General features: G+C 48.2%; 2 protein-coding genes across 3 annotated transcripts; one reads left to right on the top strand and one right to left on the bottom strand.

The window, feature by feature from the left end:
- The first annotated feature begins 43,183 nt into the window (after window positions 1-43,183).
- On the top strand, window positions 43,184-82,178 carry LOC8040056 (death domain-associated protein 6). Of its 2 annotated transcripts, XM_029985083.2 has the most exons (11): window positions 43,220-43,328; window positions 46,373-46,399; window positions 49,118-49,177; window positions 51,590-51,616; window positions 53,152-53,247; window positions 57,892-58,341; window positions 60,046-60,238; window positions 63,010-63,159; window positions 65,067-65,251; window positions 74,005-74,188; window positions 78,745-82,178. In XM_029985083.2, the coding sequence occupies exons 1-11, from the start codon at window positions 43,221-43,223 to the stop codon at window positions 78,966-78,968; spliced, it is 1,704 nt and encodes a 567-aa protein (XP_029840943.2). In that variant the 5' UTR covers window position 43,220; the 3' UTR covers window positions 78,969-82,178. The 2 variants fall into 2 exon arrangements, with proteins under 2 accessions (XP_029840944.2, XP_029840943.2); XM_029985084.4 differs by lacking the exon at window positions 46,373-46,399 and having other exon boundaries at window positions 43,184-43,328.
- A 32,002-nt stretch (window positions 82,179-114,180) lies between these two features.
- LOC115324453 lies at window positions 114,181-136,396 on the bottom strand. The gene is made up of 4 exons (XM_029985100.4): window positions 136,238-136,396; window positions 123,599-123,764; window positions 118,292-118,656; window positions 114,181-114,573 (listed from the first exon to the last, which is right to left on the bottom strand). Exons 1-4 carry the CDS (start codon window positions 136,394-136,396, stop codon window positions 114,181-114,183), a joined length of 1,083 nt encoding a protein of 360 aa, XP_029840960.4.
- Window positions 136,397-144,179: the final 7,783 nt, after the last annotated feature.

Raw genomic sequence — 144,179 nt, 5'->3', positions numbered from 1 at the left:
ACTAGCGCGCGCGCGCGCGCTTCGGGATCTTGGAGGTCATTACGCAGAGGCCAATGAGAGCCCCGTTGACGCGCGCCCACCAATGGAACCGAAGGCGAATCGTTCCTATTGGGATCGCGGAAACCAGGAGCCGTTTTCGCGCTTCAAACTGATGACGTCAGCTCACATCATGAGACAGTTAATGCTTTCGCATTAAAACTGCGAGTTCACATCTTTAGACACCGGATGCTCGGATAGCTCATTCCAGTCCTGAATACTGCACGGGAAAAAAGAGTATTTATTTATGTTCGTTCTAGGTGTGGAGGATCTAATTTTCCTGCAGTGATCCTGCCCGTGAGAAATCAAGTGGGGTTGCAATAAACATTTCGGTTTGTTGATGCCGTACGTAAGGCTTATAATAAATACTACGAAGAAGTTTTAAACGAAAATTTCTACGACGGGCTTCGAGACTTGCCACTTAAGTTCACATTTTACAGCGGTCAGACTTTGATCACGCTTGTAGTTATTGAAAACGAACCTCGCGGATCTATTATGTATTAGCTCTACATCTTTATTTAGATACTGCTGGTGGGGACTTCAAAGTTCACAGGCATATTCCAGAATGGGTCTGATGTTAGCGAGGTATACAGCATTTTTGACTTTCACGAGCACTATTCCTGAAGTTTCGTGTAACAAATCCTAACATCCGGTTAGCTTTGGCTGCGATGTATTCTATCTATTGTTGCCAGGACAGATTGCGAGAGAAGTAGATGCCTAAATATTTAACTCGTAAAGACACACTGTTGGGGATGCTGTTAATATGGTATACGGTAGTGAGAGGATTCCGCTTGCTAGTGAACCGAACAAGACGGCACTTCGAAACGTTCAAATCCATGCCCCAGGTGGAACACCCGCTTCCTATGCGATCGATATGCATCCGTAAATCCTCGCAATCATTTAACACAGTCACTGCACGATAAACCGAGCAATCATCAGCATATAAACGCATTGTAGAAGAAATGTTCGCAACAATGTTATTAATATATATATATAAAATAAGAGTGGTGCCAAAACGGATCTCTGAGGCACTCCAGAGGTGACAGGTATAAAATTAGACACTTTTTCGTTCATTAACAAGTTCTACCGCTTAGCTAGTCGGTTAGTCATCCAAGAACGTTAGCAGTTATTTTAAGAGCCTTCAGTTTATTCAGTACACACTTGTGCGGCACAAGGTCGAATGCTCTTCGAAAATCGAAGAAAATACAGCCTGAAGGCTTTGATCACATGCGGATGCCAGGTTATTGTAAAACTCCACCAACTGAGTTGTGCTTTGGCGAAATCCACGTTGAAAGGGAGTTAATAAAATTGTTTTAGTTTAAATGACGAATGACGCTAGAATAAATAGTATGTTCCACAAGTCTTGAGGACGTTTTTGGGACCACCCTTAAGCACAAGTACTACGTGAGCTCTTTTTTTCTTTTTCAATCGTTAGGCAGGCAGCAATTTGACAGCGATCTGGTAAATAAAAAAAAACGCGCGCGCGCGTTTCTCTGTGTGCTCTCTCTCTCTCTGTGTGTGCTGTGTGTGCGTGTGTGTGTTTGTGTGTGCGCGCACACACACACACACACCACACTTGAACATTTCCGCAAAACTCTATTTGGTATTGCATCAGGACCGGGAGACTTATTAGTTATAAGTGATTGTAAAAGTTTAACGAGGCCTAGTCCGGATTCCTCTAGCGATGGAACACCAACTTGTTTTTGTTTTTTATTGTTTTTCATTAACTGCCAAAATGCCTTCGGGCTTCTTTATAGACGACCGCTTAAGGTTCCATGAAATGCACGCTTAGCTATTTCTAGTTTCCCCCTGTAAAGTTTTCTTAGGTCACTTAAGGGTGGTTCACACTACCCCGTTTTCTTACGTTAATTAAGTTACGTTACGTATAAGTTACCGAAACATTCGTGTCTGGAATGTCGCGTGTCATGCTCTCTCCTTAAACTGGTTAATATGAAGCACAAAGGTCCCGGTGATTTCAACGTAACATTTCGTAACGCAACTTAACGTAAGAAAATGGGGCAGTGTGAACCAGCCTTTAGTCGAGTAAGGGTAGTAGCCATAGGGGTTTTACGGTAAGTTAGGTATGCACGCTGCGTCTTTCGCAGTATTCGGAGTAACTCTTCGTTCACCCAGTTTTTTTTTGTTTTTTTTGCTTTTTTACGTGAGATTTTTATGTGGAACGTAAATGCCTGCAAGCGCACAATGCTTCTGTTTTAAAAGTTCCCCCATATTCTCAACGTCTAACTCGAAACCGCCCATTTTGATATCAGTCAAAAACATTGTAAGTTCATCTGAAAGGCCCCCAGCGTTCAGATGTACTGCACCTGAAATTATCCAAGAAGCGAAGACGAAGTTGACGTTGGTCTGACAGATCGTGATTTCAGAACACCAGGGGACCTTCTTTTCCCTTCGTTTTATTTTTGTGCGTGTTCTGAGATCCTAATAATAAAAATAAGAAAAAAAAAGAAAGAAAAAAAAAGAAGAATGAATCGTTTGGCACGGGTCTCCTGCAAGGGCTCCTGGGATTTTCCGGAATGGTCTATCCAAGACAATCGACCACCAATATTCCCGATTGCTCCCGAAACAATTGTCCCCGGATATTTTTTTTTTTCAAACACTCAATAATGTTGCGCTTGCGCAATGGCAACTGGGCAGTATCGTACATCGTTATCGGGGTGCAAAAACGATCTTCTTAAACTCCTACTAGCCAAGGCTAACTGATAGATAGAGAGGGAGAGGAGGAAGGAAGTGCGAAAGAAGCGACAATGCCCCACTCCTGCCTGGCAGCCGAGGTGCTCGGTTTCGAGGCCTCCCTTCCATCGACCTCCAGGTTCGTGCGCACGGGCCGAGTCAACACTACCTAGCAGACAAAGGCCTCCGCGTGACGTCATCGTTAGTGGACCCACCCCCAACCGGCAAACTGGACGAGAGACGTCGCAAAACGACGTCCGTCTTCGCGTTGCCACGTGCTGGTGTCGCGCTCGTCGTCGTGAGACGCTGCGAGACTGGCGGCGATGCTGACGAGGCGGCACTGCGCGGATCCACTAGCGATGACGTTTAGGGCGGAAAGGCCTCGTCTTGGTCGCCGGGCAGCACGCCAGATCCGCCGACCGACTCAGCTGGTGGCAGCCAGAGGACGGCTGCAGAAGCGGGTTTCGGGAACAGACCGCCGGCAGACTGCAGCTGCCGGCTCCCAGGTCCCGGCGAACAGGAGGGCCTTCACGCGCGGCTGCCCCTCCACTCAAGAACCAAGTTTACAGGAGCAAAACGGAAAGAAGGCGTCACGCTCGAGCGGTTCCCTCCTGGCCCAAGGACCGCCATTTGGTAGTAATTCTCCTCCGGAGTCTGCCCGCTCCTCCTTTGAACGAGGCGCGTTCGAAAGCGCGAGTGCCGGCACACGCCAGTTTACTCTGCGCTGACCCGGCCAAGTACACGGGGTGAAGGTCGCGCGTGCAGCCGATCCAGAGAGGAGTTTCCTCCGAGCTCCGACCTTACGCGTCCGTTCCTTGGCTTATCATGCAGTCGCCGTGGTAACCACGTGCCTCGCCGCAGAATCATTGCAGGACCACGCCAGGACAGTGCACTGAGAAAATCATTCATCCGCACAGTTTCGATTATGAATTCCAGATCGCGTCGGACTTCCGAACGGGTATAGAGAAAGAGCTCGTCAGCGGACGCATCGCATCCTCCTCTCGTCAGAAATGAGAACTTCCAAAGCGAAACAAACATTTTTCTCAGAGAACGTTACGAAAAGCAGACGCGCGACGTCGGCTCTCTCCGTCCACGTCTCTATCTCCGACGAGCGTGATGCACCGCGGAGCCCGACGCACAACGGAGGCGATCCACGACGATGGGCCACGCGTCCCTTCCAGCAATACCACCTAGCATACAAGGCCTGCGATTGACGTCATCGTTAGTGGACATCCAACCCGTCCCGGGCGGCAAACACGCCGAAGCTCAACGAAAGTCGCCGCAAAGAGCCAGACGCGTCTGTCTTGGCCTCGACGACGCATGCTATAGAACGCGTGCTATAGCGCGACGCCATAGCGTCGCGTTATTTGTCAGACGCCGCAAGACGCGCTGTCCACTATGCTAACGCGGAGAAGGCGGCACTGCGTGAATTCACTAATGATGACGTTTGGAGGGAAGGGCGCAGGCCTTGTCTTCTACGTTGCATGGCTCCCAGCCGCCGCGCGGGGGGGGGGGGGGGGGGGGGGGGGGGGGAGTTTAAATGACGCAATGCACGCCCGACGGCGGATCACGTTTCGCGGCGTCATTTCAGCCATTCCGGCGATCCACACACTGCCAGAGCGCCTAAAAAAGCAATCCGAAGCGAGGCCACGTCCGAAGCCAATGGCCGCTGGCTTTGCCGAGACACACGAGGGGAGGCCATGCGCACACAGACACCGATCCACTCCATTAGGAAAAGAAAACGAGCCGAGTTGCAGCCTCGTCGCTTTACGGGTCGCCGCCGTCTGCTAAGGATGTCACTAACGTTTGCCGAACCTCAAGTTTCATTCTAACTTTTGACAAAATTCGACTAAATCCGACTTTTGAGGAGCGTTGCTCCGACTGCTGCGCAAACCTTTCTAGATTTGAATTTAAAATAATTTATGCTGTACTTCGTTTTATTCATGGCCGAACTTCCGGGGGGAGAGGGGGGGGGGGGGTATTTTTTTCCAGTTGGCTATTGTATTTGCTTGTTTTCGAAGACCCTCAATGACTAGGGCATTTCTTAAAAGCCTCACTGTCGAGGATTAACTGTGGTACCACCTGAAAATTATTTATCCGTGATCGACATTCCTTTCCGTTCCCTTGGGTGAAAAGAAAGAGCGCTTGATCCTCGAGGAAATCAAACATTTCCCTAAGGTATCCTGGGCGCCTCTTCGCGACTACCTATTCGAGCCACCTGGTCCATATAGCCAAGAACGACTTAAAACCTACAAATCCCTAAACACGTTCCACTCCTTCGTGAACAGCAAGGCATCGGCCGTGGGCACCTACCTACCCCAGGCGCGAGCTTCCCGGCAGGGGTCGCCGAGCCATCTCTATGGTTTGAGCAGACAATCTTGAGAAAGTTTTTAACTTTTTAGCCCGACGCGAGTCTCTGTAAGGCACAAAGTGTTTTGACTTGTCTGCTTTGCGTTTGAAGGTTTATTTCCCAGATCACCGTGCACGTTGCATTTGCACGTGCCGTAATGACCCATATCGTTGTAGGGAGATGATCGGTGGAGGCGGCGCGGCGCCGGCGCCGCATTTCGTCGCGTTGCGCCATCTGTCGGCAGTAGGGATGCCGCGAACTTTTTTCGAATCGAAGTTTCGATGATCGAATCAAGCGGTTCGAAAGGTTCGAAAGATTTCGATTTTTCGAATTGTCTATATCGTAAAATTCGACGGAGGTCGAATTTTCGAACTTGTTAAGCTAAGAAGTTCGACGCTTTTCGAACCGTCGAACTTATTACGCTAAAAAATTCGATCTTTTTCGAACTTTCGAACTTATTGCGCTGCAAGGTTCGATGCTTGTCGAACTTTCGAACTTGACTGACCAAAAAATTCGATGAATTTCGAACTTTCGAACTTATTTATCAAGAAAATTCGAAAAGTTTCGAACTTTCGAATTCTGAAAAGTCAGAAGTTCGACGAACTTCGAACTTTTAGGGTAAAAGTTCGACGTTCGTCGAACTTCGAAAGACCGGCGGCCGGTTTCATTTGATTTCAAGGAGTGGGGTACATTCGTAATTTTTTTTTCTCGAACTTTTACACGCGGTGCTGCGTTCCTTACGAAAGACAATGTCATTTATTTCAATGTTCTGGCATGCTTAGGTTTAAAGAAATAAATCCCCGAAGGGGCGAGGACGGACGACACGACGGGTTTTTGACGATTATCGTTTGTGCCAGATTTGAAGCACGCTGCAGCCGGAGCTATTTATGGTAGATATGTTATACTTTTTTAAGAATGATCTATGTATAGCTACAGGTAAGTGCCGTCTTAAGATGTGATTATTGTTATTCAACGTGAGTTTCGAAGAAATGTCCAAACATGTATCTGCATGCAATTATGACCTAAACTTGATATTTATTTTCGTCTAAGTTGTTTGAGGTATCGCATTTAAATTAGCACCACAGACAGTACATATCATTGCCATCTGCAGAATACAAAATAATATATTTATTGTTTTTTCACGTTAAGGAATAAATTAACTCATTGCAGAAGATTTCTAGTAGTGTTCAAGTTCAGCACGTCATTAAAAGAAAACTTTTTTTTTTTTCGCTTCACGTTCCTGGGACGTGTTTCTTTTAGCCTGTACACATTTTGGTAAAAGAAACTTGTTTCGAAGTTCTGAACCTCTGAATATGCACGAATAGAACACTTCCGACGAATTCTTGATAGTTTTTTTTTTCTCCTGCTTTTTATTCCCGCATTTATTCTTTTTTTTTTTTTCTTTTGTTACTATCGGCACAGGTGTTTAGGTCGAAAAGACAGCTTTGAACTTCCGAACCACTAAGCATGTGACGAGCAGTGCCTTCTGACAACGAGTTTCTAACAGTGACCATCTACGCAACCTTTTATGTAGTGAAGAGCGACAGTAGCTATACATATGCATAAATAATTTCAGATTAAAATAAGCTCGACCACGCCCTCTTTCCCCGTATTGTTTTCTTTAACAGTCCGAACTACCTGCAAGGGAAAAAAAGAGGCTGAAGCCCCCCCCCCCCCCCCCCCCCCCCCCCCCCCCCCCCCCGCTACCCTCTTTCCCCCCGTTTTTCCTCTTCCGACGCCACTTGTATGGTAGAACGCTCCTCGACCTCGAGTTGTGTCGGCTTTTGTGCTTTTTGCGAGGCGATTCCTCCGTCCCAGAAAATAAACCTCCAGGACAATTATAAACTTCACCGGAATCGGATTACTACCAGCGTGCAAGGGGTGGCGAGCTAGTTTGCCAGGTCGCTTCAAGGTTTTTCTGAGCCTCAACCTCCTGCTCGCCCCTGGCCGTTTCGAACTGGATGAGTCTCGTAAAACAGTGTTTCGTGCAATCACTACTGCGTGATAAAGACCCCCCCCCCCGGGGGGGCTGGCGGTCACAATTCTGCACTGGCAAATATTCTAGCACGTCCGGGACACTCGTCGTCTCATTTAATTGCCTTACCAACTTCGCAGAATCTAGGTATCACACCCTAACTTTTCTAAACTTGATTTTGTGAAAACAAGCGAGTCGGGAAAACGTTATTTGAAACTGAAACTGTAGAAAAACTTGAAAATCGGACTTCAAACTTTGAAAACTTGGATTAGAAAAAAATTCAAAATCTTCGAAGTTTTTTTTTTTTTTTTTGAATGTAGCGTTAAAAGAGAATCGAAACTTTCGAACTTTTCGAACTTTAAGCCAAAAGAAATTCGAAATCTTCGAATTGTTCGAACTTCATGTCTATAAAAATTCGAAGCGTTCGAAGTTTTCGAATTTTTTTTACAAAGAATTTCGAAATCTTCGAATTTATCGAACCTGAAGTAAAAAAATATTCGAAATATTCGAATTCGAAATTTTAGAAACCGTGAAGCTTCGAAATTTTCGAATTCGAAACTCCGCTGTGGACAAAAGTTGCGAATTTTTCGAAATCGAACCTCGGTCGGTACGAAAATATCGAAAATTTTCGAAATCGAACCTTAGTTCGCTTCGCAAATATCGAAACCTTTCGAAATCGAACCTAGGGTGGTTCGCGACATCCCTAGTCGGCAGCACATAGAAATAGGCTAACACCGTCTGCCACTGCCTCGTCCTGCGATCACCCAGGCTCGGCGGCGTCCCCTCGTCTCGAGGTAAGGAATCGAAATAACTTTTAATTGTGACAGCAAAGGGGAGTGGGGGGGGGGGGGGGGGGGGGGGTAAACGCGGCCCCACGAAAACTCCCTAGTTTACGTAGCCCGCGTTTTCCCCCTCCGCTAAGCCCCCTGCAACGAAGAAGCCGCTACTGCGCCTGCGCGCCCATAGCCTTGACTGTAGAGTTCCGGGTATCATAGCGGGTTGCGGAAAGCGTTGCGGGACGGTGAAAACGATTTACGAAAACTCCCTAAAGGAGTTTAAACGCTCATTCACACTGGAAGCGGATCCGCGTTCGCAAAGCGGTTGCGGACACGGTTGTATAAAGATCCAGTACAATTGCACGCGCACTTGATGTCATCGAGTGCGCGTGCAATTGTACTGGATCTTTATGCAACCGCGTTCGCAACCGCTTTGCGAACGCGGATCCGCTTCCAGTGTGAATGAAGGGTTAGGGCGTCGTCTGACATGAGCAACGCATACGGTATCGGCTCTCTGCAGAGCAGACGCAACTGCCGATCGCCATGATTCAAAAGTACGACTTCCTTAGCATTAGATTCGGTGTTATGAAACTCGTGTAATATTGCTTTGCTCTGTCGCGGACTGTTTAAACATTTGTGGGGGGCGGAAAGGCGTTTGCTGTGATATCGATAAAGCTTCAGAGAACTGGAAACCATGATTTTAAGCCCCAAGAGGAGTAAGTGTCGTCACTCTGAAACGTACTTTATTTAGTGGCTCTAGAAGCGATTATGCGCGCAGCTTAATAAAGTCTACAGTATACACTAGCCGCCATTTTATTTTAAAATCAGCACTAAGAGGATGTCCCTACTGAAAAAAACCATTTGGCGCCCATATGAAAATAAACGGGTCCATACCGGTAACCGTTTAACCATACTGGTCACCAGTTTGTCAAAGGGGTCGCCCGTATGGTTCAAATGGGTCCCCCGTATGAGCCATAACGGTCACCTATTTGGCAAACGGGTCGCTCGTCTGGGCAAATGGGCGACTCGTTTGGGCAAAGTTGTCGCACGTTTGCTCAAACCGGCGACCATGTTGCAAACTGCACCGGTTTAATCAAACTGCTCTCCGGAGTCCGTTTGATATTGAACGTACAGATCGGCGGCGTGGGCACGCCTAGCGTTTCAGCCGTGGCAGCCAATGTTTTCCGGAAGGCTGGGAGCGCCGGTTCATCGATTTCAGATCGTCCGCGTAATGCAAGTAATTATATTTATATTTCAATTGCGCTGATTTTCGATTATACTGCAACTAAAACTAACACCTTTTTTTTTTGTTTTACGTAAACGCGCGACGTTGGTGAGCCGATATTTTTGACAGACCTTTAATACTTTGTCCATCTTTGTTGCCTCAATTTACTTATTCAGCTCGAATCTCTCTCGCAGAAGACGCGACCGCGTGAAAGAATGTACGTCTAGACTCCGTTTCACTTTAATTCAAGACGCAGCGAAGGTAGCACGCGTACACGCGGCTGCAAGAACATCGAGCATTGCGAGAGCACGCCCGCCGTTGCAGCACTCAAACTACGAGCTTGCGCTGAGTACTTTCTTCGCTCGGGCGCAAGCCGAGCTTCTGGCCGCCCCGCCGCCATTTCCAAAGTTCGAGCGCGCGCGCGCGCGCGTTTGTTCTTCGGGACTACACAAACGCATCTCCCTGGAATGCCTGGGGAGAGGAAGAGGGGCTGTCCCGGTGGTCCCAGCGCCTTGACCTCGCCCCCTCCCTCCTCTCTTGTCACCCCTGTCACGTGACCCACAGCAGCGCGCGAGCTACACGCTGATAAGCATCGAGATCCGGAAGGGCGCGCCTTGCAGCCGCTTTTTTCTTTGTCTGCTTGTTGTCAGTTGCTGCTCGAAGTTCGCTCGTCCTACCTGCTTCAATCTGTCGCCTAACCCTGCGGTGTTATTGGGATGTCTCTCGACAACGTATTGGATGTGCACCAAAGCTATCAGTGTTCGAAAAGACCAACGTGTATGTCGGCAACGAGCGATTCTTCAAAGAAGTCGCAAATTGTCGCGGTTTGGTTGGGTTCGGCAAATGACAGCTTGTGCGCCGCATCGTGTTGAAACTTCCAAGGAGCCGTTCCCTCTCGTTTGTGTTTGTGTGGTTGTCCTGCTTTGACCGTGTCGACAAATATCACGGATTACATCTTTCAAGTCCGCTATTGTTATGGTAAGTGCACTGCAACCTACGTGTTGGCAACGATTGACCGTTCTTCTACGCGCACTCTTCTAGATTATCTAAAGAATTATGCAGCGCCTATTCGCGCGGCAGCCAGGAGAATAATTTCCCCGAAAGTCTACCTGCATAGTGTTCACAGATCGCTTGCACGTTTGTACTTGTCTACAGAAGAGGTAATAAACTTCGAGGAGAATTGAAACCAATCTTTTGTGTCGGTTTTCCTGTCCACTGACAAGCACCTACGCGAGTGCATTTCTTCTACGTGTTTTCTCCATGTTATAAATACGTTTATGAGTTTCGGGACGTCTTAAATATGTTTAAGATAACCAACCTCCCAGACGATACCGATTTAGGGCTAGCGCATAATTTGCCAATTCGAATGGCACGTTCAAACGTGTGGTCACGTGCCATGTCGAACGGGTACTCGTACCATACGGCACCATTATCAAACGGGTACCGTTTCGAACGGGTACCGTTTCCAAACGGGTACCCGTATCCCATAATCACGTTTGATCCAGACGGATCGACAAGTTTGATTCAAACGGGCGACCAGTTTGCCACCCGTTTGAATTTCAAATGGTTTTTTTCAGTAGGGGTACCACACCAGCAATCACCACGTTCTTTATTATTATTTATTGGTCGCGCACGCGCATTATTTAGCTTTGGGGGAGTGCTTCTCACTCTTAAGTGGCTGCGCTGCGGCGAAGCGAGGGACGTATAGACCTTTTCCACAAGGGCGCCGCCATCTTGAATTGTCGTCACTTCCAGTATGGGCGACGAAAAAAAAGTAAAACGTTTCAACCTGTAACTAGTAAAAAAATAGAGGCGAGCCAAAACGAGAATGTGTGGCGGATAGGCTTATATCCTAAATGTCTTCTATTGGCGTGGCAACGGCAAAGTAATGTTTTCGCCCATACTGGAAGTGACGTCAATTCAAGATGGCGGCACCCTTATGGAGTCGCTTCTCCGCACTACACCAATGCGCAATAAAAAAAAAGAAGAAAAAAAAAAGGAACGCTTACAACGGAGTTAATTTGAACAGACAACGAACAATGATAAATATTGCGGTACATCCCAGAACAATGCCAGTGTTCGATACGAAGATCAAATCGGATTGTGCGTTAGCGATAATTGATCCAAGCCAATGTAACAATGAAGCACTGCGACAACGCCCGTATTCGGGCTTCAGTATTTAGAAATTAAAATTAACTTTTTAGTGCAATGCTGGCATGAAGTCCTCCCCCATCAAGGTGAAATGTACCAACATGTATAAGTGATCTGACGCAAATGGGGCAGCAATCCCGTGACTGCGGGCTGCAACCGAGCTCTGCATGCGGCCAAAGCTATACAAGCGCCAGCTAGCCCGCGTTCCTGGCTTTGAGATCTGCATTTCTAGCGCGAGTGCTCGTTCTGCGGAAGAACGCTTCGAAGCACAGACTTATCATAATGTACGCTGGAGGTTCAACTGGCGCTAGTGTCTATGCGACTTCCGTGACGCAAGGTGAAGCAGACAGCAACCAGTTTACTTTCGCGGTGCTCCTGTGCTTTTCTACGAGAAAAAGCGCGTGCATTTTTTTCTCTTCGCCGGAAAATAACACCGATTACTATTGTTATATGGGTTCGTACCGATTAGTATGCACTCTTATTAACATTGTAAAATTGTAATTGCTTTAGTTAACGCATTTTTCTTCATAAGTGAACGATGCTTAACTTCGCTATATTTCAGACCCAAACCTGGCGGGCAGCTTTTATCAAGCACTCGTTATCAAAGATTTCGAGCGTGCGGGCGATATTTTGAACGTTGCACAAGCATCTTCGCACAGAGCAGAATAAAGCAGTACTTGCTTATTGCAAATCTGACTATATTAGCTGGCCTTCAATTTATTTTGATCGTACATGCAAGGGGAGTTACTGATCCAGTGTTACTGCGTAGTTCTTGCCGTCCCTCTGGCTTTTCGAGATGTCCTTCGTTCGTTTGGCACGTAGATCCCCCGTGCTGAAAAGCGCCGACGTCGTGTTCGCGCCAACAGCGTCCGACAGTGCACATGAATACACGTACCAAGCGGTTTTACCACCGTTTTTAATACAAAAAAAAAAACAAAAAAAACAAAAAAAAACGCCGTAACTGCCCAATTATTTTGTTTGCCTGACTGAGAAATGTTCCAAGCTACCTAGCACGGACAAATTATTAGAAATATTGGCTCTTATAACCGAGCGCAGGGAGAAAATGCTCTCACTTTTTCCCGTAGACACGCATTACCGGAAGTCAATTTTCGACTGGTTGCCGTCTGTTTCAGTTAGCGACAGCACACTAGCGCCAGTTGAACCTCTCGCGTACATTAGAACAACTCTATGCTTCAAAGCAGCGACCTCGAGCTCTCGTGCTTGCCGCATTGGCTGCAGTGAACGGAGTTTAATGTCTCGCACTGCGAAGCGAACGTTAGTCCAAGCAAGGCGCAGTCCGGGGACTGTTAATCCCGCGCCCCGGTGGCTCCATTCCGTCACCAAGCACCGAGCCGCTCTCCAGAAGATAATGGAGAGACGGGCCTCCCTCGGTCGTGAAAAGAATAGAAGCAGCGGCGTCATTCGGCGCCTTTTCGAGCCGCCGAGGCAGGGGGACACTCGTCCGCAGTGGGGTGCCGCCGAGTGCCTTCGGACATCGGCGTCTTCGCTTTGCAGCGCCGAGGTCAATCGTCTCGCGCGCACCTGCCGCACAGCCTAATCGAGAAGAGGGCAGCCGACGTGCCGAAACTCGCCCGTTCCTAGAACGCCGTTCCAGGTCAACGGGGGGTTCGCATGCAGTCGCCGGGGGGTCAGGTCGTGAGGGATGAAAGCAGCCGCACCATTGAAACCGACACGCTCGTGCGCTCAAAGAAGGTTAAACGTGCTCGCCCGCACGTGTTGCGGGAACACCCTTCGATTACTTTCCCTCGAAACGCCTTTCGTTACAAACGCCGTGAGTCGACGAGTGCGCTGAAAGATTGGAAACGAGCTTCCAGGCCCACCCCCTTGCCAGAGAAATCGCGTACGACTTTCCGAATTGGCCGATCCAAATCGCCTGGCAGATCCCGACGCGGGTAGTCCCAACTCCAATACGAGCGTATTTTGTCTCCGGTCCCGAGTCATAGCGCAGGGGCGCCAGACTTCGCTGCGCTCCCAGTATTCCAAAAAGCGCGGGCAACCGGTTCTTCCGCTTCACGCGCTCGTCGCTAGATGGCGCCGCCTCATCTGGATGCAGGATTGGTTGGAAATCCAACAAATACTACGTGAACTACAAAACGGGTTTAGATGGTGGTAGAAGGCTGAGAAGATTAGAACCTATATTATTTTTAATGCGGCGCATAGAAACTGCAGAAAAGTCAACCAATCTGGCTAGCGTTCCTAGATATCACAAGGGAGCTTGACAATCTAGACCAGAAAGGGTTGTGGAATATTTTAGGGGAAGCAGGACTGGACAATAACATGGGAAGGCGAACAGATTCCACCGACAGCCGTAGACAAAGGTCTTAAGGCCCGTTCACACTCTTGCGACCTCGGGTGCCTTAGAACCTCTTAATATCTCTTACTACAAGAGGACACACTGGCGCCATCTATTGGGTAGAAGTGTAAACTTGGTGGTCCGACATGTTTCCTATTTCTCTCGCGCATTATCCTTTCTTTCTCGGCTCGAAAACCTTTTGTGAACGTTATAAACGAGCCATTCTTATAGGTATTACGCACATTTGACCTTGGAAATCCCGCAAGACCTTCGCTCTTGTGAAACGCAGTTCCAGGGTCACCGCATAGATGGCGCCAGAATGCCAGTGTGTTCCCTCGTCCTAAGAAATTTTAAGAAGTTTTAACAGATCTCGCCTCTCTCGGTCGTACTCGGTTGCAAGAGTGTGAACGGGCCTTTAGACAGGGGTGTCCGTTGTCACTACTCTTTATGGCATATTTGCAAGGATTAGAAGGCAGACAGAGAAGAACGGCATTGGGGTTTGATCTTTCCTACTTCAGGCAGGGAGAAAAAGCTAAACGGATCATTCCGGGATTAATGTATGCCGATGATACCACTTTTATCGCAAACAACCGTTGCGACTCAAGAAGGTAGGACGAGGGTAACACGGGCCGGGGAGGAGGAAGCGGACGGAACGTTGGAGAAGAGAGGGGGAAACCTCCCTCTTTCTTTAGCATTCCGTCTGCTTCCTCCTCTTGACTCCACGCGCAACACTGAGTGACGTATACAATGACGTCACGGACTCGTCCCACCTCCCTGCCAGTCGATACACACGGCGAGTCTCGGGGGGTCGGTCCAACTGCCAGCGTCCGAAACCTTGAGAGGGAAAGCGGATCAATCGGCAGCAGACCGCAAGTGGCAGGCAGGTGGCCGCCTACCGCTGATTCACCGGCTGACTCAGCGTTGCCAGACGCACGTGGGACGAGCAGGCCAGGGATCGCTCCCTTCTCCGCGGATGCCTAACGCGAGAGCCCGATGAATCTGTGGTTAGTGTATTTATCCGGAGATTCTATATAATTCAAAACTTCGGGAGGGGTGGTTACAAAGTTTTGTGCCTTAGTTACGAAGCATACATTCGGTTAATGGTGCCGGGTGAAGTCATTTTCAGAGTGGTGATGCAGGTTACAAAACGTAAAATGCGCACCAATAACACATAATTTATAAATCAAGTCAATCTCTCAAAACGATTTTTATTTCCCCCACCCTCTCTCTCCATATTCGAAAATATAACGCAATGTCCGTAAATTACAAGGCATAATTTTTTTCTTCTTCTCGATATTGCGTGTTGTTTTATAAATATCACGACTCAGGTTTCGGGCGTCTACGGCAAAACCGAAACTACCTGCTAAGCTAGAGGGATGGCAACACTGACCACCAGCCGTACGGCAGCGACGTGACGTCATCGTGGTGCTGCGGTACAACCAATCAACCGCAGCTCCACCACCAACACGTGACCTCACGGGGGTGCTGCGTCAGTGCTTTTTAATTAAAAGCTAACCCGCTTGCCGCCCGCTAAAGAGCAGCTGGTCGCGTCTTTAAAATCGGTTTTAGTGGAGTACGCGGCTTCATTTTGACGTCACATTTCGGCTGCGATCATATTTCGTGCCACTAAAGCGATAGCAGTCATTTATTTTTGTTTTGTTTTCGACCACAATTGGTGTACACGGATGGGTGCTCCGGGCGTATCAACGACGGGCGTATCAACACCGGGCGTATCAACAACACAAGCAGACCCAGCGTCATTCCGTGTTTGCGTCTGTTTGTTGTTGACAGCGGTGCCATCTAAGAGGTGCAACGGGAAACAGCTTCCGCCTGCCCGAGCCATATTCTCGTAAGAAAATAAGTTTTCCGCTTCTAACGATTTACTTCTGCATTCGCAAGGTTTGAAACTTTGCAATCCTATCCAAACGACCAGCGTTTACATTTGAACAGATCCTGAGCTTTTGGCTATGCGTAATTTATTTCTAAGGAAAACAACAACAACAACAACAAAATGTTTCGTTGCTGGTTAAACACCCTGTATAATATGAAGGTACTTCTAGACGTTTCGTACTGGGATTCAGGAAGACTGACGACAGGGGATAGCCAGTGTACTCTTCACCGCCACACTTCGGCCTGCAAAAAATCGACTCCAAGGACTGAAGCAAGTGTTAAAAAAAGAATCGAAGGTTAAAACAAGTCTTAAAAAAATCGCGCAAAATTTTTAACACGAAAAAACAGCTCCATTTTTAAGACGAACATCACAGGAAACTCAAATATGCTCTTAACCAAAGCCTATCTGCTACGTATGCGCACTAAATAGCCACGTTTTCAGAAAACAGCCGAAATTATCTTTGGCATAAACCAAACTTCGCAATATTTTTTTTTTCTTCTTCTTCCGCCTTTTTTTAGGGTTTAAGCGTACGAAGCGCAATGCAAATAGCAGGCCTCGAATGTCCGGTATTCCTTCCTCCTCCCCACAAACGGCAAGCACGCTGCAAATCGGGCCATCTACGCACACAATGCGAAGCACGCACGCAGGCAAGCTTCTTTTTTCGGCGATCTCACAAATATACACGCGCGCGTATCCCGAGATTACGCCGAAACGCATTGCGCGGAAGTTGCCAACGATCCCGCACACAGATAGGTACGGCTCTCAAGAAATGCCTACCACATTCATGCGTACAACACGGAGAGGAAATAAATGTCGAACAAGCGCCGCCGAAGAGGGGACGCAGCCACAAGCCTGGGTCAAGGCGCCCGGCGGCCCGGAAGGACAGGTAAGGGGATGCCTGCACGCGCTACCGCCGCCGCCGCCGTGGGGCGCCACTCATCAGGGGTCATCGAGAGAGCCTCTATTACAGAGAGTGTCCAACCGCTCGATAGGGGTCACGTGGTTTACGGGTTGTGGTTTACGGGTGATGGAACGTTCGTCGCTGGTGTCAAGGGCAAGATACACGGCGGGACGACGCCGCCCGCTGCAACAGACCCTTTTCGAAACTTCGAGACGACGCGCATAGATTACGTGCGGCCGCCATTACTTGGTCGTGCACTATGAGCAGGCATTGGACACGAGCGCTTCGTCAACATTCGGACTGCAGTCGGATCGAACCGCACTCCACACGAGTCAGTGCTCGGCGCGAACTCGGAACCAATCACGGGCTTCACGCCGGAAGCGATGAGAACAACTAATGGCGGCTGCCCATAATCTATGCATCATTTCACTATTTAAGAAATAAATAATCAGTGCTACGCCGCTAAAAAAAAAGAAAAAGTAAAATTACATATGGCGCTGCCTTTTTAAAAACATCCGTTCAAAAAGGCACCAAATTTGTGTTTGTTTGTTACTAAAGTTGTTTTATTCGTGTTTGCGTTTCTGCAGAGTATTTGCACACCGATACGTTTCTAACTCAAGAGAAGAGTGATCCGCATAACAAATCGCACAAAAACCGCCTTTCCATATCCGTTTACCGAAAAAAAAAACAACGTTCGAACCTCGACAACGCATCGTCCCAATACTTATGTAACGCACCTGCATAGAAATCCCCAGAAACAATTTCTTTGAAAACGAAAATAAACATTTGTGTTGTACCTGACCTTTGGCAATGTGGGTAGCTGCACATGCGTGGCCTCCCTCGGAAGCGCGGCGAGGAAAACGCTCCTCCACGAGGGTTATCCAATGGCCCTTCGCTTGTGCGCGCCTTCCCGGCAACCTGGGGGAGCCGAGCTGGCTCGTCGATCAAGCGTCGAAAAGAAAAACAGCGACCAATTGCACGACGTGATGCGCAAGCACTTCCGAAATAGAGGCGTTAATCGCGCCACTAAAAGCGAACACAGGCAAACCAGCCATTCGTCGGCATTCGATTGATGTCGACGGAGCGAGAGAGCAAACGAAATCTTTGCATGATTAGGCCGAGCTTTACTGAATCAGCTGGCACAACGGCAACGAAGCACTTTGCCTGCACGTTGCTGGGGTGAAAGTGGCGTCGACTGTGTAGCGCGCGTCGCCCCTCGCTCCAAAAAGCGCCAACTACGCGGTGCTGCAGGTGTCGCACCTCGGTCGATGCTCCCAAGCTTCATTTCAGGACGACTGTGCGGCACGCTGCGCTGCCAGGTTAATGTCAGCGTTCGGCTGGAGTTCGTGTTCTCCGGCTACCCAGAAAGAGGAGGGGCTTAGCACTCCGGCCTGCACGGACAATGCAGCATGCACGGTGCCCAGCTCAGCACAAAAGCCCTAATGGGTCGAGCTCGCATTCTCTGACGACTGCTTTCGGAAGAGATCCGGCACTAACAATACTTCGTTTATTGTTAGTATTTTTATATATTAAGACGTGAACTTGCCCACAAGGCCTGTGGGCATGTCCACAGACCTTGTCTCGCGTAAACATTGAGGTGTGGGAACAACAAACGGGTCATCTCGCCATAGGAAAAAAAGGCGCTGGACTTCTCTTCTAAGCTGAGTCAATTATATGTCAAGGTTTCGTGGCGCCATCTATCGGTAATCAACCGCGCTATGCTCTGTTCGGAGAGTCTCTGCTTCGTCGAATCCTTCCACGCAAAGCTGCGACAGCCTGAAAACAAGTGGCAGCCGGCGCTACGCTAATCAAGTTGACGACCAGGACATCCGACAGAAGGAGCGCGAAAGCAGGGTTACTTCTCGAAAAGGGATTTCATTTACAGTCTTACAAGTAGTTTACAAAAGCAGAAAGACGACGACTCTCGCGGATGTGCGCTACTCGCTTCCCTACGCATAGGATTTCGCGCAGCGAAGTTGGCTCCACACACTCCTCCTCCACACACACCAACACCCGACCCCTCCACCCACGTGCAGGCCAGCTGTCGCAAGGACGTGTCCGCTTGCTTCATGGTGCGCGAAGCTGTTCAATGGAAACCAACCAACCAATCCGGCCGGCGATTCCTTGCGACGTTCGCAGAGCTGGACCAACACCACACTGGACTGGCTCAGATGGCTCGTAGTGTCAATTCAATTTTTACTGACCGAAAAACGTGTACAAAGTATTGAAAAAAGCATATGTCCGCTCGGCCGTAAGGTGAAACGTAATGTCGTACTCTCGGGCGACGCGACAGTGCTAATAGAAGGTCTCTGGGTGCTCGGTGCCTGGCAGGATGTGGTTAGCACAGGGAAGGCCAGAAGAGAGCCCCTGCGCGAACGTTCGTTAGGACCGCTTCAGACTGGGCAAACTTTCCCAGCAATTTCATTGTTGCTGGCCAGTTGTTCCCCAGTTCTCCCTAGATCCTAAACAATGTAGCTGGGAGAAATTGCCCCTTTTGAAACGGACCTTATACAGTTCCTCTTCGAAGTGGTTCCGATCGGCTCTGACAATTTTCGTGCTTAAGCACACCGCGGTCTTAGCTGTACCACGCTGACCTCAGACCTCTCTGGTCTGGAAAGTTTCCCTCTGGGAGAGCTCTGCCAGGAAGAAACTGAAGCAACAAGGGCGCGCTTTGGGGGCTACGACGGTAACAAGACCACGCTCGTACGAAGCTCCCCCTGAACGCTCACTTCAAAGAGACAGATCGCAAAGAAATGAAAGAAAGGATAAATTAGATACGCCATACGCGACTTTAAACTGTAACAACGCTTCATCTTGTAAACCCTGAGATGGGGAACGATAAAAAAACGGACGAACACAACAAAATCTCAAACGCAGGAGCTGCGTTTGAGATTTTGTTGTGTTCGTCCGTTTTTTTATCGCTCCCCCATCTCAGGGTTTACAAGATGTCGATTGATTACCAGCTCGCCTGCACTCTCTCACTGCTTACAATTGTAACAACGCTTCATCTTACTACTCCACCCAACTCATCTATCCAATGGCGTGTTTCGCGAGACGTGAGGCGACCGCGCAACGGCGCGCATTCCCATTCCAACACCAAATAGGCCTGCCCATGACGTCATCGTTAGTGGCTCCCCGCCCCGCCCCGAGCGGCAAACACGCTCAAGCTCGACCAGGGTCACCGCAAAGTCGTCTTGGCGTCGTGCTCGTTGCGGGACGCTGCCTGGGTCCACCAGTGATGACGTTTTGGGGGGAAAGGCTCAGGCCTCGTCTTCTAGCTGGCTTATAACCACACGCAGGCAGGCGTTCGCGTGAAGCGCGTGCGACCTTTGGGGGAAACGACTCACGAGCTCCCTCTCCCCTCGTCTCGTCGTCCGCTCGGCGTGCTTCGATTATTGCAGTTGCGATTCGAGCTCAATGAACGAACGGGTCAGCCAAAGAGCAACCATTTATTCCGCCTGACGTCACGCCACGCTTCGGGGCCAGTGACTCACGAGCGCGACATTCATCGACGTGAAGTAATCGGAGCCGCTTGCAAATCTATCCGATAGCTGCCGGGGTTTACTGCGGGGAATATAGTGTCGCGCAAATAGTCTGCTCTCAAATGCTTCATTTCACATCCGCAGCTTCGGTAAGCAATCGTCGCGTTCCTAATCGAGACGGTCGAAGTTTTAACGATTTGTACTTAGATTGCTGAGCAGGATTTTTGTTTGTTCTTTTACACAAATCATGTGCATAACAGTAAAATAGCATTAAAAAAAAACAAAAAAAAAAACGTAAGAAAAACGCGACGGAAAAGCTTGACACGCTAGATTTAGCGGAGAACCTGAATCGTCACGTTCAATCGCGATAAAGTTAAATGAATTTGGCGTTATACTCTTGAGCTCAGAACAACATCAACAGATAGAAACACGCTGTGTGCGTCTTTCGATTCAGGAATAAGATAGGCATTTTATTTTAAGTACAACCCTAAGCTCCAGTGCTTTCAGTATTATTTCTTTTTTCTTTTCGCATATGTTTGAATGTTAATTTAGACGACATCTGATCGGATGCCACCGTCGCCACCTTGGCATTCCTTTTTCATTGATTTTACGTGCTGGGTTGCGCGAAGAGCGGATACTTATCAACAACAACTTGTCTCGAGTAAAATAAACGCAACGTCGAACCGGACGCCAGTCAGAGAGCTTCTCTCACCTCTATGCGAACGAAAATACCGTCCGAGATCGCCAAAAGCGGCGTGCACTTGCTGACACAATGGCAGAAGACAAAACAAAGTATTGTTGTTTGTTGTGCGACGTTATGTCACACCAGATTTTACGATGCAATAGAAATGACGTAATCGCCGAGTTAATATAATTTCCAGGAATGGTCGTCGGCATCGCTGTCGATCGTACATCGGGTGGTGATGCGTATACGAACACGCACAAAAGATCATCACGCCCACACGCGACAGATTTTAATGTTGAGAAACACACACGTACACACACGGATGCTTATTTGAGATGTGAAATGCGCCAGTGTTTGTGCCGCCAAGCAAGCCTGGCTGTCACCGCAGCTTGAGGGGCGGAACAGACTACCTCTGTGAAAAAGAAAGTAAAAGAAGTCGAGACAAACATGTGGTAGGAAAGAATGCAAGAGACGAAAACAAGAAATAAGGAAGGAATATTGGTACATGATTCACCGGGGAAGCACGTTGTTATTCGAGGCTGAAACGGGAGTCATGAGGCGTAGGACATATGGGACAAGGTAGGATGAAATGGATACGCGGTGCGCTGTATGCCAAGGGGAAGACGAGACAACAGGACACGCGGTGTTGAGGTGCACAGGTCTTGGTTCCGCCCTCCCGGAGGGGGCGACGGATTTGGCCGAAGCGCTGGGTACGTTTGCAGACCAGAATGGAAGAATAGATGATAGTGCATTTTAATAACGAAGAGGAGGAAGACTGGAGGAAATTATCTTGGGGGAATTGAATGACGTACAACTAACTGACATAGCTGGAGATAGGCGGGAAACAGGAAAATTGGGACTCCCTCCGGCGTGGCTCCGGCCCAAAGTCTCCACTCTGTCTTCCAGCGGGCCCAGTGCCGGGGTAACGCAGACTAGGTTTGACCAGAGAAAAATTGGCGACTCCCTCAGAAGGGGGGAAAAAGGGGGGGGGGGGGGGGGGGGCTACATTTTTTTTTTAACTTTTTCTACCCGATTCTTTAGAGGTTATCCTGGTGATATCCCACACCGCCTGGTGATTGTCACGAAATTGCAGAGGGTAAGCAATTGGCGAAGGAAGGAAATCATACATTTGGTTCTTCATTTCTAGGCTAGGTGGCGCAAGCTACCGCCCCATATAAAAGGTACAGCCGTTAGCGCCCATCCATCCATCCTTGCTTACGAAGCGCGTGATTGAATCCGAGTCCTCCTCGAACGCTGACGCAGCTCCTCGCGTCAAATACATGCTCAGAGTATGTGAGCAAGCAATGACTGACAGGCGTTGGCGCCGACTTTTCAAAAGTGTCTATACCGCAGGGGAACGCCAAAAAAGCCAAGGAGAGCAAGATCTGTTCAAATTTGTATCATATTCTTGTAAACCAACTTGTATCCTCCAAGGCGTTAAATCGTACAGCCGGAGGACCTCGCTGAATCTCCAACTTCGCTCTCCGCGTAGCATTTACGCTTTCTAGCAGCGGTGACATGAGCATGCTCGACGGGCTTGCAACGACGGAGCGGCCGGAAGTCATCCGTGTAGCATTCACGCTTTCTAGCAGCGGTTCATGTTTGTAAACAGTAAAGGGGTCTATACTCGATTGAGGTCCGTATGTATTCCCAATATCGACCGTCATAAATCTGTCTCTCGCTAAAACTATCCAAAATAATAATCACTTGCCTCAGTTTTTTTTAAAAACTAATTTAGACGCTTTCTTTGCAGAAGCATTTATTTGTTTAAATATTTATTCAAAATACCTCAAAAGCCCTTTCGAGGGAAGTTGCTAAGCCTGCTCTGTAGCGTGCGGTTGCGCTTTTTTTACCGCTTCCAAGAGAAACAAAAATAGCTCTGTGATGGCCCAACAGCGGCTTTAACGCCCACAGATCCTTCCACTGCTTACAAACACGAGCAATTTCTTGCTCCTCGGCGATACATTAAGTCGCTCCGTTTCGGCAGGCTTTCCGGGCCTTAATATTTAAAAAGCGCAACGAGACACGGACCAGGAAGATAGAGACGCAGCGCTACTCGCTCCGCATTTTAAATATTATGGATCACCGACTGGCTCAACTTTCCACCCTTTTCCGAGGCTGTTGATGTCAACATTTCTGGGACGATGAAGTTCTACAGAAATCACGAAGTTGGGGATCTTGCGAGGTCCTTCTGCTGCGATATTAAACAGATAACAGGAGACTGGTCGCATTGCGGGCGTATTAAAAAATCTCCAACAAATATCTCGCTAACTGGTCCTTCAGCAAATCCCCCGGAGAACTGGTAATAATATATTTCACGAACGTTGCAAGAAGCGGTGCTGCGGTGGGGGGTTTGTCCTTTCGTTTGACTGCAAGTTCGCGGGGTCGTAAATTGTCAACAGCGCCTCTTTCCGGCGCTTTCAATAAAAGGGTCGAAACAAACTGTTTCTCGAAGTCTGACACCAGCGATGAAATTCCAATCTATCCTCCATGTACAACTGTCGTGCCTGTCAAACGTGGAACTGAAATTTCGGTTGTACATCCGAATATTTCCAAAACTCTCGAGCCTCTGCCGAGCCGTGCCACACGTCCTTCGCGAGTCTTGCCCTTCCAAGTTTCTTTTTCCCCCCTTAAAAAGTTATTTACGAGGGACGGCAGTAGCTCAAACAAATGAATCAAATTAAAACTAAAACAGGCACGCCCCCACTCATTCCTCCGAAGGCAGTTTCGTACGGCCCTCGCTCTGCCAGCCCTTCAGTGGGGGCCCACCAGGGGCCTGCGGAAGGAAGGAAGAGAGGGGGAAAGCTTTTTCCCCCGGACACAATAAGCGAGGAGCAAGAACAACGTCGCCAAGGAAAGCCACTTCCGCTCGTCCAACGCCACCAGACTTCCGGGAACCGTGTCCCAGGCTCCAACAAAGGCACCCAAAAGAGACGAAGAAAAAAAAACGAAAAAACACCAGGGAAAAAAAGTTAATACGAGAAAAAACACAAACACCAGCGGAAGGAAGCAAGGTGACGAAGGACCCACCTATGATTCTGGCAGAGGGATTTTAAACTTTGCGGAGGCGCCCAAATGCGTCGGCAGATAAAGCGACCATCCACTACTACGCAAACCCCGTAAAAAAAAGAAGAGGCGAAGTAGGGCACTTGCCGGCGGGCACTCCTGTCTGTCTGTCGCCGGCGCGCCGCACCATCCGAGGCTTTAGAAAAGAAGAAACCCGGCGGTCGGTCGCAAGCGGGTGCCTGCCACACGAGCGCTGGTACCGCGCAACGCGAATCGGCTTTTGTCTCGTCGCCGACCGGGCGTTCCTTTGGACAAAGGCGACGCAAACTGCCAAATCCGCACGTCCGTGGCTTTCTGACTATGTTGCGACGCCGAGGCGGTGCGGTGCGCACACGCAGACGACGCTGCCATCCGGGAGAAAGTTTGCTCCAAGTTCCTGGGGACTTTTGCTTCTTTCCACGTGGTCTTCATAAAATATCACCGCTAAGCTAATTATATTAAAAAAAATGAATTAAGTTATAACAAAGTTGAAGGAGCGGTCGTAATTATTTCGTTATAACCATTAGTTTGTTATAGCCAATGTCCATTTCTTCCCACTATTAGCAAGCGAGGGGAATTATGACTGCTTCGTTATATCCATTAGTCCCATTTTGTTATAACGAGGTTTTAGTGTATTTGACCGTGATGTTTTTAATAACATATTTTCGATGTATCTTCGTGTCACGTGTAAACATGGCAGTGCTTTTTTCTTTTTTGATTCAGCAGTGCTTTTTGTAGCCAGCGGCTGTAAGCGAGCAGAGAGAGAAGAGCAGGCATCCGGTCTCCCGTCGTGCTCTGGCTGCGTGCTCGAGGTGCGAGGGACACCGAACGGGGGGGGGGGGGGGACGACTCAAGCTCGATTACTCCCCTTGTCCGTGACTAGAATAATCCGAGTACGAGTCAACGATATCCATAGCTTTTTAGGATCGAAGGAAGAATAAACACGTAAGACAACGCAACCACACGAAAAATCTGGTTGTGCTGCCCTCGTCTTAGATGTTTATTCTATCTTCGACCCTGACCCGTACGAACACGCTCTTCGTCCAACGGCTGTTTTTATTGCGTGAAAACATTACCAATCTCGAGGGATTATACCGGGATTAAGTAAAGCAAGAAAATGCTCGCATTATCGCTATATGTATAGGGTGGTTCAAGTCACCAGGCTCGATCTAAAATGGACCGTAAAAATCAAAGCCTGCACGTAGTCATCTAAACTTTTCGTCAAAGGTGTATTTCACAGGTCGGTTTTTTCTTGTAAAATTACAACCGTAATTCTCTTTTAGTAAAACAATAGGGCCAAGAAACGTGCCAGGGTCTACGGCGGGCGGCGACCCAGACGACCGAGTCCAGCAGCGGGGTGTGTTTGGTGGCGTTCTGAAGGTGCAGCCGACCAGCGAAAGAAAGCAGACGACACGCAGACGAAATCCGCTGGCAGCAAAAACGCCACCGTTATGCAGACGCGTTTTTTTTTTTTTTACTTTAAGTTTTTGTTTTATTGTCCGCATTTATTTTTTACCCAAAGGGACATTTAAAAAAAAGATTATGTTCATTTTAATAAACCACGGTGGTTTGCGAGCCGTCGCGATAAGGAGGTAGCGCCATCTATCAATACGAACGCCAAACACACCCCGCTTCTGGACCCCTGTCGTCTGGGTCGCCTCCCGCCGTAGACCCTGGCAAGTTTTACTAAAAGAGAGCTACGCTTTGTAACTTTACAAGAAAAAACCGACCTGTGAAATACACCTCTGACGAAAAGTTTAGGTTGCTACGTGCAGGCGTCGATTTTTACGCTCCATTTTAGATCGAGCCTGGTGACTTGAACCACCCTACAAACTGTATATATATACATCTCTATATATATATATATATTATATACGGGTAATTGACGAAAAATCGAGGCTGTGATTACAGCCGTAAAATTAATCACTAACGTCGACAAAATGTTATCGGCAAGAGGTCCGTGGCGTTTACGATAAATAAACCTTTAATTAGTTTTCGAATAATTCAACTTTCATATTCCGGGGAGCGTCAACATTCTGCTTTTAATCTACATATTCTTTTCTTTTTTTACATGTACATTTTGTATGAGTGCGGCAATAAAATCCCGATCTCAACCTGGGGAGATAACGTGAGGGTGGCATGCCAGAGCAATCCTGTTGTGAAAAGAATGATCGTGGCCCATTCATTCGTGCCATTCATTCATGAACACTCTCGGTTCCTGCCCTCCGGTGTTACGCAAAACACGTAACGTTCCGCCGATCTATTGACGTCAACAGAGCGTTGAGCACGTTCTCTTCATCGAAACAGTGAGCACACTCGGCGTGTCGAGTGGCGAATTAGACGCGAGCGCATAGACCTTTTCAGTAAACAACACCGCGATGCAGCCCTCCCCCCCCATCTCTCTCTCCCTCCCCCTTTTTCAGATTTAAAATGAAGGACAAACAAATTCCCCCGCAGTAATAGTACCACCCCTTTCATGGTCAACGAAGCATCTCACGCTCCATTCTCCGGGCGAAAGTGAGATCAGTCGGCATGACAAAGCAGAAAACAGACATCTGTTCCGCCTAGTACCGGCGGGCAGAAACTCGGAAGACCCGCCACAGGGGAGCCACCCTCGGAGCATGCTCGAGCGCAGGGTACGAGACGGCTCGTGTTTGTAAACACGAGGGTTTACAGCCTGCTGCGAGGCATTCATGGCCGAAACGGCACTGCCCAAGTTGCCCCCCGAGACTCCACGTACGACGTAATATAAAACAGTGCAGCACTGCGCACACACACACACAAAAAAAAAAAGACGGTAATTTTTTTTTTACCGTAAAAAAAGGGGGGGGGGGGGCGTAAAAATAAAGCACTAGAGAAATGGGACCGCCACCTGAAAACAAGTGCCCACGTGACCTGCCCCCTCCCTGGCCCATCGTGCCTGGCAGACTCCGCAGTCGCTGAAGATAGCTACTTCTCTCTCATTAAAACGGAGAAAAAAGAGCGAGGCTAAGGAAAAAGCGTTTTATTTTCATCCCAAAGCGTGGCCCCGAACGAGCGACCGCGTGACGACGAGGTGCGAGTACGGCACGGAAACTCGGAAGCCGGGGACAGCGCACCCTTGCTCCAGTTACGACACGCCGATGACACCCACGATACCCCGACCAGCCTCCCGGTTCCCTCGGCGAGCTCCGCTACAATTTAGCTGTTTGGGATTCGCCTAGCACGCTGGCGGAGCGACCTCCTCGCGCGATTCGGGGAGTCAAGTTTCCCTGCGGTCCATTTTTTTTTTTTTTTTCTTCTGCCTTTTCGCGTACGTGCGTGCGTATGTAGCGCGCACACGGGCGACCCTGGCCTCGAAAATGAAGATGGCGGAAAACGTGAGCAGAAAAGAACCAGGACGAAAAGAGACAGACCAGCGTCTGACCGTGCACGAATCTGTTGCGCAACCCGCCTCTCGAGCAGACCGACGCCAGACAGAGACCTGACGCACGAAGCATCTCGGGTACACCTTCGGCCACAGTTTCGGTTTCGATTTGCCAAGCTCACTTCGCGACATCCCCGTCACGACCAAATATACGCTGCATGCATTTTCGAACACGTGACTTTCCCTCGATGTACGGCGTCGCCTAACAATACGGATAGAATGCCGGGGCACGTTTTCTGAGGCTTCCGAAGTACCCGAGTTGGTGGGGAGGTAAACAAAGAAAAAAGTGGGACGCGATCATGCTGTTCCATCGTCTCCCATGTGGCTCGATCGTGGTAGCGGTCGACTTCGGAGTACAAGCTTTGTGTCGGACGCGCCGCCAACAAGCTGGACAACGCGTACGATCGTTCCAATATTACCCTGCGTGCCTTTTAATCTGGGCCTCTGGGACGCTTTCTCAACATAGTTATATCAGACTTCGCGGATGAGCCTCCCGTGACTCGGCACAATTCTTCGCCTGGCTGAGAAGCGCTGGAAGGGCGTATAGTCTTCTCCTCGCTGTGGCCCTAATTGAAAGTAGCCGTGATTGGCTCGACGCACTGATGCACAACGACACCTCGAGGCAACACCCCCGAACAAATCCGCCGAGTCAAGCGCACAAAACAAACGAAACGCGAGGTGTCGCAAGTGGGCGCGTGAGGCGGCTGTCCTGCGACAAGGCCGATATACGTATACAACTGACGTCGTCCAGTCCATCTCTAAGTGCCAGTGATAAGCAAATGCGGTCCCCTCGAAAAGCTCGCCGGCAATCGCTTGGACGTCTACTGTGTGCAAACACTAAATCCCGCGGTATTTTTTATTATTTTTTTTTGTCGAGACATTTAATTATTTGTTAAGGCCACGATTTGGTATCCAAAAAAGCCGACTGGCGCGGGTCACAGAAATGGGTGAGGATTCACTCGAAACAACGGGAGGATTCTGGCCAGCGTTCAAATCCCTTACGCCGCTTCTTGGACCGCAATCAGCCCCCCGCCAGATTCCGGGAGGAACCTCGGGCGGACGCGTACGTAACACCTTACTTCTATCGAGTTTCTTCTTTTTTTGGTAACGAAGAAACGACTCCGTTACTTTTTGATGAAGTAACGTATTTGCGTTACTTTTTGATGAAGTAACGTATTTGCGTTACTTTTTGATGAAGTAACGAGTGTAGTTACTTCCGAAGAGGAACGACACAACTTACCTTATTTGGTTAGCATCCCAGCACGCACCTGTGACTTTCACGGCAAAAGAAAGAAAATAAATAAACAAAGATGTTTATGAAGCCTTAAAAGCTTCGCATTATTAACGACACACAAAACTGACAGTCGACACTAGAAACACGACACATCCAGAGTGAGAAAGTCACTCGTTACTTTTGAATCCACTTTGAATCTCAGTTGCGCTTTCTTACTTTCTGAGGGAGTAAGGCTATTTAGTTACTTCTTTCAAGAGCATGTCTGGGGCGAACATACGAGCATGTCCTACCCACCTCCAGAGCGAGGCACAGGTGGCACGAACGAGTGATCGTCAAATAATCATTTCTTTCCATCCAATTGAAAGGCCGTCATCGAAACAACTTCGGCGCATGTAAAGGAAGTGCTCATTCGGCAGCAGCAATGCAGACGGTAAGATGTAACGCTCGTAGCCGCCCACTCATGACGGTTTAATCTCAAATCCAACGGTATTTCGGGCGCCAGGTCCCTCCAGTTTCCCCTGCACACCCGTCCACTTGCATGGGCGAGTGTCCCACCTGCCCGTTTGTCTGCATCGCGTCTTTTCCCGCTGGGTGTCGTCGAGACCTCGGAAGTCGCGTAGAGCCAAACCACGGAGCGCGGTTGTAATTTAGTGGCGGACGCCCCCTGGGCGGATTGGTCGCTAGTGCGCATGCGTCCCGTTGCTGCGTGGAAAGGAAGAAAGCGGGCGGAAATGCTGCGACGCTTGCGGACGATCAACGCTTTCGTCATCTCCTAGTCGAAGCTCGTATCGCAAACGCGGCCCACAAACAACGGGACCTCGATCGAGCAGTTGGAAACTTTCCGAAATATAGCTCTCTCGGCGGCACAGGGGCCTCGGCCACTCGGCCCATGGTTCGATCCCCACCCCTGCCCGTTTCGATCTGGATGAGCATCGTACCGGCGCGCGGTCTTGTATCCCTGCTGCGGGGTGCACGTTAAAGACCCCCGGCCAGCAGTCGTATACTGCACTGGCTAAATTGCTCATCTACAGCTGGGAGACAAGTCGCCCGTTGAGGCAGACCAAGTTCTAAGCTGTTTAAACATACACACAACCCAACGTTTTTCGGCCAATGAACCCCCTGCACTAACTGGTGCCGGTGCGTGCCCACTGGTGCTGGTGTCCACGCGCCGAAACCCCTCCTCCGAGGGTGAACCATCTGCGCATGCTCGGTTCGACAGCCAGCGCCACCGCCTCGGAGAAAAAGCGCGCTCGAGTGTCGAGTTGGTGCTGCCCGTGTCGCCCAGTTACGGTTCGCAATCGTGACCCTCACCGCCGAAGAATTCCAAAAGGCTTCGGAATCCGATGGATCTCATCCTTCCGCCGAGCGCCATTGAAGTGTGGTTCCGCGGGGCTCGCAACTGAGCCAGGAATGCCGGCGGGTCGGCCCCGTTTTCTTTCTTTTTCTCCCGTCGGGGAGTCGGTCGTCCGCCGCGGGGAAGAACGTGCCTCGAAAGAAAGAACATCCGAGCGCCTCGGGCACCGCCGGGGACGCGCGCCGAGCTGGACCAGCTCTCCACGCGCGTAGCGGCACCGCTAGGCTGTTGAGGGCACGTCTGTCACTGCCTCTGCAACGACAGGACATCTGCGCCCTTTGCTCGCACAGGGTGTACACCAAAACCTACCTAGGCGGGTAGAAATCCAGGGAAAAGTGGAGATCAGAGTGCGCCGGGACGCCAGAGATCAGAGCTCTGACGGGCTAGAGACGCAAAGCTAGCCGCCCGTCTCTCAATGCTCACTGTTCGAACGCGTTCGAACACCGAACGCTGACGTCCGGCTTTCGCCGTTCGAACAGCGAGTGGAGACAAAGGCGGCTAGCCACCCACTCATCATTCCAGTCACGGTTAGTACAGTTGCGATAGTAATAAAGCGAAAATAAGTTTTGGCGGAATGTTGGTGCCAATTGCTCACATATTTGCTAAATCTAGCAGGATGTGGCAGGGTATAAGTGCTTCGGCGCAGCAATCGCACCAACTCTCTGAAGTCACGACACTGCGGTGGCGCTGCTGTCGGCCATGCGCACGCGCAGACGCTTCATCTTGCATCTGCGCAGGCGCTGTGCCCACAACAACCTTTGCCTTTACTCCCTCCCCACTTGGTCGGCAAATGAGTCGGGACCGAGCAATCGGTAATATAAAAAAAAAAAAAAAAATAAATGACCGCATCTTTACGGGGTGAGTGATGTTGATTGGGGCGAAACTCTGGTGGTGCTGATGATACTGATTCTGTTCATATATACGCATTTGAGCGTTTGACCGCAGCGCCCTCTCGTCTATAAACGTTGAGCGAATGCATGCAAAGTTTAACGCGATTATATACGCATCTGACCGCATCGCCTTCTCCTGTATAGACGTTAAGCGGCTACATACAACGTTTCATCCATGACAGAAACCCCAGCCCTTGAGTTACTACCACATCTCAGAGCCCCCTACTCGTCCCGCAGTCGTGGCCGACTAGAAATCCATTGGTGTCTCCCCGCACACGTTCGAATCCTGTCAACTGCACAACCATTTTTTTTTTTTTTTTTTTTTAAGAAGACAGTTGGGATAGAAATCGATGTGAGCACAGACACCGGACGAACAAGGCTAGACGCTAACGAGCTTCGCCCCTAAAGTTGCTTATCGTCATTCATCCCGTCAACTTATTATCAACGACCGAAAACTGATCACTCAACCTGTTGACCGGGTGAACTCAGTCCCGCTGCATTTTGCTCTTTGGCAAGAACGCCTCGAATTCGGCAAAAAATCAACAGCTTTCACAGCGTTGCGGGAACTCTCTTCGCAACGCCGCACAAAAAAAAAACAACTTAATTTTTTTTTTATTTATTATTTCTTGCACCGCATTTTTCAGTGGTTTATTGGAGAGGCGTTCTTGGAAGTTAAGGAGTGAACATCAGTCGATCTGCCACTTCCGACAGTCCTCCCTAATCAGAACCCAACATAAGGCGGTTTGACGTGGCACAGTGTATTAGCGCACCGCAACTTGGAGCCCGTAAAGATGGCGCCGGCAGAACACATAAGATAATTCCTGAACTAGAGCCGGCGCACTCCCCTGCCCGCTGCCGCCTGGATGTGGTACGGTTAACACTTAACACTAAGAAAATGAAAATAAGAAATGCGCTGTCTGTTTATTTCGTCTACTCGTAGAACATTTTTGTATTCTAAAAAAAGAAAAGACAAACACTGATAGTATTTTGATTTGCTCCACTGACTGAATTGCCCATCTACACCGGGGACAACACTGACTTCCCCGTGTCAACATGTTCACACGGTTAATTTTGACTCGGAATTTCTCTTCATTTACGATCAATCTTTTTTGCTACACAGATGGTAGGGAAACTGTAAATTCGCAACATACTAAAAAAAAAAAAAAAATTACTGTCAGTGTCTACACAAAAGAGACCAGAATAATGCGACTGAACTATAAGCGTGCGCAATTAATGGTTGAAATCTAATAGCGTTGCGTCATGCATAGCCTTCGCAGTGCAAGCAAAAGCCACGCCCATCGACTCTCTCTACAGTTTTGAAGCTATAGAAATGACAAGCAGTATTTGCACAACCCTTCGGATCGGGTGGGGACTTGCGCCACCTATCGGTGACTCCAGCGAAATCGACGGCACCTAGCGGCTAGAACAGAAGGCTGTGGCGGCAGGTTCGTTCGCCATGGCCTTCTCGAGCGAACCAGATATTCAGAGCGCCTGGCGGTCTAAGGTCGAAGCTGTGAAAGTAGTTCCAAAACAAGGGATGCAAATTGCCACTAGCTAGACTCTTACGAAAAACACGTGCCGTCCCTAATGGCCTCTGTGGTTGCCGGTCGGCCGTTCCAAAGCACCGGTACGGTCGGAGGACAGGTCCCTCTAATGGCCACTGCGGCAATTATTCGAGGCCGCCATATATTTTAGTCACGCATCGTGAGCGTGACCAGTGCTACGTCAGCGTTGGGCTGGAGTTCGTTCCAATCGCTGCGTCGGGAGGTGCTTGGCTTCGGGGAAAATCACAAGCTACAAGAACTGAAAATGTCGCGGACGTGCAAGGTTTGAATTTGTACCGCGAAATTGGACAGAAGTTCTACTTTTATGAACATGCGCGTAAATGTATGGATGATTAGATGAATGTGGCTGAGCCCTTTTCATTGTGTGTGTGTGTGTGGGGGGGGGGGGGGGGGGGGGTAGAGTTCCTGTATAGGCTCCCTACGGGAGCCAGAGTTGCGCGTTCATCTCCGTAGCGCCGTCTTTATGCACGGCATGTGTAACCCGCTCGTCACGTGACTGAATTCGGCGAATAGCGGCGCCGCTCGTTCGAGGCGCGCGGCGTGCTCAAAAGCAGGGGAACGTGCGGCGGGGCGCGTGCAACGTCTGCCTTGCTGCACGAGACTTGATCTAACTCCTCACGTGATAGTGCAACTCACGCTCCTCTAGGGGGGGGGGGGGGGGGGGGGGGGGCTTCCGCTATTTATAGGGAGTATTCACTGGACGCCATATTTGTGGGTGATGTCTAGAGCGCATGCTCTGAACGAGCCCACATCAATAGGCTGCTAAGACCGGCACTCTTGATGGTGCGGAACGCACGTTGCAAAAGAACTGTGGAAGCTCGCCATCAGCACGCGCTCAGCATTCGCGCACACAGCTATGGCCGCCAGTGAATACTCCCAATAAGTATCTCGGTATCATATTAGCATCCGACCTGAGCTGGAACACACACGTTAAATATAAACAAACAAAGCCCCCCTGGCAAAGCTGTCCTTTCTGAAGAGAACGTGTAAAGTATTCAACTCCTGAAATAAAGCTTTTAGCATACACCTCTCCTGTGAGTACTAGAATACGCAAATATATCCTGGTTCCCACATACGCAGAAGAATATAAGTATCAAAGTGTCCAGTGAAAGGCAATCAGATTTGTTTACCACAAATAGTGTCGTTTCGATTCAAAAACAGAACTACTAAAGAAAGCTGGTTTATCGACTATCGTTGATCGTGTAAGACTCGGTCGACTGAAATTTATATTCCTCATTTTAACCCTCTAATGCCCACCGTATCATGCGTGCTACGACAACTTCTCAAATTAAAATAAGTTTCGGTTTGCATTCCTAACGAACCAATGCCCAGTGTATCGCTGATGATACATATTTCCCAAGTTTTCGCGTATTTGTAGTTCAAGTATTGCCCACGAGGGGGCTTCACGGCGTATTTGAAAATGGCGGAGCCGAGCTGCAGCGGTATGGCGATTAGAACGCGGACGTTCTACGGCCGATCTTCAAAAAATAAAGGTAAGATCATCGTTTTTTTTGTGTGTTTTGTAAGCTAGGACAGTTCCTGAAGCCTCTGCACCACTTTTAACTGCGTATATATCTAAGTGGCGAGAAAGAAAACATAATATATCTTGCGTATCACGAGTGCTACTTTGGGCATTTGATATAGTCACCGACGCTCGTATCAGATATGCTACGAATTATACTTTGGCGCCACTACATGAACTGTGAATTATTTTTTTGCAGCCCAGTCACCCCGAGACATTCTCAGCTGCATGCCATCGGGCGACGAGAGTGACTTTGGAGATTTGAGTGACGATGGTGACACAGAATACGTTTTAGACACTAGAAGTACCCCTCCTGATCCTGCCGAGCCTTCTGGAGATGACTCTTCCGATGATGAAATGGACTCTAGCAGCGGCTCACACTGCGGCACAGGCTCCATTGACAGCGGCCATTGGAGGAGGAACCTGCTGGACTGTGCCATTCCAACGTTCAGCGAAGCTTTTACCATGCCAGTGACGATTGAACCAGCTCTGACCTACTTCCGGAAGTTTATAAGTACGGAAATCATCACATCCCTCGCTGAAGAGACTAACCTGTACAGTACTCAGTCTACTGGACATTCACTGAACGTCACAGAAGCTGAACTGGAGCAATACATCGGGATATACCTGATGATGGGACTTGTGCAAATGCCCAGTGTGCGATGTTACTGGGAAAATGGGACGAGGTTTCCCGTGGTCGCTGATGTGATGCCACGGAACAGATTTGAGAAGCTGATGAGACTGATACACTTCACTGACAACCATCAAGCCACAGAAGACACAAAACGTGACAAAGCTTGGAAAATTCGAACGTGGTTAAATTCACTACAAGAAAACCTCCAGTCAGTCGAGCAAGAACTGAACAGTGTGGACGAAATGATGATTTCCTTCACTGGGAGGTGCCCTATGAAGCAATACATGCCCGCGAAACCCAACCCCTGGGGCATAAAGCTTTGGGGTCGCGCTGGCTCGTCTGGTTTTTTGTATCAGTTCGACGTCTACCAAGGCCAAGCGAAACAACACTACCTGTTTGGGTTGGGTGGTGACGTCACGCTTAGGATGTGCGAGTTTCTTCCACAGCAGAAGGGTTTCAAAATAGCTGCCGACAATTACTTCACCAGCTTAGATCTTGCGACTGAGTTGTCGAAGAGAGGTCTGGGGTTCGTAGGAACGATCAGAAGAAATCGGCTAAAGGACTGCCGACTAAAGTCAGAAAACGACCTGAAAAAGGAGGGACGTGGTGCGTTCGATTATGCGGTCGACAATCTAAAGAATATAGCGGTTGTAAGGTGGTATGATAATAGAGCCGTGACACTTGTCTCCAACTATGTGTCCGCTGAACCAGTCGGAACTGTGCGAAGGTGGGACAAGAAAGAAAAGAAGTTCATCCAAGTTCCACAGCCAGGAATTGTAGCGACATACAACCGCTTCATGGGAGGTGTGAATCTCCTCAACTACTTGATTGAACTTTACAAGTTCCCCATAAAGTCTCGCAGATGGTATCTTTACCTATTTTATCACAGCCTGATGATTGCTACAGTGAATGCTTGGCTTCTGTACCGGCGGCACTGCTCCCAGTTGAACGAGAAGCCTGTCAACCTCCGGCGATTTCAGGCAAGCATCGCGGAGTCCCTTATCGCGGTGGGAAAGAAACCAGTCAAGCGGCCAACATCTTCAGTGACTCAGCCTGTGAAGAAGCGCAAAGTCGGTGGAAGTGCTCCCCAGGATGATGTGCGACTGGATGGTGTCGGTCACATGCCCATCTGGGGCAGCAGCAGGCTGCGATGCAAGTCTTGCCGCCAGCACAGAACAGCTTTTCCTACACCTACTGTTGCAAGTGTAACGTAAACCTATGCTACACAAAAGATCGTAATTGCTTTGTTGCCTACCACATGTGAAAATGCCATTATTGTTTTGGGAGTAATGCCCACAGTATCATTGATGATACGAGCTGTATCATGGGAAAATAATGTGCAAATAAAATAAAAATTGCTTTCGGTGAAACTGGGCACGTATTTTGAGCATGAAATCATATTTACTGCATGTTTTCAATGTTGCACAAATCTTTGGGCATTAGAGGGTTAAACGATGAATTTAAAATAGATAAAAAGAAGTACGTTAAAGGGATGGTGAACGGAAATTTAGATTAAAAAAAGAAGAATAAAGATGCTGGAGATGTAGGCGGGACGTTACAATCCCTACAACACTACTCGTAAGGCGATATCTTGAATGGACGGCCGTATTTTTGGAAAAAGAGCTCCAGATTGAACCAGGCCGACGAGGCGCGTGACCGTCAAGATGCCGAGCACCTAGTAAAGTATTTGTGCCTAGTTTCCTCCTCTCTTCGCATCGCTCCCTCAAGGCCACGAGGCGGAGAAGACGCGAGGCCGTTCCCTCTCCTTCTCGGAGAAACATGACGTCAAGATTCCTGCCAAATGCGCCTCTTTTTTTTTTTTTTTTTTTGAAATACGGTCAACCGCTCGAGATATCGATGTATGAGTGATGTTTTGGTGTTCGTAGCATCCGCCACGAGACATAAACATAGTGACACACTCTGTGAGTATTCCTAAAATAGCAACAGTTTTAAACACAATTTTTTTTCCTTCAGCCATAAGAGACTGGAATACTTTGGAAAGGCGCTTTTTTAGTCGCACAAGTGCTGAATTGTTTAGTGAAGCAGTTGAAAAACAACTACTTTGTCAATTTATGAATTGATACGTGTTTAAAAGAATGACGCGATATTTTGCTCTTCCGTTTTTATTGATATTTGCCTCTTGATGTATTTCTTTTTCCCCAATACCTGCAAAATCCCAATGGGATTGGCAGTATTTTGAAATAAATAAGTAAATAACAGTGGGTTTAGCTTTTCAACAGTAGATAATTCAATCGGAACAACGGAGCGAGGCACGTAGCACTGCGCGTTTACTGCGAAGTGTCAGGCTTTCCGCTGCGTCATGCTCCAATATGTGTTGAGGTTTCGTATTGCGTATACGCCTCGCAAGTGGGCTCATTTTCGTCTTCTGCGCATGAGAAAGGAAGTAGCGGTGACGTCAGAACGCCGAGTCCTGATTGGCTGATCGCGACCCCCTATCTGAGCGTCGTCTGCTCCTTTGCAACGTCGTCTGCTCGCAAAATCGTCTGCGTCTGTCTTACCTTTCCTGCGACTTTCGGAGCGAACTCGACTTGGCCTTTAAGGGAGGGCAGACGAAATAACTCGAGCGGTACGTTGTTTTCGTCTAACAACTAGCAGACGCGCATCAAGGAGGGAAGTCAAAGGACTCACTGGCGAGGTGTCCCGGGGCGCCGAGGTTTGTTTGCTTAGTGTCCGCAAGTTCCCTCCCAAATACTTTTTACCTCCATTCGTGTGCGGCGAGACCCCTCACTCTTTAACGGCGCCGGCGGGTTGGCGCAGTTAACGTCGTCTGCTTTACGTCTGCTAGTCAAAGCGATGGCTGCTTTACCTTTCCTGCGTCTGTCGGAGATTCGCCGCTTTTTCACCGGCGAGAGTCACCGTTGCCTCGGGAAACAAGGAGATAACAAGAGGAAGAAATTGACCTCTTAATCTAAAATTGAAATCAGCGATCAAAGTATAACACGGAAGGGTTCACAAGGGTCGCGCGGGCATATTCCATTCAGCACGTCAGCCGGTCGTGGGCAGACGGTCGCCGAGTCGCGGAGTGCCTGCTAGGCCTAACTGCCCAGCTCGTTTGGTCGCGTTCGGTGGAATCGTCGCCGTTGGAGCTTTTCCCCGGTGTCTGTGGATCCAGCGTTCTTGTTCGTCGTGCTCTGTTTCAAGTAATTTTTACTTTTTTTTTTGCTGCTTGAAGTCAGGACGCTTGAGAAGCTCACGTAGAAAAATAAACGTCCGTGGGTCGTCGCGACCGCGACGCTGTCGGCCATGCTGACTTGATCGTAAGAAGTGCGTAAGACAGCTTCGGAGCTGTCGTAGGATTTCGCCGTAACCTGCGCAAAACTTACGAAAATTTCGTTTCGTGAATACGAATTTGTTCTTAAGTTTTGTCTTACGCACATTTTTGGCGTAAGATCGTTTCGTGAATCTGGCCTCTGCACTTCCGAAGGTCTCAGGAAACGTAAGAGAGACGCAGACGACGTTGCGAGCAGACGACGTTGCAAAGAAGCAGACGACGCTCAGATAGGGGGGCGCGATCAGCCAATCAGGGCTCGGCGTTCTGACGTCACCGCTACCCCCTGCGCAAGGAGCAGACGAACTTGCCCTCCGCATATGAGCGAAGCAAGCCCTGTGCGCTTGCTTTAGCGCCGCGTGTTCCACGCTGCGGGTTCGCGGAGCCCAAACTGCGGCCTTGAATTGGCGCATGGCGACTTCGCGCATGCGCAGCGTGGAGAACGCAACGCTAACGCACAGCACGTGCGTTTGCTCGTATACGCAATACTAAAACTCACAATCGACGTTGTCGCGGAACGCAATGTAGGGCGTTCACTCCTTTGCCAAGCTACGACGAGACCGGGTATAATCGTGGGCCCTCACCCTGCTGGCGCCGCCTGGCCGTTGCCGGCTGGCTCTAGAGCCTTAACGCTAAAAATTACATACTCGAACTGATTTCAGCTACGCGTTCCTAAGCGTAGCCGAGTGAACATCTCGCATGGTCTTCTTAATTCAATTCGCCAGAGCCGCACACTTCCTCCTACTCCGCATCCTTACAGCGCCACCATGTTGCTCAAAAGAAAATATTGAAAATGAAAACGTCTCCGATTATTTTATTTCCAATTAAGCCAAGCCGCAACTGCCTAGTCAAGCGCGCTTTTCTGCGGGGAACGGAACCTACGAGTATACAGGTGCGTAGCCAAATTCCACGACGGAGCCTCCGTCACGGCCTCCGTGCCCAGAGCCTCCGTGCACGGAGCCTCCGTGAACGGCGACAACTTGGGCGATTTTTTCGAGAGTCGATCGTCCGTCGGGCGATGAACCGCGCGAAGAGGCTTAATACGTTGAGCAGATCGCAGCGTTCACGCACATTGCGAGCGGTGAACAGTAGAGCTGTAGTCGATCGTGTTTTGAGGCCAGGCTATTCGTAGCGGAAGCTCGCGCTGCCACCTCGATGCATGCTCTGAAGCGCGCACCCACCCGGTGGCAGCCGGACGGCGATCTGACTCGACCTCGATAGGTCCCGCAAAGAATTCCCGAGCTGAATTCACCGTGTACTTTCACGTAACACTGAACTTGGCGAACACCCCGTCGTCCATGCTGCGCCAGTCGAGGCGACCGGTCTTACCATTGGTGCTCCCACCGAGATCTCTCGAGAGTATCCTGCCAAGCCCGCTATCCCGCAACGCAAAATCCCCAGCGTAGCTCTTCTACTGCGTTATGTGCACTCCTGACCCGCAATTTCTTTGTGAACGCAAAGGCTTTTGCGTACGGTCCACTAAAACAGCCCATTATTAGGGAGTTGTAGTAGATCGTTTTTCTCCTCCGCTACGGTATCCCCGAAGAAAACGCCGCAACTGCGCATGCGCGCCGCCAGCCTTGTCTGCATAGTTCAAGGTCCTGAGGCGGATTACGGAGCGCTATCCGGGTGCGTAGCGGGCTGCGGGAAAGGTCTACTACAATTCCCTATTATTAGGGAGTTTTCGTAGACCGCGTTTCCTCCTCCGCTACGGTGTCCGCAACGAAGGAGTTGCCACTGCGCCTGCGCGCCGATAGCCTTGAGTGTAGAGTTCCGGGTACCGTAGCGGGTTGCGGAGGGCGTTGCGGGACGGCCCGAAAACGATCTACGAAAACTACCTATTTACACGAAGTTTTGCGGCGTTACGAGCCTCGTTAATTTCGCTCAGGCCACCAAGGCAGTAAGGCATTGCTAGGAGGACGTCGACAATTCCAACGCGAAAAAGAGAACGGGGACTCACACTAACGCCGACAACATCGCATTCCAATGGTTTGTTGATGCGGGACGGAGTTCCGTTTATGAAATCTGATATCCAAGCAGGGTTAGAAGTAAAGCAACGCGGTGTAAGTAGACTGGCGTTGGGAGAGCATGGTGAAACATCAAATTAAAGATTGCAAGGTGATATGGAACGGTCATCACTTTAAGCACAGCTTATCGAAGATTGAAGTTTCGCGGATAATGGTAGACGAAGGGTGTGCTTAGCAGCGATATGAGATTCTTTTGCCCTTCTCCATCGATTACGAATTTAATCGGGGATTAGTGAATTTGAATTAAATGCTTTGACAAGTTGGTGCAAGCCGTCACCTGAATTAGAGGGTTTCGCCGTATTCCTCGATCTATCAAAACAGGAGTTGGTGTATCAACGCCACAAACCGCGCCGCCCCAAGAGCAAAGAATTTTGATGTCAGCACGTCGGTTATTTTTTTGTTTTTAATGGTTTCTTAGCTTGTTTGGACCATGCCGCGCATGCCCTTTCTGAATTTTTCGTTGTCACTTGGCCGCGAATAAAACTAGTGGAAACTTACGCTTGTCTCTGTTTGCGTATACACGTTTACTCAGTACCACAAATAAGCTAGACCAACAACGAGTCTCGCTAAGAGGAGACATCCGTGGCTTCCCACGTGCTCATCCTTGCCAGACAGCTTATCTAAAGTCGACGAAGCCACCCGTCAACCGACGGCTCCGATAACACCTGCTGCCCCCGCCCAGAGACACCGCGCTCCTCACAAGTTCGACGGACTTCCGAGGAGCCAAAAGTTGTGCGCAGAAATTAATACACCGTTCGAATTTATATCTCCACAGCACGCGATGTTGAGAATTGTAGGATCATCTGCTCCGTTCGTTGTTGTGGCGGCGCGTGTTCAAGAGGCAAAACGAGCTTCTCGATCATAAACAAAAACAGGGCTTTAGGTAAATAATGCCGAATGCGCAGCCAGTCCTCTTGTGCGCAGCCGTGTGACGCTGATCTTGGGCGTTGTCAGACGTGGAAGGTGGCGTCACTGCAGGTTTGCACCTATAACGCGTCCAGGTCAGGGCCATCAGCCAAAAGGCGGTGTTCATCCTTCTCCAATTACATCGTGCTCTTTTAGAACGGAAGGGCCGACAGACAAGATACAGTCCCTTTATTTCAATGCCCTCAGGGCCAACAGCATTACAGAAGGGAAGGGGACGCTTAAAAAAAAAAATAGCATGTAAACGTAACTATATCAGTAACAGCTTAAAAGTGAACGACGGGTGGAATGTGTTACGCACTTTACAAAGTTGATCGAGACCGGATGAAATATAAACGCGTAAAAAGATGTTGACTCAGTGTGAAAGATCTTATGGAAGAGAATAGAAAAGACGCAAAGCAAGGTTAAGAGTGAGATGACGGTTGGAGCCTGCAGACACTGCTGTGCCGGCGATCTTCGAAAAGTCCCAGGGGATCCCCATACCGTGCCACCAGTTATTCCGGTCCAAGTGTGGGACGTAATCCCGAACGGATAGAATCGTTAATTATACGTTAGGTACTTAATATAATGGCCGACTGCACGCTTCCGCGAATTATGAAGTTGGCGGTTATCCCAACCATCACAACTGATGAAAGTGCTGACCGGTATGTTTCGGTGGCCGTCACGACCAGGATTTGTCTGCCGTTACTTCACGCGTTGTGATCCTGGCTCCTTAGTATCAGCTGCGAACGGCAAGTTTGAAAGCGCGTGCGAACATTACGCTGGAAGCTCGAAGTCAACGCATTCTTCAACCAAAACTGCCAAAGCTGACAATCTGAGATCACTTTATTTTCGTCAACAAGAGCAGAAGTGATCGCACTTCAGACGTCATAGTGAACATTTGACAAGTCGGGGAATAGTATCTGCTGTCAGGGGAAGCCGTCTGCAGCGAAGCTTTTAGTCGCGCACGCCGCCCAGGAACGTATTACAGATGTAATTTCGTCAACAATTTTGTTATGACTTATGAACTGTCTGCCGCGTTCCGAAAGCGAGCATTTCAAGGCGCCGCATGACACCCTCAAGTTGGTGGCGCAAAGAAGCTTACAAATCTTATCATGCCGACATCGAACAATAAGATGGTGGATTAACGTCACGTAAACATCCCCTATCGCTATATATTCAAAAATGAAATAAAAATACGGGCATTTCAAGAACGTTTTCAGTCAACACCCGTGTTATGAAAACAGAGGCATAAGATGGATACCATGTCAATACAACTTATATAAGCTTGCAAAACAACAAACAGGTATCTGTTGAAGAGTTTTGATAGTTCAAACACATTTCCATACTGTCGAATGCAAGCAGTGTGACGAAGTATGAAACTACTGCGCCTAACTGGAGTGAGGCGATACCAACGACGCGATAGCGCAATCGGCGGGCTGCGTGACTTCGAGGAGGGTCAACCGCGCGGCTGCCGCTATCAACCCAGCCCCGTGTGCTAGAGGCGATGGAAAACCCGAATTTAGAACGAATGGTGCCCACCACCGCGCTTAAAAAAAGTCAGACAAATATATATTTGTATATATATATAAAAAAGCAAGAGGCCGTTCATTGCAGGCGGTTCGCGCAACACGCGGCGACGTCAGCCCGCGGGCTACAGGAAAGAAACACCGTGCCGAGTTCTTGCGCCGAGGCAATTATTCCGCAGGAAACGGCTGCGTTGTTTACCGGCCACGACGACTGAACTGCCCGTGGTATACAACGCAGATAACTGATAGTTGCCGCTCGTCAAGTGTGACTGCACGGAAGCGCTCGCTTGGCGTTGAGTCACCATCATGAGCTCAGAACTTGCGACATGAGCTGGTGAATGAATAGCTCAACTTTTTTTTCTTTTTTTTTTTCTACGCAGTTTCGAAAACGAATGCGATCTGGCGCTTCAGTTCACGGTTTAACTTGCGTTAGATTGATTGATTGACAGAGAGAACTAACCTTTGCGGCGTGCTTCAGCAATGCCGCTCGAAGTGGGTGCGATACCTATCCGCTGCCTCCACCGACTGCAATAGGCTTTTGGCGACGCCAAGTTTCGCAAATAAATTAATAACACGGACGCCCAGGCAGTTCAGAGCATCGAGACAACGCCTATGGCTCGGAGTACATCACAACGAAGGATCGAGAAAACGTGTTTTCTTTGCGGAATAAGTTCGGGATGAAGCCCTAACACCCGTCGACGTTTGATTCAGGGGAGAAGGCGAGATGCGAAGCTGTTTCGGGGTGCCGAAGCAAGTCAAGGTGTGCTCTGTCGCAAACTAGCGCCGGGGTTAGGACGGCGGGGAGATGAAAAGGCAGCGCACTTACCCAGAGCTCCAGTCCCCAGCTCATGTTTTCATCGGGAAATATCCACGGGTGGGGTGGTCACAGTACGACGCCAAATGCCAGGAAGCGCACAAAATCTCTCGTAGTATCACAGAGGATCGATCCACCAATCGTGTATCCTTGGCGCTTCAAATGCACGTTAGTTCTTCCATTTCGACAGCGGCCAGCACTTTTTTTCTCCAACACACAGATCAGAAAGCAATCCGTCCTCCCCAAAATGGCCGCCGCTCTGAGGAAATATGGCGACTTCTGGTGGAGACGTTTCGCAACAATTTTTCTTTATTCCTTCAGATTTCAAACGAGTGATCTATCCAATCCCAATTAAAAATTAAGTCAAAATATAAAACCTAAATCAATTGTAATGGCCTCAAAAATCAAAACTAAATATTAAAATCAAACGAACTGTTGTTCGCCGGAACCCGGAACTGGCCGTAACTAGCCGGATATTGTCGGATTGTGTAGTGGATTACGGACGTTGTTGACACAATTGCGCCCTCTGTAATGGCGGTTGCGGGTGCTGGTGGAGGTGGTTGTGAAGCTTCCGGAGGCACGGAAGTAATTATTTTGATCTCGGACTCCGGATCCGATGAAGACCGGCTGGAACGCGATGTGAGTAAGGTTTGCACTATTTTCTCGTTATTAAGGGCTGCAAGTAAACACACGAACAGCCAGCGTCCTTGGAACGCAATAAAATGCTTAGATGGGCCAGTTGGTACATCAAGGGAGGTGAGCGCCAAAAGAACAGGGACAAAGAATAGAATAACAGCGACACAGGGCGTTCTGTGTCGTTGTTATTCTACTCTTTGTCCCTGTTCTTTTGGCGCTCATTTCCTTGGAACGGTGCTGAGCTATCTTTGCATTGCGTTTTAAAACCTAAGGGCCAAAACACGCCGTAAAAGTTTACATTCCTGCCGTTAAGTTTCCTTAAAATTGCTGTATTCAACCCAGTTCCCGATATCCTTCTGTAGGTCTCAGTTAAGTATATAGCATCATAATCTAAACCCCGAGACAAGGATCAATAAAATAACGGGCAAGACGACACATGATTTCGGCGGGAGCGGACGTGTTTTCGAGCTGCAGTCGTCTTGCCAAGCTAAGTATTTTTTTTCTTGGTATCTTGGAGGCAGGGCTAAAAAGAGGGGAAAAAGGAGTGTGAGGATAGAGTGGAGCGCGTCATCGGTGTAATTAGAGTAGAGAAGGGGAAGAACGAGGAAGGAAAAGCAATGATGGCAGAATCACAGGGCATTCTCAAAGTAGAGGTAGAGAAGAGGGTCGACCTACAAGCACAGTGGGAAGAGATGAAGAGAGAGTCGACAGCGACAGTAGTGTCTATGGTTCAGGGGGCCAGAAAGGGAGCGAGCAGTGCGGGCACGAAGGAGGTTCCTAGGACCTATAGTGAAGCCGTGCAAAAGGAGAAGGAAACGGCTGGATTGGTAGAGCTAGGGTGACCAGACGTCCCGTTTTGGCCGGGACAGTCCCGTTTTTGAGGTCCGCTTCTGCCGTCCCGTCTTTTTGTTCCAACAAGGAATCATGTCCCGTTTTCACAGGAGCGCATAGTTTCGAAATTGGCACAAAGCTAGTTGAAGGACACCGAAACTGTGCCTATTCGTTACAAGATATATTTTATAAAAATAACCGTAGGTACTTTAAAATATTTACCCAGTAAAATTTAGAGAACTGTTCTTGCCCACAAACACTTTTTTCTGAGGCGAAGACTCGTGTGTAGAAATACTTTTTTGAGTTACTGAATACAACACGCATGTAGTACGTTAACGTTTTGAAATATCAGTTCTTGCATTAAATTATTTCTCCCAATCTCAATCTTTATAGACCAACACGCGGCCCTGACGTCACGCAGCTGCGGTGGCGCTGTCGACGGCACTGCGCATGCGCAGACGCTTCACTTCATGCGAATTTGGCTTCTGCGCATGCGCAGTGCCAACACCTGGTGTGGGCAAACGTGGGCTTGTTTGTAAACAGCGTGTCGGTCTATAGTACACCCCTCGCCCCCCCCCCCCCCATCCCCCCCCCCCCTCTCGGGTGCTGGGATGTCCCGTTTTTTACCTTGAGGAATATGGTCACCCTAGGTAGAGCCCAACCTGCTGCCGGTGGTAAATGGAGGGGGTAGCAGTGTAGTGCCAGGAGAAGGAGGGCAGCCGTCGGCTGGTAGGAGAGTCCTAGTAGTGGGAGACTCCAACGTGGCGAGGATCGTAGAGGGAGTGCTAGGTAAGGTGAAGGAGGACAAGAGGGTGCGAGTAGAGGCCCAGCCAGGAAAATACATGGTAGATGCCATTGCCAAAGCAGAAGAGGTATTGTGGGACAACATGGAGGGGGAAAACCTAGTGTTGATCCACGCAGGACTCAACGACGTGTTGAACGGGAAAAGCCAGAACCTGGGAAAACAAATAGAGGCAGGACTGGGTAAACTAAGAGCAGTCAGTGAGAGGGTTCGTATGGAAATATGCACTATCCCACGTGTGCGGAGACAGTCTCTTGACATCGAGAGGCGGGTCATTGAGGCTAACCGGGTGATAAAGGGGATGAGTCGACGGCTTGAGTATGGCGTAAATGAGATAAACTGGGAAGTTTATGCGGCTGACTCCTGCCCTTTTACACGGGGTGGAATCCACTACAGCCCAGACACAGGTAGGAGAGTGGGAGAGAGGCTGGGTCGGCACGTTGCAGCTTTTTTGGGGACCCACAGAGCCAGGAGGGCACCGGTGTAGATGTATGAATGCCATCTTGTACCGGTACCATAGTCGGAGGAAGCTCCTGGGTGCGAATACTGCAAGAGCAGGAGAAAGCTCCGTAGAAGTAAGAGAGAAAATCAGCTCAACATAGGGTTCATAAACATGCAGGGAGGGAGAAACAGAATAAAGTGGGAGGAGATCGGTGAACAATTAGAGGCTGAAAAGTTTACAGTGTATGGGGTGGCAGAAACGCACCTTAGAGATGAGGAGGAACCACCGTTCCTCCTCATCTCTAAGGTTGGTTCATCCTGCATGCAAAAGGGAAATGAACCGCTCTTCGGGTTCTTCGGGGACAGAGATGTGTGACCTGAAAAGCTTTGTGGCCTGAGCACATCACGAATCGGTCAACAAGAGGAAATCTGGAGACATAGGGTTCCCAGCAACTATGTGTTGGGGCTGCATGACGTCATCAAAGCTTCATACATTCGTGTGTGTATATAAACAAAGCGGGTTCTTACCGGGTCTCCAGGGAAGACCGACCAGTCCCGAGGTTTATCGTTAGAGTTCTTCATTGCCGTCAACGTGCGTACGAAAACATGCAGAGAGTTTCAAAATGGCCCGCCATGTAGCATTAGGACTGTTTTGTAAAGCTGGAAAAATCTAACTTATGTGAAGCTTGGCAGCAACAATCATTGCATGCAGGCAACATCAATTTGCATACAAACAGATGTCGTGTGAAAACTATGCATAGCTTCAACACTGCAAGAAGGTTTGGTTTCTTGAGAGCCCGGGCACTGTGAAGTTTATGAACAATGCAGCGCTGTTTGAAACCACCCTTCGTGCACTCTTAGTACGACAACTGTTTCACGCTTATGGCCAAAGCCATGGGCATGTCTGGCAGTGTGCCTCCTTAGCCAGCCACCCATCAAGTCAGTGAACTGTCTCTGTTTTTTTTTCTTCTAGCCCTGCGCTCCTGTCATAAAGCTTGAGGTAACTATTTCCCCATTTTTCACTGTGCACCATTCACTAGCCACCATTCACTGGCCACCATGACTGAGTGTGGTGTTCACAAGGCAGGCTCAGAATTAGCTCCCACTTCTGAGAAGAACTAGAATCGGTGGTGTGCAGTGCATATTGCGGAAGCGTTGTGGAAGCTCATCTTAATCTTGCGCTGAGCTGCAACGGACTCAACAATGGCCGCTAGTGAAAAGCACCTATAGGTTGCTGCCTCGCCAGTTTTTTATAGAACCAGAGACGTGTAGTCTGACAAGCCCTGTGGCCTTGGCGCAGTAGGAATAGGCCAACAAGAGGAAATCTGGAAGCATAGGCCCCTCCCCCTCCCTACCTTCCCGTTAAATTCCAGACGTCTTTTCAAAACGCTTATGCTGTAGAATGAGATACACATACCATCCTTTCTTTACCGCGGGTCGCAGGGGGATGAGGTAGAGTGTTTTCCAAACTTAGCTCTGCCACAAGATGGTCTTTTTTTGGCATGTTTTGTGCTATTCCTGGGCCCACCGGTCAAACTATGTGCTGAAGTTTGGACACCCCAGTCACAATCCAGCCTGGGGAAAAAAATTCCAGCTGCTGCAGTCACCAATTTAGCTTTGAGTAACTGGCAATAGATTAGTATTTGACAGCATTAAGTTTGAGGAGCACTGTGCATGTGCCATTCCTCTCTCATTGTGCAGTTGGCGCAATAAGAGAAGAACACGCGCCGCAGCCTTGGTGATCCCTCGCAAGAGGAAGGAGCAGACTGAAGAGCTAGCCGAATGGAAGCGGCAATGTGCCGATTACGACCGTGCTCGGCTTGCCAAAGAGACGCCGGAAATACACTGCGACTCTTAGCGAGGGATAGAAAGGGCGGCGCTTGGCCAGGGATGGAGAAGCAAGGCGGGCTTGTTCGATTACGACGGATAGTTACGTGAAGAAACGAGAGGGCGACATAAGATTGTGCTGCAAGAAGCAGGCCGCCAGTTTGCAGGGGTTTGGTTTTGTGTGGGGAGTGTGTGGTCACCCCTCGTAGAAGAAAAACAGTGCCATTGCATTTCAACGTAGTTTGAAACAGAGCACTGCAGAAACACAACCCCTGTTTGTTTGCTTTGTTCCTTAGTTTTAGTTAGAGGATGTTTTCATAAATACTCACATCACTGTATCAGAATCTGAGCATAATCTCTGCTTCCACAGGTTAAAAGAAAAACAAGCATTAGGCTCTTAACAATCTCAAACACCCCAAATTAAGGGTGATAAGGTAACTTTCAATATATGACTATGCTGCCATATGCATTCATTGAGCCTGGGGAAAGGCATTGAATGTCAGTGCTCATTAAATCAAAGGACCGACAAAGATAGTAGTCTAAGCTGGTCGGAGGAAATTAAAAAAGGTACTTCCTGGAAGCCCATGGTATTGATGTTTCACTGAGTCCCTTGGCTTGTTCGGGGCTTTTGTGAAACGTCAGTTGCCACCACGTGGTTTCGAGAATTTTCTTTTCAAGTACACTAGGTGCCACAGTACCCTAGGTTGAGATAACTTTGTTTAAACTTAGATTTGACCCAAAGCAGCCTAGAGAAAATTGAAAGAATTCAAACAAAACTGCAGTGGTTCATCCGGACGCTCCGTTTAAGTGGTCCAGGGATGGTGAGCCTTCATTGACAGTGACCGGATTATCATGGCATGGAGAGGGAGAGCGTCATGTGAAACTGCCTGCTCGGACCGCTAGCAATTTGGTCCGATCGGTGCAAATTGCAGGCGGGGCTTTAGTAAACAGGAAAACCGGTAAAATATCAACTCAGGGTCAGGGTATCAGGGTCATCAACTAGTTTTGTTTTACTGTTGGAAGACATTGTAAAGACCAAAGGTGACAAACAATTTTTCAGTGCATCGCAAAAAGACAAACACCCTGACCTAGTGCCTGCTATCTGGAGCTCTTCTGTCTCTCTTTCACATCTTTCTTGGGACCGATTTGTGACTTGCCGCTCTCCACTGCAGTCCTTGCCGCCCTTTATACATCTGCTGTCTAATAAATATCACAAATTTTAATTACAAGCACTAGTTGCAAAAGAAGGGATATGGCCACCATGTATTCTAAATGAACATCTAATTTAATCTGTTGGTAAAAAAAAGAAAGGGGGGGGAGAGGGGGGGCTCACTTTTGATGTACTACAGAAGTCAATCTCCTGTCCACTCTTTTGCCACTCTCCAGGTTTAAACTGTCTAGCAGAATTCTGTGCACTTGTAAGTCAAAACAGAGCATGCTTTTTCTGTAGTCTACTTTTTTTTTAGAAATGACCGGCGCCACTTGGAAGAAAACGGGGTTCAGGAGGTTCTGATATGAAAATATGTGCACACATGCCCAAGCGAGCTCGGGCACTCTCTCAACCACTGAAGCGAGATGCGGCTGGCTCTTGAGCTGCAATGACCTAGATTGGGCTCCCCCAAAGTCTTTTTTGTCCTTATTGTGGCTTATCTTTTTGCCCCCAAGTTTGCTGTAGGGTGCTCCTTCCCTTTTCATACCAGAACCTCCTGAACCGGCGACTTTTTGACGACGTCTCACCCTTTCTTGTGCAGTGATTTCACTCCTATGTTATCTGGTTTTAGGATAGCGAGCATGCTCCTGTCATCTTGTAACTAATACTAATGTAGTAGTAACTCGTCCCGAGTTATTGAGCTTGTTGCCAGTTTTGCTGCATTCTTTCATTCTTTTGCAGAAATCTGAGAATGGCCACGACCGAGACTCACCTTCACTGTTGCAGAATGGACATAAACTGGTAAGTTTGGCCCGGTCTCCATGACGATCCAATATTGTATGACAAATCTGCGCAACTGGGTAGTTTATCATGTCACACCAATTTGTTTAATGGAACTTGGTTGTTTTTGGCTTGGCTGTAGCTGTTTTCAATTACAGTCGACATTCAAACCGATTGTAAACAAAGAAAACGGTGTGTTTGGGCAAGGGCTACGCATGGGCTGAGTGGGACGCCATGCCAGTTGATCAACTTTGTGATATAGATATTTGTCCAGGGAGTCGAACCGGTCATTATTCTGGCTCGGGTTCAGTGGTATTGCATTTTGTTCCGGTTCATTTTTGGGTTCAGTGATGAGTTCAAAATAACGGTTCAGTTGCCGGTTCTACCAAGTACGATCCAATACAGACTCTCCTAAAAAGAAAAGTCCACAGCTCTCTGTCGTTAAGCAGATGTGTTTGACACAACATCATTTGTGCTAAAAAAAGAAGAATGAAGGGGATAGAAGCTGTGCTGGGGAAACAAAGGGAGCAAAACAAATATATACTTAATTTTGTTGTGCAATCTTAATTTTTTTATTGCAAACACAGTTCTACGCAAACGAAGTGGTTGTACAGGTGCTCAGAAATTGTACCAAAGTACAGTACTCTCATGTGAAGAAGTCAGCTGGCACGCACTGTGAAGCCGTGACGGTAGCATGCACCAAATTCGCAAGCTACCCAGCACGCATTTTCAAACGCCTTTCTTTAGTGACCGAGTTCAAGAGGTAAAAAACAGTGAAGGGTGATCTGAAGATGATTAAAACAAAAAAAAGAGATAAAAAAACGGGTGGCACGCTGCGGAGATAAAAAAACGGGTGGCACGCTGCTTTTATATATGCACAAAAAGGAAAAGAAAGACTCCTTTAAAGAGGTGTTTCGGCCGTTTTATGAGCTACCCAAGCAAATGAGATCTTCTGACAACCCGGACTTTAGTCTTCACAGTATGCTATTTATTTTTCTCAAAATTCAAAGTGGCAATTGAGAAAACTGCAAATGAAGATGATGCCGAAACCAGCATTCAAACTTCAGTGCGCTCTCAAGTGGTGTGACGCCACAAATGGTACAGACTTTCAGGTTGTACAGGCAGTTTTAAATAGAGTATGTTGAGTGTTTTTTGCATGCCTCTCAGCGAATCAGCTACCGAGCATTCTTTTCCCACCATCAAACCTCTTGTAATCAGTTGGGAACATGGCTTGCTGCCTCCCTTGTACCATTTCTGTCGTCACACTTAATGCTGCCAGTAGCGGCTCCCGATTTGAGAAACAAGATGAAAACGAAATTCGAAAATTCAAAAACTTCGCGAAATGTTCTTTTTTTCTATCACACAATACTTGGGGAACAGGTACAGCCGTGTCAATCGTTGTGTTGAGCCAATTTTGAGGCAAATCAGCGACAGTGAAAAAATTGCGGGAGTACCCCCATTTTGGCGCTTATTTTGTGGTCTATGTCTGTTCAAAGGAGCGGTCTCACATGGGATACACCAATATCTCGCTAAAAAAGACACCAAAAAGGAATTTAAAAACAAATTAAACAATTAGCAAAGAGCACCTGGTGGATGTCGCTAAAGCCTCGTTTGTAGTGCCCGTCTAGGAACCTTTACAGGTAGTGACTATAGCTGTCTCACCTAGAACTATACACGCTTTGAATCTGACGTCATCCTGACAGCTCTACGGCCAGCACAGGAGAAGAGGGGAGGGAGGAACTCCCCACTCAATGGGATTCTCTTTTGACTCGCTTTGGCCGCTTCGGTGGCTGGAACGGCTAGGACATCCTCTCGACGTCAGCCTCGCTGGAGTTTTGCTCGTCCCGAAATAATTACGTCACGATTGCGGCGAATGTCACATGCTCTCCTCTGGCTACTCTCCAAGCGCTTGCCAGAGTGGGCATTTTATAACAAAGAATACGGCTATCGGGCTCAAAATACAGACACGCTATTTTCATTTACATATTGGATCATATTCAGCCTATTTCTGAACACGACAGGTGTATTTCAAATTTCAGCGAACTATCCCTTTAAGGTTCGTTGGCTGTCTTCCTTAGATTATGAGCTGTGACACTTGGCAGAAGCGTGAGGAATTGCTTCGCGAGTTTCGCTGTCAGTGTAATGTTTTTAGATGTTTTTCTTTCCTTGCACGGCTCGTGATTGAAATACTAAATTGCCTCACAGCGTGGCAGGCATCACTCTGTTTTCTCTCTCTCTCTTTTGTAGTGAGATAGATAAATTGCTCCTTTGTTGCAAAGAACTAGGCATTTTTTATGCTTCGTTTGCTCGAATGCGCATACTTATTTTTGTGTCATGGATTCATACCTTGGCCCTCAAAAGCTGGCCAACAGTATCTTTAAATATAAATCAAATATGTGTCATTTCTTAAGCATAATCTTTCTTCTGTTCCAGCCAATTGTACCTGTCATAAAGCCGGAGGTAAGGGTTCCGTTTGATGGCTCTATATTTGAACTCTGAGACATGGGAAAGTTCACCAAATAGTAGATACAAATAAATATATAGATACAAACAAAAAAATAGATACAAATAATAAATACAAATACTGAAGTGCAGGAAATTCAAATTCTCCCATTTTTTAAAACTTTTAGAAACAGCGAAAAAGCTAAAGCTTTATATGGGAAAGCACACCAAGTACTAGATACAAATAAAAAATAGATACAAATAATAAATATAAATACTGAAGCACAGGAAATTCAAATTCTCCCATGTTTTTAAACTTTTAGGAAGAGCGGGAACTTAAAGCTCAACCCAACAGGAAAATGTACAGACAGGCCTCAGATGGGAGTGTCGTGCTCATGAGAGCCGAGACTGTGATTGGCGGGGATTGCCGTGCATCATAGCCCACCTTTATTTACCTAGTTTTTAATGCATGTTGAAACTAAATTGTGTAATATACGGATAAAATAAAGTTTATATAAAAAAAAAAGCATTGCATTATATAAATGAAAGATATTTTTGTCAATGAAATATTTCAACCTCTGTGCATTGGCTAGTCGTGGTCGCCTTGGTATTTAGTGTAGGTGGAATCGAGCAAAGACAACGTTGCTTGAAAGCAGTGAGGGTCACTGCTTTCAAGCAACATTGTTATTAACCCTTTAATCGTTTCCAGTTTTTGGGAATTTTTGACGCTCAACTGCTTAATTGCTGTCTCAATGTCAAGGTTGTTGCCTTCAAAATCAGATTTTATACACAACAAAAGAAAAGCGAAAATTACAAAAAAATTAGGATGTCATCTGTTGCACTGCTATAAACTAAGCCACGAGCGAGCCTGGTTTGTCCAAAACAGTTGAGTGCCTGAACCAGGGAAAGCAGACTAGCCATACTCGTCCTGGACGGTTTGGGGACGGCTCAATGTTGGCGAGCTAGGCTCGTCCAAAATGTCTAAGGGGATAAAGGGACCATGCAACATTTTGGCTCAATAATTCTGGGAATGGGCTACCATTCCATTCTGAAATGCAGGGTGAGAACGGCTTTTGCTTTGGCACATTATTTTTTATTGAAACAATGAAGGAGTTTGGATATTTGTTTAGTATCCCAAATGCTCACAGTTTTTTTTTAACATTGGCAAGGACACCGAGAAAGGCAAATGTCTATGCGAGAACAGGCAGCTGGTGACTGCATCCAAAGCGGTTGGCCTTTACTTTGAGCAGCATTGCATAAAAATGTTACGTCCCTTCTCTTTTTATTCTCGTTCTTCCTCAAACCATGTTGTCGACAAATCTTCCTGTTGTAGTGATCGGTGATCCTTGGCACACCTTTAACAGGAATTGTGGCCTACTTTGTCACATACGAAACTGCCATAGCTTGCAGACACTCGCAATTTTCCCAAGACAGGTGGCTCATTGTCCTTAAAAAGTGAACCTGGAAGAAGCAGGGGTGCCCCGGTCGTTTCTTCCTCGCAGTTGCGGGGAGCTGAGGAAGCGTCACGGCTAACGACGCATGTTTTTTTGTAGCTCCCGCAGGCAGACAAGCTTTATAATCGGACCCATTACAAGGTATCTCCAATGCTGCAGGAGATGACGGAGAAGGCCAACTGCGCCCTCACCAAGGTGAGCCTTCATGTCCGAGATAGGCTTCCCAATGACCTCGGCCAGGCGTTTCATTCTGTGATGGAGGAGCGACTGAATTACCCAAAGACCGCTTGTCGGCTTGGAGAACGGTATTGCCCGTGAGATGACCCGGTCCACGGAGCCTTATGGACTCCCAACTCATTCTAAGGAAATGACCGAATCAAGACGGTTTCTCGACAAAACAAGAGAACTAGCCTCGGACGTTCCTAGCAGTCTTGGCTCGAGCGAATGCAGCACTGCACGGTGACAGCCTTCCGCGTTTATGTGCAACGCACACATAATATTCACTCTGTGCGACGCGACCGGCGCGTTTCCGCGCAGTCATTACCGACGGTACGCAGTGAGTACTCCAGCAAAAGGAAACCACGCTGCATACATTGGTACACTTCGGAGTCGGAGCGGTGCAGTTGGGCTGGGTTGACGGCGTAAACTGCTGCGTCGTTAAGTGCTCCAAGAAGTTATGCGTTGTGTCTCGTGGGGACAAAGTTTCATCGTTTTTCAACTCGCCAATGTTTTGCAGGACAGCGACAACGATGGACATATGCCATTAAACACGAGAAATTTGGTCTCCCGACCATGTCTGCCACTGTGTCGGTACAGCTGACATATTCTACACTGCCGCCTTGTGTTCTGCGTTTGTTTTTGTACCAGTAACGTCTACATATGTTAGCACCGATGGGGTCAACTGAAATACCATCCCACACCCGGGGGCATGCAGTGCCAATTTCGTTGGAGGAGTGCCTTCTAAGGACTTTTTGTCCCTAGTGTACAGTCAAGGATCTTCCCGGACCAGTAGGGCATGCAGTCTCTACTTTATAATGAAAGATTGGAACAGTACAAAAAGTGACAGATAGGATTCTAAGGTAAACTACAATGAAACTTCGAGTCATTGGACAATCAACGTTTTTTTTTAATAACAGTTTATTTGGTATGCTTTCTTTTTGATCAGCCTCCTTTCGGATGTGAGAATTACGTTTCTTCACATATGGGGTTGCAGGTGGGCAGTAGGTGACTGCAATACGAAACACCGGACTTATTTTTTATCAAATTAGTGCAAAATAACTAGTACATCTAAAAAAAAAAAAAAAAATGAGGAAAAGTCAAATAAATCATTTTTTTCCTTTTGTTTAAACCAAATATATATATAATTTAAATTACTTTACCTAAAAAAACATAATTCGTTTTTCTTGAGTCTTTATTAGTGCGGTAAATGAATTCTTCACTTTGCCCAATCGCTGAAAGCAGTGTAAAAATATGAACTGCAAATTTCATTATATCATAATGTGCAGATTAATTCAAAAAATTTTTCTTAATATAAACCGCGTCATACACAAGCACTGCATTTTGCTCGTGTCCAGCATGCTATACTTTTTTTTTTGGCTGATGTTCTTTTTAATCGAGACAAACTAAATGTACATGGAAGGCAACAAATTACACACAAACAACCTTAATAAACATATTTATGGGAATAGTTTTGTGGGAAGTGATTTTTGTGAAAAAGATGCTCTTGTGGAAAATTATCCTAGTAATATTGGTGTGGCTTAAATCGTGGTATAAATGGACACTTACAACCCCCAAAATTTGTTTTTATTTTTTGTCAGGCGATTTATCATGGCGTTAGAAGACTACCCAATCAATATTTTGAACGGGTTTCACTGTCGAATGCCAGCTCATCCGCTAGCAGCACTACACGCGTTTTTCAAAGTGCCCCCTATAGTTCCCGCACAGAGTGTATAATCATTGGCAGGATTAAAGTGGCAGGAAGGTCCGTCAGTTACCCTGTCTCCAGAGCGAGCTTTCTAGCCTTGCTCGGGCCTCGAGCTCGCAAGCGCATCCACGGCACGACGAAAAGCAACGAGCTCATGCTGGATGCCAGGCTCTAGAAAGAAACGCATTTCTCATCGCCTCGTTTGCCGTTTTTGCTACGACAAGAGCAGGTTACGAATCGGGATTGCGGTTACCACGATCAGTACGGTGTTTCCAGAAATTTAAGTTTGCGACACTGCTGATCTTTGCGGGGTGTAACGAAGTTTGAACCGATTTAGTCTGTCTTGGTGTCCCAGGAATTCTGACACATTCGTGGCACCTGTCTCCTTGTCCCGCTCTGTGCTGGTGTCGGCACAGTTGGAACATCCAGACAGTCAATAATGTTAGCTGCCTTCGCATTCCTTCTCGAAGTCAGCGCAGCAAAAAAAAGCAGACGACGAGTCCTCGGACTGGTTTCGTCGAAATCTGCGAGCCCGCAGGTATACGCTCTGTGCGGGAACTATAGGGGGCGCTTTGAGAAACGCGCGCAGCGCCGCTAGCGGAGGAGCTGGCGTTCGACCGTGAGGCGCGTTCAGCAGCCTGCGGCGCCTTTTTGCATGCTAGGCTGTGGCGGCGGAAGCGCGCACGGACAAAACTTTTGCTTTTTGAGCCGATACGTTGAGGGTGACGTTGCATGAGTGCTGGTGCAGAAGGGCGTTTAGCTGTTCTCCACTTCTTATATATTGAGTTTGAGTCGTTATTAGGGGTAATTTCTCTAGTTGCAGCCGAAAAAGGAGTCGGAGCAATTTTCCAAAAAGCGAGACGGCCGCCACCATAATTGCTCTGAGTGGTAAATTTATTTTTCTCGTCGCTCTAAATGTAGGACTGCTGGAATGTTGATATTTGGAGGCAAGTGAGATGTTCACTAAGTTTGTGCACGAAGTGTGCCAAGTTTTATTAAGGCAGCAGGTGTGAAAGTTATAGTTCGAACGAATGAAGAAATAAAGCTGTAGGGATATCCAATGTTGGACCCAAAATCTTGTGTTATAGCGGGCTGTGCAAAGTGCAGATTTGGGCACACAGGTGCTTGGACTTGCCAGCAACATGACACAGTACTTATTATACCAAAAAGAGGTGGCATAGGGAAACCAGGTGGAAATTTGGTTTGGGCGGCGTGACTCAATGGGAACCGGTTTTGGACAATGAAAGGCGGTCAAGAGAATAGCACTGGTCGTGGGAGATGGAGACCTTACAGGTAGGAAGGGACTAGTAAACTGTATACTCCCAATTGAAACAACTTTACGAAAAGGTGGTTCTAAAGCCTAGAAAACAAAGTTGTCAGCCAACACACGGTTTGGCCGTCAAGGGCTTTTGCTTTAAGCTGTTGTGTAGTAACCTGTTGTGTGAGGTGCTGATTTTCGGCACACAGGTACTTTAACATGACCGTAACTTGACACAGCACTTGTTATACCAAAAAGAGTTGGCATAGCGAAACCAGGTGGAAATTTAGTTTGGGCGGCGTAACTAAATGGGAACAAGTTTTGACCATCAAAGGCTGTCAAGATAATACCACTCATCGTGAGAGGTGCACACTTTACAGGTAGGAAGGGACCAGTAGACGGTACTTCCAGTTCAAACAACTTTGCAATAGGTGGCTCTAAAGCCAAGAAAAAAAAATTGTCTCCAGAGCTCGAGGGGTCAGCGTTTCTACATCGAAAAGGAGGCTGGTCAAGAAAGAAAGCACACCACATAAACATCCATACTCAAACGTCGATTCTCCAGTGATTCCGAGTTTCATTGTTGTTTTCTTTAGATTCATATTTGTCACTTTTTTTTACCGTTCGAATCTTTCTTCGCGAAGTACAGATTGCGTGCCATACTTGTTTGGAAATATCATCGACACGTTTGATGGGGACGAAACTTCTTTGGAGGGCATTCCTCCAACAAAATTGGCACTGCATACCCGCGAGAGTGGGATGGCATTTCAGTTCGTCCCATCGGCGCTAACACATGTAGGCGTTACTGGTACGAAAACAAATGCAGAGTGCAAAAGCAGCAGTGTAGAATATGTCAGCCGTGCCGACACAGTGGCAGACATGATCGGGAGACCAAATTTCTGGCGTCGTACGGCACGAGTCCATCGTTGTCGCTGTCCCACAAAACATCGGCGAGGTAAAAAACTATGAAACTTTGTCCCCACGAGATGCAACACATAACTATTGAAGCACCTAATGACGCAGCACCGGCAGCACTTCATGCTTTGAACCCAGCGCAACCGCACCGCTCCGACTTCAATGCGTACCAACGTACGCCGGCGTGGTTTCGGTTTCGTTTTCTCTGGGGTTCTCACTGCCTACCTTTGATACCGGCCGCGCGGCGGCGCGCCACTCGCGTCGCACGGAGTGAATAGTCGCTGCTGGTATAATCACTGCCAGAGTGAGAACGGCATCTCTTTTGAACTCCTGCAGCATGCGCTTGTGGCCTTTCTCCATGCTCCGCTCAGGTTGTACGAGGTGCTAGAGCGTCGAAGGTCTTGCACAGGGGCAGCCCGAAGCTCCTCCTCTCACCTCCTCTGGGACTATGTGGCCAGAGGGAAAGGAGGAGATGAGAGAGTACGGGGACGTCGAAACACCGAGCTCCGGTGGGGCGATTAGGGGGTAGATGTAAAGTTAGCTGCCCTCATCTCCCCCCCATTTGTCGATCGCGGAATGCCGGCAGCCGGCAACTCTTTTGCATTCGACGAGTGTTGCGGAGACAAACGCAGCTGGCTTTACGTCTACTTCCTAATCATTCTAAGTGGAGCTCGATGTTCCTATGTCCCTCAGTTTACGTCCGCAGAGTGTGCAGGGAACGAGCGTTGTCCCTCCCTCTGCCCAGTTCCTGGAGCTGTGCACGCCGCTGATGAGCAGGGACGACCGGGGCGTCATCCTGAAGCGGGTGGACGTGCTGGTGCAGCAGACCAACCTGCACTACCTCGCCTCGGAACAGTTCCGAGGCCTGGTGGCCGACCTCACGCGCAAAGTGGGCGCCGACGGCGCCAACGTGTACGTGCACCTCAAGACCCTGACGGACGAACTGCGCGCCTATCGCGAGAAGCGGCCGAAGCCCAAGGGGACAACCGCGCCGTCGGCTTCCACCTCCGGGGACGCCGCAGCCGATCGTTCTGGGGGTGCGGCCGCCAACGAGACGACCACGGACAATGGCGGAACGACGTCGGCCAACGGGGAGGAGGTGGCTGAAGACAGCGGCACCGCTGCATCGAACGAGGGGGACGTAAAGGACCTTAAACGACAGAAGCAGATTCGGCAGCTGGAGAAGCACCTTCGCGTGAGTGTGCGGCTGACACTCGCGCAAAGCTCATGACACGCAAACTTTTACTGCTCATTCACACTGGAAGCGGATCCGCGTTCGCAAAGCGGTTGCAAACACGGTTGTATAAAGATTCAGTACAATTGCATGTGCACTTGATGTCATCGAGTGCGCGTGCAATTGTACTGGATCTTTAAACAACCGCGTTCGCAAGCGCTTTGCGAACGCGGATCCGCTTCCAGTGTGAATGAGCGGTAACTCCCCGTGCTCTGAGCTGCGGTGCACTGGTGGAGCGAAAGCTCGCGTACAGAACCCAGGAACCCTGGCCTCCATCCTCTCCTCTGCCTGTTTCAATTCGGATTAGCATTGTACCGGCAAATGGTCGTGTGTCACTGCTGCATGATGTGCGTTAAAGACCCCAGGCTAATGGTCGTACTGCACTGGCTAAGTTTCTCATCTACGGCCTAAACCAGTGTCGTTACACCTCCAAGACGGGGACGGCCTTAGGCGTATAAACACAAACGTCAGATTTGGAGCTACCTGGTCTGCCTGGCAAACATTTGCGATGTTTTCTGCGGCGCATAAGTGAGTCGTGAGTTGCGGAACCCTTGAGCCTCAGTCCCTCCCCTTTGTGAAACGACCGAGAAAAGGGTCGTCTTGACGAGTTAGAGCGTGGTGGTAACATTGCAAGAAATCGAAAGACGTCTCGACCCACCTTTGTCCTTTTTGTAGGTTTCACACTATTCTTGTAAATTGATTGTCACTTGGGAATGGATAATTGCCAGATGTTGAGGGAGGGGGGCACAAATTTAAAAAGTAGCTTAAGGAAAAGGAAAAGAAATAGAATGCTACACAGTTAATGCTTTCGCATTAATAAATAATATAAAGAAAGAAAAATCCAGCACAAAGCTCTCATGGAGTGTGGTTTGTGCGGGACAAAAAGCCGTAGTGCTGAGTGAGATGGCGTTATCAGCGAAGGCGAATGCTGGGCGCAGATTGGACACGACGATGGCATCAGCGTTCGGCTCCAACTTGACTCGAAGCCGAGGGCTGACGCAGCACTCGTTTCCCATCTGTGTCCAGCGTTGGCCTTCGCCAGTGCCGCAAAAATCTGAGCACTACGGCCTTGTCTTCTAGGCAGTGTTGCTGTCCTCCACGCCTGCGCCCTCCGTCCACACCTTCACCCTCCGCAAGCTGAGAAAAGAGTAGAGAGGAAGACGCTGCACCCACAGCTCCAGCTCAATTGTACATTGCAGTATAAATATTGTAATCACTCCTTTTTCACTAAGGAAATTAATATTGCGACGTGCGTAACCTAACCAGGCAGTTTAAAAGAAAAGAATGTTTTACGAGTGCGTTGTTCCTCGGAGATGAAACAGAATGTAGAGCCATATGACGATTTTTAACGGCTACGTGCTTCGCCAGTATTGCCTAGGAGACAAAGCCTGCACATTGCGTCATTGTTAGTGGATCCCCGACCCGCCCCGAGCAGCAAATACGCCGAAGCTCGGCGACAGACACCGCAAAGTGGCAGACGCGTCCGTCTTTGTGTCGTTGCGTACTAGCGTCGCACTCGCCCTTGAGAGGGTGCAGGACGCGACGCTGATGCAAGGTAGGAGGCGCCGCGTGGATCCACTGGCGACGACGTTTGGAAGGGAAAGGCCCTCTAGGTGGCATCGACCCCCGAAGCGTCACATCGTGCCTCTCCTTGCCCGCCTGCAGAAGCTGCACAGGGCCATCAAGAAGCTCCGCAAGAAGGAGGTGGACTGGGACTCGGAGGACGACATCAACTCACCCTACATCATGGAGGACCGCTACAAGAAGAAGTTTGTAAAAGTCTGGTGGAAGCTGTGCGAGCTGCAGGGGAGGCGACCCCTGACCGGCCGAGAGGACGAGAAGAAGTTCCGCTACTCCGGTGAGCACTCGTTGGCCAAGCCTCGCCACCCCTGCGTCAGAGCGTCCTCAAGCAAAAAATGAAAGAAAAAAAAAGAAATTACAGAAAGCGCTTTGCAAGTGATGCCGGAATTGGGTATAATTCGGCATTGGTTGCCAAAATGGGACGGGATCATTACGAACGGATGAGAGCAGTGGCAGTTACGGTGGTGGTAACAACAGTAATCCAACTCCAGCGTCTACGCAAGCTGCCCCGCTTGTGATCCAGTTGTTGATCGGTTTGGCCCATTCAAAAAGACAGCTGCCAGTCTATGCAGAACAATTGGATGTGATGCAACCCACGATAGAAAAAATTATGTCTCGCAGCTCGTCTTTTGCCATCCGACGCAGTTGGATGGCAAAACACGAGCATCTTGTCGTTTGGACTCTTGGCCGCTAGAGTTTCCTCGACTGGCCGGTTGCAGAGTGAGCTCTGGCTGGACGGGTGTGTGCCATATGTACCGCCTGGCTCGTGGCGTTGGTTTTTAGTCGGTCGAAATGTCACCAGGCGCATATTGAGTTGACGAAAACAAACATGAGGAACGCACCAGTAGACAGACGGGTCGCATGGTGCCGTTGCTCACAGGAGACATCCACTCCTCACCGGTGGACGACTAGAAAGAGTGCCATTTCATGCTGATAACTGTTAGTGGGACTTCGGAGCTGTTCACATTGCGCTATGCAGAGAACTCTACTTTGCCCCTCGGCCGAGAGGTGAGGGTTGTGCCCGCGCACCAATCCAGGGATTTTTAGATATTATTATTTTGTTTCCTCTTTTGTTTTGTAATAAGTCAAACAATAATGTCTTTCGACCCCTTATCAAAAAAAGGAGGTAATTTCCCTAAGACAATAGTAAACACGTCTTGCCTCCCCTGCTGCTCCTCTTAGAGCCTTCCTCAACGTGAAACATTCTTTGGCCAAGTGTTCAGCATTTTGTGCAGCTTAGACAAAAGCGTGGTTGCGAGGCTCGACTCTGATTGGTTAACAGGGATGTCATGTGACCAGAGGGGTAAGCGAGGAGGAGCTCGACCACCTGTGCACACTGAGGGAGAAAAGCTCGCAAGTATGGAAGACTCTGGAAGATCGCCAGGTTTACGAGCCCAATTAGCAGTAGTATCGTTTCACTCTAGGAAAAACTATCAAGTGTACACATGGTACACTCTCTGACGAAGAGCGCCATGAATCTAGGCATCTGGAAGAGAATCCCTAAATGTTTGTGATGCTAGAACGGTTCACGTATGGAACACCATTGCCTAACAATTTGCCATACATTTTTTTTTGTAGGTCGAACTCGACACTTGCGTTGGTGACGGGGATTAGAGAAATCCAGTCCGACTTTTCTATGCCTCCACGCGACGGGCAGAAAGGGGAACTCCCTGGTAGCAAACCAACTTAGATTTCGAAGTGATTGGCAGCGATTACACGATTGTCTGCGAGTTTTGCCGCAAGCATAGAAGTTTGCACGGCCAATAGAAAAAGCACCATCAGCACCATTGAATACCGGTAAATAATTCGGCACATTTTTCTGAAGAAGGTTCATTAGAGACAGACGAGTGCACTTAAATAATTTGACGATTATTTTTAACATAGTAATTTATATCGTGAAAGGCCCACCTCATTGTCTATAATGAGGCTGCTTTACTAAACTTGCAAACTGCCATTCTCTACATGGGCCAACGACGCTAAACATCCGAAAAACTCAGAATTATGTAAATGAAAAACAAAAACTTAAAAAAAAAACAAAAAAAACACGGGATTGTTGTTAAAAAGAATAAACCGCGAAAAATGCCCTCAGGTTTTGCTTGGCAATAAACCCTGAAAGCGCAGAACACTAGGTATGACTGAAGTACTGCTGGAAGTACCTACCGTAAAATACCGTGCATCCGCCCATACCACATTAAGCGCCCATACCCAAATTTGTAAAATCTGAGAAAATAATAACAGTGCATTGATATGTAGAACTGATGACCGGACAAGCGCCCATCCCCCATTTTTTCATGATTATCTCAAAATTTTGAGTGGGCGCTTGCCTGGTACATTACGGTATATCTTTTTTTTTTGTTCTAAGCGGGCCCACGACTCCGTAGCAAAGAAGTAATTGGGTGGCGTCCGACTGCCTATTCCAGCTCTTTGCTAGAAGAAACAGACCTTTGATTTGTTGATAGGACTACTTACTTTGGGCCTTTACCTGATGTGATAAGAAAAATTACCTGCCAACAGGCTGACATTTTTTTAATAGAACAAGAGAGCGAGCACACTGTCGTTCCATTGCTGAAATCCCTTGGGAATTAACTGAGCTCTACTTCTCCCAAAAAAGAAAAAAATCCCTTCATACGAGAGTTTTTGCTTTCCTAAAGATTTTCATAGCAGCAGTCTGAGAAAATACTTGTATCTAATTGGTGCTGTCTTCCGAAGGCGAGGATTCAGAGCTCAAAGCTTAATTTTCGGCAGTTGCTCCTGTTGAGCAACAGTTCGTGCAGCCGAGGCACGTCCTTGAGCAGAGAGCTCGCGCCTGGAGCCTTGTAGCGGATTGTCGTGCGGGCGATTAACATGACAAAGGGCTGGGAAGCAAAAATTAACACAAAACAAATGAAAACGGGAGAGTGTAAACGACGTAAATATGTTACAAGTGCAGGAGCTACGTTCCAAGCAGAAATTAATCTGCACGCCATTTCTAGCGCTCAAGACAGGAACTGGGGCTCGCAGCCGTGTGTCTGAGACCCCTGACCTAAACAGACTGACATTACCGTGCAGGTTCCCGGTATCCGGAAATAAACGAGGGAGTGTGTAGGATGATCAACAGTAAGAAGATCTTCCCAGACTTCACGGACATCCTGGGCCTCATCAAGTCCCACAACGAACTGTCGAGCCTCGGACTACAGGGTCCCCAGATGGAGCAGATAGGTGACGATCCTTTCCACCTCCCCGGCTGTTGTCTCTGCGAAGAATCCGTAGCCGAATCTCGACCCAGGTAGCACGGTTCTTTGGGCCAAATGTTGGTCTTTGTCTGGGAATTCTGGGCCTTAAAAAGCCCAGAGAAGCCAAGATGGTGCCAAATTTGACCTTCCCTTGACCCTAATTCACCAAACAAATGTCAAAGTAAAGCTTCACTACTGGTAGTTTGGCTATCATCTGGCATCCTTGGACCTAAATTGCCAAGCAAGTGCCAAATTTAGGCTTGACTGCTGGTTCTTCGGTTCATATTCTTCGGCTCAAGTGTGACACTTTGGCTATCATGTGGTGAGCCAGAGGAAAGTCAAGAAATGCCAAAGAAAGCTACTCCGGCACTGACTAATGCCTTAGCCGTATTGGGCCCAAGTTAGGCTCCTAGGATTACCAAACTTGTGCCAAGTTAGGAGTTTCATTGTCGTGTTACCTGGGGACCCGACCGGTTTAATGCGTCATAAATTCTCCCAATCGGGTGTCTACGAAACGGAAGAGGGGGGAGGGGGTGTTTAGGGGCCTGTGGTACCCCCAAAGGGCTCTTGAGGGCCCAAAACCTCAGTCTCTCGTTCTCACAATGCCTACGTGGAATTCCGGGCGACTGAGCAAAGCCTTTTCTATTGGCAGAAGTGCCACCTTGCTTAAGTAGAAAGTTCCAGTTATCGTAGTTTCATTTGAAGATTCTGCCATAAGGCACTTTCCCTGCTTTTGCATACTAAGCGATACCAGTCTTTTAGTGTGGAAGTGTTGCCTCTAGCCAGACATTAAAACCTTTCAAAAGGCTATGTTTGGGGTCATATTTAGAATCGGTGCGCCTGAGGCCTGAAATATTTGCTAACTGCGTTGATTCCGAGGCAAAGTGGACACACTTGTCACACCTTTCAATTTTGAAAATTTACATTTGTCCAGGAGTTGAAACCTGCTTTGTTGCACCTTCTTTTTAATTGAAACAGATTTCCTTCCTCCTGACGAAAGAAAAACATAAAAACTGCGGGTGCTGAGCCCTAGGTGTCTTAGCTCCCCTTTATGCAATCTTGCTCCAAGCTGGTATGCAACTGAGCAGAGTGGCCAAAATTAGTCTTAAAAGTAATTAATTTTCCGTTACGGGCACTTTATCCAAAACTAATTCAAGGAATGCTGAACCTCCAACAAAACATTTGTTTTCAACTGCTGTATGTATGCCACGTGTGTCACCAGGCGCTCTCTCCCATCCCCAATAAAATGAATGCAACATTTATGCCTCGAAATGCATTTTGAGTTTGGAGCGACTAAGTCCGCTCACGCGCGCTGGACCAGAAATGCTGTTGAGGTTAACGGTCAAAAGAGACGTTGTTCTGCAAGGCCCCCCCTGGCCTCCTCCGTGTGCTGCGATTGGCTACAAAGAGGCACGTGGGAGAAATGGGGAAAGGGGGACTGGGAACCTACTTTGACCAACACTTGGGCCCACGACTCGCTCGCTGTATTACACTGACCTAGATGCTACTTTTAATCACTATAGACACGGAAATGGTGGGGAGGAGTTTCAGTACCTCTAGTGTGAGCTTCCCACCTTCAATAATTTTTTGGTTAGAGCAATACCAACTCAAGGCCTGCTCATTAAGTCATCATTAGTGGATCTCTGACCTGCCCCAAGCGGCAAACATGCTGATGCTCGACGAAAGTCACGTGTCCATCTTGGCGACACCGTGTGCTGACATCGTGCTCGTTGTGAGATGCTGCAAGACGCTGCAGCGGCGATGCCTGGATCTAGTACTAGCAGCGGCGTTTGGGGGGTCTTGTAGCTGGTATTGGCTGGATGCGTTGGTGAGAGACGGTCCTGTTGGTGGCGACTTCATGTTACTGAGCCAGGCTTCTGTGCCCTCCCACAGCGAAGGAAGTGTTCACGGATGTGGGGCAGGAGCTCCAGGCCCGGCGCAAGCGGGAGGAGCTGCGGCTTGCCCTGCTCTACCTGGAGGACGAGGAGGAGGTGCCCAAGGACCCCGCGGAGGCAGACCCCGAGCTCAGGGCTAGGCTGGACGAGAATGGCAAACTCTTCAGCTCCAGGATGGACGAGGTGAGGCACCGAGATTGTGCAACACCTTTTCCCGCCCATGCCACCGTGTAAGATGTACCTTTTCCACGAGGGAGCCGCCATCTTGAATGTCATCACTTCCAGTGCGGGTGAAGACGTTGTTTTGCTGTTACCACGCCGATATAAGGCATTCGGGATGAAAGCTTAATCCGTCATTCATTCTCGGTTTGCCTATCCTTTGTTATTTTACTATTTGCAGATTGAGATGAGAGTAAATGGAAAAGGTCTATGCGCCGAGAAACGAAGGGGGGGGAGGAGAGAAGAGCGCGGGGACATCAGAACGCCGACCTCTGGTTCGAATGGTTAGTGGGTGAGCCTGAAGCTAGCAGCCTTTGTTTCCACCACTGCACTTGTTGAACGCGAGAGCCAAACGCCAGCATTCTGCATTCTGACGCGTTCGACGAGTGCACTGGAGACAAAGGCAGGCAGCCTTGGGTCTACCCGCTAACCATTCGAACCAGAGCTCGGCGTTCTGATGTCTCTCCTCCTCTCCCTCAGTTTCTCAGCGCATAGGTGTGGACACCGTGTGTATCAGAGCTGCCCGATAATCTCCTCTTCTTCACCCAAGCTGCAAGCAGCGCCAGCAGATGGCTCTTTGACGTGCGACTAATGGCAGCCTGTCGTGGGCCCAGTTTCCCACGCCTTTCTATGGGAAACACGCTTCTTTCTAAAGGCGTTTTCTGGATGTGCCACATCATCTAGAACTTGGCACTTGCGCCACGCATCCTGATTAGATACTGTTACACTGCTTTGTCGTTGACCCTAGTTTTGGGCCTCAACCGCGGTAATACAGTCGAGCCCGGTTATATCACACTCGGGTATTTCGAACTATTTTTTATATCAAACACGTCAAACATTTCATTGACAATTGCTCCTATGTGAAAATCACATAGGAGCGTTGTTTTTTTTTTGTATGGAACTTCCATGGCGTGGACACTCGATATAGCGAAAAGTCCAGCCGCATCGCTTGCGTTGCGGGGCTGGCAGACCGCCAAGCCAGAATACAGATGGTAAGATACGCAACAAAGAAACAGTTCTGGAGAAAAAAATGGACGATGGCAAAAACAAGGAAAAGGGCACGTGCGCGCGTAGGGAGAGTAGGGAGTGCCCGCTGTCGGAATGGTAGCCAATGCCCTTTCCCCGAACACTGCTGACGCTAGGTGACTCCCTAACCCCAAAATAAAATGAGCAAAAAAAAAAAAAAAAAAAAGTCTTTGTTAAGTTGATTGTGTTCACAAACTCGGTTGTGCAATCGCACTTCCATCGCCTTATCTTTGTTTACCTTTTTCTTGTGCCGTTATTGCTTTGTCCATTTTTTTCCTGCTTTTATTTTTTTTGTTGCTTGCTTAACTTCTTTTTATGCTTTTTTGTTTTGTTTTGTTTTTGCCTGCTGAGCAATGTCTGGCAGTATCAATATGCCTTTTGCTCTGTTACCCTAGACCTAGTGTCTAAATAAAATAAATTCAATTAAAAAAATTATAACGCCATACATTGGATCCCTGTAGTGCGTCGAAAACACGACGGGAGCCGCTGGCTATTTCCAGAATTATCTATTGGAAGAAAGTATGGGCACTTAAAAATTGCATTTGGACCACCCAGCCGCAGTTCTTCTGTCGGACAGAAGGTGCGCAGGTACCTTTTCCCCGGAGTTCCTTAAAGGACACATGCAAAGGAAAAAGAAATTTTTTTTAGACAGCCTGGTTGAAAAAACAAATTTACAACCAAAAATAAATTTTTTAGAGCTATATTTACAGTGCAAAACGAATTTGTAGTTGGCGCCCGCGGGAGTCGCCACAGAAACACGTGGTACACCTGTTCGCCATCACGCGGTGCCGCTGTCACCTCAAATTCACGTTAGCGCCAGAAGCTGAGCGGGGTGCACCACCATTTCAACATGTTTCTCCACGCCGCCGCCACCGCACAAGTTCGTCTGCTCCGCGGCGCCGCCGCCGTCTTCTGATTGGCGCTCAGGTCTATCACATCTGCTTGCGCTTTTTCAGGAGCTTCCTTTGGGTTCTAAAATTTACTTATTAATCTTTGTTTTTTGTTGCACTCGAAACAAAGATGAATAAGTAACTTTTAGAGACCATAAAAAGCTTACGAAAGAGTGCAAGTACCACGTGACAAATAGCGGCCAGTCATGCAACAAATAGCGGCCACTTTTCCACGGCGCTCGCGGGTGCCAACTACAAATTCGAATAGCGCCGTATATATACCGTAGAATACCGCGCATCCGCCCATTCCGCATTAAGCGCCCATTACCAAATTTATAAGATTTGAGAAAATACGCACAGTATGTTTATATGTAAAATTGATGACCGGACAAGCGCCCATCTCCCATTTCTTTGTGATTATCTCTAAAGTTTAAATGGGTGCGTGCCCGGTATTTTGTGGTAGCTCTAAAAAATTTTATTTTTCGTTCTAAATTTGTTTTATGTCTTCCTTTTCTCAACCAGACGGTTTTAAAAAAATTTAATTTTCCTTTGCGTGTGTTCTTTAAGGTATCAGAACCATCGTACTTGGCTTTCTTCGGGGATCGGGGACCAAGCGTGTCGGCGCTGCGCAGCTCAAAGCACGTGGAGCGAAAGCTTGCTCCGCAGAACCTGGGAGTCCCGGGCTCAATCCCCATCTCTGCCCATTTCGATCTGGATGAGCATGGTACCGGCGTGCGCTCGTGTATTACTACCGTCTGATCCACGTTAAAGGGCAACTCCGCTCAATTCCAAAAATTTAGGCTTCCATGTGATTCACATTCACAAAGCACTACTAAACAACTCTACGTCTTCGGATTCGCGAAATGTGGAATCTTATTTGTGTAAGCCTAATTTAAACATCAGCAGATACCGAAACTGAAACTTCGGTTGCGTCAGGCAACATTGGTCTCGGGTCGTCAGAGTCATGGCACGTCACGTCGAACCACATGGTCTTGTGACGTTCGGGAGGGAGCAAGAAACCGAGCGAGGTCTTTTTTTTTTTTTTTTTTGGACGCAGGCAGGGAGCTTTGCATGGCGTGGACGGTGATGGCCCGGGGGCGAGGGGGAAGGGGAGAAGACGAAAGAGGAGAAAAGGAGTGGAAAAACAGACCGATAAGCGCGCAGGGCAGCGCATCCCAGGCGCATCCGTGTTACGGTGATCACGTGAACGCCCGGTCAGCCAACACCGGGAGGAGAAACTCATGACGTCATCGTTCAATTTCGCTCTGAGAAGTAAAAACAAACAAAACATGAGAATGACATATGCATGCCTCTGACGTAGTGGTTCAACGTTGGCCGCTCCAACTCCGTGGCATTGACTGCGCTGGTGATTGCGCCTCGCGCCGCACGCTAGAGTTGGCAGATTTCGGCGACTTGGCTCGCTTGAAGGTTTGCTGGCCAGTTTATTAAATATATAGACGGAATTAGATCGTAATATTTGACATAGGGTCTTCCTATATGATACTGAAGAGGGCTACATAGTTTTCTAAATATCAAAAATGAAGCGGAGTTGCCCTTTAAAGATCCGAGGCTAGCAATGGTACTTCACTGGCAATCTTTCTCATCTGCGGCATAAACCACTGTCGCCGCACCTCAGAAGCAGGCCGACCTTATTCCATATAAATACAAACATTAATTTTTTTTTTTTTCTTAAGCTTTCTTTTTTGTGGGTACCTTCACCCTGAAATACAGTGCAACCTCATTGGTATGTTCCCCGTTTTTGTGTTTTCATGGCTTTTACGTTCAGAAGTGCCAGTCTTACTGAGCTGCCATAGGAACACACACATTAATTTCTTGCTTGGTGCATTCGCCTTCCTGGTTCTTGCGTCCAAAAACCGGACACCGGTTGATTCACACGACGGACCGATTTGCGGACGGATTGATCACGGGACGACATGTTCGCAGATCGTCTGCCTCTTAAGCGCATTCGAACAGAGAGGGAGACGAGGGACAGCAAGGATCGACCGAACCACGTGACTGCACTGTGTCACCATCGTCCAAGTGCGACGTTTGGCGCTGCAGTCGCGGGGCTATCGTATTGATACAAAAAAATAATTATGTGCTGTTGTTACGTGCCAGAACACTGTGAGATGCTAAGCGCGAAGGGCCACTACCTTTACTAACCCAAGGCATAACATGAGAGAGCTCTGCACGAGGAGGGTCGTAGTTGAAGCAACGGAGTCTTGGACACGCAAAGGGGGCGTTTGCCCGTGTCCTCGTCCCCACGCACTCATGCGCAGCGCTTCGACGCACCACAAGTGCAAAAAGGTTTTGTTCTCCCTTGTTGGGTCTCGGTCTAGCCGATTGAAAGGCTGGACTGATGTGCGGGACGGTGCACGGCGTGCTGGACGAGTTTTGACTGAAGCTTCTTGACACGAACCTGGAAGAATACCGGAACCTGCAGTGCGCGAGCCGGGAACAGTTTCTGCAGCTTTCTTCAGGCGTGTAACCACGAATCGCGCGATAAAATGAACCAGCGAATGGATGGAACGGACAAAAGAAAACAGTGTGCCATCTTTGTTTTGCTAGTCAAAAACAAACAAAAGGGTGTGTCGTTGCCAGACCAGTGAGTCCCCTTTCCGAGTCACTCTTCGTCAAAAAAACTTATGATCCGAGAAAGCCGAACTCCGCTTCACTGTCGGATTTTTTTTATTTCAGACACGTTTAGTCCAACCAAAGCTTATTTTTTATTGAATGAAGGACACAAAGATGGTGGCGTCATTGAGTTTTGTTCTCTTTTCGTTTGTCTTCTGGTTCGTGTTGTTGCGCATATCTTGGTCCCTCATGCACCGGACGCGAGAATTTTGCCTGACTGATGCGCTGCAAATCCTGGCACTCCTCTGGGATCATGTAAAGAAGCTTCTGTCAAAACTCATCTAACACACCGCAATCTCTCTTGCGCATGTTCTGCAGCATGCCATCCTGCGAAACCTCTTTTGCGGCTCGGTGTACCGGAGTGTTGGGCACGATTGCACCCCTCCACAAGCACAGGACTCTTTCACTTGCTTGCGTTTCAGCCACCCAAAGAACCAGGGGGAAATCGCTAGCTTTTTCTGAACGTATTAGAGTTCACATCAAGGAATGTTCACAAAAATTCTTCTGAACGTATTTGAGATCACACCTACAAACTTTTACAGTATGTTTACTTAACTCTTTTGTGACCACAAGAAAAGTAGCAATTTTAAAGAAATTCGTGCAAACTCTTGTCTTTCCTGAACTAACTTGCGTATGAAGCAATATGAGACATCAAAATGTGGCCAATTAGTCATTCTTTCAATAGAAACTGAGGTGGGTATATGGGGAAAAAGGATGAATTTTATTTCTTGAAAATACGATCTATGTGCAGAAGGTGTATGAGCGGCGAAACTTCTACAGCTATGTCAAATGAAACGACAGATTAAAAAAAGTTCTGAATATACAAAATATGCCCCACCACCCGCGTCTATGCACCGTTCCAAGCTGGGCTTCCTAGCCGACGCCATTTTAACGAATGTAGCGCCGCCTACCCTGATCCGGGCATTTGGGAGAATCTGAACCCGCCCGAATGACCGACCGCCATTACTGGACTGTTACCCTGCTCACCGAGTCGCACAGATCGCAGCTGCTTCTGCCGGCACGGTTACCGTATTTGGCGTCCTCGGCTCATCGTCTTCGTCCATGGAGGAAAGCGCTACCCTAATTTGTATGTCAGGCATGGGGAAAAGTGCATCCTGCTTTCCTGGCATCTTTTTGTGGGTAATTTTTAGCGCGGTTCTGGGGCAGTCGTCGCTCCCAAACCGAACTCGGCGTTTCGATCGCTAGCGAAATTGGGGATCGCTAGTGAGATTGAGGATCGCTAGTGAAATTGAGGATTGATTGAAGCCAGGTTGGCACGAAAACGGCATGTGAATTTGCACTAAACTCGAGTTGTCGCAAATTGGGGGCGCCGGGAACATTTGAACTAACTGCGCGGTTAGCAGCTCAGACCTGCGCTGCCACGTCTGCTTTGTTTAAAATAGTAGAAGCCTCAAATTTAAATATGAATCGGTATATAAATACCGAGTACAAATAGCAAGTGTGACGGATCTGTTTTTTTTTTTTTTCTGATTTGGAATCCACTGTTGCAACATTGGCACATTGATGTGCCTCTCTGTAATCGCCTTGCGTGAGGATTATTTGTGCTCAAACTGTGTCGCGGCGTGTGCTATTAAATCAGTAGACCAGGAGTCACGCAACTGTTTTCTTTTCTTAATGTCTAAGCCGCCGTGTGCTTACCTTTCGGTCGTAGCAGGCGAAGGAACGGCACGGGGTTCTCCGCAGTTCGCCGGCCGCCCAAGAAATGGTCGGAGCACACGCGTTTATTTTACAATTTGTTTTGGTTATTTGTACAACCAATTAACAGCACAGTGCTGCCCGGTGTATTCTTTTCTTGCATAGGCCATGTCACGCGCGAAAACACGCTTTAATATCAAAGCGGCGCCTAACATTGTCGAAACAACTTGCCTCCGTACACTGCGCACATGCTTTCTAACAGTCCAATCCGTGAAGCAGACGAGCTTTCGAGGGAAAGGGTAAGCGGAGCGTTGGCGCAGCGCTGTGGTTCGAGAGTGTTTTTCCCTTTCTGCATCGACCTACTTCGAATGGTGTATTACTTCTGGTTTAGTGTACCCTAACTGACATTGTCTAATTTTGGTTCATCGGAGAGTTAGCCTCCGTTACATGTGTGCTTTTCAACAAAGGAGTGCTTATATTTGTGAAGCACAGCTAGTATGCCTGACATATGCAGCAGAATGCATTTTTAGTGTTCTACATTTGTTTTGTCATAGCCTTGATTGCAGTTACATCAGATTTAGCATTTGTGTCCTTCTTTTTAGGAACAAAAAAAATGAAAGCCGTTTACAACTCCCTGTAACGCCGAATTTGAGCGCAGCTCTTGAGGAGGAGGGTAGGGTACTGGGGGATCAGTTGACCTTGGAAGGGGGGGTCACGTGATCTCGGGGGAGGGGTCACGTGACGATGACGTCATCAGTGACGTCACTGATGACGTCATCGGCATCGTCATCATCACTGATGACGTCATCGTCACGTGACCCCCCAGGTCACGTGCCCCCCCCCCCTAGGTCCTCCTGAAGAAACCCGAGGTCCTCCCGAGGTCCTCCCGAGGTCCTCCTGAAGGAGCCCGAGGTCCTCCCGAGGTCCTCCCGAAGGAACCCGAGGTCCTTCCGAGGTCCTCCCGAAGGAACCCGAGGTCCTTCCGAGGTCCTCCCGAAGAAACCCGAGGTGCTTCTGAGGTCCTCCTGAAGGAACCCGAGGTCCTGGGGGGGTCACGTGACGATGACGTCATCAGTGATGATGACGATGACGATGTGGATGCCGATGAAGTCATTGGCATCCGCATCGCCATTGTCATCGTCACTGATGACGTCATCGGCATCCGCATCGTCATCATCACTGATGACGTCATCGTCACGTGACCCCCCCCCCCCCCTAGGTACTCCCGAAGGAACCCGAGGTCCTCCCGAGGTCCTCCCGAAGGAGCCCGAGGTCCTCCCGAGGCCCTCCCGAAGGAACTTGAGCTCCTTCCGAGGTCCTCCCGAAGGAACCCGAGCTCCTTCCAAGGTCCTCCCGAAGGAACCCGAGGTCCTCCCGAAGGACCTCGGGTTCCTTCGGGAGGACATGGGAGGACCTCGGGTTCTTTCGGGAAAATTTACCCATAATGCACTGCGCGGTTACGCCGACGCCGCTCAAGCCGGAAACGGGCGCCTAAGAGCTGCGCTCTAGAAAGTGCATGCAGGCTTAGGACAGCATCAAAAACAATAGTGATGCTTACTGACAAATATCTGTAAAACAACGCCTATAACATAATTTAAGGTGTGCCCAGAGCTCTTCAGGTCTAAAAGATATGGCAAAATATAGGTGAATTATAAAAATAATGACATTTTTGTTACAAAGACTGATGCAAGCAGTTAGTCATGTTAGACAAGTGGAACCACCACTCCCAGGACTATTTTTGACAAGCCACCAGCTTGCAATAAACCTCAAACCTACGTTGAAACCGAAACTAGAGTTCTGCTATCCACAAGATCGTGGGACATAATTCTCCGCACTAAATTAAATTTCTGACGGTGATCGATGGCCTATGGTCGCGTTCAGGAAAAGGTTAACCTTACACCTACGAATGTTTCCAAACTTTGTCTGAGCCAATTTGAGTTCACACCTATGAATGTTTGTGTAAAATAAATTTTTTCGTGACAGTTGCTTTATGTTTCATCTCTAGCGCCCCCAAATGGCGTTCCCGTTCCTTATGTTTTATTTCCTTGGTCCCGTAAGAAAGGTATCAATAAGGTTTTACCTTATTTCTCTTTCCCCTTTGGCAGACGACGTCATCTTTGAGCGCACCAGGAGAGGGGAAAGAGACGAAGCATTGTTTCTGTGTTTGCCTAAGACTTGCGGCGTCACCAATTGAAGACGAGTGTCCACCAAACTGACTTAGTCGTGCGTCCAATCCGTGACCTCCATTTGCCTCTTCGGGGACGTTAACAACTCATCGCTGCAGCCTCGTTGTCTTGGGGTGTTGTGCAGCCACGCTCAAAAACGGTGTCGTCTGCAGGGAGCGGAAAAAGGGAGAGAAGGGTCTCCCCTACAGAGAGGAGGTTGTGTCTGTCTTCCCATCCGTTCGCGTGACCCAAACCTAAGGACCGCAGTTACTTTCTGAAACCGGGCGACATTTGAAGGAACGGGCCCGGAGGTCTGACGGCATGTGCGCCCTTTCGGACGACGCAGGTGGTACAGTCGTTTGTAAACAGGCAGTTGGAGCAGAAGCTGGAGCCAAGGGAGGTGCAGGAAGAGGATTGCGACCAGTCGCCGCCACCCAGCCCCAAGAACGAGGCCACCGAAGACGAGGACGAAGAAGAAGAAGAGGAGGAGGAGGATGAAGACCTGGTCAACTTCCAAGACCTGAGTGGAGGTACGTGCCCAGGGTGGTAAAGACGCGAGCAGAGCGCAGTAAATCCTAGACGCCGACGTCCGTGGTCCCGAGAGAACGAACGAGAAAGAGGGCCACAGAAAAGCGGGTAAAGAAAGCAGCCGATAGGTTAGACATGTTCGCTCTGCCGCGACGAGTTGAATTTGCTCGAGTGCTCGTCAACTTTCTTTACTTTTGCACAATGCGGGTGTTTTCGTCAAAAGCATACTAGAAAAGTATTGTGCACAGACCTTACGGGTGATGTTTTGCTGCTGCTTTGCGTGTATTAAGGCGTCACCGGCGATAGGGGTCCGTGGAGACAACCCACTGGAGCCACCGACGTCTGTGTCTAGGACCTTCCGCTCCGTAGCGGCCGGAATGCGTGCGACCATTTCCTCTAGATTATTGTATAAATTCCATGTACGTCTCCCACCTCCCTTAAAAAGAAACTGAAGAGGTTCCGGACTATTTGAGTAGAAACATTTGGATTGTCTTCATTTGGCCTCCGGGATCACAAATATCGAGATTATTTTTCAATTTGGTGCACTGAGGCTGCAGGAAAATACTATATTCAAAGTACCGCTGGAACCCCCATTTCCCAGGGCGTTTATGTCACAGAAGGAATTTTCTGAATCTCCGCGCTCACGCATCGTGAGCGCCTATCAAGGCTATGCACGCGTGTTCTTGATTTTTCCAAAAAGGTCAGAAAATGACGTCGCAACTCTTGTCAGTGCGGGGGAACGTACCTGGCAAGCTTGCAATTTTCTTTTCAAATATGCCATTGGATTTAAGACATCACAATTGTTTTATGAGTTACATAGCAATTAATGAAGCCTAATTAGGTCATTTCTTACGGGACTTTAAGGTACTTTCTAATAAGAATATTTCTATATAAGTGATATGGATTTGTAGGTAAAGACCTGCCATGCAGACCTATGCTTTCTATTAGGGGTGTGCGAATACTGAATAGTAGTTTTCGAATCGAATACCCAATCGAATCAAGAAAAAAAAGCCGAATATCGAATCGAATATCAGATAGTGATTTTATTTGTAGGAAGTTTTCAAAGTGTGCTGCGAATGAGATTATTATATGTGCAGAGTATGCACCTGGTGCAGAATATGCATCTTGTACAAAACAAAAGCCAAAATCTAAAAAAAGTTCTGGTGAAAAAAAAAAAAGCAGTTGCTGTAAGACGTTGGGCACTAAAGATCCAATTTTATGGTGCAAACATAATCTATCTACCCTAAACGTCACAAAAAGCCAAAGTTACAACCACGTGTGCCTTTTTTTTCTTTAAAAGCACAACCTAACGCCACAACTTTTTTAAAAAATATTTGTATATGTCCGAAAAGGGGCATTTTGCGATAGTTCGTCTCCATTTTAAGGGAAAAAAGGGGCACCCGGGATTTGATTTCACATAAATAAACAGATAGGTGTTAAATCTGAGTAAACAGGCTTAAACAGTATAATCTGAACTAAGAAAAAAAAAAAAAAATGTGGTTAGGTGGCGCAAGTTACCGTCCAACTGCCGCCATGCATCCATTTTTCCATCTATCTACCCTGTTTTAGAGAGCCTTGATTTAAAAGAGGGAGCAACCGAAACTAAAACCACGGAGGCTGCTCCAGCGCAGATTGATTGTTAGTGCGCATGTGTTGTGTTGTCGCGTGGAAAGAAGGCAAGCAAACAGAAGAGCGACGATGCCTGCCCTGCCTGCCTGATCCCGATCGACACTTTCGTCTTTTCGTCACCTTCTCGCAGTTCGTAATTGAAACGTGGCTATCGAACTGTTTGAAACCCTCTCAAATCTAGGCACACTATTTTTCCGTTCGTTTCGTTACGAATCAGAATTTGCGGTTCCAAAAGAACGACGACGATAACTCGGCTGGTTTCATCGGCGTGGTTAACATTGTCTTCTTTCTGTGATCGTGCAGTCGCCAATTTCTGCGAGTGCAGCAAGTGTGTTTTACATCAGCGCTTTAATATGAAACAATGGTTTTTACTCGTGAAAAGAATTGAGCTTGGCGTGGGATTCCGGCTTCCCAACAATTCCTTTCGGGAAGCGGTGCAAATGGGATGTTTCTTTTGTGATTCAAGGGTAGATTGTGTCATGATCGTGAGTAAATCTGCGTGCTATAAAGTTTGTGGCGTTCGTTACTTTTCTTTTTTCTAACCTGTGCATAAGATTTTTGTGGAATGGTAAGGATCAAAAGATGTTTCTGGCATGGTCTGTCTAACATTACGGCACTTACATCGGGAGAAAAAATGGCTTTTTTGTTTGCTCCGCGCCAACTGCGCGTCTTTGGCCGAATGTATTGAATATTCGTGTAACCAAATACTAGGAATTCGATTCGCGAATCGAATTATTTGGGAACTTTCTATTCAATTCGAATTTCTATATTCGAGTATTCGCACACTCCTACTTTTTATACTTCTTTAAAAAAAAAGGATTATTGCTCAAATTAGTCTAATTATGTCAAGTAGCTTATTTATAAAATATAACGAAATTGCATTATCCCTAATAAAATTCATTCAAGTGCATTCAGCCATACAAAAAAAGCATAGCTCCGCAGTACACTTTTTTCTGAATTCAACGCTAGAAAGTTTATAGAAATCCATAAAAAAAAATGCTTTGAAAACCTCCATAAGGCTAAACATAGAGACGAAAAACATGAAGCTAAGTAAATCACGGTTGAAGTTTTGACAGGGATTGCAAAGAATTGCATGAGGGATCCTATGCAATAAGTTTCATCAATATCTAGAGTAGTTATTTCTGAATAAATTGAGATAAAATGGGCTGTAATTCATACATACATGGGAACCTTAGAAAAAAATCTGAAAGATAAAAAAAGTGACTACAATGTAAAAATAAAAGTTTGCAAACCAATGATCCTATTTTCCAAGAGACAACGAGAGGGGCCAGCAATAGTTTGAAGCTCCGAACGCAATTTTGTTTGGCCCTATAAAGGGCCTTTGAGAAGTGTCTCTACAGCTGACTTATAATTTGATACATCAAATTATATGTACTCCTAGCGAAAATCCTGGTTTATTCAGCACCTCTGTTCATATAGTGATTAGTCCTCGCAGGCCTCTGTTGGAACTAGATCAAGCCTGCACTCGGAAACCTTCACTAATGAACCATTTTGATAGAAAGTATAGTTTGATCCTTCTGTTCCTCGAACGAAGCAGTCATGTTCCCCATTTGGATGCCGTCTACAAAAATATTTCTAAACCACGCATCACATCATTTGGAATTGAAGGATCTGGCATCAGATGCAGCCACCTCTGTGCACTGTAAGCCTATTTTCGGTCGTTACATTCATAATATGACAAATTTTTACAAGAGCACGAACAACACCAATAATTGAAGTGGCCTCTTCCACTAATCCGTTGCTCCCCGTGGCGTCGAGCGAGATGGGTAGCTATGTGGCGTAACACGCCGTTTAAGTATGGTGATTAATACCATTTTTGCTTGTTCTAGCCTATCTTTGGTGTGCGTGCCCTGCAGGCAGATACACGGATATAGTGTTCCTTTTCTCATCTATGTGAACATAGCGAATCAAATGTTTAAAATTTGTATTCAAAGCGGCATTCAGCGTTTTCGCAACTATTTGGCACTCTCGGGTTAGAATTTCATTCGAGTTGAAATTTCCCTATTTGCACACCTCTACTTATTTCTTTTCATTTATTGAAAATATCTTGCAGGTCCATTTAGGACATTGCACAAGGTGGGGATTTAGTCAGGCTATAATATTTATTACCCACTCAAAAAAACACACACAAAATGCAGGACCTAACTTTTTCTTGGTCATACACAATTTTAGCACAAATACAACACAATTTATATATTCTAATACTCTTTATAAAACAGCGCCATTAGCAATGAAAAGCCATGTATTATACAAAATATATAAAGCACTATTTAGGCGAGGATATTGTGAGCAATGAAAACAATGGAGCGGTTAAAAAAATCTGAGGTAGCAGCTCGGAATGCATCGGGGACAGAAAGTGAGGTTGTTTTGTCAGGGAGACTATTACAGTGCATGACTCTGCGTGGCAATGAGGAGTTATTGAAGGCGGATGTACTGTAAAACCCTTTATTTTTGCTGCCCCTATTTTTCGTGAATCGGTCACAGAGGACACGATCGCGGCCACTAAATTTTGCGAATTAAAGACGCCTGCATTGAAACTCTAACTTGTTGAAATTTTCGCGTGCCCTTAAATTTTGCAAATTTTTCAATTTGCAAATTTTGCGAAAATTAAGGCCTCGCGAACATTAAGGGTTTTAAAGTGTGTCCAAAAATAGGCTTATAATTTTGAATGCTGTTAGTTAGATTTTGTGATGTTCGGTTAAGAGTGTGAAGGGGCTGGGCTCTAGGGTTAGAATGGCGCAATTTGTGCATAATGCAGAGTGGACTACAAAGTAAACTTCCTGAGCAAAAACTAAATTATAAACTCGTTTCGATTGACCGTCTCTTCCTAGTCGAATTGCGGGAATGCCGAGTCCAATCTCGACCGAGCGGACAACACGGTCTTTCCGCGTGTGCTTGGTGTCCGCAGATGAGAACTCGCCCGAAGAAGACGAAGAAAAGGATGAGAAAGCAGAGGATCCCGACGCTTTGATTGGAAAAGCCGACGACAAAGCCGTGCCTCCGCCAACGCAGCCGTGTGCGGGCGTTGTGGCTTCGTGCCCCGAGGAAGCCAAGCCCAAGGTCGAGGCCGAAGTGATCGTCATAGTCTCGGACGACGAAGCCTTGCCTCCGGCAAAGAGGGCCAGGACGTGATGGTGAGCGTGCCGCGGGTTTCGCGGCTCCCACCGGCAGCTTCCATTGCAGATTGACACGACAAACGTGCACTTTGGTGGAAGTGGTGACTGTTTATGACGAGGTGTAACATTTTGTGAGTCTTTGTCTTTGTTTCTTTTTTAAATCGAGGAATCCTATTAAAATAAAATCGAAGGAACGTGCTCCCTTTTCCTAGATGAATAGGGAGCGGAGAGATTTACGTTGTGCACGGGCTACGTTTACACGCGTACAGCATTTGGGCAGGTGGAAAAAAAGGGAGGAGTGACGAGACAACCGGGAATTTTCATTTAATTTATTGACTGCTGACCAGGCCTGTTTCGTGACAGAAATTTCACTAAGTACAATTTTCCTCTTCTAATTGGCATCTAAGAAGAAAAGTATTCTTTCATTAGTTGGTACTCTACCTTATTTATTTGTTTTAAATTGGCTTTAAGTCTGCAGTAATAATGCAGGAGTGAAGAAAAGTAACTTTATTTTTTAATCTTTTTCCTCACCACTTTAACTCAAGATCTGGGTTTGTGTGGTTGGCCGAGGCCCAACTTGATTGGAGGCTGTCGCTTTCGTGCGAGTGTAGCCGGTGTTCTAGAAAATGGTTCTTACAGTGTCCCTGGTTCCCTTGGAACTGGGCATCTCGAAGAAGCGTTTGTGAATTGTGAGTCATCCATTGTTTGTGTAGTCAACTGTTACGACATTCAGCTCCCTGAAGGCCCCTTCATTGTCATTCATTGATTCATTCATTTGAAAGGTGCCTTTGTTCAACTTTGCCACAAACATTTTTGAGAATATTTGTTTTAGCAGCAAAACTTTGCCTTTAGCGGTAATTTTTTTCTTCACAATTATTATTATCTTTTCACTTTAAGACTTTCTTAAAATGTAATGTCGGTGGCTTGGTACATGAAAATAAATGCAGAAGTCAAAGTACCGTATTTTCCAGTGCATAAGTTAAGTTTTCATTTTTTTGTAAATTTTCGGTGGTGCGTTTTATGATATGTTGTGACTTAAATGGATTCTTCTTTAAGGATGAACCTTAAAGGCCCGTTCCCACACTTGCATTTTCTTAGGACCATGCTCTTTGGGATTTCTTACGACGAGAGAACAGACTGGCCTGCCATCTGTGAGGCGATAAGGAACTGAATTTCACTAGAGCGAATGTTTTGCAGTATTTGTGAGGTCAAATATACATACTACAGTTGCGTCTCGTTTAAATGGATCGGGCTATTATGGACACCCCGCTATATGGACACCATTTTCGGGGACGAACTAGGAAAATACTTGCATTTTCATCTCCTTCTTATGGACAACTCACATTATGAGCAATCTTTTGGGGGATTGAAGTTGTCCATATTAACGAGACATCACTGTATCAATAAGAAAAGGTTGTTTATAGCACTGTCAAAAGCTTTTGAGCCAAGAAAGAAAGAATGATGAAATAGGAAATGTATGGAAACTGCCACGGCTACGCAATAGATGGCGCCAGAGTGGTCTTTCGTCATAAGAGGTCTCGAGGCTCACGGCCATAAGCCGTCGCAAGTGGGTGAACCGAGCAGATTTTTCGCGAGTGTTGTATTTCTCGTTCGATCAATTGACGAGGGTGTTGAAACTGGCTCCCGCTTGTGCATGTATAGCAAGCACAATACACATGCCAAAATATCCAGAGAGATGCCCCGCCCATGGAAGATAACCTGCCCCTTGTTTTTGCCTCGATTCGCTATTTTCTTTTAAACACTGAAAGATAGCCCACTGCTAGTAATAGTGCTCGGATCAATGATGACATCTTCGCTTCGTTGTCCCTTGCCACAATAACAATTTCGGCAGAAAAACATGACCTAAAGAGAAAAAAAAAGCTTTTCTTCGACTTTTCTTTATTAAACGTCGAAAGTTAGCCCACTCCTTATTTTCACCTGACTTGCTCTCGGTTTTAGGTGGGTAATCTCTCAAAATATTACGGTGTACAGACTTGTATGTGCAGTTTCACCATGCCTATCAAACCAATATACAAGTGTGAATTATAAAGACTTATGCACCAACGTTTTTTGAAGACACCCGTTTACAGGAGGGGTGTGTGACTTATATATCGGGAAATATGGTGTGCTTCTGGTTTTGGTGCCTCAGTGATTACACCTTTTGCTTCTGTTTTTTCCTTTTTATCTTTGTTACTGTGAGGGCACAGTTCTAAGATTCTTCATTGTTTTGCTGATTACCCACCTCAGCTGCAATGAAGGCTTTTGTCTCTGTGAGACACTAGTTTTTTTTTTTTTTTTTGTGTGTGTACTTTTTGAGATTTTGAGTATGGGTGTTTCATTACGGTGGTTTGACACACTGTGAGGCTCGCAGTAATTTAGTTTGGGAACAAATTAAAGTAATGAAATAGAATTCAGTTTGTTACTGAAAAAGAAAAGGACTCCAATTTGTTTTTAGCTTTTTGCAACATTATTTATATAAAAATTGTTTTAGGATGATTATCGCCCTTTTGCGGGAACTCTTGTCTAGGCTTTGCTGCCTGGTATGATGTCAAGGGGCATTCCTCATATTAAAGAGAACGAGAAAGGAAGTCCAATGATATTGTAAACCATGCTTTTGGAGTCTGCTGCATAAATGACATTGGTAGTTCGTTTTCATCTTTGTGGTATTGCTCCAATTTCATTGCCTCGATTGTCTTCACATGGCCGCCGCATAGTTTTCTTTCTTAGGCCGAAAAGATCAAACTAAAACTAAAGCACCCACAGGGTACATCAGGACGTCGTCATGCGTTTCTGAGATATACGATTCTCAAGTGTGGGGTTGCTGACACTCTGCCGCTCTCTACGCAAAAAGCAGAAAAGGTAGAGATCTGGGCGGTCGGAAGGATGGAATGGCAGGATGTCACATGGATTGTTTCTCTCCTCAGGCTTCCTGCAACTGCAGCTTGTTTCTTTCATGTGCAAGCAAAGCTACGGGAACAAGTATGTTGCTCTGAAGAACGCTTGCACTGCACAAGCCCTTATGGGTTGGTCGCTTGGCAGGGATGCTGAAAGCCCGGTGCTCGCTCTTTTAGCTCTCGCTACACTACCGCTTCATGTGACACAGAGTTTACACTGTACTGCGACCGTGCGTAAGCCTATAAGTTTATTTTTCATTTGTTGCTCCTTCCCGAGATACCCAGAAAAATGTTCCATCCCAGCATCAATAAAACATCTCTCACTCACTCCATCCGTTCGCTTTTCGGCACAGGAGGGTTGGCTACTTCAATGTGGAATCTTCTTTGGCTAGGCGTCCTGCATTTCCTGATGCCCAAAAATGAAGCCTGGATAAAAGTGTGGCTGCGAGGCTTGATACCGATTGGTTGGCGGGAGGGAGAGGAGGAGTGAGGTGCTCGACGCTGATTTGTTAATGGGGACGTCTTGTGACCGGAATGAAGTGAGGAGGAGAGGTAGGTGGGGTGGGAGAAAAGGAGTGGGTTGGAAGGTTCTGGAAGATCGCTAAGTTTAGCATTTCAAGTGTACTTGTGCCAGGCATTAAATTACCCGCTGAAGCTAGGTATTTGGATTAAAAATATGTTCCGGATATCAAGGGGGGTAAGTGGATGCCAGAATTGTGCCGCTGGACGATGCGATGGCGGTGCACTATGTTGCGAGTATGAGCTTTCACAAGCAGGTGTGCACGATTGTCTGCCTTCAGTTGGATGGTACGAAGTTGTTCAAGACTCGCAGAGGTAAGGGTTTGTACCATACAACATGCCCGATAGCTGAGCCGAAGATTCAGACATGTAGGTCGTCGAGTCGTCGACCATTCTACAGCTTGTCCCCAAACAAACTATGCTTGGCTGAATGCTCATTCTCTCTCCAAATGTAGTGCCTGCTGTCTAAACCAGAAGCTAAAGTTTCAGCACTATCTGTTCTCTTACTCAAAACTGATAAGGGATTTTCTGCAATTTTCGCTGGGAAAATGGGGCCCATTTTTTCCTGTTTTCGGTAAGTGGTGCCATAGAGCTCCATGTATTCGAGAGCCCTGGTGGCCACCATTTTCCCATCGAAAATTGAAGAAAAACAACTTTTGAATAAGATATTGGTTAGTGCTGAAACTTTGGCATCTGATTTGGATCACTAGCGCTACATTTAAGCAGAGAATGAGCGCTCGGTGATGCATAGTTTATTTTTGCAATGAAACAATCCTGTAAATACTTTATTCGGACACCCTGTACTACAGTCTGAAGACGTTTGCTGTCTTACGAATTCCAGTTGTGGTGAGCATAGAAAGGGTGAACAGACGTGGAGTTTGAATTGTGCATTTGGTATTGAACGTCTGTACAACCTGTTTACTAGATGTGGCTGATACACTGCACTGGCCGATTTCGAGCCTGCCGGGTTCAGCACAGAGAGATGGGCGGGAAGTTTAAAAATCTGACACCGGTAGGTCGCTGTCATACATAGTTTGCAAAATGCTGTATTAGGGGGAGGGGGAGGGGGAGAGGAGACCCCAGCAAAATGAAAAATTTCGAAGAGGGAGGTGGGGGGGGGGGGGGGAAGCCCGGCCCAATGCCGCCCGCCCCCCCCTTAGCTACTTCCTTGGTTGCATGACATCCCCCTAAAGAAATGCCGTGAGTCAGTAGACGTCGCCCAAGCTCATTGCCTACGTCCACATAATACAGAGTCTGATTAAAAAAAAAAAAAAAAGCTGCTTACAACTCCTTGTAACGCCGAATTAGAGCGCAGCTCTTGATGAGGAGGAGGGAAGGGCACTGGGGGGGGGTTAAACTAACCAGGGGGGTCACGTGACTTTGGGGGTCACGTGACCCCCAATGCCGATGATGTCATCACTGACGTCACTGATGACGTCATCAGTGACGATGCGGGTACCGATGACGTCATTAGTGACGTCACGGATGACTTCACCAGTGATTATGACGATGCGAATGTCGGTGACGTCACTGATGACGTCATCAGTGATGATGACGATGCGGACGTCGGTAACGTCATCAGTGATGATGACGATGTGGATGCCGGTGACGTCATCAGTGATGATGACGATGCGGATGCCGGTGACGTCATCAGTGACGTCACTGATGACGTCATCAGTGATGATGACGATGCGGATGTCGGTAACGTCATCAGTGATGACGATGCGGATGCCGGTGACGTCATCAGTGACGATGTGGATGCCGGTGACGTCATCAGTGATGATGACGATGTGGATGCCGGTGACGTCATCAGTGACGATGACGTCATTGGGGGGTCACGCAACATCGGCGGGGGTCACGTGACCTCAGGGGAGTCACGTGACCTCGGGGGGGGTCGCGTGCCCCCCACGAGGTCACGTGACCCCGGTGGGGGGCTCGCGCGGTGCATTATGGGACATTTCCCATGATGCACCGGGGTCACGTGACCTCGGGGGGGTCACGTGCCCCCCACGAGGTCACGTGACCCCGGTGGGGGGCTCGCGCGGTGCATTATGGGACATTTCCCATGATGCACCGCGTGGTTACGCCGACGGCGACGCCGACGCCGCTCAAGCCGGAAACGGGCCCCTAAGAGCTGCGCTCTAATATATCTTATTGGCATTTCAACCCCTCGCATACCGTCTACGAGGGATTACTCTTGAGGTTGGGCTGATAATAGTAATAAAAAAAACAAAAAAACTTGCATGGTCCCAGAGAGCTTGAGGACTGGAGCAATCCATCCCCTCCTTCCGACCACCGCAACCCCTTAAAAATTGTGATATCACAGATACCGATACGATCACAAACTCGCGACGTCCCAGTGTACCACGTGAGCGGTTTAGTTTCAGTTTAGTTTTTTGCTCTAGAAAAAAAAAAAAAAAAGAAAAGTAAGTGACTTTGAAGTACAAAATTAATTGGTTAGTATTCTGACACATTTGCTTCGTATGAAAAACAAAAAATTGGTGTGTCAGTGGCTTTCTAAAGGAATCAAGTTGACTAAAAGCATTTATATGTAATTAAGGGTTTAGTATGGTGGTATGGCAATTTTCTTGACCAATTTATTTAGAGATGAAAATTCAGGTCCATTGATTTGCGGGTTTACTCTCTTACGTGATGATAATTAAGGTGCTTAATAAATCCATGGATAGTGCATGCTTGCATTTTTTGTTTTCGGACTGCCTGTGGGATATTCTGGGTATCACACTAGGATACAGTATCGGAAGATGGTATAAACTATTTTTCCTTCACATTGTGTTCAATAAAGCCTTTTTCTGTCAACGTATTGAAACAATTGTTGCATTTTGTTTAGTTTACGATGTTCAATTTGCATGTTATTGTTCCTTCGCAGAACAATAGCGACAATGGTCACTATTCAAGTCTGCAAGCACACTCTTTCAGAGACTCACTATACCCCGTTCATCCCTAAGCTGACAGCGCGGTGGAAGTGATATGCTTGTTGGCTCAATCGTACGTCTATCCTTTGCCACATGATTGTGGTCTCGCTATACTCTCACATAGAGAGTGGGGTCAGGTGATGAAAGGATGGTAGGCGAACACGTAGCTCCCACCACACTGTTGACCCGCAGGCGAACAGAGTACAGACAGCTCGACACTATGCACCATATGACCAAAGACTGCCAAAGATCTTGATAGAGAAGGAGGAATTAACTCTGGACCCTCATTGGAGAGCTTCAAATCGGGAACGCTTGCAGTGATGTGATTGCTGCGCCAATTGCGCCAAACTGCACCCAGTGGCTAACCCTGCTACGTCCTGCTACATTTTGCCAAAGTATGGGTAATCTGCGCCAAGCCTGCGCCAAAGGACCAATTTCGGTCGCCTTTCAAAAGCGAAACTAAGCTGAGAACCGTAACTGAACACGCATGTGCAAGGTGGCGCAAGCGGCCGCCCGACACAAAGCACCCTGCTTGAAGGGGTGTCCAAACAGGACACTACAAAACGCACGCCTCCGACAAATCGTGAAAATTGAAGCGGACGGGCCTGCTTCAAGCCCGCTTCAATTTTCACGATTTGTCGGAGTCGTGCGTTTTGTAGTGTCCTGTTTGGACACCCCTTCAGTCGTCCATCCGGTTTCTCATGGTTTTTCCCGCCGTCTCGCGTTTCGCGCCCTCGTCGTCTCGGGAGTCTTGTCTCGCGTCTTTTTTAAAATTATTTCAACGATAGAAGAGGCCACCCCGTCATGCTGTGAAACAAAACCACGTTTTTGCGCGGCGAGAGTTTGTGAGCTGAAACGCTCGCGCGACCGACAGACACCGTAGTCGCGCGACGGCTCGTGTCGCCGTCCCCACGTCGCTGCAGATATGTCGCTTTCTAAACTTGTTCATCGACATTCCTATCCTTGTTTAAATCGTACACTACTGCAAAACACCCTTTTTAACTCAAAGATTTTTGTGTCGAATTATTGATTACCTAGGTTTCTCTGGGTGGGCTTTCTTTTGAGAGGGACTTAGGTATGTGAAACATCTGCCGCAAAAGGAAGTTTAGTTGGTGAAGAGAAGTGAGCTAAAGTAAAGAAGGCAATGTCTGCACGTTGAACCCGCACAGCGCGCTCGTTTGTCTCGAGTTCAGTAGACAAAGCGCTCCAAGAAATGTGCGCTCAGGTCCTTTTTTTCTGTGTGTTAAGCTTGTACCTCGCCTGCCGGCCTGGCAAGCACGCGCCGCTGGACCGTTTTTTTTTTTCTTTTTTTTTTTTTTGTCATATGCTGGACAGTTACGTTTTGAATACTATTTTGGGAATCAGTTGGCGACGGAGCGGAGTTTCATTGTTTCGGTTTCGATTGAACAGCCGTTGTCTCCGCTCGCGCGACGAAGCACATGCCACTGCAAGCCTGCTGAAGTTGACCTCACGTGCATGTGAACATGACTGCACGACAGAGGCACCAGCCGGGACGCTTGCAATCCATTGTTTTGCGTTTGCTTACTTTTGACGAAAGTCTGGCCCGTCGGGAACCAGTGAAACGGTGGCAATCGTTCTTTTCGTAATTACTCGGCAACGCCTACAACACTGTACTGACGTCTGAGCAGTAAAAACACTAACAGCTAGGGTGACCACCTTCCTGCTAGCGAAATGCGGGACGCGCAAGGGCGGGGGGGGGGGGGGGGGGGGGGGTGTTGAGGAAATATATTAACACACGCACCGCGAACCCAAGCTCTGTTAACACATCTAATATCATGTGCTGTTTATGCACCTGTTAACTGTATTGTGGCAATTAAGCTCAATTAATTTTCGCTCCTATTGATATATCTCTTATGCCAAATGTGTTATTAAAGTGTCGAAGTTGAAAATATAAAAATCGACTCTAGCAAACTCAATGCATCAAACGGAAATAAGAAACAGTAAATATTTTTCGGGTTATTGTTTCCTGTCAATGCTTACTTTTATCAACATGGTCCTACACAAATTTTTAACATTATATTCTTTTTCGACCGTTGCGAGTTGTAGGCTTTTTGCCCTGTATGGCTGCCTTCACTAAAACAAAAATCCACAGCACCCCTTTCGCATTGACGCAGCGATTTCAAAATAATTGCAATATTTTATATTTAAACTTTTTGAGAGCAACTTTTCTTACAATATTTTGCCACCAAGGGGAGAGGCACAACGGAGCATGCGCGTCGGTTCTCCTGCACGGAAGGCGGTTGCTTCCCACAATGCTTGGACAGAAAATGGTGTACCATTGCGATTCACACAATTACCAGCGACCTCCGCGCTTCCCCGTGCCCCGTTGTTCGGTAGCGCCATGAGTTGCAGAGTAAATTTTAGTACAGTATGAAATGCGGGACATTTTGAAGATTTGAGAATTTGTTGCGGGACGCGGGACACGAGCCCTCAATGCGGGACAGTCCCGCGAGTCGCGGGACGGGTGGTCACCCTACTAACAGCGAGTTCCGTCACAACACAGCACAAAGTTCCCTTCGTTTGTCCAACACTTAAAACAAAAGTTTTAATTTTTCAAAGAATATCTGCTCCAAAAGCCACTTTTGCTGTTCGAGACACTGTTTTGGCTGCTCCAAAAGCCGCTTTTGCTGCTCCAAAACAGTGTTCTGGCTGCTCGAAAGGCCACTTTTGCTGCTCCAAAACACTGTTTTGACTGCTCCAGAAGGTGCTCCAAAATGGCTTAGGCCAATCACATCACTGCGCTTGGTACCGTGTACTGTTTAGCTGGGAAGAAAAGCACAAAATCTCACCAGACTACTAGATGTCAGTAGGTCAATGTAACAGATCGGGCATCGTCCTTCGCTGAACGACTTTATGCTTGGACACAGTGGCTGGAACGAGTCTCCAACTGCGTCGGAGTGTCCCTGGGACGGTAACGAAAGATTTCACAGGAGCAGCCAAGTAATGCTGCAGGTTGCAGTGCTGCACGCTCCTGGCGGTTAGTTTCTTCCAACTGACCAGCTGCAGAGGGGCCTAGCGCGGAAGAGGCGTCTTCAGTACCCATCTCCGTTGCTGTACCACTGCCAGTGTTGAGGCGAACCGCGGCATTCCCCAGTTGGGGTGTCGCCAGCCGAAGGTGCATTCCAGGCAGCACAGCTTCGGTGCAAGCTATTGGAAAGATATCAACGGACTCGGTTGCGAAGAGATGTTTAATAAAATTTCCGGTTTCGACTTGATGCCTCCCCACGTCTAGCCGGGATTTGTCCTAGGCACCCTGGGCAACAGTCGAAGCAGCATGACCAGCACGCGCCTCCGGTCCGGCGGGCTCGTGGTGCCGTTGGACGCGATGGAGCGCATGTCCCCGACCACCTCGCCACTGAGCGAGATGACTGGCATATCGTCGAAGACGCACTTGATGTGCTGCAGGACGAACGTGTCCACAGGGTCGTTCTGGAAGACCACGATCATGGTGTTCTGGACGCTCTTAAACGTGTCCCTCAGGCTGAGGATAGACTCGAGGCTGCGGCGCCTCATGCGGGCCAGCAGCGCGGTGGTGGTCACCTGCAGCTTGTGGCCCGTCAGCTGCTCGACGTAGTAGGTGGTCATGCGCTCGGCATCATCCAGGGGGACGTTCAGGCGCGACTGGAAGCTCATCACGCCGGGCCCCGTGTTCTTGAAGCAGGACACCGCCGAAGGGCCGCGCTCCCCCAGCACCCAGCGCCGCAGGAACTTGGACACGCGGCCCAAGCTGGTGATCTCGGGCCTGCGGAACATGGACTTGTCCCTCTTTGACCGCGCCGCCGAGTTGCCGGTCTCTTCCAGGACTTCAAAGAGGAGGGCGCCGCTGAGCCCCGCGTACCGCTTGCTCGGGTGGTCCACTTTGATCGTCTTGGACTTGAAGAAGATGGTGATGCAATCCACGGGCAGGATCTGCCGGACGCACTGTATCACTGGAAGTACCCATGTGTCCCCGGTTGGTAAGGTTTTGAGAGGTTGTAGCCAATAATTCTACCTTTTTTTTGAAACTGAAATTCGACTTGACCGGAGGCTTTAAAAATCAGGGTATATGCGTTTCTGAATATTTCCTGCGAGGCCCCGATGGAGTCCTTCACTGTTCGTCTGTCAATCTGCATCAATCCAAGGAGCTAAGCACACTGTGACTGGTGTAATTGAGTAAGGTACTTTGCTGGTCTAGTTGGTTCATCTTAGTTGAACATATAATATAGCGTAAAAAAGACAGGGGCACGAAGTAAACAGGACGAGCGCTAACTTTTAACTACTTTTACTCGGGGTAAGAGTGACAAAAATTTCTGAAATTAGTGTATTCGTGGTAAAAGTATAATTTTCTCCAGGGTCGGCGCCAAGGGGATGCGAGGGGTGGCGGGCGCCTCCCCTAAAATTTCTTCTGCCACCCCAAGATGAAGCAGCTTTGTACACAAATAATTGCCTACGACGTCGGCTTGAAGACCCAGTGCAACGAGTGTCCAGACTTTAGCGCCGTTCATGCGTTTTTTTTTTTTTCTATTAGCTTCCAGCCACTGCAAGTCGTACCGCGGGTAGGGTGCCTTCATGTCTCCCTAACCGCGGGCGAGTAAGCTATCAAGCGCTTTAGAAAAAGCAGCTTCCCTTTGTGACGCCTACTGGCTTTTCTCCGTATTCCGCTCTGTGGTGCTTATCTTCAGCGGAGACCGGAGACGTGAACGAAGGGGAGCTTAGTTAAAGTCAAGGTCATGGGGAATTCCGCACTGTCTCAGAAAGGGAAGCAAAACCTGGTTGTGAGGCTGAGCACAGGGGGCAGAGGTCCCTGCTGTGATACTACCCCCCCCCCCTTCCCCCGTCTTCCTCCTCGTGTCTCCGCATTTCCCTTTTCAATGAGCACACCGCATAAGCTATCTTGCATAAGCCCGTGGGCGACAGCACCTCATTTTACTCGTCTGTTGCTAGTTGAGAGATGTGGTTGTGTTGTCCCAGTTTTAATTGTTTTGTTCTTTCTTCATCCATCACTTTCATTTATTTCATTTATTTCCACTTTAAAGGCCCAGTCAGGGCATTAGATAAAGGGGGGGGGGGGGGGCAGTACGACACAATAAATCAACATATAAACGCAATAAAATACAATAATATGCAGTCAGGAAAAATTGGAGTAGAAGTTATACATGATGAAAACAAAAGAACACTCACAAAACATGGGTTTGAAGCGTATTCAGGAACGCTGTCGCGTCGCTAATGGTGACTATCGATGATGGCAACTGATTCCACTCGGATATGGTGAGAGGAAGAAGGGATTCGTTAAAAGCTTTGGACTTACCAGAAGTTCGTTTGATGGCACAGGAGTTATTTAGACGAGACGACATTCTTTCTGGGGGTGATAATAAGGAGTCCCTGAGGTCTGGGCAGTGGTAGTAAATTTTGTGAAGGAGGCAGAGTCGAGAAACTTTCCTTCGTAGGAGCAGAGGCGTCAGTCCGAGTTGATTTTTCAAGGAAGACACACTGGTGAAATGATCGTATGATGATAGGATGAAACGAGCGGCTCGGTTTTGCACTGCTTCTAATGTATTGATGAGGTATGCTTGATGGGGGTTCCAAATTGCAGCGGCATACTCTAATTTAGGGCGAATATACGTTTTTTCACTTGAACCAACACGCTCTTCTCCCAAGCATCCCCACTCAACGGGGCTCTTTTGTGTGTACCAGGCGTCGCTACTCTCCCTCCTCAAGATTACAGAAGATCAACCCGTCACTCAAAAGCAGCTTTGCGGTGCGGTGGACCGATCGCAGGCGTGCTTCGACCGCTTCGGTGGCTGGAACGGCTAGGGCATCCTGACGACGTCAGCCTCGCCGTAGCTTTGCTCATCCCGAGACAAACTACGTCACGATTGCGCCGGATGTAACGAGCTCTCCGCTGGCTGCTCTCCGAGCGCTTGCCAGAGTGGGCCGTTTATAACGATAAATACAGACATAAAGCTCAAATCACAAACGTTCGATTGTCATTTACGGATATTGTGGGGCATATTCAGCCTATTTCTGAACACGACGGGTATATTTCAAATTTTGTTGAAGAGAAAGAAAAATCGCGAGGGCGCCTTACCGCAATCGCTAGCCTTCTACCTGCTCCACGAGTGGTAACCCTAGTGCCTTACTACGCTTCTCACGCGCTCAAAGTCTTTGTGAAAATGACTGATTTAGAAGTTTTTCGATGACGTTAAACACCCTGTACACATGCGCAGAGCGACAATACATACGGCTATCAAGTCGGTTACCGATCCTACAAAAACAAACTTTTCCCCACTTTTATTTAACCAAAAACTCTTTCAAAAGCTTGGGATCAACAGTCTCATGGCTTCTCCTCTTACCTGCTGAAGTCACGGAACATAGCCAGAAGTGTTGCTATGCATCGGCAAATGTGAGCCATAGTACTATTTTGTACCGATGTTCCCGTGCTCGCCCACTGTGCAGTCTACGTAAGCCAGTGGCGTGTTCCTTTTCACATGGCCGTCACTCCTTATAGGTGGACTGCACGGCGGGTGTAGTGTACGAAATTCCACCCAGTTGTGGAAAGGTCTGTAACGGCCAGACAGGGCGATGCATCAATGATCGAGCACAAGAACACGCACTATCAGTAAAAAATAAAAAAAAAAAAGGCTCACATTTGCCGATACATTGAAACAATTCTGGCTGTTGTCCCGCGACTTCAACAATTAAGGATTCTTGGGAGAAGCCGTGAGACCGGTTTTCGTAAACTTTTAAAAACGTCTTTTTATACAAAAGAAAAAAAAAAAACTCTTAGCCTTTCCATTTTGGTGAAGAAGGAAGACCAGCGCAGCTGTACTATGGTGGGAATGAGGTAATGGCTGGCCGCTAGTCGGAAAGCTAGAGTGGAAGGGCTGGTCTTGAGCGACGGCGGCAAGCAGACAACCGGCGAGCACAACCCTCTGGACAGCTACCGCCATCTATGAGCGACGGCGACAACCAGAGTGTTGTGTCGACATTTGGTACCGGACACAATCCTGGGGAACCTAGCCCTTAACAGCTCCGCTGTAAAAAAGTGGGACGGCATATCTGTCAGTGACATGCCAATTGTACCTCATGAAAATTAATTTCAGTTTTGCAGCTATCAGATCGGATACCGTCTTGATAGCTGCATATGTTGCCGCTTTGCGTATTGCGTATACGGCGTGCAAGTTGGTCTGCTCCTTGCGCACCTCGTGCGTTTGTTTACCCTCAAAATGCGCCCACGAGCTTGTTTCCCCCCAACTTGAAGCGATGACGGCGCGTGCGTGGATGCTTCGTCGTCACGCATTCCCTGGGCGTTCTCTGTGTTCAGCTTTCATTGGTGTGCCCCCTCCTTGGACTGCAATGCGCCAAAAACGCATCTTGGAGACTTTCTCGCCCTATTTGATTTGCTTTTTCTTGAGTAAAAATAGTCCAGAGTTAGCGCTTGTCCTGTTTACTTCGTGTCCCTGTTACTTTTGTGCTATTTTATACGTTTAAATAAGGTGTAACTTACACTACGCAAGGGGAAAACCGGCGATCGCTTCTCTGTGCGAAAAGTCGCGTTCCGTGCTTACTATCAAAGCAAAGATAGCCAGGTTACTTTGTACCAGGTACCATAGATTGCGCGATCGTCAGCCATGAAGACGGGCTGCCCACGACGCGCGAGGAATTAGCGCGATCGGGACAAGGGCTTACCCCTGTCGCTTGGTCGCTGGACTCGCAAGGTGAAACGTACGTGTGTCTTTTTACGTGTCTTTCCTGCGTGATTGTTGCGGAGATTTGCGCCTAATTGCTTACCCTGCTACCTCCGCATCACATCGCCAAAATTTGATGTGTTTACGCCAACATTGTACCAAAATGTGATTTCACTTTGTTACCAATCCTGCAAATAGTATAATAGCTCACGCCCCGGGGCCGCTACACGGCCGTATCAGTACGGCAGACTTGTGGGAATTTTCGAAACTTTCGACTATCGCCTCAAATAACGCGCTACTCAATTTGATCTCTGTATCGAAGAATGACAATACCCGGAAATCTAACAATATCGTTCTGTTCGTGATTTATTCTGGCGAGTTAGCTAGCTTCGTTGAGTGCGTGTCTCACCGCGCACTGATGCACTGCAGTGAGGCGAGAACTGCGATGTAGGCGTCACAGTTTCGCGCATCTTCGTGCAGCGCACCCGCGTGCTGTGGAAAAACCACTCCTCCAGAGCGGGACTTTGCACGCGCGGGCATGGGGCATGTGTTCTGTGTTTTCGAAAAAAAAAAAAAAAAAAACTGTTAAAAATTTTGTCAATTCGGATTTCTCGGAAAAACTCAAAATTTCAATGTCATTGTGGCAAAAAAAGAAAAAAGAAAGACAGACTGTATTTTACGAAGAAATTGCGTGACAGCACAGAGTTGGTAGTTCTAAGGAGAGGCCACTTCAGTTTCCGTTAAGATATGGAACTATTGACAAAAGGGAGTTCGCCATTTATCTCGTCAAGGTTCGTTTAAAACAACGGGCCATTGTACTTCTGGGTCACGACAATAGCCAATGTTTCGTTTTTCAGTTTAGCCTGATGTGCTTATTGAGAGGATGCCTTCGTATGACGGTGAAAGCTATGAACCTGCGAATTTCATAGGAAGAGGGCAGGGCAGGACAGCTGGAGCTTCCTTGCTTCCAAGCGGCATACGTCCAGGTGTGCAGTTTTCTTCAAAGTATTGAAGTTAATTGAAGCAACACTTCTTTGCAAGATTTGTCGTGCGACAGTTAGGCAAAAAACACCAATGCCAAATGCAACTGCAGACATATCATTCGATACAGGAGACTTACGAATTTAGTCTATGTTTGTGTCCGGATATCATTTATTTTTTGGTTTTTAATACAGCACATTTGAAACAGTGAAATTAATCTCCAAATTTCATAACAGAATCTAAAAAAAATCGGTGTTGAACAAAAGCTACTCGACAATAGTATTCAAGATAAGTTACTAAATACCTGCTTTATCAAGTATACAGAGTACTACTCATGCTACTCTCACTGCAGAGTATCTTCAGTAGAGTACAAATATTTATACACTGTTTCATACTTAGCGTACACCACTACCAAAGCTGATGGCGTTAGTATGAGGCTTGATCTCGTTGATCATTTGCACGTGTTCTCGCGCAAACGAAACCATAGATGAAGCCACGCGCTCACGCTTTGACAGCGTTGCATATTAAGTATGAAAGGGAGTATGGAAATGTACTACATCGATTAATTTCGAAGACACGTTCTGATTGCGCAATTTTTCGTGACTTCAGTGACATTACAATGATTTATTTGCAATCAACAAAATAAAATAAAACCGCAGTGTTATTTTATACAGTCCCAGTACAATGAGGAGCATCTCCGGTGAATCTTACATGATGATAGTATTAGCTCCTTGACTACTGATTTTTTTCTTCAAGCAACGCACAGCAAACTTTTAAGCAGGCAATTTGCATTAAAATAAGACAAAACATTTCCTCGGCTTCCAGATGTCATATCTTGCTCTAAATCAGGACTCCTGGCCTGAGTTCCACTGACGTGCAGACTCCGAAGTTGATAAAATGCTTGGAGGATTCACATCAAGTTCATCACTCCTGTCACTGCCCATCAAACTATCGTCTGATTCCTAAAAATGAGAAAGGCCGAAGGTTTCGTCGTCCCACATGCCTGAGCCTTAAGGCCCGTTCACACTCTTGCGACTGCTTGCGACCTCTTAAACCTGGGTTCCTTAAAACTTGTTAAACCAGAAAACACACTGGCGCCATCTATTGGGAAGCAGTGTAAACTCGGCGGTCCGGCATATTTTTTTTTTTTTCTCGAGCATTATCCGTTCTTTCTTGGCTCGAAAAACTTTTTACAATGTTATAAACGAGCCTTTCTATGGGTATTACGCACATTTGACCTCGAAAATCCCGCAAAACCATCGCTCTTGTGAAATGCAGTTCCAGGGTCACCGCATAGATGGCGCCACAATGCCAGTGTGTTCCCTCATTCTAAAAACATTTAAGAAGTTGTAAGAGATCTCGTCTCTCTCAGTCGTACTCGGTCGTAAGAGTGTGAACGGGCCTTAAGGTTTTGTATCTCTTTGTCGGCTGGAGTGGACCTCCGCGCCAAGGCCATGTTGTTTTAGCGCAAACGCTCACAAGCAACTGCTTTTTTTTTTTTTTTTTTTTTGGCGGCTATATGGAGCATTTTTTTCTCTGTCAAACAGCATTATTTTGCTGCCCAAGGTGAATGGAGCAATAGGGGCGGTTTTGCCATCTGCCAGAGAGCGCACTAAACGAGCGCCGAAACCAAAACTCGAGTCGCTCTCGTGGTCGGGTGTTATGGTCCGTAACGGGTGGCACAAGTGAATCCCGGACAAAAGCCCACCGGTGATAACCTCACCGGCAAAAAGCTCATAGGAGATAAGCTCACCTACTTTTGTACGGGACCGGAGAAAAGCTCACCAGTCTTTTGACAGACCCGGAGAAAAGCTCAAATTAAATTAGTATGTAAAGTGGACCTTATCATTTAATAGCAGTAGTGCTACCAAGGTTATAGACGTCTCTCACGCAGACCGTGCACTGTGCAACAGAGTGAGCGCGAAGCGATTTTTGGCATTTTACTTAGAGAAGGGGTTGATCAATGTCAAACTTGCATCGCATAAGTTTGTGCCCCGAATGAGCGATTTCCACCGCACTAGTAGTTTTGATAACAACCACTAAAATGTAAAAAAAAAAAAAAAAGTTTATATTGACAGTGTCACGCAGATCCCTCTGCTGTGGGCAAAATAAAAATAAATAAATGACGATTTAAGAAAAAATCAGTTTTTTTAAAGATATAAGTGAGGCCTATTTGATTTAGATCATTGTAGCTAGAACACATTAATTATTTCTCATTATATTTAATTTTAACACAGCAGGTTGTTTGATCGATTCTTTCGATGAGTGAAAACGAGGCTGAGAAAAGAATTAGTACTGCAACTTAAACCACTTTTTGTTCATGAAAACCCTGCCAAACTAGAACAAAGACAACATAGTTTTTTGTTAGGGAAAACGCTGTATTGGCTTTTCTTTTTTGTGATTCCATTTTTTTTTTAATCCGACATTACGTTTTCATTTTTCGTTTCCATCTTTTACGTTCTGATTTGATTGCAAAAAGATTTGACGCAACTGGCGAACGAAGTCGGAGCTAGAAATAAAGCTCATCGTATCGATTTGCCCTGAAGACCAGTGCTTTTCGCTTGTTCGGTCCGATATAAATCTTTCTTGAGTGGTGAGTTTTTTCAGACTTAAATGCGGAACATGCGCACACACTGAATGCATTAAATAATAAACAAACTGTAAATACAATATATATATATATATATATATATTTTAGGGATTATTTTTGCGGGCAAGGTTCGATCTAAATCACCATAGTAAAACCGGTCTGATTTGAATCGCGATTTAAGTCATCTTGATTTTTTATTCTCCACCCTGGCTGTACCTCTCGTTCCGCTCTTATGTCCACCTGTTTCGCGTGAGTGTTACCATATTTAAATCTGACGTGACCGGGATAGAGGAAATACGACCCTTTTTTTTATTTTCCGTTTAAAAGAAGTAAGAATTGAAACCACTGCTTGTTCAACAAATTGTGTAATGTGGAAATTGGGCAATGCGGTGTCAGTAAGAGGTAATTTCATAAATTTCATAAGTCAATAACATAAGAGGGAATTTCACAAATAAATATCTAGAAACTACTCAAGCTGCAGCCCTATTATTTGGTTATGTCTCCCTCCACCCCCCTCCCTTATTTTTTTTTAATTAGCGTTCTATTGAAATTTTTTTTTTTCGTCAGGCAACGCCTGGCGTGTTACAGTTCATTTTTGTATTTTAAAATAAATTCTGCTAGTGAAGTGCAGAATGACCGCATGCGCATAAGGCGTCCCAACATACCTCAGTTGAGTGAAAGTATTTCACTTCAGTGAACGCTCGATTCTTAGATTCGAAGGTGAGCTTTTCTGAGCATCGGACATTTTTTCGGCGAGCTTTTCTCCGCCGTCCGGCACGAGTGACACTCGTTATTAGCAGGCAAGCGGTTAAGACGCTGAAAATCGTATTAATGCGAAAGCATTAACTGTCTCATGGAGCGAGCCGACGTCATCAGCTTTGAAACCGCGCCAAACGGCACCTTAAATGCTTTTTCCAAGCGAAGCCAGCTCCCAGCTATGTAAACACGCGCAAAGCTAGCCAACGGCACCAATATTCCCCGATTCCAAAACTGATGGATTTTCGGCTTCGGTCCCATTGGCTGGCGCGCGTCGACGAGACTCACATTGGCCGGAGACGCAGCGCCAACATCAAACGTCAAAGGTCAGAGCGTCGAGGAGAGGCGCTCTGAAGTTGACTCAACTCGTACGGGCCAAGGCTCAACAGGGACTCGCGGGTGGGAATGACATTAAGATTTTCTGGATCCCGAGCCATGTAGGCGTCACAGACAACGAGGCTGCAAATCGACTAGCCGCCTCTTCACAGAACGTTTTGCCATCAAATGTCCGATGTACCGTATACCAAGACTTTAAAACGTCCGTAAGATTTCCACTTTCACGGCTGTGGCAAACTGAACAGAATTTAGCTGGTAATAACAAGCTTCATACCACTGAACCAGAACTTCGTGCCTAGGAAACCTCCTATAATAAAAATCGTTTCCACGAAGTCCTTCTGTGCCTTTTGAGAATTTGCCACTCGGTAAACTCATCAATATCTGCTTATAGTTGAGGAACTGCAGGGGTACGGCGAGCACTGTAAGAAAACTTCATCTGTCCTGCATGTTCTCTTTCTTTGCCGCGGTCTTCTACAAGAATACAAGTTCTATTTCCCTGAGATTTTCAAGTACAACATCCCATTCCACACCCTATATTGGTTCTATGGAAGTGGCCTCTAATATCGTTTGAATGTGTTTTAGGTTTTCCCAAAACTATAGGTATCTTACACAAGCTATAGCCATGTTCTAGCCTAGTCTTATTGTACTTTTGCGAACATTTTTTTGAGCTTACCTAGTTTGGCGCAGTATGGCCGTCGGAGCTCTTGCACCATAAAACCCCAAAACAGCAGCAACATCACTCATTCATTCCCAAACATCCTTAGTTTGGAACTGCCTTTCCACCTCTATCGCTGCAATTCAGACCGATCACCTGTTTGAAACTGATCTTATTGATTTATATTGTTCAGGGCACGAGCCATACGTACTCTTTGCTTCATAATTCTTTTATTATTATACTTTATCTTACTTACACGGCACGGCAGAAAAAGTCTTTCAAGCATTGTTCAGACACTTGCGTTGATTGCGTTCAGAGCGACTGAAACAACGCCAACGAAAAACTGTTCACTCTAAAATCACTGAATGCTGAATCCAGTGACAGCTCGCCACACACAATGTGGCAAGCACTGCAAGAAGTAGCTCCGTGACGCAATCGTGAATCACGCTCGTGCTGGAGTCTCGGTCACTGCTGTCATTTCGTTTAATATGGGCGCACGCAAATGTGCGAAGCAGCAATGGACCTTTTCCGAGAAGCGTTCTGCGCACGCGCGAGCGCCCGATGCCAAGCGGTGGAAGTCGGAACGAAAAATCGAGGAAATTCGGAAGGAGGCTGTATATCAGCGAGTAGAATACGTAACTGCAGCATATATATAATTGTGTTACACAAAAAAAGAACGTCGACGGAAAGGAAAACACGACGTTTGGGTGGACGCCACGGATGCCCCTCCTCTTTTACAAAAGAAGGCCGTTAGGTTCATAGATAATTTAGGTTATATTCAGCATACATCGCCCACATTCGAAAAATACAAGCTATTACCCATCGGACATGTTTTTTCTATTAAATTAGCGAACATTATCTTTGACGAGATAAAGCGGGATGAGACCTCTTTCTTCAACGCCTACCTTCATAAGCCTGCCGATTACACTCTTAGACACACCTTTTACATCAAACAAAATGTTAGAACAGACTATGGAACTCAAACACTTCATTATCAAATCGCTGACTTACTAAATACTCATGCAAATATAGTTAAAACGGTACACAACTGTAGCAATCTCCAGAAGTTTAGGAAAATGATCAAATTATATTTTCTTTCCATCGAATAATATGCACCTGCCACTTGTGCCGATTAGTTCAAATGTGCAAATGTGATCAATTATATTATAAGTAACAGTGTTTGTTATTTTCACTAAACTTTGTGACTCTTCAAATGTTTTCATCCGTAAACTTATTTTGATGTGAATTAAGTAATTGATGTTCATTTTTTTTTCGGTATCCTTAGAAGTACGTGCCGAGTGCTGTAATGGGGGCTGGTGGCCACGTCAGAGGACTTCGTGTCTTCTTTTGCCGCAGCCTCCCAGACATATGCATGTCGAAATAAACTTATTATTATTATTATTATAAAGTCGCGTTGGGCAGGCGCCGCTGCTCAGAGAGCGAAGAAACTGGTAGCGTAGCTCCCATTATCGATTGGTAACGCAGGTAAGTCACTTCCTCGATTTTTAGTTCGTGCAGACACCGCCTGGTGCCGTCGGTATGTGGAAAAGGTCCACTGCGGGCCCAGCGATCAACTGACGGGGCCGCCCGTCTTCGTAATCAACGTTTCAACAAGAAGCAATGTCTCGCGCTGTCCTGCCCCTGGCCGTGACCAGGGGCCGCTACACAGCGGGACAAAGCGGGACCAAGGGACGGGGTCATCGCCACCTGCTGCGGTTGGTTAGCGCCGCGCCGCTACGCTTCGCAGCAGGTGGCGAATTAGACAAATGTCCCACCCTCTTGGAAGACATAAGGACGACTTTCCACAGTCTCTTCGTTTTGTTTCCTTTGCGTCTTCGTGCAAGTCTCGCACGGGGATCAGTGGGTGCGAAGAAACGCTTCGGCTTACCGTAGCGTTCGTCGCTGCAGTCCGAGCCGTACAGGAGAAAGTTCAGAGACGGCGTCTGCCCGGCATTTCTCGCAATGTTGCGGTAGCGTCGCAGTTTCAGGCAGAAGTCGTGGAGGTACGAGTTGTCCGAGTCCTCGTCTTTTTGAAGCTGGAAGGGACGGTCGAGGACTCGGTGCAAGTTCCAAGAACTAGCATTCTCAGAAAAAAAGGGCGTAGTCTTACACCCTCTGTCCCATATAATGCACCCCAAAACTTCAGTTCGACGTACAACGCAATGACGTCGAACTGACGGCGCCAACTTTTACAAGGCGCTTGATAACGGTACGATATAGCTTATTAAAGAGCTAAAGCATGTATTAAATACCACATACAAACACGAAAAAAAACAAAAAAACACTGAGGTTTTGCAGTAGGGCCAAGAAAACCCCGGTTATTTTTTTGTAGTCAGTAACACGTACTATCCATTATCTATTTTAATAAGTTGTACCACACGGCTATCAAGCCCCTCGTGAAATTTGGTACCGTCGGTTGGACGTCAGTGCGCTGTAAGCCGAACTGAAGGTTTGGGGTGTCGAATATGTCACGATGTGTGCAAGACTATACCCTTTTTTTCTGAGACAGGTTGAGTGTGCGGGTGTACAGAATACGCGACAGACAGCTAAATCAATATAGGGGCTTTATTGCATTCCACGATATTACAGGTAACTGTGGAACACAAGTATCTGCCGCCTCGGTTGAACCACCACATAAGCAGATTCCACGATACTCGCAGTTTTGATCGGAATCTTTCAGCTGCAAGCAGGAAGTACCGCTGATCACTTGTTTGTGCTGCGGTATCTCATCTATTACGGTAAGAATTTCAAGGTGGAAAAATGTCAACGATTATTTAACATAGGTTGAAATTGACAATAGTAATAAAATGAAAGCGACATAACGGACGAAGACAGGACAAAGCGTCGCTTTCCTTTTATCCCTGTAACATAGCAGCACGCTCCAATTCGTCGTGACTGTATGTCAATGACAGACGTCTAACAAAGAGACAATAAAATCGATTAACACTCCAAAAACTGAGTTCTGTAATGGCGTGAACATTAAACGCCTGCAGATAATTGAAGCTAAAATTTGCAAGGCCACTCGACATTATATGAAAAATTGTTATTGATGCTTTGGAGTAGTTCCGAGACGAAATGAGTAGCTATGGATTACAAAACACCAAAGCTTTGAATCATTTAGCAGCTTGGAAGGTACTTGAAGAGAAATTTTTTTTCAAGCTCCTCTTATCAGCTTCGACCGATTTGTTTGGACGAACACTCTAAGAAATGCCTGCGCGTCCACTTACCCGCAAAACACTCGGGAGAGCCAATCTCTGCGGTCTACGAAATCAGCTCAGCGAATGAGGAGGCAGAACATCTGTTTAGACCTCAAAATGAAGTCTGCGCTGTGGCATTACGCAATGCAAGCACGACGCTTTGCATTGCGGAATGCCACAGCGCAGACTTCATTTTGATGTCTAAACGGACGTTCTGCCTCCTCATTCGCTGAGCTGATTTCGTAGACCGCAGGGATTGGTTCTTCCGAGTGTTTTGCGGGTAAGTGGACGGGCAGGCATTTCTTAGAGTGAACACGTGCTCTTGCGACCTTGCACGTGCAAGCAGTTTCCGTTTGGTTGAGGTCGTTTAACCAGCATATACGTACTTAGCCATTGAAATCCATCATCGAAACTTCCAGAGAAAACAGCCCGATTTGGGAGCATGTGCGTTCCTTGAAATTTATGTGCTGGAAAATCTAAGTTCCCCTAAAGTCTTAGCAAGCCTTGTTGGACAGCTATTGAATACGTATCAACAGGCATATTTTTGAAATTCGAATTAAGTTCAAAGAAGCGTTGTATATAGTGTCACGTCGACGAGCAAGTTCTTGCAGAAAACTGTCCCGAAAATTTTTTGGGAACTTCTCCATCCCGTTGAACATAAGGTAGCCGCAGCCTATTCACTGTTCATAGTACTGTGTGACGCGGCCATCAAGAGCTGAAAGGGATGCTAAACCGAAATTTCGATTTCACAAAACACGGCCGCTGAAGCGTTGAACGGGGCGCTACAAACTTCAAAACATCAATTATACGTCGATGTCTCAAACGAATGGCCGTGTATTTGGAAAAGAAAGGCGCGATCAAGCGAGGAATGTGATGTCGCGATTCTCTTGGAACAGTTGAGAATGAGTGGAAGCTGCCTCGCTTGTCCCTTCCTTGCTTCGGTGCACCATGCTTGAGGGGACGAAGGGAAGAAGAGAGGGAATGAGAATCGCGACGTGAGATGTCTGCCTCCTCGGCCTTGTTCAATCACGCATTTCTTTTCCAAAAATGCGACCATCTCTTAGGGATATGTATGCGGGATGTTTGGGGGTTTCGCAGCGTCCCACCTATCGCTCCAGCCTTGTTTTATGGGCTCCGAATTTCGGTTCCGCGTATTTCTAACGCACGAAGCCGTCGCGGGTTACCTGGAGGAATACTACCATCATCAAGCCAACTATAGTTGCGGCGAGTTATTCGTTTTTTAGGCGCAAGCAGGGAGAGGGGGAGAACGTTCTGGACTTCATCGTCGACTTGCAGCGTCCCGCAAAGGACTGCAATTTTGGCGAGACCCTAAAGGCCCGTTCACACTCTTGCGACCGAGTGCGACCGAGTACGACTGAAAGAGACGAGTTCTCCTAAAACTTGTTAAATGTTTTTAAAATGAGGGAACAAACTGGCATTGTGGCGCCATCTATGCGGTGACCCTGGAACTGCATTTCACAAGAGCGAAGGTTTTCCGGGATTTCCGAGGCCAAATGTGCGTAATACCCATAGAAAGGCTCGTTTATAACATTGACAAAAGTTTTTCGAGCCAAGAAAGAAAGGATAATGCGCGAGAAATAAAAAAAAAATATGCCGGACCGCCGAGTTTACACTGCTTCCCAATAGATGGCGCCAGTGTGTTTTCTGGTTTAAGAAGTTGGAAGGAACCTAGGTTTAAGAGGTCGCAAGAGTGTGAACGGGCCTTTAATCGCACGCTACGGAAGCCAATCGTCTGCGGCCTTCGGGATGATGAAGCTTGACGGTTCTTACTCACGCGTAAGATGCTAATAACTGTCTCAGTCGGGCTAATTTAGTGCACTTCAACCGAGTGCACTTCGGCTTACCGTATGCCACTTCAAGTGTTTCGGTGACACACGGAAAAAAATAGTGTCACTCGCAAATGATGGCAATAAGGACAGATGAAGTTATGTTATACCCCAGTCACACGGGAAAGTAAATGTAAAAGTGTAATGTAAAATGTAAAAGTAAAATACACCACTCGGCGAATCAGCTCGTGATCCTGGTTTTGCACGTGGCGTGTGCACGCGCAGCGTGGTGTATTAAGCACGCGGATTGGCCGAGCTGTAATGTCATTTTGCTTAAATGTCATTTAACGTGCCCGTCTGACAGGGGTATTAGACACGCAAAATGTGGGGTGCCTTCATGGCCATTGAGACACTCTAGTAAAATGTAAAGGAATAAATGTTGCGGCCATATCTTGTCTATTTAATAAAGACACGTTACAAAACGACTAGAGTCGTTTTGTAACGTGGCGACTAGAGTGCGACGCATCACCCGATGGCCTAGGTGCCGTTCTTTCGCACCGCATCAACGGTAGTGACTACCCGAGTGCGTCTCGCTCAAGACACTGTCTCTGGCATAATGCAACTATTCGCAAATTGAGAAAGAGGCGCTAGCATTAGTGTTTGGGGTGTCCAAGTTTCAAGATTTCCCTTTTGGGAACCACCTCACTTCTATAACAGACCATGGTCTGTTATCAAAGTGAGCCGCTAGTCTTTTTTTTTTTTTTTTTTGTGCACAAACCGCTAGCGGCTCTGTTTCATCCGGAGAAATCCATTCCGCAAATGCCGGAGGCAAGAGTTCAGCGGTGGACCCTGCTCCTCGTGGTATACAAGTGCGAAACTGAATCTCGGAAACGACAGGAGAATGTCAATGCCGGCGCCCTTAGTCGCTTGTCTTTGCCAGGGGAGGTGGAATACGTGCTGTACACGCGCGCGTTGGACTTTGCGCGCGTTGGACCGGACTTTGAATCTGATTTGCTGGAGTCATCGCATGGTGTTGCCCGAGGCTGCACGGCAGGGGCGGTTCCAGAACTCCGTTTTGGGGGGACGGGGGGGGGGGGGGGGGGGCGGCGGCGGAAAATTTGTAAGGATACTATTCTTCCATTCTTTCTCGTGCACGGGGGGTCCACCCATGTCAAATAGCCCTCCGGGAAGGGGGGAGAGAGGGGGGTCGACTTTGTTTGGGGGAGGGGGTGGCGGCCGCCCCCTCCCCCTCCTTGGATCCGCCCCTGCTGCACGGACGGTTATGTTGAGGGAACTGCACGAAACTCATCCTGGGATCTCCGAAATGAAGAGCCTCGCTCGAGTTGTCTTTTGGTGTCCTGGGTTAGACCAAGACATTGAGAGGTTAGCAAAAAGCTGCCAGCAGTGCATACAGTGTTGGTCGATGCCCGCGGCGCAGATTCCCTCGATGTGGCCAGAGACTAACAGACGCTGATACCGCCTGCATATGGATTTCGCCGGCCCGACAATTGACGTGCTCCTGAAAATCTTCGCACGCTTTGGTCTTCCAGTATCGGATAACGTCCTCAGTTTTTAAACACGGCAATGGCACGATTCCCGAAAAAAAAAAAAAAAACAACCTTGTGCACCATCTAACAGCAGCCCCGTATCACCTGCAGTAAGATGGGCTAGCGGAACGATAAGAAGGACCAAGGGCAGTCTTCAAAAAACCGAATTTCGAAATTTTTATTTCGTTACAGATTGACGCCAGTCAAAGAGGGCAAGTCACCGGCAAAGTTGTTGCTGGGCTTTCGACACCGGAGAAGGTTGAGCGTCCATTTCCCAGACGACGAAGGGCGAGAACAAGGAGACGCCACCCGGAAGCTAACGGCCATCACATCGCAGCGTCTTACTCCAGGAAGGCATGTCTGGTCACACCATTTCCAGCCAGGGAAAATATGGCTACCGGGGACAGTATTATCCACAGAGAGGAGACTCGTGGTCACTCTGAACACACCGGATGGACAACAACGACGGCACCTAGATCAACTGCAACTATGGGACGCTACAGCGATGCCGGAGGTGGTCGACGGCAGGGCAGCGACGGCAGGGCACGGCAGGGCCATTTCCCGCGACGAATCGGAACAGGAGCCAGTGGAGCTAGCCGCAGACCCGAGGTTGCCCAGTCGCTCGACGGGTGCGGAAGCCGCCCGACCGTTTGAACTTGAAGGGGTGAGGGGATGCTGTGTCATTGCAACTCCGCGACCCCGCCACGCGTGCAGCGTGCTCTATCAGCGAGAGTCGTGCGTCCAGAAGGTCGAATACGCACACGCCGGTCCGCGCGTCCGGCGTTTGTGATAAAAGGACTGAGCAGCGGCCGAATTAACCTGTTTCCGTTATCTGTCACATCGTGTCTGGTTTTGCTCGGGCGTGGTTATAGCACATAGAGCAGCTTGTAACAACGTACCCTTCTCTTATGTAAGATATTCTGCCAAGTTCTCATTTGTATTAGTGCCTGCACGCACTGAATAGTTGAGCATGAGCTAACATTCTTACATATAGGATGGAGCCTCTAGTTATCTCACGTCGTCTGCCCCTTTAGCAGAGCGAGCTCTGAGAAGGAGGCGACCCCCTCTTCGACATACGCCCTGCTAAAGTAGAGAGAAGCTTCCCTTGAGCTCTTAATCTGTCACTGACTATACACCTACACGCGGCCCTGACGTCATGCAACTGCGGTGGCACTGCTGTAGATGCGGCGCATGCGCAAATGTATCACTTGACATTGATCTGGTTCCTGTACACGCGCAGTTTCCACACGTGGTGTGGGCAAATGCGGACTTGTTTGTAAACAGCGTGTAGGTCTATAATTGTTGACTAGCAGGGAGTAAAGCTCTATGTTTTACGGGCCAAACAATGAGCGCCGCCATATTTTCATGCCTGTCGGGGACACCGTTCGCGAGGATGGCCAGGTAAATTCGACCCCTGGATAACCCGACCCTTACCTGAGGGAGGTATCACGTCCCTTCAGGATAAATCCTTTGTCATTCTCATCCTAGAGATTTAAAGGTCGGACAGTGCGTTGTCATGCAGATCCTGCCCACCTCGGTGTTTTTCTGCGGGGACATCGATGCCCAACGTAAGCAACATTGAGAATGACATCGATGTTTGAGCATCCGATGAACAGGATTGAATACGTGAAATTCGGCGAGTGCTCTGAGTGCTGGTCGTGCGGATTACTTACTGAGAAACAAGACACGTACTTGAGCTTCTTCCTCAGCAGGCGGATGCTGGCTCTATTCCAGACGGCGTTCACTTCGCTGCAGTTGAATAGGTCATTGGTGTCCACGTAGTTCAGCACCTGGTTCACCAGGAACTCTGAACAGGAAATTGCACTTTCCATCGGAAATTTGAACCCGGGGTTTGCGATGTTTCTAGGGTGCGGACAGCAGTCCTGTTCCCGGCAAGCAGCCGAATCGCGTCACCTCATTCTCTTCATCATCATCATTCAAACGTATTACTGTTTCTTACCTCTTGTACCGCTATGGTCGGATACAAGTTAAGAATGCACCGAATAAACACCACCATCTACCAACCGCGGCATCGAATCGCTCCGCGGATCACCTTGGAAAGGCAATACTAGTATTGTTCCATTTGGTGTGTGGAAGAGAAAAACGATGGCCTTGGCCAATCCCCTCTTTGGGTAAGTGCCGAAAGACCTACAGAAAAAAGAACAACAATTGCTGGGCTTGCTCGGATAGAGATCTGTTTTTCTTTTTTTGTTTTTTGTTTTTTTCTCAACGAGGTAGATAGGTTTAGAGCGATAAACTGGTATCCCCTATTGACCGCCGCCATGTTGCACATTTTTGGCCACTAGACACGTGACCTTATAGTTTTACGTCTAGATTTGAACAAAGTACTTCGCACAAATGACTGCTTATTGATATTTAATAACAGTAGCGACGAGATAAGTCATGCTTCGTTTGTTTTATGTCCAAAATGTGATTTCACGACAAAAACTCGGGCAGCTTCACAATGCTTTCGATAGATGCCGTCAGCCGAGGTGCTGTGTTTTGGGTTTTTATCTAGATTAGACACTGATCTCTGGGGCTAACAGTATTGAAAAAATAGTTAATCATGTTTTTTACGGCAATCGCAATGCAGATATGGGCTCAGTTTTGTGTAAAAGCCTTAGGATGTGGTACAGCCACGTGTCTAGTGCTAAAAAATGTGCAACATGGCGGCGGCCAATTGGGGGTTACTTTTAGTTGCCAGTTTATCGCGCTAAGACCCTCTACCTCGTTTTTTTTTTTTTTGTATCCAGCCTGTCATGTTTTTGCGAGTATGCGCCGATCCCCACAGACGTCAGTGTGACGCGCCCCTCTCTAGCGGACTATTTGCGCGTTGTGGACGAACACAGACTGGCGGTAATGAGGGTGCGGGGGGAGCTTATAGCACATTCTTAAAGGGACCATGATATCAATTTTAAATGATTTTAGATCGGTATTTTATTAACCTCATATTGTTTAGTTGGCTAAAATAAAGAGGTTAGGAAATTCAAAAGCCGGCTTTTCGGTTCGAAAATTTGAAAATAATTCATGAGTCAATCTACTCTGTCAACGCCTCCTCTAGGTAATACCTGTCACATTAGCGCTTTCCCCCATATCAATGCCCTTTCCTGTTACTGTCTCTCATTTGGTGGAGTTTGCCGCGTGAGACGCTGGCACCTGACACTCACCAGAGCTATCTATGGCTCTGACACTCACGGCGGGCAACGCGTCTCATTTCCCGGACCGGGCACCCCATCCTCAGCCGCTTGATCGTCGCACGCGCAACGGTTTGGTGACGTTTTCCTCTTTATTCTGTCACTGTTGGAGCTATGTGTGGTCGGGCTGCGGCGCCACGTAGCGGGAAGCGAGAGAAGCGGGGCGTCCGCCGGTGCTCATTGTTAAGCGCAGGACCTGACAGACATGATACCGTATAGAGGAGGCGTTGACTCTGGGAAGGTGGATGACCAGCGAAGCTGTTCAGCACACGACAGAGACACAGAATTTAGCGTATGCCTCATTAAAGTTGTCCAATAGACCGATATCTCACCAAGCGTTCGGCGCATGCATGACGCCGCCATAACTTTAGTTTGCAGGAGGAAGGCAGCAGTAGAGTGTACCCAAGTATTCTAGTACACTGTACCGTAGCAGCAGTGCACAAGACGGCTCGTGCCGCCTCATGCTCCACACGCGCAAAGCTCCAGCAAGGTTGTCGCACGTGCAGGAAGACTAAAGCTCCCTCGATGCATTGCGGCAGCGGTGGCGTAGTCAAACTGGCTGGTGAGATCGGTCTATAGCACGGTGTAAGATACACTCTTTAGGTGAGGACACGGCAATTTACCTTGACACGGCGGGGCTGAATGCGCGGCGCGAGGAATCAGATAGCGTTCGTTCGACGGGCATCCGAAAGGCCGCATTATTCCGCGGCCACCGTGCCCGCGGCTGACAGTGTCGCCGGCGGCCAAACGGCGAAACTGTGTGAGAGCGAAAAACATTGTCTCGTTGCCATGACACCCCGGTACACCGCACGTGCGACAACCTCGCTGGAGCTCTGCACGTGTGGTACATGAGGCGGCACGAGCCGTCTTGTGCGTGCCCACGGGTCGACGAGTCATCTGCAGGCGCCGCTTGAAACAAGAGTGAGAAAGAAAAATAGAGAGAGTGAAAAGCGAACTTTATCGGCACGGTCGCGAGGAGCGCGCTGTCCTCACCTGAAGAGTTTTATCTTGCACCGTGGCTCTCAAGTTTTGAGCAGCGCTCCAGGCGAGCCAAATAGAATATTTGCCTCGCGTTTCGAACGTGCGTCATCACGCTTCCCCACTACAGTTTTTTATACTCCGTTCGATTATAGGTGCCAGCGTGGCAGAGGCTACAAGGGCGAGCTCCGAGCTTGCAGTGTCCCTTCCAAGCACGCGCTCTCGTGCATGCAAGCATCGTTCGGGAGAACATGTTTTTCCAAGTAGCTTCAGCTTGGCTATTACGTAAAGTGAAACATAAGGGCTCATGGAAGCTATGAAAGAACTCAATAAAATAATAAAGCTGAATGGGACGCTGAGGTCCACGAGCTGCATAATTCTTTTTTTTTATTCTTTTTTAATTTAGTTTTTTTAGACGTTTTGTTATCGTGCGTCGGCAGATGCGGACAGATGCTTGCATTCGAACGTGGCACGTGCAAAATTGAACGTTACAGCGCCGCCTGGATAGTGCTGCCAGCATAACATGGTTGCGTCTCGCGAGTCTTGTGGACGTGCTCGCGCCCCCTGCCCGAGAGCAACGGGTCTATACCTGGCTTCCCTATTACGACGAGAGAAGAGAAATAGACCTATTGCTAAATTACCCAAGCATCAAGGAGAATACAGGGAGTGGTGTTCCTCGCGCCGCACGTGCCGGCTATGACAGCAGTAACTGTTCTAATTAAAAAGCCTAAAATAAATGGCATCTTGCACTCGCGTTTGTCAACGCTTTATTTTGGCCATTCACTTCAAATACTTTATACGGGGAAAGCTTGCGCGTGCGGAACGTGCGGCGGTGCGAGCGTAGAGTTATTGGTCACGCACACAAAAAATCCGCGGAACCTTAGTCATAAACAGCTTCGCTGTGAAACGGGTTATTTCGTATACATCTTGTCCTTCGACAGCTTGCAGCCTTTTCACTGAGATGCATCCGCGGTGCCCAAGCGCATCAGCCTAGTGTCACTGAATACCGTGGCACTGAAACCTATGCTCCTTGCAAGGCGCATTTTGGTCTTCTGCGCATGGGAAAGGAGGTGCGAAGGTGAGAGAGGAGGTTATACTAAGCTCCGCCTCCTCGGGGGGGGGGGGGGGGGGGGGGGGTCGCGAATGTAAACATTTCGGCGTCGGAAATGGCGGGCGTGCTGTAGCAGCTGTGGCTCTAGCCTTGAGTCGTCCGCGTAATTACTGATTAAAAAAAAAAACGCATCTTTACGTGGTGAATGATGTTGGCGAAGCTCTGGTGGTGCTTGTCTGCGTGGACGCTGAGCCGCAGCATGCCGAGCCTTTCGTTCCTTTTCATCCATGTCAGAAGGAGAATGTGTGGTATGGAACATGGCTATTAGCCCCGAGAAGTTCGCGTGGCGCCCCCTTACGGCGAACCGGAGTGACGTCACGGCGAGGAGAGAACTTTTCCCCGACTCGCCTAGCTCGCCCTGTGGAGGCTGTGACGACGCTAACTGTCGGCGCACTCGTTTCTATTTAATTTGTTTTGGCGTGTTTTTCGTAGGAAGTGTACATTTTTATATGTGCCTTTATTGAGGTATGGCCTGTAGCTACAGGCGAAACTTTAACCAACATTGTAAGCATGGTTGACAGGGCAGGCAACGCATGAATCGCAGCTGGTATATGAAAATGAAGAAATATGGCCACAATTGCAGGAGCATCACTATAGATTTACATCTCGCACAATACATGCTGCTGATGGTCTGAATGAATTGGCAGGTTAGGTGTACTATTTTTTTTTTTTTTGGGGGGGGGGGGGGGGGTCTCTGTTTTTAAACAAGATCGCCGAAGCAGAAAAGCTGCATGCTGCTCAAGCAACATATACTGAATAGAGTCTGGGCCATGGGGAGAGAATCACAAGTAAGACAGCCCAAGTGCAGGGGCAAAGTAAAAAAAAAAAAAGAACATTTATTATATACATTGTTCGCATTTGACCTTTGCTGGATTCGGATAGTATTTCAATGGACTACACGGGTGATATCTGTAAACTTGTTTATATCAACCCTCAAGTAATGCATAACAAACGTAAGCGAAGGTATCTAGCTCGTTATTAGTCCCTTAAGCCCTAAAATTCAGATTTTACTTAAATCGAATCGTCCTGGAGCTAAAATACCAGAAGCTTTTCTCACGCAGACTGTCGTCCTTCACAGGTTCCACATTTTCTGCTACTATAGTGCTGCACCTACCACTGGACAGCCGTTCGAATGTTTACGTTTACTCCTGTTTCCCTCTGTTCTCAGAGAGCCCAGCTGTAGGGAGTTTGGAGGCTGAGGAAGCTTTTGGGGACCTGCAGCAGTGTCTCTTTTAATTGGAAATGACAATTCAGACTAAACGGTGTATTTTCCGAATACCCAAGTCTGGAATAAAGAATGTCAGGAAAAAGTATAAACATTCCAAATTACGGCACTACTGCTGTGCATATTTTGGGCAGTTCAACACATATATCATACAGGCAACTGGGGGCAATTCAGCCGTTTTTGCTGCTACCATACAACCTAATTTCCAGTAATTGTGCATCTTCTAAAAGATATGCCTGCATACGTGTATAAACTATATAATTAATTCACGAAAAAGCTACATTTATGTAAAACAACCCTGTTCCACGAGCACTTCCAGGATCATCAGACGCAGGGCCTTTAAAACGTCTGCGAACCAGCGCATGCAGAGTGGCATTGCAGAGTCGGGGTCGCGAGGTAATTTGCCGACCACCCAAAGGCCCATGATATAAATGCCACTTCAAATGCCTTGAAAGCGGTCTGTAATATCGTCCTAAATCATGAACATGCAAGGAACAGAATTCCAGCGTCTGAAACACTTCCGCCACCGCTTCACCGACCCCTCGCAAGATTGCCTTGTGTTGTGTGGACGGACGGGGAGGTTCATCGGCGGAATTGCCTCCGCCGATAGCTTTCGGGATTTGTAACGCAATTTTAAAGGTAAAAGGGACAAGCAGGCTTACAAAATGTACGGAAGCACGTCGATATCGGCCTAACTCAACGTCTTGTACGCCGGGTAAACGAAGTCCAGCTCCTCGAAGAGCTTGCGGTACACAACGCCAAACCAGGGAACCGGTGCATGGGGAGCGAGCCGATGCGAGATTGCGGAGCGGAGTCCTCCCTCTGACGTCACGGTACACCTCACCCAATCAGGGCGCGGCGACCGCAGCGACGCTTGTGTTCGCTCTCGGGGCTAATATGCGCATTTGAGCATTTGACCGCAGCGTGACATGAATGAAAACGAACGAAAGGCTCGGCATGCTGCGGCTCAGCGTCTACGCAGACAAGCACCCACCAGAGCTTCGCCCCAATCAACATCAGTCACCACGTGGAGATGCGGTTTTTTTTTTTCTTTTGCCATAATACCAAAAATAATATACGATAAAAATAACACAAATATGTGGTGTCTCGCTTTTTAAAATTATTTTTGGGTATATTTGGTTGTCTGCTTCGCACTCTCTGGCTGTTAATGCGTCTCTTTTCTGCAACTTTCATCAGTGCTGTTCTCGAGTGTAAGCCATCTTCATGGTGCGCTTAGCTCCCAACAAACGAGTGAAGGCTGTTCTCTGCTACGGGGAGTGCCAGAGGGCGAAAATGCCCACTGATGTTTTCGGACGGAGTTTCGGCGGCGACCTCCGAGCCCCTCTACAATTCTATGCTGGGTGAGGCGCACCTCAACGGAGGGGGAAACCTCCAAAACAATCCACCGACAACAGCGGTATTATCGCCGAAGCTGACGTTGAAAAATGCAATACTCGCGGCGACTTCTCTGCCGACCCTCACTTGTGGACGCGGAGACCACTGCCGACGTCCATTGACTGTTGTGCAGATCAGATGCATTTGGTTGGCACACAGCCGCCGTAGGTAGGGATTTCAACTTTTTTTAATTTCTAACTATTTTTTAATGTAGGTTTGTTCGGTTAAATTGTATGCCCTTAATGAACGTTCTTCAGCCCCCTCTCTGAAAAATCCTCGCCCGATACGTTGAGAAGCCGACTTATGCCATCTCTTCAAACCGCCATTGATCCCTTTGACTTGCCCTGTAGGTGACCCGATGAAATACAGTGGTCTTGCAGCAGCTGTGCATGGGCGCCGCCACAAGCAACCTTCAGTTTTTGCTTCCTCTTATTTCGTTCCCTCTAATTCATCATTATCACCAGGTCAGGTTATTGCCATTTTAAATTCTATACTGCGTCCTTCTCCCCAGAATTGGCACTTGTGGAGACTCGTCGACGCCCGGCTTTGCTGTGCTTTGGCGCGCAAAGAAAAGCCCTGCGCGCCGAAAGTTTCGAAGGCCATGATTTGTACGCCACTAAAATGACCCCCATTTATGAGCGGTTAGAACGCGTAAAGCAGTAAAAGTAAGCACAGTTCAAAGGGGTTTTTCTTTTTCGTATTACGCTAAATTTATGGGATGGTAGAGGTTTCTGGATGTTTTCCATTTTGAAAGGTTTGGAGCATGCAGATATGAGTTTTGAACGCTGAAAAAAAACTTACTTTTGCGCATACATGAGCATCAGAGTGAATAAAACGCGCTCATTAGTTGGTTTTGCTTTGTTTTGATCATCTACATGCACAGCTAGGTACTGACCCAGATTAGTGCGTAACAATTGACGTCTCTTTGATTTTCGAGATGCTCTTTTTTGCTTGGCATGGAATCCGCCCCGCCGAAGAGCGCAGATGCCGTGTTCGCTCCAAGTGTCGGACAGTGTACATAAATACATGTACGAAGCCATTTTAGTAAAATTTTAATGTCATCAATTAGGAAGAGAAAAGAAAAAAAAAAACGCTGTAAATAAATAATATTATCGTCTTCGTAACAGAAAAAAAAGTTCCAAGCTATCTAGTACGTACGAAATATTCGTGATATTTTCTTTTATAATCAAAGCAGAGAAAAAATGCGCTCACTTTTTTATATAGAATCCATTACCGGAATTCAATTTCAGATTGGTTGCCGTCTGCTTCTATTTGGCACAACACACAAACGTTAGTTGAACCTGTAACTGCATTATAATAACTATGCTAAGAACGGACGCAGGCCTATTTCCTTTTAGCCTGGATGGGGGCGCTAGCATCTTTTGGTGCACGCGCAGTAGTTTTTCTGGAAAAGGGATGAGTTTCGATGAGAGCGCTCCGCTTTATTCTATTTCGTCGTCGAGGATGACGTGTGCCTCCGCACCCGGGGCCAGTAGGCTGAGGACCATGACGATGACCTTCCTGCTGGCCAGGGGCTCTTCCGCCAGCAGCAGGTCCTCGCCCTTAAGGAACTCGCCACTGATGGACATGACCGGCACCTGGGGAAACAGCTCCACCAGCGCCCGCAGCTCCCGGGTGTCCTCCATGGAGTTCTGCAGGACGATAACAAAGGTGTCCTGCGGGCTGCTGCAGCTGGGGCTGAAGCCTCGTCGAAAATTGCTGAGGAGCTGGCGGGCACGCGCCGCATCGCGCTGCTGGAACAGGCGCATAAAGGACACGGCCACAATCCTGCCCGTAGACCGCTCCTTCCAGTGCGTGGTCAGGCACCGGCCGTCCTCCATGCGAAAGAGAAAGCGACGGGAACTTGCAAGGGGCCGGAGAGCGAGAACCGAAGGGAACCGTGCACCCTGACACTGCCCCTGAACACGTGCACATGAATTAGAGCCTATGGACCTGTTACTAAATTACCCAAGCATCAAGGAGCACGCTGGGAATGTAGGTTTACGCGCCACTCGTGCTGGCGTCTGCAATAGTATCTGTTCTAAAGCAAAGGCCATATGGCATCTTGCACACGTTCGTAAGCGCCTTATTTTTGTTATTTACTTCAAATAATTTCTACGGGAAAGGCGAGTGCGTATCATAGGACCGAGTTCTTGGGACCCCTCACGACGAGAGAACACACCGGAACGCTGGCCCCATCTATACTGGAAAGTTAACTCGTTTGTACAGCGAAAGAACAATAACCGCTCAGTGTCGTCTTGTTCTCTGTCCCTGTCTTTGTGGCGGTTCTTCTTCTGGCGCCACCTATGATATAACCTGGTAGTGGCGCCGGGACAGGTAAGGCGGGGGAAAGGGGGGGGGGGCGTACTACCCCCCCCCCCTCTTTTCTCCTTTAGTTTCGACGCCCCTGAATCCATTTATTCTGAACTGCATTTCAGAAGAATGAAGGTTTTGCAGTATTTGCGAGAACAAGTGTACATTCCATTTATGAGAAATGATCGTTTGTAACAAACATTGTCAAAACCTTTTCAAGATAAAGAAAAAGGAATGATGAGCGAAAAAATAGGAAAACAATTGGCTGCAGAAACCACTATTGCAGGTTGTCTGTTGATTGCGATAGCATTCGTGATGATACTCACGACGCAGCTCACTGTAAATATGACGCTTTAAATTTTGAGTAAACACTTAATGTTATAAATGGTTTACGACGCAATCACTGACGTCAGCGCGATTGAAGCGCGCCACTTCGAAATTGAGTGATTGCTTCGTCTCTGTGTATTCGTATAATCGCTGCATCCGTGTCATCGTTTAAAGTCCGAAAAAAATATAACTCCAACCAAATCTCGAAAGGAAACCCAACGTTTCGAAACCAGCTCGGTTTCTTCCGTAATCGTCTAATTTTCAAGCTGTTTCACCACCATCATTGACCATATACCAGCTAGATCAACTCAAATCGATAATTGCTTCGTTGCTCGGGCGCGAATGTGAATGTGTGCGTACTGCCGCTCTGTGCATGCGCGGCGTGGGTTTATCTGCTTGTTAGGACGACGTTCTATAGGATGACGTCAAAGACGACGTCTAGGACGACCTCTAGGGTGATCGCAAGGAAGACCTCTAGGACGACCTGTAGGGTGATCTCAAGGACGACCTCAGGGACGACGTCTAGGACGACGTTCAGGACGACGTCCTAGAGGACGTCGTCAAAGGCGACGTTTAGGACGACCTGTCGGACGACCTCAAGGATAGCCTCTAGGACGACGTCGAGGACGATGTCCGCGTACGGGCGCCGCCTGCGTATGAGGAAGCGCCGCGCCGCCGCGTGGTGCCTCGACATACGGGCTCCGCGTATACAGACGGCGCATTCGAGGCCAGATAGCGTATCGTGAAAACCGGGTGAAGCCGCTAAAGAATGCTATCGCATTATTATACGGCAACTGCAAGTGTCCCACGGCTACCCGATAGATGGCACCAGTGTGTTCTCTCCGTTGTAAGATATCACAATACTTTTTAAAGGGGTACGGAAACGAAATGACATGACCACGAGCTCTCTACCTCTTGCTTCGAAGTCGGCCAGCGAGAAGCGCAATGAGTATCGCCCGCTCGTGACGTCAAGAGTTCTTGCACGGCCAGCGGTACTGCAGTTGCGAGCGTTGCCGCTTGGTAGTGTCAAAGTCTGTCAATCTCGCCTAGTCGTAGTATCCGAGGATTGTACGCCCCCTGGGCTATACGTAGCTTGCCCGTAGCGTCATTTGCAGCCAAGCCGGTTCTTTACGTGCCGCGAGCGTTCGGTTCACCGTTTTAGTTTCACACCTCAGAAGTACTAGTCGACGAAACATGTAAGTAGAAATAACCGTAAGTATACCCAGCAATCGGCGACACCTGCAAGCTATGTATAAAGGTATTCACTGGTTGCCATATTTTAGCGCGTCATTCATAGGGCATCCGGGGAGGGGGGGGGGATTGGATATGGTTGGCCTGGTACCCAAAGTCTGCAAAGAACGGCGATCTTGATGGCATGGAATGCCCCTTGCGGAAACACCGGGATAGCTTTAACATATACAAAGTATTAAACGCGTTGGCGTTCTCCGCCGAGTCACATTGAGTGCTAAGTAACTGAACGAGCGAGCCATACTGCCGCGAAGTGGCTCTGCTTTTAAAGAAGTAATGACCGGGCGGTTTTCCAACGGAGCTTCGCAGACCGCCACCAGACGCAATGTTAACATCTGTTAAATCGTATTAAAATAATTTTCATGACTTTTCTGCCGGCAGACAAGAAACATTTCTCTAGACTAGCGTTTCTTATCTACCGGCACAACATAAAATAGATCTAAACAAAGAAATAAGTGAAAACATTTCGTTTCCGCACCCATTTAAGGAACACGGTCGTAAACAGTCGCAAGTGTGTGCACCAACATATGTAGTCTCCGTAGCACAAAATTGAAATCATTAGTAATGATAAAAGGTTCACCCATGAGACTATTCGCAGCTCCGGCGACGTATAGGGGACGCGACTATCGGGCAAATATGGCGTTCTAATACTGGTCATGCCGTGACATGTGCCAGCTCAACGCATAACACTGGGACATCAGCAAGCAAGCACTGGACTCAAAATGGTTTACCTCGCTTTTTGTCCTCCACGTTTCGAACCTGGGGCGAAGTGTTTGGGTAAGCGAGCTTCCAGGCTCTTGACACTTTTTGAGAAAGCGATGAAACGACGCCTACTGTACTTCCACGGTGCTGATGAAAGTTCATAAACGCGGAATGTCTGGTTCACGCGGTTGTGCAGGTTGCCTGCAGAGCAACCTGGGAACGAGCTGTTACGACAGATTCACCGGGACAACTCTTCTATCGCCCAAACCACCGACAATGTGCAATCATGGAAGCCATTATAGACGAGCAGAAATCGGGAAAGTGCCTGTTCCGGCGAGTTCTGTGCTTTTCTTCTAGGTGCCTTCCGTTTTGCTGGAGTCGCGAATACACTCGTCAGAAAGACAAACCCGAGAAAGAAGACACGAAACAACGCGCAGAAAAGCGTCCACCACTTTTGTCACAAAAACGCAGATTTGCGCGTAGCTAAATGCCCCTACTCAAGTTGCCGACGTGTTCACAACCAGAATTTATTATTGCGAAAGCATTAACTGTCCCATGGAGAGAACCGACGTCACCAGCCGCGCCAAACGGCAGAGTGTGCAACAAGTGTCAACAAAACCAAAACGATTCCCTTCTTTTGGTGGCGGAGACCAGTGGTGTGCACGTTCCTCGTTCCCTTTTATTCTTAAAACGGGTTCCCGCTACAAGTTCCAGGGGTTAGAAAGGTACGAATTCGGGTAAACTTGCAGATAAAAATACAAAAAAAAAAAGAAAAGAAAGAAAGAACGCCGTTCCTCGTGCTGTCCCCTTGAGCACGTAACAGCAGGGCGTTCTAGTTCCACCGATTCAAGAAGGAACGGCGACGTTCCTCTTGAAGGGAAGGCGTTCCAAAAACGCGGTTCCTTGGAACGCCGTTGCGTCCCACACTGGTAGAGACTGGGAAGAAAGGCGAGCCCGGCTCACCTCCATGGGGATACGGAAGGAGTGGAAGAGCATGACACCCGGGGCCACATTGCGGAGACAGGGGTCGTCCGCCGGGCGTCGCAGCACAGCGCGCTGGAACAACTTGGACAGCTTTTCCAGGCGGCTGCGCCGGAAGCTGGACCGGCGCCGGTACTCCGGCAGGCGAGATGCCGGGGCAACGGGCCCCGCCGACGCAGGGCTGGCAGGCCCCTCCGTACGCCGTCCGAACAGGAAGGCACCCGTTATTCCCCGGTACACACTGCACGCCTGGGTAGGGTCGTCCCGGGCCCGCATAGTGATAGTTTTGGACCGGTGGTACACAACCACACAGCTTGGGGACAGCTGCCTCTGCACCTGCTGGACAACTGCGGGAAAGACGACGCCCGTCCTTTGCACCCCGTGTGTTTAGCGTCCTTTCTCAGCCACACGCCAAAAGTGGCAACAAAAGACGTTATTTCACATACTGTCAGTCCCGAGTCGGGACTCTTACTGCTTACAGGAGTGGAAAAGAAGAACAATTCAACAATGGTACACATGGTTCAAAAGCACACCCGTTCACTCACATACAGATCATGCCAATATACCTAAAGATCTAGAAACATACTTAATGAAGAAAAGAACTTTTCTGCATCTTGACATGCCACCATACTTTCCGGCAGGGAATTCCACTCGCGTATTGTGCGTGGAAAACAAGAATTTTTAAAACATTCCTTGTTATATCTGTATTCTTGTATATGTCGACTATGTTTGTTTCTTGAAATTCTAAATTGGTGAGGTGTAATATAAGATGCTTTGTCAATAAAAACAAGGTCATTAAGAATCATAAAGATAAGTTTTAAACGCTTGGTTTTTCTCCTACTGCTAAGCGATGGAAGGCCGAAGCCAGCCTAATTGTCACGCGGTCGAATGTCGCCATCCTGGCGGTTTGTGCTAGACGTCCCGGCAAAAAAGTAAGAGTCTACGCAAGTGTGGCTGTCGTCGCAGCGTTCCAACTTTCAATTTGCTTCCGTGGACTGTCGAACTGGAGAGCGACCTGCAGCAGAACAGGCGTCCGCCACATCCACCACCATAGAGTTGTTAAACTACGCTAGAGGTTCAACTGGCGCTAGTGTCTGTGCGACTTCCGGGACGCAAATTGAAGCAGACAGCGACCAGTCTATTTTTGCGGTGCTCCTCTGCATTCCTATGGGAAAACGCGCGTGCATTTTGTCTCTTCGCTGGAAAATAACACGAAGCACTCTGGTTATTTGGGTTATACCGAATAGTATGTACCTTGATTAACATTGTAAAAGTGTAATTACTTGAGTTAGCACATTCTTCTTCATCAGTGACCGATGTTTAACTTCGCTACATTTCAGTTCCAAACATGTTTTCCGCAGCAGGTGTGTAAAAACGAGCGACGATTCAAAGCAAAATAACGATCGAAAGGAATGTAGAGTGTGTTCAAAGCAAAGTTCGCCAGCATTCCGGTGACGCTTATATATTGCTAATATTCCAGTCCTGTCACTGTATGAAAATAACCCAGCTGTGCATGAGCGGATAAAAACATTCAAAACGTAAAAAAACAAAGTACGTTGGCCATGAAAGGTATCTCTTTTATTGTTTTCTCTGCCGGGTAGCTTTTATCGGGGACTTGTTCTCAAATATTTCGAGCGTGCGGGTGATGTTTCCATTGTAGAACAAGCATCTTCGCACAGGGCAGAAAGAAGAAAGCAGTACTTACTTTTTTAAAATCGGAATATATTACGTGGCCTTCAATTAATTTTGATCGTACATGCGCGGGTAGTTACTGATCCAGTATTACTGCGTAGTTATTGCCGTCTTCCTTAATTTCCAGATATCCTTCGTTCGTTTGGCACGTATATCCCTCATGCTGAAAAGCGCCGACGCCGTGTTCGCGCTAACAGTGTCCGACAGTTCACATAAATAAACGTACGAAGCCGTTTTAGCACCGTTTTTAATGCGATAATTTTGAAAGAAATTACACCGTAACTGACCAATTAGTTCGTTAGTTCGTCGGCCTGACTGAGAAATGTTTTAATCTACCTAGTACGTACGAATTATTCGGAATATTTGCTCTTATGAACGAGCGCAGGGAGAAAATGCACTCACTTTTTCCCATAGAAATGCATTACCGGAAGTCAATTTTCGACTGGTTGCTGTCTGCTTCAATTTGCGTCAGCACACTAGCGCCACTGGAACCTCTAGCGTACAATATAATAACTCTATGTCCACCAGAGCTGCCGACATCGCCAGGATCGTGGCCGGCGACGGCGTGACACTTTTATGACGTCATCATTAGAAAATCGAGGGACGATTGACGCGGTCAACACACCAGTCGGATACGTGCTCCAGTCTCTGTACCAACACCTTAATGCCGGACTCAGCCGACGCCGATGGGACCAATCAAACAGCGTCAAAGCGAACCACATGGTGTTCATGTTCTTGCGGGTTTATCATCGCTAAATGACTGAAGTACACGGAAGGCCCAGTGCGTGTTCTTGGTTGTAGTTGCTTGTGCGTTCGACTAAGCTCGGACATATGATGGAACGAAATATGGAACAATGGAAGCCCGTGCACTAGCGTTTCGACATCATCGCATGAAGATGTAGCGCAAACGGTTTGGACGAGGATGCCGTGCCAGCATTGGTTTAGGCGTCATGTCCAATGAAGGCATCGAAGGCCGAACGGCGTCGGGTCCCCCATTGGCGCCATCCTAGCGTGATGATGTTCAAAGACTGTGTCACGGTCTTTGAATATTTTAGGTGGCGTTCCCTGTACACGGCTTGCACGTAACTTCATCGCACGCAATACTGCCAGTCATTGCAACTTATTTTCGCCGAGGAGAGCAAACTCGGCAGTGCGAAATGTACACGGCAAAAAGTGCGCGCTCTGTTGCAAGACCACAACAATGACAGCTGATGTGATCTGAAAGCGAGCTGACCGTACAGCGCCGCATCGTAGCGATCCAGGCGGCGTCGACGTGCGAGTGCGAAAGATAAAAGAGTGCGCAGGACGGAGGAGGAAGGCCTATGCTGTAGGAGCGCAGTGGACGCGAGAAGCCCATGTCACCAACCAAGTAACAGCAATGGTGAAACGACGCGGCTTTTTCTTCGAGCAGGTGCTTTGCGGCCCATTTAATAGAGCTTTTCAATATCCCATCGAGCAACATTGGCGGTCGCCATTTCTTGGGAACAAAGGAGAACAAAGCGTGTGGTACCGTTTCTCGCGGAATGCTGACTTAGCCCTCGTGCTCAATACGGGCTCAGAGTACGTTCCCAAACAACGGCTGACAGGCAATGGCGCTCACTTTTGAAAAGGGTCTGTTGAACGCCGAAATACACCGTGACAGTGCACTTGCTTGCGTGTCGCTTTGATTGCGCTCTGACTTAAGCTGAAACCATGTGCGCAGACTGCCTGCTATCCTGAAGTGGAGCAGGCGGTGCTACCGTCGGCGCGTGGTTTCGAAAGACCTAGAAATAAAGATATAGAATGTACGGGCCAGAGGAGAAGTGAGGCGATGTCGCTATCTTTCTTATGGCGAATTCCACCGGTCGTTTTGGAGCGCGCCGGGATCAGTGGACCAGATTCGAGCTGGAGCACCCGATCCGAACGGGGTCGCTCCGCCTCCGGATCGCCAATGGGACATGACAACTCCTCCGTCCGGGATCGGCGGATGCCTTCCCGTCATTCACCTTCCCGGCAATCCCTTTTTCGCGGCCCCGGATCTCGAAGCGCATGTTTTCGCAATCGCGGCGCTAACAACAGGTGTTCAGCGCACGAGCTAAGTTCATCATGATGGGAAAGATACGTGTCGATAAGCGATGGGCATCATCAGCGTAGCCCAGTTGCCTCTTCATCGGAATACTCGGGAACGGTGTCCAAGTACGTCTCGAGTTTCGGCCTCTTCTGCGGAGGTCCGTAAAGGCACTCGAATTCATACGGGATATACAAGCAATCCTCTCCACTGCTACTCGAGCCGCTGCTTCTGGAGGAGCTGCTTGAGCAACTTAACGACGAACTGTCATCAAGTAGCAGCAGCCGCAAAGCGGGCGGCACTTGGCGAGCGTCCATTACGAATTCTTCCGAGGCGAAATGCCCGGCGAGAAAGACAGTGCGCGCCGAGGGCGGGCCACGCTGGCTTCCGGTCGAACCCGCCGAAATTAGCGGAGCGACTTTTTTTAGATTCGGAACGAGCTCTGGGGAGTGGGATGTGATCCAAAACGATGAGTGGAACACGTCAGACTCGATCCCGATCGCCCAGTGAAATAGGCGCGCATCAAAACGACCTGTCGAATTCGCCATTATTCAGGGGCCTTTACGCCCCATAGTAACCAGGATTGTAGCATAGCCCTACCGTCATACAGTTGCTGTTACCGCCATAGCCGAACTGAGAAGAAAGCCAACCACAAAGAAAACATTTCAGTCATCCGTCATCTTATGCTGCGCTGCTGGGGAACAGACGGACGCAGACGTTTCCTTTGACGGCGCATTCCCGGAACACTGTGTTGAGACTCTCTAGGACGCGTTACACACGCACCGGAACACTGTGTTGAGACTCTCTAGGGAGTTTTCGTAGACGGCGTTTCTTCTTTCGCTAATCCCTCCGCAACGAAGAAGCCACTACTCTGCCTGCGTGCCGATTGCCTCAACTGTAGGGTTTCGGGTATCGTAGCGGGTTGCGGAAAGCGTTGCGGGACAGCGGAAACGAGATACGAAAACTCCCTTCTAATAGGCAGTTTTAGCAGAGCGTTACCGCTTGATACGCGTTGAAGAGCATGTTTCAAAGTCACAGCGATAGCTGTGACGTCGGTAACGCTATGCTAAAACTACCTATTGGGAAGGACGAGTGATTCCACATACACAATGGTGACGCAGTGTCGCTAGCAAAACAGGTTAGACACTTTTTCTAAGCTGCTCGCCCGCGGGGGCCCAATGCAGCGCTCACTCTTGACGGTGGATAGAAGGATTAAAAGATGACTCATCATAAATGGGGGAGTTTCAAAGAAAACGCTAATATTTGCGACTAATCTTTCCCACAGCTTGGCGAATAACCTGAAACCGATGAAACGTTTCAACCTAAAACTGAAGTCTGCGATCTTCAGGGTGGCAATGTGGGGTAGTTGGTTCATGATAGCTAAAGGGCAAACAGCGCAAAAAACGGACAAGGTAAGAAAGTGCGCACAGTACAAGCGCTAACTCTCAACTGCGCGTGTCTGTGCACTTCTTTACCTTGTCCCTGTTTTTGCGCGCTGTTTGACCTTTTGTCTTTTTGGCGGATCATGACGTAGGCTGAGGTCCACGCACCAGCCTTTTCGTCCTTCGGGTTGGACGAATACGACAGGAAACCGAACGTGGGGCTGCACTGAGCCAGGCGGGCAATCCGGATAAACCGGCGTAGATCCCGGCAGAAGTCTTCCAGGAATTTTGGTTGTCCGCTTGCTGTGGTTGGGCATTTCTCCTCCGATTTAATCTGCAACAGAGACATCGAGAAGATGTAAATGTCAATCAATGCGCACAAATAATAAAAAAAAAAGCGTGCGTGCGTTAATGTCGCACTTTCTAGCGCGCGAAAGAGTCCAGCAGCTTGAACTACATATTAAGTGACAGCTGTCAACATCCCTTCACCGGACGAGTTGAGGGCGTTGTTTACAGCGCATGCTGAGAAACAGCTAACACTGTGTTTGCTGCTGTTAAGAATGGAACCTTCGGCGACCTTCTTCCGAGTTTCAACGCTGCGGAAACGAGTCAAGACGAGTCCGGGACCGTCGCCCGCTTGTCGGGGCCTGCGCGAAACGAGTCCCGACGAGTCCGGGACCGTCGCCTGCGTGACGGGGCCTGCGGCAACAAGTCTCAACGCGCCCGTGACGTTAGCGGGACGTGTGTGTGTGCGTGGTGGTTGGTGCGCTCGGGAAAGGGAGAGAGGCATGGCCTAACTGCGGAGAACTTTGGCTACGTCGCACTGGACGGCGGACTTTGTTGCATCGCACTTGACGGCGGGTGGCTGCATCGCACCTGCTGCCCTGGCGGAGAGTGAGGGAGAAACGGACCCTATATAAGGCGGAGCGCGAGGCTGCTCCGTTGTTCTCTCGGATTTGACGACTGTATCGCTACCATGTAATTAAACCGTTCGTTACGTTACCAAGTCTCCCACCTCCACTGAACCCCTGGGTTCTTCACTTCGGGGAATGGACGTCGTCTCGAGCCAGGAAGCTTCCGGACGTGCGGCTCAAACCCCGCCTCGAACAACTGGTTGGCAGCAGTTGGGATCGGACCATGCGACATCGTGCTACATCTGTGGGTGAGCGTTTGGACTTTGCTTTGAGATTCGCCAGGCTTCAGATTATGGGTAATTAATTTTGAACTGCTGGGAATCCTTAGTGTTTGACTCGTGCGCTAGGTTTTTGTACAACCTCGCGACAAGTTTTAGAACAAAGCCAAAGCTAAGAAGCAGCGATCATGGATCTAATGAGGTTACTGAGAACAGATTTACTCTGTTTATGTGAAGAATTGGGTGTGGAGGTGGAGCAGAAGATGAAGAAATCTGAGATCAGTAAAGCAATTTCAGAGAGCGCGGAAGCAGAAGATATTAAAATTGCGTGGGAATTACTTCAGAACGCTAAAAGTGAAGCTGCGGCGAGAGAGAAACGAGAGCAGGAGCAGGCTGCAGCGAGAGAGGAACGAGCGCAAGCTGCAGCGAAAGAGGAACGAGAACAGGAGCAGGCTGCAGCGGCAGAGGAACGAGCGCTAAAAAGGCTAGAGCTCGAAATTGAACAACAGCGATTAAACTCGCAGAACAGTAGAGTTGGGGCTCCGGTACGAGCAAGTGAGGCCGAGTCGTATCAAATGAAGAAGCTCCTGCAGCCGTTTAAAGTTGGGGAAGACGTGGGCCTATTCTTAGTTAACTTTGAGAGGACATGTGAGAAGTTGAGCTTCGCCCCAGAAACGTGGCCGCAACGGCTTTTGACTTTGTTGCCCTGTGAGGCTGCAGAGGTTGTCGCGCGCCTTAGTACTATAGACGCGGACGACTACGACAAGGTGAAGTCGAGCCTTTTGAAGCGGTATCGCCTTTCTGCCGAGGCGTTCCGTCAAAGGTTTAGAAACGCATCCAAAAAGAGCAGCGAGGGCTACTCGGAATTCGCGTACGCGCTTAAAACCAACTTGATAGAATGGTTGAAGAGCGAGGAAGTGTACGAAAGCCGAGACAAGGTAGTCGAGTGCGTGTGCCTCGAACAGTTCTTTCGTAGCATTCCGCAGTCAGTCAAGCTCTGGGTGCAGGATAGGGTGGGAGTCGACTCTGTCGAAAGGGCCGCTGAGCTAGCCGAAGAGTACGCAACGCGTAGAAAGCTGAGCGGAGAGGACAGCGAACCCGGCCGGAGCGATCAGCGCAAGCCCTTCCGACAGGGAAACGGTTCGCGAGAAAAAAGGCCCGAGAAGCCAGAAACAGGACAAAAGGTCCCAGAAAAGAGCGGAGATCCCTCGAGCGGAGATCCCTCGAACGGAGATCCCTCGAACGGAGATCCCTCGAACGGAGACGAGGCACGGAAAAGCCAAAAAGGGCAGTTCGAGGCAAGGAAGCCGTTCCTGTGCTACAACTGTCAGGAGCCGGGACACACAGCGGCCAGGTGTAACAAACCGCGGGTTGTGTTCTCGTACGTGAGCGGTAGTGACGGAGACCTGGAGCTTCTTCGTCCCTATCTTCACGAGCTCCAGGTAAACGGAAAGCCGTGCAGGGTGCTTCGTGACAGTGCAGCGACGATGGACGTTGTTCATCCGTCGTATGTAACGACATCCGACTTTACTGGAAAGGTAGTTTGGATCAAGCAGCTGCTCGAGAAGCACAGTGTCTGTCTGCCTATGGCGAGAGTAAGGATAACTGGCCCGTTCGGAGAGCTAGTGACAGAGGCGGCTGTCTCGCAAACAGTCCCGTCGGAGTATCCCTATTTGTTTTCTAACCGGTCAGATTTCTTGCTGCGCGAAAGGGGTCAACAACTGGGAGGAGGACTAGTTCAGTCGTGTACGAGGTCCAAATCGCGTCAGCTCGCCCCTTTGTTAACGAGTGATCCAGAGCGAAAGGCAGCTGACGGGGAGCAAGCACTCCCAGAGTTGGAGACAGAGAAACGGAATGAGGGGGTCCGGGTTGTAGAACAGCCCGACCTCGTAGCACTAGAAAGCGTACGCCGTCCCAACGCGCCGGCGAAAAAGGCGGAGGAAGACGGGATCATTAGAGGATCTCTCGTAGCTCCGGCGTCACGTAACTTTGGTCCTCCGTTACGAGTAGACAGAGCGTCTTTGACAGTCGAGCAGAAGAGCGACCCTAGTGTGTCAGGGTTTCGCGGTACAGCTCAGGAGATTGCCAGGATCAATGTGACGGGGCATGAAAAAGGCGGATTGTTTTATCGGCGCTATAAGGACCGCATTTTCACGTCTAGAAATCACGTGAAAATCGATCACTATGACTTCAGCGTAAGAAAAAGGAAAGGCAAATTTAACAGCAATGCCGATGGGTTGAGCAGATTTTTCTGATATCACCAAAAAGAGTAGGGATGATCTCAGAGGTTTTCGTCATCCACGGGAATGAGGATCAAAGTGGGGACACTTCGTTAAAACCCCAAAATGACCTCACAAATTGCGAAGTTTTGTCTTTTTGTATTTTGTTCATAGTGACCTCGTTGGAAAAATGAGTTTTGCTTTGGCGACAGCGGGTCTCGATACCCGAAATTGTCCTAAGGTTTTAAATTGCATTGTTTTGGCAAATTTTGGTAATCCGTAATCCAGTCTGGCGGGTCTCTGGCGGATTCCGAGCGTTTGACTGCGGTGTGGCGTGGTGTTGTGGGGGACGTTTCTGCTGATGCCTCCGTTGTGAGAGGTTTGGGAGTTTGCTTAGTGCTTGCAGCATCTTCTCAAGGCCTACTCCAAGCGCACCTCTTCAGGCCAGCGATAGTATCACCGGCCATTCGAGGTTTCCCTGGCCCCGGAGGGGCTGTTAAGAATGGAACCTTCGGCGACCTTCTTCCGAGTTTCAACGCTGCGGAAACGAGTCAAGACGAGTCCGGGACCGTCGCCCGCTTGTCGGGGCCTGCGCGAAACGAGTCCCGACGAGTCCGGGACCGTCGCCTGCGTGACGGGGCCTGCGGCAACAAGTCTCAACGCGCCCGTGACGTTAGCGGGACGTGTGTGTGTGCGTGGTGGTTGGTGCGCTCGGGAAAGGGAGAGAGGCATGGCCTAACTGCGGAGAACTTTGGCTACGTCGCACTGGACGGCGGACTTTGTTGCATCGCACTTGACGGCGGGTGGCTGCATCGCACCTGCTGCCCTGGCGGAGAGTGAGGGAGAAACGGACCCTATATAAGGCGGAGCGCGAGGCTGCTCCGTTGTTCTCTCGGATTTGACGACTGTATCGCTACCATGTAATTAAACCGTTCGTTACGTTACCAAGTCTCCCACCTCCACTGAACCCCTGGGTTCTTCACTTCGGGGAATGGACGTCGTCTCGAGCCAGGAAGCTTCCGGACGTGCGGCTCAAACCCCGCCTCGAACACTGCCCAATACGATCGTCGCTGCTTTTGCAACATAAACCCGCAAACAACAACCGCAACTTATTGTCGGTCGACATGAAACAACCTTGTCGGCACCCGGAAGTAACAGACTCGAATATTACCGAGTACTTTGGGTTGACAGGCGCTCCTGTGAAAGCAAACCCGGTTTCCCTCGGGTATTTCAAATGAGCCGCTCGATTCACTTTATTTGTTCCTATGACGCGCGTGAATGTTTTTGTTTTTGTTTTTAGTCGGGAATTCCACCCGAATAGGTCGGGACGTTGGCATTTTACAACCTATCTGATGATAATATCACTATGCGCCTTCTCATCTTCACAAAGACTGACCATAAAGGCTCCAAGCGCGACGGATAGCTTCGACTGTTGCTCCCACTGCACAAGTGCGCGTGCACCCGAGGCGCGACCAAAAGCAAGGAGCTCGCCCTTTTACCCTTTACAGTTAGCTCATGTTAAGGTAAGATTACGTACTATAGGGTGACCCAAGTCACCAGGCTCGATCTAAAATGAACCGTAGAAATCGACGCCTGCACGTAGCAATAGAAACTTTTCGTCAAAGGTGTATTTCACAGGTCGGTATTCTTCTTGTAAAATTACGAAGCGTAGCTCTCTGTAGAAAATAAGGCCAAGAAACTTGCCGGGTCTGCGACGGGTGGTGACGCAGACGACCAAGTCCAGTAGCGGGGTGTGTTTGGCTTTCGAATTGATTGAGGCCGCTACCTCCTTATCGTGACGGCTCGAGACCACCGTGGTTTTGTTAAAATGAACATAATCTTTTTGAAATGTACCTTTGGTTAAAACATAGATACGGCCAATAAAACAAAACTTAAAGTAAAAAAAAAAAAAAAAAAAAAACGGGTCTACCTAACGACGGTGTTTGTGCTGCCAACGGATTTCGTCTGCGTGTCGTCTGCGTTATTTCGCTGGCCGGCTACACCTTCGGACGCTGCTCCCGACGCCATCTATGAATACGAACGCCAAACACATCCATCTGGTGGACTATGTCGTCTGCGTCGCCACTCGCCATAGGCCCTGGCAAGTTTCTTGGCCCTATTTTTTACAGAAAGAGAGCTACGCTATTTAATTTTACAAGAAAAATAAATAAACGAAAGCCGTTTACAACTCCCTGTAACGCCGGATTAGAGCGCAGCTCTTGAGGAGGAGGAGGGGAAGGGTACTGAGGTGAATGTATATCCTTCCTCCCTCCTCCTCTCCTCCTCATCCTGTCTGCTACTCCTCTCTCCGAGCGGCGTCGCCGTCGTCTCACGAGGGTCACGTGGCCTCACGGGGGTCACGTGACGTCACCAGGGTCACGTGACCTCACGGGGAGCACGTGACCCCTACGAGGTCACGTGACGATGACGATGACGTCATCAGTGACATCACTGATGACGTCATCAGTGACGATGATGATGCCGATGCCGTCATCAGTGACGATGACAATGACGATGCGAATACCGATGACGTCATCAGTGGCGTCACTGATGACGTCATCAGGGACGATGACAATGCGAATGCCGATGACGTCATCAGTGACGTCACCATTGATGTTATAAGCGACGATGACGATGCCGATGACTTCACTGATGACGTCATCAGTGACGTCACGCATGCCATAATGCACCGCGCGGTTGCGCCGACGACGACGCCGACGCCGACGCCGCTCAAGCCGGAAACGGGCGCCAAAGAGCTGCGCTCTAAAACCGACCTGTGAAATACACCTTTGACGAAAAGTTTAGATTGCTACACGCAGGCGCCGATTTTTACGGTCTATTTTAGATCTAGCCTGGCGACTTGGGTCACCCCGCCCAACATTTCCCAACGGTGGTTGTCTAAAGCCCCTAGAAACCTCTGAGGTGAACGCGCATGGGCAACGTTTATTCGAGAGGCACGAACGGTCTACCGACTTCTGAAAGGGACGTCGAGCAGCCCGTAAATGGCCCGTTGCGACGGCGTGATTTCAACGAGTCTGTGTGCGAGCGCCTTCTGATTGACGACACCTGCACGCCCCCATATTCCGTGAACACATAAATGACGCCTCTCGTTCCAGGCTCGTCGCACGACACTCGGAGCATAGATGGCGCGAGGCATCCTCGGTTTTTCCGTAGGGTGGATTGCCGACGACACTACGGGGGAAGCCAATGCGACGCCGCGCGAGCGTCACATGACCCTTGGGAAGGGACCAGCGACGCGCGGTCGCCTAACCGCGTGATGAGTTCTCAGCGCCGGATTGGCGGGGATGGCTCGTAACGTCCGCTGCGCTCCGCGGTATAAGATGAAGCGGGCTGTGAGATCGCGGACCCGCAAAGAGAAGCGACGCAGTGGAACCGAGACGAATACACGATTTGCTGTTCCGTTAGACCGCGAAGGACACAGATGACGCTGAAAGCATTTCGATGGAGCAGCGGGTAGTACAAACATCTAGAACATTTGATTTGTTGAAACATTGCCTCAACTCTGATGCGAGATTGCATTTTGCCTTTGTTCTTTTTCCGAGAAAAATAAAATAAAATAATGTGTCTGAGAGCAGCCGAACATATACCGAATGATCTTCGATTGGGCCCTATCAGAGTTGTACGTAATCCGTTACAAGTAACGAAATTACTTGTAATCCCTCACATTTATCGGTAATTTAGCAACGGATTAATTGCATATTTTATAATTCCCTTAGATATTTAGGCAACAGATTCATTGTAATCAGTTACATTTTTTCCACGAACTCCCCCCCTCTTCCCTTCCCCCCGTTCTATAAAAAGGGTTGTATTTATTTTGGTAAAGTCGAGCGGCAGTGACACTGCCACGCTCATTGACCAGCGCAAAGGGAGGCTTCACACTCTTCAGTTCCCCCAAGCCTTTCTTTACAACACCCAGCCCCTTAATTAATTTTTTTAGACCCTAACAACAATGTCAGAAGACCCCGATGAGAATTTCTACAAAAAAAGAAAAAAAAAAAAAAAAGAAATCCGCTTTTTTTTAGACCCTTTGTTTTTTCTTTGCGATCGACGACGGGGAGAGGATCTTCACTTGGAAAACAAGATATATTTTTTCTGCTTCTTTCACCTTATTGGACCCTTTTCCAAAAGCTACTTACTTTTTGATTATAATGCAATTAAATAGAAAGGGTCAAGCGAGCTGGACAAGAATGACGAAAATAATCCCTGGAGAAGGGGAACAAGGGAGAAAACGAAAAAAAAAAAGACACAAATCTCCAAACACAGTTAGGTGACTGATAAAACCTGCTCTAGTGACGTCTAACCTCTGGTTAGCTCAGTGGATAGAGCGCTCCACTGGAAATGGAGAGGTCACCAGGTGGAATGTTTCGGTGATTTGTGTTTGTCCTTTGTCCCCCTGTTCCCTTCCTCCAGGGATTATTTTCGCCATTCTTGTCCAGCTCACTTGCCCCTTTGCATTCAATTGCACTATAATCATAACCTTAAAATGCAAGCCTTTCACACTTGTTGGTGTTAGACTGGTGGCGGCTGATAAAACCTGTTCGCTCTAGTGACGTCTAACCCCTGGGCCCGTTTGCTCGAATCGCTAACCGCGGCTAAAGTTAGCCGCAGTACCTAGGAGAGGGATTTTGAAATCACGTGACTGGCTCGGTAGGGATGCGGGGAAACATGGCGGTGCCCCGGTGAGTGAGCGCCGCTCGCTTTAAAACTAATATGTCGTTGTAGCTGCGATATCGGGCGCGTCAGTCAGCAACGAATGGTGCAGGAGGCATTCGCTTTGCCTTACCTCAATTAAATCGCAAAGGAGGAGAGATGACCTCGCCGCATCTTTTAGATGGTTTTTCGATTCTGGCTATTCCGAAGCCTAAATGATCGCGATAATTGTTGGCATGGCAACTTCTTTGGAAAGCTGATTGCCTTGACTCAATCGGCCGGGTATTGATAGCACACAAAGCAGACAGTCCGTTTTACAACCTACATCTAGGATAACGACAACTCGTTGCGTTCCTCAGTGATTCTTGGCGTACGACCTTGGTCACTGCGAGAGCGAGATCGAATTTGCGCCTCAGGGAACAAGCTAAGGTAGTGTTCGAAGAGTGCTTGTCTGCTAACGCAAGCCAAGAACTGGGTTTATGTGCGTAGAAGTGCCATTTGCAGGCAAATATGAAACAGAAAAATGCTGCACATCGTGTGATAACGGACCGAGAAGAAGTGGATAACCTGCTACGAACAGCAGCAAAATTGGGCTCGGGCTGAAATTGTGGTTGTCTGCTATTTCACGTTGGACGCGATTGACATCCCGCACCTTCTTTTGCAAACCTCAGGTTGTTCTGCTGCCGCAGACGAACTGACTGCCTGACTGGTGAATCAAGGAGCACTGCATGGGGAGTACTCGGGACGAGGGCTCTCTCGTTATGGGTTAGTGAGAAGTTCCTACCAAAATATAGCCGGATCGTGAACTCCCGAACAGGTTAAAAACGTGTGACAGGTAGATGACGTGCACCCAGCAGAAAGCTGTGACGATACGTCCAATCAACAGCCAACAAATTTCTCGCTCTTACACGGGACTAAGATCGGACCGCGTGACGTATTTTCTTGTAGTTCGGGGTAGAGCACTATATATAGCTCCTACGGAGCAGAGTAGCGCAATCCTTTGATCCGCGTGTTTCGCCGACAACATGGCCGACAGAGCAGCTCAGCGCGAGTCACGTGGTACTCAGGGTTATAGGAGGCGGCCCGCCCTATGCGAGAATACATGGAGATCGACTCAACACGGCTGATTAAAAAATAAACGCCAAGTTTACACTTTTCGAAACTATTCTGTCGTGAAGTTGGTAAAACAATAAACACTTCATCAAAGTTTTAATAATATTGGATGCGTGTGAAAATTTTACGAAGGTAATTTTCGAAGCAATGGCGTTTGAAGCAGACGATTGTTTTACGCAGCGAAGATGGAGTTTATGGATTGGCCGGAGCGAGTCACGTGAACGGTGTGACGTCGCCGCGTCGTCTGCTGCATGATGCCGCTCTGGCTATTTAAAAAAAAAAAAAAAAAAATTAAGTTATTTCATGGCGCACAACTTAGCGCAAATTATTGTAAACTATTCCCTTATTATGTCAAAAACTATTGTCGTTCCATAGATCGCCAAAATAATCAGGAAGCAGCGATTTACTCCCGTTCCCCATGCATTTGTGGCCAGAGTTGGAACCCCCGGGCGTTCGCTGCTAGTCGCCGAGAGACGGCGTTCTAGATTGCGGTACTCTGCTCCGAAGGAGCTATTCGCGACTCCAGCAAAACGGACGCCACCAAGCGGGAAAACCGCGAACCAGCCGGTCCAGGTCGCTCCGCGCCCCTCCGCGTCTCTGGTGGCTTTCGCGGACACGTGTTGTCGGCGCGGTGGCGAACAATGTAAGCTGACGAAGGTCCGAAAATTTCTAAAGTTTGCCTGAGTGTTCATTAGTGTGGTGAAGCCTCAGTAGATTGTTTTCGTCCATCATGTGTTTGAAAGCCCGTTTACTCCATAACACACGGTCGCGTGCTTTCGATTTCTTGGATGGGGAGGAGTCGCGGAAAAACGTTTTTATTTCTTGTCTCTCTAATCACATTCGAAGTGACGACTAGTTGGTAACTGATGAGTGGTTTCTTTATAAGAATGTAGAACAGTAGACTGAGGACGACAGACGAGGCATTTCACTGGAGGAAACACCAATGTTGATGTCAAGTGAATGGGAATGTCCGATAGATGCTTTTCTTGAGTTTGGTTGTGTTCGGTTAGCTTCAAAGTTTGAGCCACCCACGTCGGTCGGTGTGTTTGTTATTCATCTTGGCTGCTTTTCGCCGAAAAAGCCTCTGGACCACACCGGAGTACTTAGGCTGATTTCGCAATTACTTCATTCGGGAAAACCTGCTCGCTGCAAATGATGAATGAGAGAAATTATCTGTTTTCTAAAGGTGGGGGACGAGTCTCGCAACGTTAGAAGCTGTCACCGCATTTTGATCTATCGCGCCTCCAATGTTTATATTATACCCTCGTTGAAGCCAGCAGCAATATACGTCTACATTGCTCAGGTTGACCGGCCACAAAAAAATACTAATTTTTTCGTTCAAGATTCGAAGCGAAGTTCAATGCCCAGAAAGGTTCTGCGTAAATCTCCGATGAAGACTCTCTTCAGTTTGTCTCCGTATGCCGGCTAGAACCATTTGGCTAAGTTTAAGTAGTATCTCTCTGTCTGTCAAATATACTTTTATTCAGCAGTTCACCTAATAGCTAGTCAACTAAGCTCATACTTCAACCCGAAGAATATACTAATATCGCTTTAGTGGGACATAGCAGGTAATATAATACATAACCCGCTCGTCAAGATGACTTCTCGATTGCTACTAAAACCTGAATTGAAATACGAGTATCAGCTGCTTAGTGGGGCGCCGGCGTCCTTGGCTCAAGAAGCGCTTGCTTAATTTGCGTGATTTTCCTGCAGCCTGCGTTGGTGACCGAGCAGACGACTGGAGCTGTTTCTTAAACGCGGGTACGCACAAAAGCTCGATTTCGCGGACAGATAAGTCGCATGGTCGAGGCATGCGACTTAGCTGAAGATTACTCTCGGTGGAACAATTCTGTAATCATCGCCGCTTTCCTTAGATGCTCAAAACGGATTAGTATATTACCGTCTTTCCGGAGCCCATAGTTTCGGTTTTGAACGAAATCTTCGAAACGAAAGTTTCACATGAAAAGAACAAAAAACACCGGGAAAACAAAACTATGCTTTGCGAGTTTATGTGCACCAGCTACACTTAACCGTTTCAGTTGAAATACCTATAAAATTGGGCATTAAACAAAAGGAAATCTGTTAAATTGAACGCGCCACCTGTTCAGGCGGCCCAGCCGAGCCGACGCGACCTGGACTCAGCCGCCATGTTTGTTTGGTGGTGGCGCCCCCTATAGGTAGCTGGAGTCGCGAATATAGTGCTCTAGTTCGGGGGACACTCCTGCGCGTGATCGGTAAAGGACGCGGCTCAACAGACCAGTCCAAGTCGCGTTCCACGCAGCGTAGTAGCAATGCCCGGCGTCGCTCAAGCGGCTGCCATTATGGGGCCACACGTCTTGAACTGGAGGGCTTACCGCGTCCTGAAAACTGGTCCCTCGGTTACCGCCCGATGACGTCATGCAAGTGCCATGCTGTCGTCTGCGGCGATCCTGGTGGTGTCATAGCAGCGGGGGTGAACGTGACTGCCCCCTGTTCTGCTGCGGGTCGCTCTCCAGCTTGGCAGTCCACGAAAGCTTTTGCAGCCAGGAGTTTAAGCGCCGCGACGACAGCGACACTCTAGTTTCCCCGTGCTTTTTTCCTGAACTTCTACGCCCGTGATGACTTTAACTACGGTCTCCTGTATACTGACAAGGCCCGGCAGATCGCCACGAAAATCGGCCGCCGAAATGGAAAAGGTGGAGCGGCAGACAACGGATGAGGGGAGAGCCACGTGACTGGCGCCCCGCTGCGGCGAGACGCTGAAACGCAGAGTCTCGCCGCTGCCACGAGACGCTGCGGCGAGACGCGAGGACCCGAAAGAGTGTTTCGGGTCCTCGCCGCTGCAAAAGACGTGCGCTGACGTCCAGGTTCCCCGAGAAATGGCTCTTTGATGCTCTGTGCGACCAGATCCTCGCGCTCCAAATCTGCGACCGAGCACTCCATGGTTCCATCGTCGAGCTGCCAGGCTTTGTGAGTATAGAGGAGGCTAGAGTGCCTTCATACACACGCGCGCTTTTGCGTGAGTGGTGACATCTCAGCCATTTTTCCGCCCAATCTTTTTTTATGCATTTTGAAGTGCGGGCAATCTGGTGTCGCTCAGCTCGAGCGCGTAGCTTTGGCTAATGCATAGGCGCCATTTTACCACCCAAGTCACGCACCGAGTGCGCGAGAGCGTCACGCGCTGGCACACTCAGCACAACAATGGATGTCTTCACCCTGAGACAGACAGACATGTAGGCACCCTAGAGGAGGCTATGCTTTAACCCAAGACTGGGGCAAAAAGATAAAAAAAATATATTGGCGTTGATGGCAAACGAAAGGACACACAACGTCTCTAAAGAGGCATTGGGAAAGACAAAGTTATTATATATGCGTTGTCTGTCTCGGTTTCTTTTTCTACCGCTGTCAAGTGCCTTTCCTCCCTTTGCTCCAGTCTCGGGTTAAGGTAATCACGGTAAACTTCCACCAGCTCGCCCGCGCACTGACTATTCTACGTTTAGCCGCCAGGATCGCGACATCCGACAGCATAACACACCGGCTTTCGTGACGTCATTTGTTTCCTCATCTGGAGTACTTTCGATGCATGGGCGGAGTAGGACGCTAAACACTCCAGTCAGAGACGCGTTAAAGGCAGCGTATTTCGATAATTCACTGTCAAGCACCATAGCAGCCTAGTGGCCGTTGGAAACGCACGTGGCAATAGCAGAGATAGCGCAGCTTCTTCTTGAGCAGAGATATGCTGATGGCTTGCCAGAGCCGGCTCACTTCGCTGGTGCAGAACAGGTCGCTCACTGGCACGCACTCCAGGATCCTGCGCACGATGAGGTAGTCCGTGCACGCGACACTTTCCATCCGCCGCCCACGTTAAATTTTGACCCACCCCCGAATCTTGAGCCGAATGTGTGGGCGTCCACCGAGACGGAGTTACATCTTCGTCGGCGGAACAGAGCGCTCTGGTGGACAGAAGCGCCCGCGCCCTGCCGCCGACTTCGTTCTTCTTCCACCAGCCTCGAGGAAATGCCCGTGCATGCTTTTGTCCACCGACTACTCGGAGAGGCCCTGCCATCCGTCTGCAGAGCTTTGTTGGACGAGTGACGAAGCGCTATGGACGACGCAGTAATAACGGTTTGACTGAAAAATGAAGGCTGCGCACTGTAGAACTAAGCGTGACGTTCGACGTGCTCTGTTTAGTATCGCTTCGCAGACTAAATGTCTAGGAGAAGTTTTCTTTTTATCGCCGTGATTCGCGGTTTTCAAAGTCAGAGTTTTTTTTGCTTTATATAGCAATGTTCTCCAGCTTGTAACCCTTTCCCCCTTCCCCCCGTAGATAGTTTTTTCCGTCCCGCAACGCTCTCGGCAACCCGCTACGACAACCGGAACTCCGCAGTCAAGGCCAACGGCGCGCATATAGCGGCGTCTTCGTGGTGGAGAGCGTAGCGGAGTGGGGAAAACGGTCTACGAAAACTCGCTATTCACACGAACGGAGGAGACCAAGCGGTGAGCCGAGAGGGATGTCAGTGCCATCAGACGCATTTAGCGGTCGTACTCTCGTCAAATGGGGCTCGGTGCGCGCTGACGAGAGTAAGAAAATTGAGGCGTACGTGAAACGGTGATACGCAATTATGGCAGCAGCGCTGTTAGATTCAGAAGACGGCCATCTGCTTCCTGCTAAAAGAAAGATGCTTCTTGAATGGGTGGATGCAACAGAAGGGACGTGTGATCAAGAAAACTTTCAGCCTTTCCACTCTGCTGAAGAAGAGACCAGCGAAGCTGTACTATGGTGGGAATGAAGTAATGGACGGCCGCAAGTCGGCAAGCTTGAGTGGGAAGGCTGGACAGCTACCGCCATTTATGAGCGACGGTGGCAATCAAACCGCCGGCAAGTCGGTTGTCTAGTTGCCGCCGTCGCTAATAGATGGCGGTAGCTGTCCGAAGTGTCGTGTCATCATTTGTTTGCTGACGGATGCAGTACTGGGGAAACTAGCCCTTAAAGGGATTGTCCGGTGGAAACCGGAAGTTCTTAAGTTTTTGCGCTCCTTAGGTCTAGGAGCCTCCATATAGACAAACGCCATTTTTATTTTTATATAATATAATAATAATAATAATAATAATAATAATAATATATATTAATGAAACTAGTCATGAGCGTGTGTGCGAAACTGTACCCCGAATTTCGCCAATGTCAGTGGCTGACATTCTGCCGTTACGTGTGACGTAATATCAGGATTCGATCGTCGGCATTGCAGGCAATTCGTGCTCGCGGGAGTTGGATTATCTTCTTCGGTGGGTGTTTTGTATTTTGTTTCTTTTTATACTCTATTTTAGGTTGTTCTAAGTTCAGCTGTTCAACAACAACAACAACAACAAAAACAACAACAACAACAACAACAAAAACAAAACACGCACGCACGCACGCACGCACGCGCGCGCGCGCACACACGCGCACACACGCACACACACACACACGCACACACACACACACACACACGCACACACGCACACACACACGCACACACACACACACACACAAAAAAAACAAAAAAAAAACGCCACTTTGATTGAGATATTATTTCAAGACGGCCGTGAACTTGGAGCAACTATCCGGGCGTTCCTCGGATTGACATATCCTTGTTTGCAAAGAGTTACCACACCTTTGCGAAGAGGATGGCCAAGGCTGCCTATTTTTCTGACGGTATCTGTAACCGAGCATTGCCATGAATAGTAAAGATAATCCGTAATTGCATGCCGGCAATCTCCCCGCTAAATTTAGCGGTGCATTGTCGTCACGTGACTAACGTGACCACGTCATTTGACCGCTTGTCACGTGACTTTAATTTGTTCGAGGAGGTTCTCCGGTGTGGTAGTTTACGGCCGACACATTCTGTGCTTCTTGGTTTTTTCCAGCATGATCAAGTTTGTGAAATTTTTATCGTGCCTGTTAGCGGGCTGGGTCCTCCACGACGAGCATGGCCGGCTCTCTGCGCACAGAGGAACGAGAGCTCTCCGCGAGCTTCCATTCGGCGGTCGGCGCCACCTGCATCGCCAAGGCGATCGGGGTTCCTCATCTAGCATTCCCCTGCGCGGGAAGATTGACTCCCCCTTTCCTCGTGCATTTGCGCGTTCCGCGCATATTTGTCCCTAATGTCGGGCGAGAAAGCTCGCCCAGGACGCGTCGGACGCAGGCTCGCGGTAGAATTGCAGGAATGCGCGATGAGGAAGTACGACACGAATCGACGTCGTAGAGTAATGCCGTCTCCGCTCGAGGCTCGCGTGTCCAACCACGAACACCTAAGGTGCTATTCGCTAAACACGAGGACACACCCGTTGGCGAATTTTTGTTGAGAATGAAGCTTAGCATTGTTATGCCATGAGGTGGAAAGTGCTTGTTGTGGTAGCTCATACACTAAAGTCATGAACCCACAATCATTTGACCTGGGACGGCCGTGAACCTCCAAGAAAAAAAAAAATCGTCTTAAAGCAAACTACAGTGGAACGCCGTATAGACGAAGGACTCAGCACATTCAAATATTTTTGCTTGTTTTTGAAAGCCAGTGTTTCTGTTTTGTTGCGTTTTTCGACTGACCTTCGAGTATCAGCAGTGGTAGGACAAGTGTGTCTTAGGGTTCTTCGAGTACATCAACAATACAGAATTCTCTTTAGTACATTAGCGGTCGCAGAGTGTGCTGCTGTTAAAAAAAAAACAAAAAAATTCCACGCTCCTCGTGTTTTTTTTTTTGCAGCATAACAACTATTTTGAAAACTAGATCGTAGAATGCGGTTATGGGGAACACTAATTCACTTAAAACCAGCCAATCTGGTTTTACGAAGGACATTCAAGTTCTAAGATATCATAATTTATTTGCGAAAATTTAAACGAAACAGAAATAAAACTCTTCGTCACTTCTCTACACAGTCCCATTATGTGCTACACTGCGAAGACTTTCCCGGGCATGTGCCGAGCCCAGTGGGGTATCGATAACGCGAAAACGACGCGCGCTAAAAAAAAACAAAAAAAAACTTTTAAGCATGGAGAGTGTCCTTCGTGATTAGAAACAGCCAAAAATTGCCGGGCACAAGTTCAGGGGACTAGGAAGCGTGACGAACCGGTTCAAGGTTGTCTCCGGGAAGAAACTATTTGCACCTCGTCCGATGAGCAGCATCCTTGTCGTGATGGGAGGCTGGGAACTCCTTTGGTCGTTTTTTCTCCAATGCAAACTCTTCTCCAGAACGTCTCTGTAGGATGCAGCCGTCGCACAGAGCGCGACATTGTTAGGGCGAACAAGCGATCGCCAGTTTTTTGTGTTTTTCTCTTAGAACCGAAAGGCTGTCATCAAATATATCATTGTTCTAGAAAAAGCACATCTAGGGCTCTAATATAAGCGGTAAAATAGCGCGCCTACTAATACTCTTTTTAATAAAACGCGAAAAGGCGCCGATGTCGTGTTCGCGCTTACAGTGTCACGATGTGTACCTTTCAGCCGCGCTCACGCTAACAAACGATACTGTCTTGGGCGTGTTCTTTGCTTGAGCCCCGTCCCATTGGTCGTACAAAAACCGTCCGCAGACATGCTCGAAGATTTCGTGAAGCCAGCATGCTTTTTAGATGCTTGAGGCCGCATATAATTCTGGCATCGTGTCTGCCGGGAACATCGTCTCTTTTGTACGACGTACGAGGTGAGTGACCGATACAGTGGGTCAGGATGGCGCCGTCCCAGAACGAGGGCACCGCGTCACCGCCGCGCTGGCGGTAACGCGAAACGGGCGGCGGAGGGTCGCGGGGATTTTATCGCTAGAACTAATGTTTGGCTTCGGGCCTGAAAAAAGAAAGGTCAGTCTTAAGGGCCGCCCACACTAGCGAGAAAACGCGCCCGGCGCGCCGATAAATCGGTTAAGCGGGAAGATAAAGGGCGTGTCTCTGCACGTGCTCGTGGCGCTGACTGTGCTTCGGCGACATTTTGTTACTTGCCGCGATCGGCGTGCCACGCGCGTTTTCTCGCTAGTCTGGGCGGCCCCTTATGCGGATAGACCGATCTCACCAAGCGTTCCACGCATGCGTGACGCCGCCATAACTGTAGTTCGTAGGAGGCAGACGCCAGTTCACGAGATAGCTCATGCCGCCTCGTGCTCTGCTCGCGCAGACCTCCAGCGGGGTTGTCGCGCGTGCAGAAAGACTACAGCTTTCGCGATGCATGTCGGCTGCGGTGGCGTACTCAAACTAGCTGGTGAGATCGGTCTATTTACGGTACAGTCGCGGCGAAGGCTGCGGTATACACCATTTGCTATATTGCCCAAGCATCAAGGAGAATGCAGGGATTGGTGTTCCACGCGCCACACGCGCACGCCTTCCCCGTATAAAATATTCGAAGTAAATAACCAAAATAAAGCGTTCACGAACGCGCGTGCAAGATGTTATTTGTTTTAGGTATTTGCTTTAGAAAAGTTGCAACTGCTGACGCCACCACGTGCGGCGCGTGGAACACCAATCCCTGCACGCTTGGGTAATATTGGTGACGTGAGCGATCGAAAGAGTCGTCAGCAAAGGATGCCTCATCGACGAAAATAAGAATGTAAGAACTTCAATTTTGACGGTGTTGGCAGTGTTGGTTTCAGAGCGCTATGATTTCAGGCTTCCACCGTGCCCATTACAAGCACCATCGAACTTGTTCACAAGGTAATGACGTCATGAAAGGTAACCGAACGAGGGCGCCACCGAAACATTTCGCCGCTAATAGCACTAGGTATAGACCTTTCCAGAAAAGGGCTGCTGGCCGGTTTCATTTTCAGTGTTCGTGCGTATTGCGTGTGATTTGCTCGCTTTCCGAAGCGACGCACACGCGCGTGCTGAGCTGTGGAGATCGCACGCTGAGCTGTGGATTTATAAACATTGGAAAGGTCTATATTAACCAAGAGTCAAGGAGAAGGCTGGGAAAGTATGTCTTCACGCCCGCACGCGCTCGCCTTCCTCATATAAAAAGATTCGAAGTAAATAACTAAAATATGGCGTTGATGAACGAGCGTGCAAGATGTTATTTGTTTTAGGTTTTTCTTTAGAAAAGTTATGTTGCGAGCCACGCGAGACTGCTCAACCTCGGCCAGTGTAGCTCACGCTACAAAAAGAAAAAAACGTTTGCGCAATCGACAGCATTCGAACCTGTGCGGGGAGACCCCAATCGATCTCTAGTCCATCGCCTTTAACATTCGGCCACGACTGCGGGACGAGTAGGGGGCTCTGAGATGTGGTAGTAACTCGAGAGATGGGGATGTCATGGATGAAACGTTGCATGTAGCCGCTCACCGTCTATATAGGAGAGGGCGCTGCGGTCAAATGCGTATATAATCACGTTTAGCTTTGCACGCATTGGCTCAACGTTTATAGACGAGAGGGCGCTGCGGTCAAATGCTCGAATGCGTATATAACCACGTTCCATACCACACATTCTCTTTCTGACATGGATGAAAACGAACAAAAGGCTCGGCATGCTGCGGCTCAGCGTCTACGCAGACAAGCTCCACCAAAGTTTCGCCCCAATCAACATCATTCACCACGTGGAGATGTTATAATTTTTTTTCTTTAAATCTTGGTGACTGTGATAGATATTGTTATAGGGCGGGTTCCTATTATAAATTCTGAAGCACCTTGCACCAAACATGTTTTAGAGCGCAGCTCTTAGGGGCCCGTTCCCGGCTTGAGCGGCGTCGCCGTCGGCGTCGGCGTCGGCGTCGGCGTCGGCGTCGGCGTAACCGCAACCCTCGTAACCCTCGTGAGGGTTACGAGGGTTACGAGGGTTAATCTCATGAGGGTTACCCTCACGAGGATCACGAGGGCCACGAGGGTTACTTACCCTCGTAACCCTCACGAGGGTTACGAGGGTTAGTTACCCTCAAAAGGGTTACCTTCACGAGGGTTACCCTCACGAGGGTTACTTACCCTTGTAACCCTCACGAGGGTTACGAGGGTTAGTAACCCTCGTGAGGGTAACCCTCGTGAAGGTAACCCTTTTGAGGGTTACGAGGGTTAGTAACCCTCGTGAGGGTAACCTTCACGAGGGTTACCCTCACGAGGGTCACGAGGGTTATGAGAGTTACCCTCACGAGGGTTACTCACCCTCGTAACCCTCACGAGGGTTACGAGGGTTAGTTACCCTCACGAGGGTCACGAGGGTTATGAGAGTTACCCTTACGAGGGTCACGAGAGTTACCCTCACGAGGGTCACGAGAGTTGCCCTCACAAGGGTTACTAGGGTTACCCTCACGAGGGTCACGATGGTTACCCAGGTCGTGACCCCCCCTGGGGTCACGTGACCTGGGGATACCCCCCGAGGTCACGTGACCCCCCGTTGACGTCATAGGCACTGATGACGTCGTCAGTGACGTCACTGATGACGTCACCGGCATCCGCATCGTCATCGTCATCATCACTGATGACGTCATTAGTGACGTCACTGATGACGTCACCGGCATCCGCATCGTCATCATCATCACTGATGGCGTCATCAGTGACGCTACTGATGACGTCATCGGTATCGTCACGTGGCCCCAGGTCATGTGACCCCCCGACGTCACGTGACGCCCCAAGGTCACGTGACTCCCACAAGGTCACGTGACCCACAAGGTCACGTGACCCCCGAGGTCACGTGACCCCCCGCCCCCCCCCGGTCACTTGACCCACCCCCCAGTACCCTTCCCTCCTCCTCCTCAAGAGCTGCGCTCTAATTCGGCGTTACAGGGAGTTGTAAACGGCTTTCATTTTTTTATTCTTTAAATTTAACGTAAAAAACGGCAACAGATGTAACGAGATACCTAATTAGCGCAACAAGACGGCGGACGCAGAAGAAGACACAGACACAGCGCTGTGTCTGTGTCTTCTGTGTCCGTCATCTTGGTGCGCTTTTTAATCATTATGAATCACCAACTTGCCCAACTTCCTACCCTCATGAGATACCTAAGTATAGCAAAGTATCACGATACAAGCGATACATGGTTGACCGTCTTTCACTACTGAGATACACATACATTTTTCAGATGTATCTCGATACAGAGATACACATACTCCATTTATCTCGATACGGTGATACAGATACTCGATGTATCTCGATACAGAGATACATATCTCTAAGATACTATCGCGATACATTTGTATCGCGATACTGCCCAGCTTTGTTGTGAACAAGCGTATGTCCCCCCCCAGAACATCGCTAAGCTCTTGCGGTTACGTGATAAACAAAAAGTGGTCAGGGACTTGACTCTAACAATACTGCCCTTATTTAAAGAGTTGGACATTTTTACAAGCGACCACACACCTTAAGCTGTGCTTAAACACATCCTCACCTCCTCGTGTAACATCCCCGTCCACAATGCGCGCAAAAGAAAAATGGTGCCTTAGTGCAGGATGTAAAGACTGCTCCAGCCAAAAAGCGAAAGCTGCCAATGTTCGCAAAATGCTAGTGTTTAAAAAAACTGTGAAGCAACCTCGATATCTCTGACTGTGCATAGCTGCTGGGTGATTGCCTCATAAAATTAACTATACATTTTGTCACGTTTATCTATCACATGACACATTCACGTAGGCAATCAGTCACATTTCATGTACTCATTTGCTTGGTTAACTTTCATAAACTCGCTATTTTAAAATAAA

This window comes from Ixodes scapularis, unplaced genomic scaffold (genome assembly GCF_016920785.2).
Source record: "Ixodes scapularis isolate PalLabHiFi unplaced genomic scaffold, ASM1692078v2 PGA_scaffold3__209_contigs__length_174095766, whole genome shotgun sequence".
Lineage (NCBI taxonomy): Eukaryota > Metazoa > Arthropoda > Arachnida > Ixodida > Ixodidae > Ixodes > Ixodes scapularis.
Note: the sequence above shows the minus strand (reverse complement) of the source record. Positions and strands in the feature narration are given on the sequence as shown.

Bases quoted from the DNA above. Each gene is read 5' to 3' on its own strand.
- LOC8040056 (XM_029985083.2), top strand. From the start codon at position 43,221: ATGGCGGTTGCGGGTGCTGGTGGAGGTGGTTGTGAAGCTTCCGGAGGC. The intron at 60,239-63,009 runs GTGAGCACTCGT...ATTACCGTGCAG, and splicing joins GAAGAAGTTCCGCTACTCCG to GTTCCCGGTATCCGGAAATA. The intron at 74,189-78,744 runs GTACGTGCCCAG...TGGTGTCCGCAG, and splicing joins CTTCCAAGACCTGAGTGGAG to ATGAGAACTCGCCCGAAGAA.
- LOC115324453 (XM_029985100.4), bottom strand. From the start codon at position 136,396: ATGGAAAGTGTCGCGTGCACGGACTACCTCATCGTGCGCAGGATCCTG. The intron at 118,657-123,598 runs GTGCGTGGACCT...TCTTTCCCGCAG, and splicing joins CCCGAAGGACGAAAAGGCTG to TTGTCCAGCAGGTGCAGAGG. The intron at 114,574-118,291 runs GTGAGCCGGGCT...TTTCGCATGGAG, and splicing joins CCTTCCGTATCCCCATGGAG to GACGGCCGGTGCCTGACCAC.